The following is a 144,179-nucleotide window of genomic DNA, read 5'->3' on the forward strand; positions in this document are numbered from 1 at the left end:
GGAAAAAAAATGTTTTGCTGAAATGACTGTTTACAGGGTATAGAGACATAATAGTTAACTGATTCCTTTTAAAAATGATTAAAAATAGATAAAAAAAACAATCATATAATGTAGTTTTGTTTTTGCTGTTGTTTCCTGGTTCTCTGATGTCAGGGACAAAGAGCCAATAGAGAGCAGTGATGGTTTGTAAAACGAAACTGGATTGGTGTTGAGGGGTTTTAGACACACAGTAATCACACCTCCTTGATTAGTGACCACATTGAGAAATCTCCCAGTACTGTGGTGATCAGGAAACAGACAACCAGGAAGTGTCCAGAACAGAGAGGAATTACAGCAACATCAGAGCAAAAACGAACAATGAGGACATGAAACCAGGACTGCAGTAAGCTAAAGGAAGCTATTTAGCTAAAAAAAAAATTCCTTTAGTGACCCTTTAAGTTACAGTTTGTGATTTTTTTTTTACATAATAATATAATGCTTCTATTGTAGGGAGCATATAATACTTTAATAGTTTGTGACACTGTTTCCTCTCTCTCTATGTCCTCTCCCCTGTATGGTCACCCCGTTTCCTCTCTCTGTGTCCTCTCCCCTCTTATGGTCACCCTGTTTCCTCTCTCTCTATGTCCTCTCCCCTGTATGGTCACCCTGTTTCCTCTCTCTCTATGTCCTCTCCCCTGTATGGTCACCCCGTTTGCCCTCTCTCTGTGTCCTCTCCCCTGTATGGTCACCCCGTTTCCCCTCTCTCTGTGTCCTCTCCCCTGTATGGTCACCCCGTTTCCCCTCTCTCTGTGTCCTCTCCCCGTATGGTCACCCCGTTTCCCCTCTCTCTGTACCCTCCCCTCTTATGGTCACCCTGTTTCCTCTCTCTCTATGTCCTCTCCCCTGTATGGTCACCCCGTTTCCCCTCTCTCTGTGTCCTCTCCCCTGTAACATCAGAGCAAAAACGAACAATGAGGACATGAAACCAGGACTGCAGTAAGCTAAAGGAAGCTATTTAGCTAAAAAAAAAAAATCCTTTAGTGACCCTTTAAGTTACAGTTTGTGATTTTTTTTTTACATAATAATATAATGCTTCTATTGTAGGGAGCATATAATACTTTAATAGTTTGTGACACTTTTCTAAAAAAAAAACAGGTTTAACCAGATAGTGATTTACAAAGTTGACACAGAAAAAATATATCCGTTTGACCCATGACAGCCTGGCACTAGAAAATGTCATCTGAAACAGAGATAGTTATGTTGTCACTTTTCTACTGGACATAGTAACTAACCTTTGCATGTAAACTCAAGGCATGTCTGTGACTGAAGATGACTGATTCCATTTGTTGTCTTAAATAACTGTCCTTCTAGGCCCCTGGTGCCCAAACCACGGCCTGAGGGCTACATGCGGACCTCTGGTACTTGTGGTGGGGCCCTTGGACCTCAGCAGTCTGTAATGGGAAAAGGAGCATTCATTTGGAAATGGGTAATGGCAGTGATCCCTACTAGCCTCATGTAACAAGTTCCCAGTGCGAGTAAGGAGGGAGTAAGGAGAGGAAGCCCTAGGAAAGCTCCAGGTCACAGCTTGGAGCTTACACATGACTTAGGACTGTTTCCTTGCCCCCATCTGACAGCACTGGGTACCTAAGCTGCCACAGGTCTGTGCTGTCATTTCAGAGGAAAAGCAGTAGGTCACATGCTATCCTACAGAAGCACCAATATTACTGTGTCCTTTCCCCTGTATGGTCTCCCCGTTTCCCCTCTCTCTGTGTCCTCTCCCCTGTATGGTCACCCCGTTTCCCCTCTCTGTGTCCTCTCCCCTGTATGGTCACCCCGTTTCCCCTCTCTCTGTGTACCCTCCCCTGTATGGTCACCCCATTTCCCCTCTCTCTATGTCCCCTCCCCTGTATGGTCACCCCGTTTCCCCTCTCTGTGTCCTCTCCCCTGTATGGTCACCCCGTTTCCCCTCTCTCTGTGTACCCTCCCCTGTATGGTCACCCCATTTCCCCTCTCTCTATGTCCCCTCCCCTGTATGGTCTCCCCGTTTCCCCTCTCTCTATGTCCTCTCCCCTGTATGGTCACCCCGTTTCCCCTCTCTCTGTGTCCTCTACCCTGTATGGTCACCCTGTTTCCTCTCTCTCTATGTCCTCTCCCCTGTATGGTCACCCCTTTTGCCCTCTCTCTGTGTCCTCTCCCCTGTATGGTCACCCCGTTTCCTCTCTCTGTGTCCTCTCCCCTATATGGTCACCCCGTTTCCCCTCTCTCTGTGTCCTCTCCCCTATATGGTCACCCCATTTCCCCTCTTTCTGTGTCCTCTTCCCTGTATGGTCACCATGTTTCCTCTCTCTGTGTCCTCTCCCCTGTATGGTCATCCCGTTTCCTCTCTCTGTGTCCTCTCCCCTATATGGTCACCCCATTTACCCTCTCTGTGTCCTCTCCCCTGTATGGGAAAAGGAAAAAATTGCACATAGAGACTGAAAAGCTGCCAACACTCCACTAGACATATAGTGCAAAAAACATATAAAACAATAGTGTGGCACTTAAATGTGAACAAAGAATATACCTGGAATATCCAAGATATGGATATATAGTGTGTGAACAACCAATAAGTAATAAAGAATATAACAAATATATTGATATTTATATATGAACATCATAAAACAATCAATCTTTGAGAGAAAAAAAACAGGCATATAAAAAGTGTTTTGTGTTGTTCAAAGTAAGTGAACACTTGATCTGAAGGTCCAATCAAAAAGTGATAGGATTGGCACGCTTACCATAAAAGATAGACTCATATACTGTACAGAATGTGAGTCAAACAGGCAATCGTGAGAAGGTACCTCAACAAGGTCCAACATAGGGAGATCGATGTTTAGAGAATAGGCCACATCCGGTGTTAAGCGAAAGGTTCCAGCATCAAGAGTGTGCGGTGAACCACATCAGATGTTGCAGTAATCCGTGATGGTATGCATAAAAAACAAACATCCGCACATAGTGTGACTCTGTATGGTAGGTTTAAAGTATAAAAAGAGGGGTGTACACTTACAAGAATAAAAACACGCTTGCATCCAAAGTTGTATAAACAACAGGCAATGACTCCACGAGCGCCACTCAATGTTTTTCGTTCCTAATGGACATCATCTGGGGTGTGAGCAGGGCCGATCCTCCCTATAGGCTCACTAAGCAAGCCACTTAGGGCCCCGCAAAGCTGCAAAGGGCCCCCCAAATTACTAGAGGCCCCGCCTGGTAAGAAGTCATTTTCGCCCCCTCACCCCGCTTCTAAACTCGCTGGCTGAGTCATTTCCGACAGCAGAACACCCCCTCCCCCCGCTTCGCCTCCTTCCCCTCCGTCGTCAGAGCCCCCCGCTTCTCATTTTTAATGTGCCATGTCATTTTGCTTAGGGTCAGGATTGGCACTGGGTGTGAGGGTTGTGTGTGGTCATTGTGGTATATATAGAGTAGTCTGCCAATTGAAATTTGCATCCGAAATGGCAACCGGGGACACCTGGATGTTCAAATCCGCGGTGTTCGAATATGGCGCCGACGTGTGTTCAACACCTCGATATCAATCCCCACTGTGATTGGATAAAAGGGGGGATGTGACGCAGCTCAAACTTATTTCCGAGCCACGATGTGTCAGTACAACTTCAGCATTCTCCCAAAACCATTGGATAGAAGTAAACATCAAGACAACCTACGCTTCAAGCCTCGTCTTGAGTCAAAGCCAGAGGAAGCTGTGATTACACAAAATGTAAATATTCACACCCCCCCTCAGGAAGCAAGAAATAAATAAAATAGCCCAAGCCTCGATACAGGCTCAGTGGCCTTTAACCACTTAATGACCTTGGGTGTTTTTCAGATTTGGTGTTTACAAGACTAAGGCCTGAATCACACTAGTGCGTTGCGTTTTGGAGCTCCGTTGTCTTTGCAAATTTCTCTATAAGGTGTTCTGCAGATCAAGTGCGTTTTAGCTGCAGATCAGGTGCGAATTTGGAGACCTGGGAGAGGGGAGGGGGAGGGGGGAAGTGTATTGAACTGAATGAGACAAATACTGAAGAGAAATGAACACATCTGCGAATTCAGCTGCGTACCCATAGAAGATAATGGGACTGAATTCGCACCTGAGCCGCACCGCAAGACATAAAAACCGCACACGGTTTGGAGGCAATGCGCAGTGCGGATGCATCGCACATATGTGAACCAGCCTCATTGAAAACAATGTATTTTGAAATGTCCTGCGAATTAGATGCGGTTTAAGCCGCACTCAATTCGCATAGGTGTGAACCTGGCCTTAAACATTTTTTTTTGCTAGAAAATTACTTCAAACCCCCAAACATTATATATTTTTTTTCTAACACCCTAGAGAATAAAATGGCGGTCATTGCAATACTTTTTGTCACACCGTATTTGCGCAGTGGTCTTACAAGCGCACTTTTTTTGAAAAAAAAAAAAACACTTTTTTGAATTAAAAAATAAGACCACATAAAATTTGGCCCAATTTTTTATATATTGTGAAAGATAATGTTACGCCGAGTAAAATGATACCCAACATGTCACGCTTAAAAATTGCGCCCGCTCGTGGCATGGCGTCAAACTTTTACCCTTAAAAATCGCGATAGGTGAGGTTTAAAAAATTCTATACGTTGCATTTTTTGAGCTACAGAGGAGGTCTAGGGCTAGAATTATTGCTCTCGCTCTAAAGATCGCGGCGATACCTCACTTGTGTGGTTTGGACACTGTTTTCATATGCGGGCGCTACTCGTGTATGCGTTCGCTTCTGCGCGCGAGCTCGTCGGGACTGGGCGCTTTAAAAATTTTTTGGGGGTTTTCTTATTTATTTTATAATTTTTTACACTGAAATAAAAAATAAAATGTAAACATCCCTTGTAATAGAAAAAAGCATGACAGGTCCTCTTAAATATGAGATCTGGGGTCAAAAAGACCTCAGATCTCATATTTAGACTTAAAGCGGGTCTCCACCCTAAAGTGAAGTCCCGCTGATCGGAACCCTCCCCCCTCCGGTGTCACATTTGACACCTTTCAGGGGGGAGGGAGGTGCAGATACCTGTCTAAAGACAGGTATTTGCACCCACTTCCGGCCCGGCATTCATGGGCAAAAGATGGGCATTTCGTCACTTCCCGTCGCCCCCCCCCCCCGTTGTGTGCTGAAAACACTCGGCTCCCAGCACAAGGCGGGAACCAATCGGCGGGCGCAGCGCGACTCGTGCATGCGCTGTAGGGAACCGGGCAGTGAAGCCGGAGCACTTCACTTCCTGGTTCCCTCACAGTGAATGGAGGGGGGAGCAGCAGGGTGACGAGCGATCGCTCGTCCTCTGCTGCGGACGCCGCTGGACTTCAGGACAGGTAAGTGTCCTAATATTAAAAGTCAGCAGCTGCAGTATTTGTAGCTGCTGGCTTTTAATATTTTTTTTCCAGGGAACATCCGCTTTAAATGCAAAAAAAATAAAAAAATGGAAATGTTGTCATTTTTTCAAATGACAACAAAAATGTTTCTCTTTAACCACTTCCTTACTGGGCACATATACCCCTTCCTGACCAGGTGAAATTTCAGCTTGTGGCACTGCCTCACTTTAACTGACAATTGCGCGGTCGTGCGACGTGGCTCCCAAACAAAATTGACGTCCTTTTTTCCCCACAAATAGAGCTTTCTTTTGGTGGTATTTTATTGCCTCTGCGTTTTTTATTTTTTGCGCTATAAACAAAAATAGAGCGACAATTTTGAAAAAAAAAAACAATGTTTTTTACTTGCTGCTATAATAAATAGCCCAAATTTTTTTAAATTTTTTTTTTTCTCAGTCTAGGCGATACGTATTCTTCTACATATTTTTGAAAAAAAAAATCGCAAGAAGCGTCTGGTTTGCGCAAAAGTTGCGCTTACAAAATAGGGGACAGAATTATTATTATTTTTTATTATTTTTTTTTACTACCAATAGCGGCGTTCAGCATTTTTTTCGTGACTGTGACATTATAGCGGACACATCGGACACTTTTGACACATTTTTGGCGCCATTCACATTTATACAGCGATCAGTGCTATAAAGATGCACTAATTACTGTATAAATGTGACTGGCATTGAAGGGGTTAACACTAGGGGGTGAGGAAGGGGTTAAATGTGTACCCTAAATTGTGTTCTAACTGTAGGTGGAGGGGGGGTGACTGGGGGAGGTGACCGATCTATGTCCCTATGTACAAGGGACACAGATCGGTCTCCTCTCTCCCCTGACAGGACATGGATCTGTGTGTTTACACACAGATCTCCACGTCTTGTCCCTGTAGCCGCCGACCCCGAGTCCCTGGCGGACATCACGGCCGCCAGGCGCTCGCATCGGCATCTCAGCGATGCGGAGAGCACGCGCGCCGCCGTCGGATGCGCGCGCAGGCCGTCTTTTTTACGGCCTGTTAGAGATTCAGAACCACCCCGCGGCCGTATAAAGTCGTACGGCCGTCGGGTAGTGGTTAAGACGCATGGGTGGGACTGACGTTTTGACGTCACTTCCGCCCAGCAATGCTATGGGGATGGATGGGGGCCCTCACTCGCATCCCCACACAGCAGGACCCGATCGCTACGCCACTACGGCTCCGGTAAGCGGCGGGAGGCCCTCTCCCGCCACCAATAACGGCGATCTCGCGGCGAATCCGCCGCAGACACCGCTGTTATCGTTTACAGGACCGCTCACTGAAGAGATGGATATCTCGGTTGTGGCAGCAGCTGCTGCAGTTACCGAGATATCTATCTTTAAAAAACCGACGTACATATACAGTGGGCGGTCGTTAAAGTGGGGGTTCACCCAAAAAATAATTTTTTAACATTACATTCAGCCGAGTTGTCAGAATGACAATCGGCTGTTTTTTTAAATTCTATCCCCGTACATACCGTATTTTCACCGCCGCTTGCGGGTATGTCTTCTGCGGGACTGGGCGTTCCTAATTGATTGACAGGCTTCCGACCGCCGCATACAGTGACGAGTTGCCGAAAGAAGCCGAACGTCGGTGCGCAGGCGCCGTATAGAGCCGATTCGCAGTCCGGCTTCTTTTGGCAACTCGTGACGCGCTGTATGCGGCGGTCGGAAGCCTGTCAATCCATTAGGAACGCCCAGTTCCCTTTTTTTGTAAACGCTATAAATTTTTCGCAAACCAATCGATAAACACTTTTTTTTTACCATAAATTGGTAGAAGAATACTATTGGCCTAAACTGAGAAAAAATAATGTTTTTTAATATCTTTTTTGGGGATATTTATTATAGCAAAAAGTAAAAAATATGGATTTTTTTTCAACATTTTCGCTCTATTTTTGTTAATAGCGCAAAAAATAAAAACCGCAGAGGTGATCAAATACCACCAAAAGAAAGCTCTATTTGTGGGAAAAAAAGGACGCCAATTTTGTTTGGGAGCCACATCGCACGACCGCGCAATTGTCAGTTAAAGCGACGCAGTGCCAAATCGCAAAAAGTGCCCCGGTCGTTGACCAGCAAAATGGTCCGGGGCTGAAGTGGTTAAGCGCATTTTGCTGTTTTTTAGCCACTTAAGACCCGGACCAAAATGCAGCTAAAGGACCCGGACAGTTTTTGCGATTCGGCACTGCGTCGCTTTAACTGACAATTGCGTGGTCGTGCGACGTGGCTCCCAAACAAAATTGGCGTCCTTTTTTCCCCACAAATAGAGCTTTCTTTTAGTGGTATTTGATCACCTCTGCGGTTTTTATTTTTTGCGCTATAAACAAAAATAGAGCGACAATTTTGAAAAAAAAACAATATTTTTTACTTTTTGCTATAATAAATATCCCCCAAAAATATATAAAACATTATTTTTTTTCCTCAGTTTAGGCCGATACGTATTCTTCTACATATTTTTGGTAAAAAAAATCGCAATAAGCGTTTATCGGTTGGTTTGCGCAAAATTTATAGCGTTTACAAAAAAGGGGATAGTTTTATTGCATTTTTTTTTTTTTTACTACTAATGGCGGCGATCAGCATTTATGGCAGACACATTTCTGGGACCATTGTAATTTTTACAGCGATCAGTGCTATAACAACGCACTGCTCGCTGTAAAAATGACACTGGCAATAAAGGGGTTAACCACTAGGTGGCGCTGCAGGGGTTATGTCAGTACTAGTGAGTGATTCCTAATGTTAGGGGGCATGGCTACATGTAACACATCACTGATAAATGTTCCCAATCACGGGGAACAGCCATCAGTGACAGTGTCACTAGGCAAAATAGGGGAATGCCTTGTTTACAAAGGCATCCCTCTATTCTGCCTTTGCCGACTGTAATCGTGGGCCGCTGGACCCGCGAGCACGCTCACGAGGCACGCGGCGCACCGGGCGGCAAATTTAAAGGGACGTACCTGTACGCCAATGTGCCTGTCCGTGCCATTCTGCCGACGTACATCTGCATGTGGCGGTCGTCAAGTGGTTAAGCAGCACATTTGCTAGCCACTTTTGGGGTGCCATTAACAATTAATGGCACCGCAAGCATATCATTTTGCATGCGTTTCCGGAATGCACACAAAAACGCAAGTAAAAAAATTGTCAAAATACATGTTAAAAATAGCACCAAAATGCGCATAAAGATGTGCTAAAATGTGTTTTAAAAAAACGCCAAAATGTGCAAAAAGTGCATTAAGAACTGTACCAAAATGCGCACAAAAAAGGCCCAAAACGCCAAATTGAATTTTGTTTCCCCTCTCTCTGTGTCCTCTCCACTGTATGGTCACCCCGTTTCCCCTCTCTCTGTGTCCTCTCCCCTGTATGGTCACCCCGTTTCCCCTCTCTCTGTGTCCTCTCCCCTGTATGGTCACCCCGTTTCCCCTCTCTCTGTGTCCTCTCCCCGTATGGTCACCCCGTTTCCCCTCTCAGTGTCCCCTCCCCTGTATGGTCACCCCGTTTCCCCTCTATGTCCTCTCCCCGTATGGTCACCCTGTTTCCCCTCTCTCTGTGTCCTCTCCCCCTGTATGGTCACCCCGTTTCCCCTCTCAGTGTCCCCTCCCCTGTATGGTCACCCCGTTTCACCTCTCTGTGTCCCCTCCCCTGTATGGTCACCCCGTTTCACCTGTGTCCCCTCCCCTGTATGGTCACCCCGTTACCCCTCTCTCTATGTCCTCCCCTCTGTATGGTCACCCCGCTTCCCCTCTCTATGTCCTCTCCCCTGTATGTTCACCCCATTTCCCCTCTCTCTATGTCCTCTCCCCTGTATGGTCACCCCATTTCCCCTCTCTCTATGTCCTCTCCCCTGTATGGTCACCCCCTTTCCCCTCTCTCTTTGTCCTCTCCCCTGTATGGTCACCCCATTTCCCCTCTCTCTTTGTCCTCTCCCCTGTATGGTCACCCCGTTTCCCCTCTCTCTTTGTCCTCTCCCCTGTATGGTCACGCCGTTTCCCCTCTCTGTGTACCCTCCCCTGTATGGTCACCCCGTTTCCCCTCTCTCTATGTCCTCTCCCCTGTATGGTCACCCCGTTTCCCCTCTCTCTATGTCCTCTCCCCTGTATGGTCACCCCGTTTCCCCTCTCTCTATGCCCTCTCCCCTGTATGGTCACCCCGTTTCCCCTCTCTCTATGTCCTCTCCCCTGTATGGTCACCCCGTTTCCCCTCTCTGTGTCCTCTCCCCTGTATGGTCACCCCGTTTCCCCTCTCTCTATGTCCTCTCCCCTGTATGGTCACCCCGTTTCCCCTCTCTCTATGTCCTCTCCCCTGTATGGTCACCCCGTTTCCCCTCTCTCTATGTCCTCTCCCCTGTATGGTCACCCCGTTTCCCCTCTATTTCCTCTCCCCTGTATGGTCACCCCGTTTCCCCTCTCTCTTTGTCCTCTCCCCTGTATGGTCACCCCATTTCCCCTCTCTCTATGTCCTCTCCCCTGTATGGTCACCCTGTTTCCCCTCTCTCTTTGTCCTCTCCCCTGTATGGTCACCCCGTTTCCCCTCTCTCTTTGTCCTCTCCCCTGTATGGTCACCCCGTTTCCCCTCTCTGTGTACCCTCCCCTGTATGGTCACCCCGTTTCCCCTCTCTCTATGTCCTCTCCCCTGTATGGTCACCCTGTTTCCCCTCTCTCTATGTCCTCTCCCCTGTATGGTCACCCCGTTTCCCCTCTCTCTATGACCTCTCCCCTGTATGGTCACCCCGTTTCCCCTCTCTCTATGTCCTCTCCCCTGTATGGTCACCCCGTTTCCCCTCTCTCTATGTCCTCTCCTCTGTATGGTCACCCCGTTTCCCCTCTCTCTATGTCCTCTCCCCTGTATGGTCACCCCGTTTCCCCTCTCTCTATGTCCTCTCCCCTGTATGGTCACCCCGTTTCCCCTCTCTCTGTGTCCTCTCCCCTGTATGGTCACCCCGTTTCCCCTCTCTATGTCCTCTCCCCCTGTATGGTCACCCCGTTTCCCCTCTCTGTGTACCCTCCCCTGTATGCTTACCCCGTTTCCCCTCTCTATGTCCTCTCCCCTGTATGGTCACCCCGTTTCCCCTCTCTGTGTACCCTCCCCTGTATGGTCACCCCGTTTCCCCTCTCTGTGTACCCTCCCCTGTATGCTTACCCCGTTTCCCCTCTCTGTGTCCTCTCCCCTGTATGCTTACCCCGTTTCCCCTCTCTGTGTGTCCTCTCCCCTGTATGGTCACCCCGTTTCCCCTCTCTGTGTCCTCTCCCCTGTATGCTTACCCCGTTTCCCCTCTCTCTATGCCCTCTCCCCTGTATGGTCACCCCGTTTCCCCTCTCTCTATGCCCTCTCCCCTCTCTCTATGCCCTCTACCCTGTATGGTCACCCCGTTTCACCTCTCTGTGACCCCTCCCCTGTATGGTCACCCCGTTTCCCCTCTCTCTATGCCCTCTCCCCTGTATGGTCACCCCGTTTCCCCTCTCTCTATGTCCTCTCCCCTGTATGGTCACCCCGTTTCCCCTCTCTCTATGTCCTCTCCTCTGTATGGTCACCCCGTTTCCCCTCTCTCTGTGTCCTCTCCCCTGTATGGTCACCCCGTTTCCCCTCTCTGTGTGTACCCTCCCCTGTATGGTCACACCGTTTCCCCTCTCTGTGTCCTCTCCCCTGTATGGTCACCCCGTTTCCCCTCTCTCTATGTCCCCTCCCCTGTATGGTCACCCCGTTTCCCCTCTCTCTGTGTCCTCTCCCCTGTATGGTCACCCCGTTTCCCCTCTCTCTATGTCCTCTCCCCTGTATGGTCACCCCGTTTCCCCTCTCTCTATGTCCTCTCCCCTGTATGGTCACCCCGTTTCCTCTCTCTCTATGTCCTCTCCCCTGTATGGTCACCCCGTTTCCCCTCTCTCTGTGTCCTCTCTCCTGTATGGTCACCCCATTTCCCCTCTCTCTGTGTCCTCTCCCCTGTATGGTCACCCCATTTCCCCTCTCTCTGTGTCCTCTCCCCTGTATGGTCACCCCGTTCCCCCTCTCTCCATGCCCTCTCCCCTGTATGGTCACCCCGTTTCCACTCTCTCTATGTCCTCTCCCCTGTATGGTCACCCCGTTTCCCCTCTCTATGTCCTCTCCCCCTGTATGGTCACCCCGTTTCCCCTCTCTGTGTACCCTCCCCTGTATGCTTACCCCGTTTCCCCTCTCTGTGTACCCTCCCCTGTATGCTTACCCCGTTTCCCCTCTCTATGTCCTCTCCCCCTGTATGGTCACCCCGTTTCCCCTCTCTGTGTACCCTCCCCTGTATGGTCACCCCGTTTCCCCTCTCTGTGTACCCTCCCCTGTATGCTTACCCCGTTTCCCCTCTCTGTGTCCTCTCCCCTGTATGCTTACCCCGTTTCCCCTCTCTGTGTGTCCTCTCCCCTGTATGGTCACCCCGTTTCCCCTCTCTGTGTCCTCTCCCCTGTATGCTTACCCCGTTTCCCCTCTCTCTATGCCCTCTCCCCTGTATGGTCACCCCGTTTCCCCTCTCTCTATGCCCTCTCCCCTCTCTCTATGCCCTCTACCCTGTATGGTCACCCCGTTTCACCTCTCTGTGTCCCCTCCCCTGTATGGTCACCCCGTTTCCCCTCTCTCTATGCCCTCTCCCCTGTATGGTCACCCTGTTTCCCCTCTCTCTATGTCCTCTCCCCTGTATGGTCACCCCGTTTCCCCTCTCTCTATGTCCTCTCCTCTGTATGGTCACCCCGTTTCCCCTCTCTCTGTGTCCTCTCCCCTGTATGGTCACCCCGTTTCCCCTCTCTGTGTGTACCCTCCCCTGTATGGTCACACCGTTTCCCCTCTCTGTGTCCTCTCCCCTGTATGGTCACCCCGTTTCCCCTCTCTCTATGTCCCCTCCCCTGTATGGTCACCCCGTTTCCCCTCTCTCTGTGTCCTCTCCCCTGTATGGTCACCCCGTTTCCCCTCTCTCTATGTCCTCTCCCCTGTATGGTCACCCCGTTTCCCCTCTCTCTATGTCCTCTCCCCTGTATGGTCACCCCGTTTCCTCTCTCTCTATGTCCTCTCCCCTGTATGGTCACCCCGTTTCCCCTCTCTCTGTGTCCTCTCTCCTGTATGGTCACCCCATTTCCCCTCTCTCTGTGTCCTCTCCCCTGTATGGTCACCCCATTTCCCCTCTCTCTGTGTCCTCTCCCCTGTATGGTCACCCCGTTCCCCCTCTCTCCATGCCCTCTCCCCTGTATGGTCACCCCGTTTCCACTCTCTCTATGTCCTCTCCCCTGTATGGTCACCCCGTTTCCCCTCTCTCTGTGTCCTCTCCCCTGTATGGTCACCCCGTTCCCCCTCTCTCCATGCCCTCTCCCCTGTATGGTCACCCCGTTTCCACTCTCTCTATGTCCTCTCCCCTGTATGGTCACCCCGTTTCCCCTCTCTCTGTGTCCTCTCCCCTGTATGGTCTCCCCTCTCTCTGTGTCCTCTCCCCTGTATGGTCTCCCCTCTCTCTGTGTCCTCTCCCCTGTATGGTCTCCCCTCTCTCTGTGTCCTCTCCCCTGTATGGTCACCCCCTTTCCCCTCTCTCTATGTCCTCTCCCCTGTATAGTCACCCCGTTTCCCCTCTCTCTGTGTCCTCTCCCCTGTATGGTCACCCCGTTTCCCCTCTCTCTATGCCCTCTCCCCTGTATGGTCACCCCGTTTCCACTCTCTCTATGTCCTCTCCCCTGTATGGTCACCCCGTTTCCCCTTTCTCTATTTCCTCTCCCCTGTATGGTCACCCCGTTTCCCCTCTCTTTATGTCCTCTCCCCTGTATGGTCACCCCGTTTCCCCTCTCTGTGTCCTCTCCTCTGTATGGTCACCCCGTTTCCCCTCTCTCTATGTCCTCTCCCCTGTATGGTCACCCCGTTTCCCCTCTCTCTGTGTCCTCTCCCCTGTATGGTCACCCCGTTTCCCCTCTCTCTATGCCCTCGGTCACCCCGTTTCCCCTCTCTCTATGCCCTCTCCCCTGTATGGTCACCCCGTTTCCATTCTCTCTATGTCCTCTCCCCTGTATGGTCACCCCGTTTCCCCTCTCTCTATTTCCTCTCCCCTGTATGGTCACCCCGTTTCCCCTCTCTTTATGTCCTCTCCCCTGTATGGTCACCCCGTTTCCCCTCTCTTTATGTCCTCTCCCCTGTATGGTCACCCCGTTTCCACTCTCTCTATGTCCTCTCCCCTGTATGGTCACCCCGTTTCCCCTCTCTCTATTTCCTCTCCCCTGTATGGTCACCCCGTTTCCCCTCTCTTTATGTCCTCTCCCCTGTATGGTCACCCCGTTTCCCCTCTCTCTATGTCCTCTCCCCCTCCTCACCAGGACTAACATTATGAAACACAGGATTCTGTCTGTTTCACAACAAGGGCGGGGATCACACCTCAGCCAATAGGAGGGCTCCCTGCCGCGTCACGTGTGCGCTGACTTTATGTAATGTAACAGCACATGTTATATCATCCTTTTTCTTTGTGTTTATTTTTTGTTTAAGAATAAGGACCGTCGCCGTCCTGTGACACCTCATTGCGTGCCCTCCTCACTGCTCTAATGCCAGCTGATACTTTCTGCTTTCCTCATATCCTGCCTACCTCAGGATGGCATCAGCTGTTCTCTGCGATGGATGCCAACACGGAGGAGTCCCCTGCACTACGTGCTGACGGCAGCAGGCACTGTTGGTAGCTGGGGAAGTGCTGCACTCCATATTTTGCAAACATTGCTGCTTTTTTTTTAATTTTATTTTTTTAAGGATCGTTAAAGGGACTTGAGCTGTGCCCTTAGGTGACATTAGACTGCCCTGTAATGATGGAGCTGTTGGCTTGTCCATGCTGCCAGCACCCTCTATGGGACCCTGTGACTGTCCCCTGTGGGCACACTTTCTGTAAGAGGTGCCTGCAAGGAGCAGCCAGGGGCAGATGCCAGGTCTGCAGAACCAAGCTGAAGATCTCAGGGGAGCAGGAGCTCAGATGTAACACCCTGCTGTCCGATCTGCTGGACAAGTGCCTGGACCCCCACACCAAAATCAACAGGATCACAAGGGACCTCCGCCATCTCATCGCCCAGCAGAAGTACGAAGAGGCTGGGAAGGTGGCCTGCAAGGCTGTTACCCTGGGTAAGGATACAACAAAAAGGGCGCATGGGCTTCAAGGGTTCAGCTAGTAAAATAAAAGTTTAGCCTTAGCCCTCGTTCACATTGGAGCGACAGGGCAAATCGCATGACAAGTCGCACCCCATTGGCACCGTCCAAATCGGTGCGATGCCGACTTTGCAAGCCTGCATCGATTTGAAAAAGTACTTTTGGCGATTTCGGGTGCGACTTGTGTAGACATCTGTGCAGTAACCCACACAGATGTTTATCGAATCGCCCGCCGAAGTCGCACTTAAATGCCGGTTTGAAATCTCACACGATTCTGGATAAAAAAAAGAAATCTTGCACGTTTTCATACCCGCATTCAGTGTGGACCTAGGCTTAGACTCACATATGTGCGAATTGGATGCTGCTTTCTCCGCATCTAATTCGCATGACAGATGAATGTGACCGGCTCTTATAGAGCAAGTAAACCGTCTTGTCCAAAAAATAAATAGAAAGGCAACCTGCAAGACAAAGACATAATGAGCTAGTATGCATAGCATACTAGCTCATTATAAATTACTTACCTGAGATCAAAGCCCCCGCAGCGGCCCTCATTCACTTCCTCTGATGCCACCATGATACCAGGAGTGCCGTCCGGGTATCGCTGCTCCGGCGCTGTGACTTATAGCCTAGGATGGCAAGACACTCCCCTGGTCCTCCATCCTGCACCTGGGTGCTCGGTTAACAATTTTACCAGTTTACCGAAGAATGTGCTGTTAAGCTAATCAAATGCTGGTTTGTAATTCTACTTTAAATATAACAAAATGCATTTTTTTTGGATAGACTGAAAAGGGATTAGAACAGCTGTCAGTTTTTATTGCCGTTTGTGTCCTTGTTAGAGACATTTATCCCTATATTTGTCCTGTTCACCATTATCATTGAAAGTGGAAGTAATGCCGCGTACACACGATTGGAAATTCCAACAAGAAAATCTTTTTCTGACGGAATGTTGGCTCAAACTTGTGTTGCATACACACGGTCACACAAATCTTGTCGGAAATTCCGACCTTCAAGAGCGCGGTGATGTACAACACGTACGACGAGCTGAGATCAATGAAGTTCAATAGGCAGTTCGGCTCTTATGCTTGATTCCGAGCATGCATGTTTTTTTGCCCATTCTGAATTGCATATAGACGAGCAGATTTTCCGATAGGATTTTTTTCCGTCGGAAAAATAGAGCACCTGCTCTCAATCCTTTGTTTGCGGAAATTCCGATAGCAAAAGTCCGATGGAGCGCACACACAGTCGTAATTTCCGACCAAAAGCTCACATCGGACTTTTCTTGTCGGAATTTCCGATCGTGTGTACGCGGCATTAAAGAAAGTTTCAACTTTTTGGTTGTCCCCTGAAAAGTATTAGGCCCTGTACACACGAGCGGATATCCGATGAAAACGTTCCGCCGGACCGTTTCCATCGGACATTTCTGCTCCGGATTTTGATCTGATGGCTGTACACCCCATCAGATCAAAATCCCAGCAGAATACATCCTCGGTGACGTGGCCGCGCCGTCGCCGTGACGATGCGCGACCCTGGAAGGTAAATACTTCCAAAATCACTTCGACGCATGCGAGGGATGGGGATCGGTCGGACTTATCTGGTGAGTCTGTACAGACGACCGGATAAGTCCGACGGACAGGTTTCCAGCGGATAGATTTCTTAGCATGCTAAGAAATTTTTATCCGCTGGAAAACGGTCGGCTGGACAAATGTCCGCCGAAAAATGTCCGCTAGTCCGTACACACGACCGGATTTGTCTGCTGGAACTGATCCGCGGATAAATCCCAGCGGACAGATCCGGTCGTGTGTACGGGGCCTTAGAGAGGAAATCTAGGCGATCCGAGTGGGAGCGGGAGCGAGTACCTGCTCCACCCCACTCCCCAGAAAAAAGTGCCATTTCCTAAAGAAGAGCAGGGGAGGAGGTCTTAAAGTGTAGAAATGAGTCCTACCATTTGATGTCAGAGATCCCCTTTACATTGGTGGTTCATTTAGGCAGGAGATCGATCCACCATTGCCCAATGAACCCCCCAGCAACCTCTGGAGGAACCCTGGTGGAGGAAGGCTGCTCTAGTATGTGCTCCTTACTCACTTTTCTAAAGCAACTCTGTCATTCGTTTAAAGCGATAGTAAACCGCTGGGTGATTTTATTTATTGTATAAATGTGCTAGTATGCCTCGCATACTAGCACATGATTTGAAACTTACAGGGAATGCATTAAGGTAAAAAATGTCCAGGCTTTAGAAGGAAGGGTTATAACCTTTTTCCTACTGTCCTAATGGCAACGGTCACAAAGCCAGAAAGTGAGAGAGGAAGCCTTCCCAAGGGATGAACATGGTAATGGAGGCTCTTAACCACTTCCCGCCCGGCCTATAGCAAAATGACACCTGGGCGATGGTTTTGTTATTCTGACTGGACGTCATATGATGTCTTGCAGGAAAACGAGCCAGCGTGTCCCCGTGCGGGCGCGCAGCACGGCGATCTGGCACACCGCAACACTGATGTGGCGGAGGCTCTTTACCATGTGATCAGCTGTGTCCAATCACATAGGTCCACCAGGGATACCACCAGGGATGCCCACGACTGATGACCACCAGGTATGTCACCCATGGCCACCAGTGATGCCAATCTGAGCCCACAAATGGTGCCAATCAGTGCCCATCATAAATGCCTGCCAGAGCCTCTCTATCAGTGAAGCCCATCAGTACCATCCATCAGTGCCACCTATAAGTGCCCATAAGTACCCACAAGTGCAACCTTTCAGTGCCGCCTATCAATGCCCATCAGTGCTGCATATCAGTGCTGCCTATCTGTGCCCATCAGTGCTGCATATTATGCCACCTCATCAGTGCCGCCCTATCAGTGCCTCTCAGTGCAGCCTTAATCGGTGCCCATCAGTGAAAGCGGAGGTTCACCCATGGAGAACATTTTCCCCTTCGCTTCATGCTCGTTTTGTCTAGGGGAATCGGCTATTTGTTTTAAAATATGATCCGTACTTACCGTTTACGAGATGCATCTTCTCCGTCGCTTCCGGGTATGGGCTGCGGGACTGGGCGTTCCTTCTTGATTGACAGTCTTCCGAGAGGCTTCCGACGGTCGCATCCATCGCGTCACGATTTTCCGAAAGAAGCCGAACGTCGGTGCGCAGGCACAGTATAGAGCCGCACCGACGTTCGGCTTCTTTCGGCTACTAGTGACGCGATGGATGCGACCGTCGGAAGCCTCTCGGAAGACTGTCAATCAAGAAGGAACGCCCGCTCCCGAAGACCCATACCCGGAAGCGACGGAGAGGATGCATCTCGAAAACGGGTAAGTACTGCTCATATTTTAAAACAAATAGCCGATTCCCCTAGACAAAACGAGCATCCAGCTATGGGGAAAAGAGGAAAAAAAACAGAAATGGGTGAACTCCCGCTTGAAGGAGTAAACTTACTTATTTACAAAATGTTATAATAGAAACAAAGGCCTGGATTCAAGAAGCAATTGCGCCTGTGTAACCATAGTTACACAGCGCAATTGCTTACTTGCCCCGGCGTAACGAATGCTCCTGATTCAGGAACCTCGTTACGCCGACTGCAGCCTAAGATATGCACGGCATAAGGCTCTTATGCCCGCATATCTTAGGCTGCATTCTTGCGATGGCCGCTAGGTGGCGTTCCCGTTGTGCTCAGCGTATAGTATGCAAATTGCATACTAACGCCGTACGCAGTTTACGTCGTTTCCGTACGGCGTTTTTCGCCGTACGTATACCCGTCGTTCCCGCGTCGCGAAATTTCTAATTTACGTAGTTTGCGTAAGTGATTCGTGAATGGCGCTGGACGCCATTCACATTCACTTTGAAGCAAATGACGTCCTTGCGACGTCATTTGCCGCAATGCACGTCGGAAAAGTTTCCCGACGGAGCATGCGCTCTACGATCGGCGCGGGAACGCGCCTAATTTAAATGATTCCCGCCCCCTACGGGATCATTTAAATTGCGCGCGCTTACGCCGGGCATTTTGCCGGCGCGCCCACGCAATTTACGGAGCTACTGCTCCGTGAATCAAGGGCAGCGCAGTAAATTTGCGGGGGCGCAGGGCAAAAACTTTGCCCTGCGCCTCCGTAAAAAAAGCGCAATTGTACCTGAATCTAGCCCAGAGAATTTTTTTTTATTTTTTTTATATATTAAAAACTCCAGAGGTGATCAAATACCACCAAAAGAAAGCTCTATTTGTGGGAACAAAATGATAAAAATGTGGGTACAGTGTTGCACAACCGCGCATTTGTCATTTAAAAAGCGACATTGTTGAAAGCTGAAAATTGGCCTGGGCAGGAAGGGGGGAAAGTGACCTGTATTGAAGTGGTTAAAGAATACTTTTGGATCCCGAGTCTGTGTTTAACAAGAATGGAGATGAATCATCGTATTAGTCACCAGCGTCTTCCTTGTAAGTTGTTTGCGGAATCCATTTCATATGAAAAACACCTGTTAATAAGCATATTATGTCTGGTTATGATACTTCCTGCTAATCTGAGCACAACCCTGAGAAATACGTGCGATCTTTAATCGGAAAATATGTTTATGGTCTTTTCTCTTGTCATGTGTTTGTGTTATACAACAGTCCTGATAGATATTGGAACAGTACAAATGTTGTACTTCTTAGAGCCGGTTCACACCAGGAATCCTACAGGAACAACGTGCCGTGCGACTCGCATGCAGTTCTGTGCAGTGTGATTTCATTCTATTCATTTTGAATGGGATCAGATCACACTGCACCACCCTTAAAGTAGTGCATGCGCTACTTATGGAAACTCACTGCAAACGGATCGCAATGTACTTCTGTAAAATGCCATCCAGTGCGGGCAAACGCACTGCATTTGTGTTGTTATTGACCTAATTTTGACACCCGCTGAAGATCGTAATTGTAGTGTGTTTTGAATGCGAGAACTATCTGTCATGAAAGAAAACAAATAATCTGCTACATAAAGCTTCCCTATGGCACTAGTGGAATATTTTTATTGAACTACTTGAGTACCGTATATACTCGAGTATAAGCCGACCTGAATATAAGCCGAGGCACCTAATTTTACCACAAAAAACTGGGAAAACGTATTGACTCGAGTATAAGCCTAGGGTGTCCAACTGCATGCCTCACTGTGTCCATGTGCATGCCTCACTGTGCCCATGCCTCACTGTGCCCATGCCTCACTGTGTCCATGCCCCACTGTGTCCATGCCTCACTGTGTCCATGCCTCACTGTGTCCATGCCTCACTGTGTCCATGCCTCACTGTGCCTATGCCTCACTGTGCCTATGCCTCACTGTGCCCATGCCTCACTGTGTCCATGCCTCACTGTGCCTATGCCTCACTGTGTCCATGCCTCACTGTGCCTATGCCTCACCGTACCTATGCCTCACTGTGCCCATGCCTCACTGTGCCCACGCCTCACTGTGTCCATGACTAGACTGACGTTTAACATGGGAGTCTATAGAAGGGGTGCCCGGATTTGAAAAATCGGTGCTCCCCAGCCGTAGGTTCCCCCAGACAACAAACTGTGCACACTTGTAGAGGAGAAATGGGGCTACACGTGTGCCAAGGGGTCCAGGGGACCTACGGCTGGCCAGTACCGGGTCCCCAAAGTCACTGGAGAAATGACTGCTTAACATGGGAGTCTATGGAAGGGGTGCCCGGCTTTGAAAAATCGGTGCTCCCCAGCCGTAGGTCCCCCGGACAACACTTTGCACACTTGTAGAGGAAGAGTGGGGCTACATGTGTGCCAAGTTTGCTGTCCAGGGGACCTACGGCCGGCCGGTACCAGGTCCCCAAAGTCCGGGAGATCAGGCGCAAAAAGGTGACTCGTGTATGAGCCAAGGGGGGCATTTTCAGCACAAAAAAATGTGCTAAAAACCTCGGCTTACACTTGAGTATATACAGTACTAGCCTGTAATACCCCTTCAATACTAGGGCATTTTTCAGTGCTGTGATAGTTTGATTGACAATTACTCTGTCATACATCACTGTGCCCAAATACATTTTAGTTAAAACATTTTAAACAGAGCTTTCTTTTGTGGTTATTTAATAACCACTGTTTTTTTTCAGTACAAACGCCTCTAAAATGTTTTGTTTTGTTTAATTTAAAGTGATTGTAAAGCTTTTTTTATTTAAAAAGGTAAATAAAAGTTTCTTAATTAAAATAATAAACATGTTATACTTACCTGCCCTGTGCAATGGTATTGCACAGAGTGGCCCCGGACCTCCTCTTCTAGTGTTCACTGCCAGTGTTCTCGGCTCCTCCTCTTTTGTCTGCTACAATAGCAAGTCGCTTACTATAGGGGCAGACCTGTGGGCTCAATTTCCAGCTGCGCTGTGTGCGTCTATAGACACACACAGTGCAGCTTGGCCCCTGATCCCACTTCCTCCTTACTGGATTTAACTGACAGCAACAGGAGTCCGTGGCTCCGGCTGCTGCCGTGTCTCCTGTGAGAAAAGAAAGGGAAGAAGAGCTGCTGCAAATGGGCACAGCGCTGGAACAAGAACAGACTCAGGTAAGTATTTTAAGGGTCGGGGGAGGCACAGACACATGAAGGTTTTTTACCCTAATGCAGAGAATGCCCTTTTGCCTTTTGAACCACTTTAAGAAATAGTGTTAAAGTGTTTTTTAAGGCAAAAAGTTCAGCAAGTACAGCAGTCATAGTGCATGGGTTAGGATTATACAATGCATAGAACAGATCGCAGATTTCAGTGATCAGGAGTTACTCCCTTATGGTCAGTGGTTAATGCCTCTTTAAATGTTGGTAGTCAGTGGTGTTTGCTCCCTTTTAATGTTGATGATCAGTGCCCCACAACATTGGTGGTCAGTGTGCATCCTCTAAGATCATCCTACTGTATTTCTGCTCAGTGTGCCTCCATCGTGGTTAGTGCGAATCCTTTTACTGCTGCTCAGTTGGATCCGAGTTATTATTACAGAGAAGGTATTGGCAGAACTTCAGAAGGCAAGGGCTTGTTTACATTTTGTGTTGAAACTTGCGATTGCACTGATTGGTTCACAGTGATATGGCACAGAGCCAATCTGGTTGGCTCTGTGCATTTTACCTGTCATCTGCACTGACTCATGACAGCTCAATCATAGGCATTGTGCGCACACCTGAAGTGTGCACATGCAGGAGACGGAGGGCTGTTAATAAATGGCAATGGCAATAAAAAAACAGTGGTTATTAAATAACCACAAAAGAAAGCTCTGTTTAAAATGTTTTAACTAAAATGTATTTGGGCACAGTGATGTATGACGGAGTAATTGTCAATCAAACTACCACAGCACTGAAAAATGCCCTAGTATTGAAGGGGTATTACAGGCTAGTACTGTATATACTCAAGTGTAAGCCGAGGTTTTCAGCACATTTTTTTGTGCTGAAAATGCCCCCCTCAGCTTATACACGAGTCACCTTTTTGCGCCTGATCTCCCGAACTTTGGGGACCCGGTGCCGGCCGTAGGTCCCCTGGACCCCAAACTTGGCACACATGTAGCCCCACTCTTTCTCTACAAGTGTGCAAAGTGTTGTCCGGGGGACCTATGGCCGGGGAGCACCGATTTTTCAAAGCCGGACACCCCTTCCATAGGACTCCCATGTTAAGCGGTCATTTCCACAGTGACTTTGGGGACCCGGTACCGGCCCGGCCGTAGGTCCCCTGGACCCGAAACTTGGCACACGTGTAGCCCCATTTCTCCTCTACAAGTGGATGATGAAAGGTACACCATTCCTACTGTGAAACACGGAGGTGGTTCACTGATGTTTTGGGGATGTGTGAGCTACAAAGGCACAGGAAGTTTCGTCAAACTTAATGGCAAGATGAATGCAGTATGTTATCAAAAAATTTCGGAGGAACATTTGCATTCATCAGCCAGGAAGCTGCGCATGGGACGTACTTGAACATTCCAACATGAAAATGATCCAAAACACAAAGCCAAGTGGACCTGTCATTGGCTACAGCAAAATAAAGTGAAGGTTTTTGGAGTGGCCATCAGTCTCCTGACCTCAATATCATTGAGCCACTCTGGGGAGATCTCAAACGTGCAATTCATGCAAGACAGCCCGAGAATTTACAGGAACTGGAGGCTTTTTGCCAAGAGGAATGGGCAGCTTTACCATCTGAGAAGATAAAGAGCCTCATCCACAAATACCACAAAAGACTTCAAGCTGTCATTGATGGTAAAGGGGGCAATACACGGTATTAAGAACTGGGGAAAACTTTTGATCAGGGTCATTTGGGTAGTTTTTGTTGTCATTATGATTTAAAAAGAGTAAACACAGTTGATTTATAATAAATGGCTTCAGCCAAACACTAACCATGAGTGAAAGAAAAGTTTTTGTGTTATCATTCATATTCTCTGAAAAATGGCCAAGAAATCATACATTCTGCCAGGGTATGTAAACTTATGAGCACAACTGTATATAGTTACTTGCCAACACTGCAGCAAGTCCTCCAAAGGAATTCATTATGGGTGTGTGCTCTCCACTGTGAATACCTTTCTATGAACAGATCCTGTTCAATAATGTGGCATAGCCATTCATAATCTTAAATTTATATGTGGTATACTCACAGTGCAGGTAGATCAATTGATACAGTTTAACCATATATAATTAATACTGTGATGGTAACTCATAGCATGCCGGTCTTGAGTGCCGTTTCCAGCTAATGGGCTTGCAGAAATCATTCCCTTATCAGTAAGGTCAGTTTTCCGTACACACTCTGCCTCTCTGCTCTCTACTCCTATAAGCAGGAGCATGCTCTTCACTAGCTCCTTATGTGGCTTTTCTCTCCAGTCTGCTCTGCTGACTATAGGGTCCCATTCTAACTTTGCTTTTCCCAAATATGCAACAAAATGCACAGGAAATGCGTGTTTTGCTGCACGTTTTTGGAAACGCATTGCAGACCCACGTCACGCTTGCGGTACCATTAACTGTCCATAGCACTGCAAACATGGTAGCAGTAGGTGTTTTGTTATGTGGTAAAAAACACGCTAACACGCTCCAAAACACATGTTATAAAAACATGTAACGCTCCACGCTCAAAGTGGTAAAGGAGTTTCTTTGGCACGTTTGTTCAGGTACTTGCATTTAAGGGGGATGTAAAGCCTAATTTTTTATTTTTTACTAAATTATTAAACATGTTGTACTTGCCTGCTCTGTGCGATAGTTTTACACAGAGCAACCCCGAACTTCTTCCTCTGGGGTCCCCCACCGGTGCTCTTGGCACCTCGTCTTCGTGTGCCACCATAGTGAAGCTCTACCTCATTAACACTATTGCTCTGGAGCAAATGCACTTGCAGAGTGCATACTCTATCTCTCTCTCTCTCTCTCTCTCTCTCTATATATATATATATATATATATATATATATATATATATATATATATATATATATATATATATATATATGCCTTTAGTAAATTTACCCCATAGAAAACAATTGTTTTCTGTGTGTCCTAGCAGTGACCTACATTTTACCACGCTGTGAAAACGCCATTCACTGCACAAGTGTCAGTTGGCCCTTTAGGATTAATCCAGAGCTGGATTTATTTCTGTCTTTTATATCTGCCTTGAGTTTAGCTTTCAAAAATCTGGTTACAGGAAAAAATTCAGACATTAGGGTTGATTTACCGAAGACAAATAGACTGTGCAAGTGGAGTTGCAGTCTGTTTAGTAAATTAGAGTTTAGTAAATTAGGAGAAGTTCTGCTGATTTGCATCATCCAATCATGTTCAAGTAAATTTTTTTTTTTTTACTTGCATGTGTAGTGCCTTGCTCCCATTGAGTGGGCGCTATGTGTTAAATTATAGTTGCCTGAGCAGTAGTTTGGCTCAGAAGGATTATGCTAAATTGATAGTTCTGTTTTTAGTTCAGCTGGATTGCATGATTTTGCCCTTGACTGTGGGTGTCGCTGCCACCGCAGGTCAAGGTTGGAAAGGCGACAGGCTGGATGCATTGGGTATCTCTTTCCCAGAAGCAGCCCAGGGGGAGTGGTGAATCCGCTGTGCATTTTGGGAGAGGGTACTTAAAGCGGTGTTTCACCCTGCAGAACAACTTTTTTGCATTAAATTCGGCATAGTAGCGCGAGCTACCGTATGCCTGTCTTAATTTTTTTATCCCCGTACTCACTGTTATATCGTACATAGAAGATTTCGACTGCCCGCGGGGAATGGGCGTTCCTTTCAAGAGGGAGGGTGATTGACGGCCGGCTCTGGCACGTCACGCTCCCCGAAGACAGCCGGAGTAGGTCTCGGCTCTTCACGGCGCCTGCGCACAGACTATGCGCAGGCGCCGTGAAGAGCCAAGCCTATTTCGGCTATTTCCGGAGAAGCGTGACGCGCCAGAGCCGGCCGTCAATCACCTTCCGTCTGGATTGGAACGCCCATTCCCCGTGAGCAGTCGGAATCTTCTATGTACGATATAACAGTGAGTACGGGGATAAAAAAATTAAGACAGGCATACGGTAGCTCGCGCTACTATACCGAATTTTATGATAGAAGAAATTTTTTTTTTTTTTTTTTTTTTATAGGGTGAACCCCCCGCTTTAAGTAACGGCCGCCGTTTTGGCAGGGTCTTCCGATCCTGACCTGATGGCCCTCCTGGCCTCCTGGTTTGTGAGCTGTTTATGGTCTCGGGGCCGGCTGGCCTGAGGTCTCGTAACTGAGAGTAGGCCCGGAGGTTGCTGGGGCCTACTAGTCCAGGGATGGTCCTTCACTACCTCCCCAACGCCAAGGGAGCTGAACCACTGGGATTCAATTGAAGGACTCATTCTGTCAGTTTTACCTCACTGTGCTGCCGGGTTGGCTGAAAGATTCTTAGCACTGTGAGTCGTGTACTCTATTGAAATTTCTACAAAGTACGTGAGTAGTCGAACGATCTTGTGGCAGAAGATCGTGGGACGGCCCGACAAACTTATTGAGTCTGTGGCAGAGACTTTAGCGAGCTTCGCACCAGCTGTGAGAGTAGGCCTATCTGGTGGTTGCTGAAATCCAACGTGGAACCAAATTAATCCTCTGGATCAAATTTTTTTCCTGTGATCCGCAAAGCAAAGGTACCTGAGTCTCCCCATCCCTCTACCCCTCTGTTGGAGAACTTTGTTCAATAAAACCTTGAAAGAGACTTGGGAGCAGATCCACAAAGATCTGCCCCGGCGCATCGTATCTGAGATACGCTACGCCGCCGTACCTTACCTGGCTTTGGTTCGAATCCATAAAGATTTTGCGCCGTAAGTTACGGCGGCGTAGTGTATCTCAAGCGGTGTAACGGAGCGGAATTCAAATTGGGCGGGTAGGGGGCGTGTTTCATTTAAATGAAGCGCGTCCCCGCGTCGAACGAACTGCGCATGCACCATCCCTAAATTTCCCGCCGTGCATTGCGCGAAAATGACGTCGCAAGGACGTCATTGGTTTTTACCTGGACGTAAATTACGTCCATCCCGACTCACGAACGATTTAAGCAACAAAAAAATTGAAATTATACGCGGGAACGACAGCCATACTTAACATTGAGTACGCCACGAAATAGCACCTTTAACTATACGCTGAAAAAAGCCGACTAGAGACGACGTAAACGAATGGGCCGGCCGCTCGTACGTTCGTGGATCGTCGGAAATAGCAAATTTGCATACTCGACGCGGAAAACGAAGGGAACGCTACCCAGCGGACGCCGAAGAATTGCATCTTAGATCCGAAGGCGTACGAAGTACGAAGAGGTAACGGCAGGCCCAAATCTAAACCAACAGATCCTTCGGGGGTAGTGCTACACACATGTGATTGGGTGTTCTTTGCAAAGTGAAGCATTAACTAATTTATTAAAAATCTTTGTATGAAGAAAAATCATTTTGTGTCTGAGCGTGACCATATACTGGTGCTCAGTTACACACTTTCAGGTTATACTTGTTTCTTTTCACTATTTCTGACAGAGAAAATAGCCTAAAGGTCCAGAGTGCAAAGCCATCAGTCGAAGGGACAGGAAGGTGGGAGCGGTGGTTTTATTATATGGCATGTCAACTATTTTGAAACTTAGTCCATACTTAAAAGATGTAACCACAGGCTGCTTCTTAAACATTTGCCCCTAAACACAACGAAAGTTCATGAATAATTTGTTGACTTGCAGAGGAACTCGGAATCCACACCACTATTAGCCCTCGTTCAGGCAGCTTTGAAATAGTGCGACTTCACCTGAAATTGCACGATTTTGCATGTCAGTGCGACTTTGAAGACATCTGTGTGGCTTCATGCACAGATCTCTATGCAAGTGGCACCCGAAATCAGCAAACGTAGTGCATAAACTACATTTTCAGATCAATTTGGCATTGCAAAGTCAGCGTTGCACCGATTTGAACAAGTCACTCCAATGTGAAGAGAGAACGTAGAGAAACTGAGACTAGAATTCAGATGATTTTGCTGTGGCCACTGCTTCCACCATCTCCATATTGACAAGTGAGGCCACCACCCATCATGCTTTGGTCTAGTAGGGAAACAATGGGAGCAGGAAAGGGCTGGCCACAGCATGATCATGAAGGGTTTGGTAACCTGCACTATCATCCTGTGGCAAAGTTAAAAGGTGTAACAGGGCCCACATTTTTTATTTAAAGTAATAATAATCCCTCAACCAGTGTCATCTTAAGAGCATTATAGGCCCCCGGGCAATACAGTGCACTGGGGCCCTGTCTACACAATTACGCACGAGAATTACTGACAAAAATCATAACATTTACTGGCAGAACCACATTTTTTTACTGCCACTGCAAAAAAAGGTACCTAAAATTACAGTTTTCAGTGCCCAACAATGCAAATGTCAGTATTTAAACTGGACCGGATCTTCTCTGTGATTTCCGCGAACTGGGCATGGGCAGTTCTAACCCGTCACTCTCCATAATTTTTTACTGGGGTTGCTGGGCAGCCGGTGGGGCCCCCCAGGCAAGTGGGGCCCCCGAGCAACTGCCCAGCGTGCCCAATAGAAAAGATGGCCCTGCCCTCAACCCTTCTGCTCCTTCCATCAACTTATTCACAGAAAATAGTTGTGGGCTGTGCAGTCTTTAGGCAGTTTGTTAGCTTGGAAAGGGAAAGGGGAGGAAGAAAGAAAGTACCGTGTCTTCTTAGGCTATGGGGCTGTGTGTTTCTGTTGATGCACACAGTGTAGGGAGACATACCACCTGCATGAAAAGGTGGTTCCAATGGATGCTGCAAGAGAAAGGAGCTATCCTGAAACAAGAAGCCTCAGGAAGCAGTCATGGCATCAGCTTAAACTGGAACATAGCCAAGGATTAAAAGATTTAAAATTTGCATACTGAGTAATTACATCAGTTGCTGAAAGTGCTTAAAACTTTGTGTAATATAACTTTAAGCCGTAGATTTATTTTTTCATGTTAAATCGATGCATGTAAATGTTTGTAACGCTTGCAGATATTTACTACCTTACATAGACCATTGTAGGGTTGCCTGGCACCACCTTTGTTAGGGCATCATCCAGGGTCAACATCCACTTCCTTAAAGCGGAGTTCCAGACTTTTTTTATGTTTATTAAAAGTCAGCAGCTACAAAAAGCATAGCTGCTGGCTTTTAATAAACATACACTTACCTACTCCACTGTCCAGAGACGCGCCACCCAGAGCACTGCTCCCCCCCCTCTTCTCTGGCACCTCCATCCTAACTGTGGGCACCCGGCCGTGAAAGCTTTCGGCTTCACGGCCGGGCACTCACTGCGCATGCGCGACCGGCGCTGCGCTACCTGATTGGACAGGCGATCGCCTGGGACCTGTCACGCGTCCCAGGCGATCGCCTACAGGGAGGGGCCGCTGTAGGCGATATGACGTATCGCCTAAGCGGTCCCTGGGCGGAAGGAGGAAGTGGGACAGGAAGTCCCACTCCTCCTGAAGCCCCCACTCCCCCCCAAAAAAAATTACATGCCAAATGTGGCATGTAAGGGGACGAGGAGTGGTTTAAGCGGAAGTTCCACTTTTGGGTTGAACTCCGCTTTAACCACTTCAGCCCCAGAAGGTTTTACCTCCTTTCTGACCAGAGCACTTTTTGCAATTTGGTCATGCAATGCTGTACACAAACGGAATTTGCATTCTTTTTTTCCAACAAATAGAGCTTTCTGTTGGTGGTATTTGATCACCACTAGGATTTTTTTTTTTCGATTTAAAATAAAAAAAGAGCGACAATTATGAAAAAAAATATTTTCAATTTCTTCTTATTAAAAATATCAAATAAACCCATTTTTTGTCATACATTTAGTCCAAAATGTATTCAGCCACTAATCTTTGGCTAAAAAAAATAATTCAAACCGTGTATATTTATTGGTTTACGCAAAAGTTATAGCGTCTAAACTATGCTTTGTTTACTGGAACTTACACAGCTTTTACTTTCTGACTTTCTTGAGGTGCTAAAATGGCAGGGCCGTACAAAACCCCCCAAATTACCCCTTTTTCGAAAGTAGACACCCCAAGGAATTTGCTGAGAGGCATTTTTTGTCACAAGTGATTGAAAAATAAAAATAAAATAAAAAAACGTAAACAAGGTTGTCACTGAAATGATATATTGCTCACATGGTTACATGTGGAATTACACCCCAAAATACATTATGCTGCTTCTCCTGAGTACGGGGATACCACATGTGTGGTACTTTTTGGCAGTCTAGTGGCGTGCAGGTAACAAAAACCAAGCACCGCCTTCAGGATTTTAAAGGACGTAAATTGTTAATTTCACATCCTCACTATCTATCACAGTTCAGGAGGCCCTAAAATGTCAAGATGGCACCAAACCCCCCCAAATTACCCCCTTTTGTCAGAAGAACACAATAGCTTCACAGGAGGGGATTGAGCGATCTATGGCCAGCTTTAATTAACGAATGACTTAATTGCCCCACTTTACAATATCAGATATGTCAAAAAGGTTGTGACAGGCTTTAAAGAAGAAGTAAACCTCCCTGTACTGTTTGTACCTATAGGCAAGCCTATAATAATCTTACCTATAGGTACTGTAAATCTCTCCTAAACTTGCCCTGTGTAGGAGATATTTACTGTATACGCCGCCGATTACGTAATCGGCGCATGCGCTGTGAAGAAACTTCTATCTGTCCTGTGACCGGGGGCTCTCGTGCAGATGTGTTACCGCGGCTCCGGCCAATCACAGCACGGGAGCCCGCGAACCCAGAAGAAACCTCAGGGAAGATGTCAGCAATCTCTGTGGTGTGTGGGCTCCGCTGGAAGGCTTTGTTCTAAGGTAAGTATTTCATAATGAGCTAGTAGGCATTATGTCTTTGTCTTACAGGTTTATTTGTTTTTTCTTTTTTTTTCTTGGGTTTCTTCAACCTCTTTAACTGAAAAGAAAGATAAAGCTATGTAGAGTATATGAAATAATACTTTAAGGCCCTATGCACACGAGAAGCAAATGCAAACACATGTAAACTCAAGTTTTCAAAGGCAAATACCGGCATTTAAAACGCCCGTTTTTGCCGCGAATTTCGTGGCGTTTTGCCGCGTTTAGCGGAGTTTTACCGTGTCTGCGGCTATCAGCGTTTATAACAAAGACATTGTAGACCCTCCCAAAGCTTTGAAACGCAAAAACGTTTGCGTCTGAACCCAAAATTTTGCGTCTGAAAAAACGAGCCTAAACCCAACTGCTTTAACCACTTAAGCCCCGGACCAATATGCTGCTAAATGCCCAAAGGCGTTTTTACAATTCGGCACTGCGTTGCTTTAACAGTCAATTATGCGGTCGTGCAACGTGGCTCCCAAACAAAATTGGCGTCCTTTTTTCCCCACAAATAGAGCTTTCTTTTGGTGGTATTTGATGACCTCTGCGGTTTTTATTTTTTATTTTTTGCGCTATAAACAAAAATAGAGTGACAATTTCGAAACAAATTCAATATTTTTTACTTTTTGCTATAATAAATATCCCCCAAAAACATATATAAAAACATATTTTTCCCTCAGTTTAGGCTGATACGTATTCTTCTACCTATTTTTGGTAAAAAAAATCGCAATAAGTGTTTATCGATTGGTTTGCGCGAAATTTATAGCGTTTACAAAATAGGGGATGTTTTTTTTGCATTTTTTTTTTACTACTAATGGCGGCGATCAGCGATTTTTTTCGTGACTGCGACATTATAGCGGACATTTCGGACAATTTTGACACATTTTTGGGACCATTGTCATTTTCACAGCAAAAAATGCATTTAAATTGCATTGTTTATTGTGAAAATTACAGTTGCAGTTTGGGAGTTAACCACAGGGGGCGCTGTAGGAGTTAGGGTTCACCTAGTGTGTGTTTACAACTGTAGGGGGGTGTGGCTGTAGGACTGACGTCATCGACCGAGTCTCCCTATAAAAGAGATCACTCGATCGATACGCCGCCACAGTGAAGCACGGGGAAGCCGTGTTTACATACGGCTCTCCCCGTTCTTCAGCTCCGGGGAGCGATCGCGACGGAGCGGCTATAAACGAATAGCCGCGCCGTCGTCCCGGATCGCTCCCCGCGGGAATCCGCCCGCCGCACGCAGCGGGGGGGGGGTCCCGATTGGACCCCCCACCCGCTAGAAGGCAAGGACGTATATATATCCCCTTCTGCCTGTCCGTGCCATTTTGCGGACGTAAATAGTCGTGCGGCGGGCGATAAGTGGTTAAAACACAAAAAAACGTGAATGTGCGCATGGACACATAGGATAACATTAAATGTGTTAAAAAAATGCCCGAATGCCTCTGAACTCGAGTTTACCAGCGTCTCGTGTGCATGGGGCCTAAGGCGGTGGTCAGCAACCTGTAGATTGTGATCTACCTGTAGTAGGGAGCAAGAGCCACATAAGCTGATGCCTTCTCTGTAGTGCCGGCTCCTGTCCCATGCGGAGTGATACCAACTGCACTGCATCTCAGGAAGCGATATGTTGCGTCCTCGCCACCTGATTAAAACCTGTGACTGCAACACAGTAGTATGGCAATTAGCGGTCTAAATTAGGTGTGAGGAGGCGACACTGTGCCCAGTGATCTTTAACTTCTCCCATGTTGTCCAGGTAGATCTCCACCTCTTTAAAAGAGAAGTCCAGCCTGAGCTTTTTAGGCTGGGCTTCTCCTCTGGGTCACAGGGGTGCAATTCGTTTTGCACTCCTGTGACCTATTTTCAGTGGAGAGTCGGGATCCGCCAGCTGCCCTGATTGATGGCAGTCTCAACGTCTCAGTGAGACGCTGAGACAGCCTCTCCTCGCCCCTCCACTGCTCAGCTCTCCAATGAGCACAAAGAAGTAGAGCAAAAGGGATGCTGACTGACGGCTCGGTTCTCAGTGCAGAGACGCCGGGGGACAGATGCAGCATCGGTCTGATGCTGCATACTTAATTCCCTGAGGTAAGTATGAGTAGCCCCAAAAAAAAAAAACCTTTACTTCTCTTTTAGGCCTCATGCACTCTGGAAGTTTTTACAGCAGCTGTTTTTGGCAGTAGACGTTTTTTTCTACAGTCAATAAACTCTCCATCATGTTATCCTATGTGTCCATGCACACATAGACTGTTATCAGCAGTTTTGGGCAGTGGCGTTTTTGAGCAGTCCAAAAAAAAACAAAAAACGAGTGGGTTCTGAGAGACGTTTTTCAGCTGTAAAAACGCTCTAACGCTGATAAACGCCGATAAACGCTCAAAAACGTCACTCACCAGCGTTTTTTAACGTTTTTGATCCATTGAAAAATAAAATATATATTTTCCTCAACAAGAAAACGCTAACGCGGGAAAACGCTAATAAACGCTAAAAAGCGCTGTTGCAAAAACGTTGAAAAAAGCTGCTGCCGTTTTTATAACGTTATTTTAAAGTCCAGTGTGCATGAGGCCTTAAGGTTGCCTACCTCTACTTTAAAGGGGTCACCCAGTTCTTGCACAAGCACCAGTAGCCCAATATGTGTTTGTTTTGTATATGTACTAACCACATTTTTGTTTTGGTGTATTAAACCTAGTTTTCTAAGCCTTTTTTCTTTCTGTGTAATTTGTATTTGTATTGTCTTTGCAGCGCCTCAGGACGTTCCTTTAAGAATACTTCGTTCCCAGGTATATGTGTCTTTAAAACAGTTCCCCGAATCTTTGCGAGAAGCAGACGTGATCTGTAATTTGCAGCCTCAGGACCCAGATGTAAGTATGCATCATCTTTATAGTGATGAAAGATCTCCAGGAAACCCTTTAAATGCCTTAATTTAAGGCTCCTTTTTACCTAAATGCTGAAGGAAAAATGTTTGTGGTGTCCATGGTAACCATATTCTTATTTTTTCTTTTTAACTTGCAGTAAAAAACCTCACAATTGGAACATTTTGTATTTGGTTTGAAAAGACCCCGTTTTTAAAGAATGCAGTAGTTTAAGCTGATTGAGTAAAAGTAGGGGGCCAGATTCACAGACATTTGCACTTGCGCCGCGTATCAGTGATATGCTACGCCGCCGTATCTTACCTGGCGGAATTTCGAATCCACAGCGATTTTGCGCCGTAAGTTACGGCGACGTAGTGTTTTTCTGGCGGCGTATTTGAAATTGGGCGGGTTGGGGGCGTGATTCATTTAAATGAAGCGCGTCCCCGCAACGAATGAACTGCGCATGCTCCGTTTTGAAATTCCCCGCCTTGCTTTGCGCTAAATGACGTCGCACCATTTTTTGAACTTAGACGTGAGTTACGTCCTTTCCTATTTACGCAAGAAAAAAAATAATTAAAAATTCGATGCGGGAACGACGGCCATACTTTAACATGGCAAGTCTATCTATACGCCGCAAAATAGCAGCTTTAACTATACGCCGGGAAAAGCCGACTAGCGACGACGTAAGAGAATGCGACGGCCGCGCGTACGTTCGTGGATCGACGGAAAAAGCTAATTAGCATACCCGACATGGAAAACGACGCGAACTCCACCCAGCGGGTGCCGAAGTATTGCACCTACGATCCGAAGGCGTACGAAGCCGTACGCCTGTCGGATCGAAGCCAGAAGCCGTCGTATCTTGGTTTGAGGATTCAAACTAAAGATACGACGCGGCAAATTTGAAAGTACGCCGGTGTATCAGTACATACGCCGGCGTACTTGCTCTGTGAATCTGCCCCAGGGAGTTCAGACAGCTCAGACCCAAGTTCCAGTCTGGCATCTGCTGTGCTGACTCTTTAGCTACCCCATAGTGCAGTGGGAATCCTTTGTCATTTGTTAAAGTGAAGGTTTATAGGTAGAAGGATGGCCATGGCAGCATTTTCCATAATTTGCAAATATGAACAGCATAATCGCATATTAGGACACACTTGCCTAACACAGTGCCTCCTCCAGCAGTATGAGTTCTTCTCTTTTCTGTGTCCAGTGCCTTCTGGCTAGGGCCTTTGGATGTGTGTGCGTATGTGTATATATATATCTCAGGGCTTGACACATTTGCTTAGAATCTAGGAGCCAGCTAAAAAAGTTAGGAGCCAGTTTTTTTAAATCAGCTGTCCAGTGCCCAGAACTGCATGTCCGGTGCGTCAGGCAATAAGAATTGCTCGGGCCTGGTGCCAAGCGAAAAAAGACCAAAAAGTAAAAAAGCCTAGTGCCCATTAGTGCCGCCTGTCAGTGGTGCCTGCCAGTTCCACCTCAGTGCCCATATCAGTGCCACCTCATCAGTGCCCATCAGCACGGCCTGATCAGTGCCATCTGTCAGTGCTTATCAGCATCGCCTATCAGTGCAGCCTGTCAGTGCCGCCTATCAGTACGCACCAGTGCAGCTTATCAGCGCAGCCTCCTCAGTATCGCCTGTCAGTGCCCATCAGTGCCGCCTGACAGGTGGTACTCACTGATGGTAAAACCGGTCGTGTGTACGGGGCTTAATAGTGATTTACTGCTTGCTGCGGTAGATCATTACAAGAATGACCGCTGCTGGAGGAAGAGGCAGGTAAGGGTCCCTTCAGCTCAGCCCAAGCTTCCATACAAGAGGCAAGTGCCATGACGTAACTCAGGACTTCACTTCAAATGTAAATGACATGTGGAAGCATTGTGTTTACAGTTATCTGCTACAATCTATCAAATAGATTAATCAATAAATACGATCTTACTTGAAAAATATATCAAGCTGTAGCGATCATGTATATGAGATCTGGGATGTAAATGTGTTTAGAGAAAGCAGTATAAATTATTTTTATTATTAAAGTAGAAGTAAAATCCACTTTTTAACTTGTACCTACAGGTAATCCTATAATAAGGCTTACCTGTAGGTACAGCAAAAAATCTCCTCACTGTTTAGGAGATATTCACACAGCATGCAGCTCTGAAGTTCTGAAGAGCTGGCATACCCATGCGGTATCTTCAGTGCTTTGTGCCAAAGCCGGAGCTGCAGGGCATGTGCAAGGGAATGTTGTAATCGTCCCCCTGGCCATTCATAGAGCCAGAGTTCTTAAAGGGGTTGTAAAGGAAAACATTTTTTTCCCTAAATAGCTTCCTTTACCTTAGTGCAGTCCTCCTTCACTTACCTCATCCTTCGATTTTGCTTTTAAATGTCCTTATTTCTTCTGAGAAATCATCACTTCCTGTTCTTCTGTCTGTAACTCCACACAGTAATGCGAGGCTTTCTCCCTGGTGTGGAGAAAGCCTCTTGAGGGGGGGCGAGCAGGAGTGTCAGGACGCCCACTAACACACAGCTCCTTTCTCTATCTGCAAAGTAGAGAGTGTCCTGACTTGCCTGCTCGCCCCCTCCCCCCCGGGTATCGCCGCTCCAGCGCTGTGATTGACTGGAGCGGCAATGACGTCACTCCCATGCATTCGCGCGGGAGATTTTATTCCGGCATGGGCCGGCGGCGGCCGGCCCTTCAGCCGAGGATTCCCCCTGCGCATGCGCCGCTGCAATCAGCGGCGCATTGCGAGGGGAATATCTCCTAAACCGTACAGGTTTAGGAGATATTCTTTATACCTACAGGTAAGCCTTATTATAGGCTTACCTGGAGGCAAAAGTCAAAAATGTGGGTTTACAACCACTTTAACCGATGAAGCTGACTGATGGTCCGTCGCGCCTACACACCATCAGTTAAAAAAACGATTGTGTCAGAACGCGGTGACGTAAAACACAACGACATGCTGAAAAAAATGAAGTTCAATGCTTCCAAGAATGCGTCGACTGGATTCTAAGCATGCGTGGATTTTTAACTGATGGTTGTGCCTACTAACGATCAGTTTGGACCTATTGGTTAGGAATCCATCGGTTAAAATTTAAAGCAAGTTGGCTTTTTTTTAACCGATGGTTAAATAACCTATGGGGCCCACACACGATCGGTTTTGACCGATCGTTGTCCTCTGGTTAACCGATCGTGTGTACGAAGCCTTAGGCCGGGTACTCACGACCAAACATGTATGGTGAAAGCGGTCCGTCGGACCGTTTTCACCATACATGTCTGCCAGAGGGCTTCTGTACGATGGTTGTACACACCATCGTACAGAAGTCCGCGCGTAAACAATACGCGGGGCGTGTCCGCGGTGTCGCCGCGTCGATGACGCGGTGTCGCCGCGACAATGACGCGGCGACGTGGGTGGCCCGCCTTTAAAATGCTTCCACGCATGCGTCGAAGTCATTCGACGCATGCGAGGGACGGCGGGCGCCTGGACATGTACGGTAGGTCTGTACTGACGACCGTACATGTCCGAGCGGGCAGAATTCCAGCGGACTGTTTTAAAACAAGTCCAGGAATATTTGTCTGCTGGGAAAAGGCCCGGCGGGCAAATGTTTGCTGGAATTCGGCCCGCTCGCGCCCACACACGACCAAACATGTCTGCTGAAACTGGCCTGCGGGCCAGTTTCAGCAGACATGTTTGCTCGTGAGTATGGGGCCTTACTGTATATTATAGAACAGAATATCAAAAGAAAATTTTTACTAATTTATTTGTACACCTTTATATCCCAGATCTCATATAAATCATCTATACCGTTTGATATATTAACTGTGTATATTTTTTTTGAGTTTGATAAAGATAAAAGTCATCTCTGTTATATTCTGTCTTCTATAACTATTTCAACTGTTTGGGATTGAAAAAGGATAAAAGTATTCCACTAACAAAATTTGGTCGTAGAAGTAAATAATTGGAGACACTTCTTTTCCCTTCATTTTTTGCTTGCCCAGCTCACAGATCTGTATTTCCTGACACCTCTGTAGTGGAGAATCAGGCTTCAAAGTCTCTGTTTACAAGTCATCTTTTGGCAGCTCTTCCCACATCAAATCGCTATCTCGGCCCGTTGACCTCATTATGGAATGATTAGTGGGTCTGGGACATTGTGAGACCTCGAGTAGCTCTGCTCTGTGAACAAAACTGTCTCCAAATTGGCTTATAGAGTGCTAATGAATGGTTCGATGTTACCAAAGCGCAACCTCTAGAGTTCTGCTATAGAAGTGTCTGCCCCGACAGCTCTTCCAACTTTATGACAGACAGCATACAGGCAGCATTAGTCTGCTCTGATTATGACCCCGATGCTTTATTGCATGCTGTTGGGATTGCTGAAAAAATAGAATCTGCATTTTGTAACAAGATAAAACATTATTAATAAATATAGTTTTATCAAACCTATAGCACCTTTCTTTGCTTTGAATGCATGGTGATCTCATATAGAGAGGCTTCCCTGGGTTGAATACCTGGCATATCTTTAAGGCTCGATTCACACCTATGCATTTTTAGTGCTTTTTGCATCTTGCAGATTTGCACTACAATCCATTTAACCACTTAAGGACCCCTTCACGCCGATATACGTCGGCGGAATGGCGCAGCTGGGCACATCCACGTACCTGTACGTTGCCCTTTAAGCCCAGCCGTGGGGTCGCGCCGGCGCGTGCACGCGACCTGGTCCGAAGCTCCGTGATCGCGGCCGCAGGACCCGCGGACCCGATCGCCTCCGGTGTCCCGCGATCGGTCCTCCGGAGCTGAAGAACGAGGAGAGCTGTGTGTAAACACAGCTTCCCCGTTCTTCACTGTGGCGCTGTCATTGATCGTGTGTTCCCTGTTATAGGATACCACAATCAATGACGTCACACGTCCAGCCCCACCCCCCTACAGTTAGAAACACATATGAGGTCACACTTAACCCCTTCAGCGCCCCCTAGTGGTTAACTCCCAAACTGCAATTGTCATTTTCACAGTAAACAATGCATTTTTATAGCATTTTTTGCTGTGAAAATGACAATGGTCCCAAAAATGTGTCAAAATTGTCCCATGTGTCCGCCATAATGTCGCGGTCACGACATTCGCCGCCATTCGCAGTAAAAAAAAAATATTAATAAAAATGCAATAAAACGATAAACGCTTATTGCGATTTTTTTTACCAAAAATAGGTAGAAGAATACGTATCGGCCTAAACTGAGAAAAATAATTTTTTTTATATATTTTTTGGGGATATTTATTATAGCAAAAAGTGGTTAACATGGTTTCCCTATGGAACACGTAGTACAAATCTGCAAAATGAAAAAAGCACAAAAAATGCATAGGTGTGAATCCGGCCTTAAACACCACCACTGACCCATTACTGTAATGGGCAACTCTGCTAGGAAACAATAGGGTTTAGGCAGGAGAAGACAGGGCCAGGTGCATTTGAATAAGGAAGTCACTATCTCTACATATCGGAGCAACCATGCATACCAGGCACTAGGCAGGGGTCTCAAAACTTTTCAAACAAAGGGCCACTTTATTGTTGTTCAGACTTTAGGAGGGCCGAATTGTGGCCAGCAGGGGCAGAAAATGTCACAGGCCCAGTATCAGTGAGAATAAATATGGCCTCAGGGTTGGTAATCAATTGGAGGAGAAGTATTCCCCCTATTAGTAGGCGGAATAGTATCCCATCATTGGTATCGGATATAGTGCCCCATTGTTGGTGTCAGTGGGAGAAATAGTGCCTTATATCAGTGGGAAGAATTGTGCCCCAAGGGCCGGATAAAAGCTAGCAAAGGGCCACATCTGGCCCTCGGGCCGCAGTTTGGAGACCCCTGCACTAGAGAGACAGTGGGAGTACTATACACAGCCAAAGAAACTTCAAGGAACACAGGAACTCGCTTCTTTTGTTTTTACATTTGATTCTTCTGCAGATCAAAGGGATAAGATTCAATAGATGATGTCATTTAAAGCAACCTAACAAGTAACAAAAAATGTTTTTTACCTTTTCCTAACATTGTCCCATTTGACCACTTAGTTTGCCCTAATCATACCTAATTAAGCTCTTATTCCCTTTCTTCCTTAAACTATTATTTTCCAGATTTTCTTTTATTTCTATTTTATTAACCATTAAACACTTAAGGCCTGGAAGATTTGTCCCCCTTCCTGACCAGAGCACTTTTTACAATTTTGCACTGTGTCGCTTTAACTGACAATTGCGTGGTCATGCAATGCTGTACCCAAACAAAATGTGCACCCTTTTCCCCACAAATAGAGCTTTCTTTTGGTTGGTATTTGATCACCTCTGCATTTTTTTTTTTGCGCTACAAACAAAAAAAGAGCATATAATATAATAAATATCCCCCAAATAAAAACAAAAAACAAAAACAAATTTCTTCATCAGTTATATCCAACTGCATAATTTACTGGGTCCGGTTTAGGGTGTGTACTGTAACAGCGCACTACCGCCCTGAAACTAGTTTGCCCAATGCCCTACAGGGCACTCTGGCAGGAGAGAGTGCGGAGATTTACTGAACTAGGTGACACCAAACCTATGGACGCCACTGGGCACCTATATGTTCTATTGTCAAACAGGGCCCACTTGTTTTACAGATTTATCTGTAGCCAAGAATCTAGTTCTGGGTTGCCTAAGCCTGAGCACTAACACTACAGCTATATCCTAAGTCCTACACAGTCCTTATACAATCTCCCCTTCTTAAACTTAAAGTGATAATAAAGTCTCGTTTGTTATACTTACCTGCTCTTTGCTGTTGTTTTGCACTGAGCACCCCGGATCCTCCAACGGCCCCCCTGGCTCCTCCCTCCTACCGAGAGCTCCCACAGCAAGGAGCTTGCTATGGGGGCACCCGAGCTGAGCCACTGTCCATTCAGACACAGAGCTGTGGCTCGCCCCCACCCCCTTTCTCTCCTTCTCCTCATTGGCTCACTGACTTTGACAGCAGCTGCTGTCTCAGCCAATGAGAAGGGAGAGTCTTGTACAGTTGAGACTCTCATGCAACATCACTGGATCCAGATGGGGCTCAGGTAAGTATGAGGTGGGCTGCTACACACAGAGCTTTATTTTATCTTAATGCATTAACCACTTGCCGCCCGCCATATAGCAAAATGATGGCGGCAAAGTGGTTTCAATATCCTGACTGGACGTCATATGACGTCTTCAACAGGGGTGCACATCGCGCCGATCGTTGTTGCAGGGTGTCAGTCTGACACCCTGCAACACCGATCTAGGTAAAGAGTCTCTGACGGAGACCAATCATGGCTGATCACGATGTAAACAGCCGGTGATCGGCTTTTCCTCACTCGCGTCTGTCAACCGCGAGTAGAGGAGAGCCGATCGGCTGCTCCTCTGACAGGGGGGGTTTGTGCTGATTGATTATCAGCGCAACCCCCCGAGGATGCCCACACTGGACCACCAGGGATGCCACCAAACCACCAGGGATTCCCACCACAGGTATGCCACCCTAGACCACCAGGGATGCCATTCAGAAATAAATAATGGATGCCAATCAGTGCCCACAATGGATGCCAATCAGTGCCCACAATGGGCATCACTGATTGGCAGGCATTATTGTTTGGCACTGATTGGCATCCATTGGTACAACACATTACAGTGCATCAGTGCCACCTATCAGTGCCCATCCATGCCACCTATTAGTGCCCATCCATGCCCATCCGTGTCACCTATCAGTGCCCATTCATGCCGCCTATCAGTGTCCATTCAATGCTGCCTATCAGTGCCTATCCGTGCCCATCCATGCCACCTATCCGTGCCGCCTATCGGTGTCCATCTGTGCTGCATATCAGTGCCCATCAGTGCCGCATATTAGTGCCCATCATCAGTGCCCATCAATGCCACCTCATCAGTGCCACCTCATCTGTGCCCATCAGTGCCGCCTTATCAGTGCCCGTCATTGCAGTACCATCAGTGCCCATCAGTGAAGGAGAAAACGTGCTTATTTATAATGTTTTGTAACTGAAACAAAAAAAAAATTTTTTTTTCTTCTAAATTTTTGGTCATTTTTTATTTTTTTTTAGCAAAAAATAAAAATCCCAGAGGTAATTAAATGCCACCAAAAGAAAGCTCTATTTCTGGGAACAAAATGATAAAAATTTAGTTTGGGTACAGTGCAGCATGACCGCGCAATTGTCATTCAAAGTGCAACAGCGCTGAAAGCTGAAATTTGGTCTGGGCAGGAAGGTGTATAAGTGCCCTGTATGGAAGTGGTTAAGGTAAAAAAAAAACTTCTGACTTTAGAACCACTTTAAAGTATTTAGTTCTGTTTATGGTTTAAATCAGGGTTTCTCAACCAGCATGTCATGGAACTGTAGGGCTCCTCCAGAGGTTACCAGGGGTTCCTTGATCCATGACACATTGCTGCCTGTCAGATAAGTTCCCATTGATCTTTTTAGCTATCTGTAAAGGGGGTAATTCTTCCCAGAGCCACACATGTAAGGAACATTCTTTCCACTGACAATGACACTAATGTATCATGAGTTGTAGATCTAGTGAATTTTCGCAGGGATTCTCAGAGACGAGAAAGTTATTTTAAGTGTTCCTCTGTGTTGAAAAGGTGGAGAAAGACTGGTCTGAATGAACTGTATTTCTCGTTTGGTCTTCTATGCAGGGTTTCTACAGAAAAGGAGTGGCTTTACTCAACATGGAAAAGAAAGAAGAGGCTCTCATTCATTTCCAGCACTGCATGAAACTGAGGCCGCAATTCCCTGAAGCCCGTCAGGAAATTGAACAGGTAACACAGATATGCTGCCTGGCAGGGTCGAGCCGTAAACTCTTGAACCTTTTCATAGGTAGAAGATGAAAGCGGTAAGACCTAAAAAAGATGGTTTTTACGTTGTCACATCAGCAGAGGGTTGAGGGCTTCAAACTGCCATGTCCTAGATTTCAGATGTTAGGAGACTTGCCACTTCTTAAAATATATACAAATTCAAAACGCTTTCTTTTAAATAGAGCCGAGCAGGTCAAAACCTTTCAGGGGAGAATTCCTTTCACGTCTTGTGATATAACCACAGTGGGAGGTTCAAGCAAATCTTTTTTAAGTGAGGGAAATCTCATAGACAGTTTCTACCGAAACAGATCTTCCCATTGGAAGATTCCTACTTTATTGCTTTTCTGGTGACAACTCAAAAGTATTGTACTTTACCTCCTTTCCTATCCCAGTGAAAGCGGTCACTGGGACAAATAGAGAGTGTAAATCTCCCTAATGGGGTCGTGGGCAGCAGTGTTGCCAACTGTCCGTATTTTTACGGACAGTTCGTAAAAACTGGCACTTTTTTCCCTTGTTCGTAAATGTCCGTGGTTGCGTAAATGTGCCATAAAAAATAGCCGAGATCAGTTCGGCTTGGAACTGCGCATGGAGATTGGACGCAGGGGGTGATGGTGGCTGCGGTGGCACCACAGAGGGGGATGGAGGCAGGGGGCAATGGAGGCAGGGGGAGATTGGAAGCAGGGGGTGTTAGTGGCAGGGGGTGATTGGAGGCAAGGGGTGATGGTGGCACCACAGAGGGGGATGGTGGCACTGCAAGAGGGTAGGGGATGGAGACAGGGGTTGTTGGTGGCACCGCAGAGAGGGATGGAGGCAAGGGACGATGGAGGCAGGGGGAGATTGGAGGCAGACGGAGATTGTGGCACCGCAGAGGGGGGTGAAGGCAGGGGGTGTTGGTGGCAGAGGGGGATGAAGGCAGGGGGTGATGTGACTAAATAATTTGCCCTTATTATATCGAAAATAACAAAAATATGTTTTTTTACCTTAATATCTACCTTAAATCACATTGCTATTTGCCTAGCGTACTTATTTGTAGCCTACATGCTGAAATTTTCACCTAAAAATGTAATTTAGTAACTTTTGTGAAATGCCAGTGAAAACGTGGCTGCGCCAGTAAATTTAGGGTGTCGTGCCAGTAAATTTCAATCTGGTAGGTTGGCAACACTGGTGGGCAGTAGGGGTGCAACGGATCGTCACCGATCCGTGATCCGAACGAGTCACCCCGTTCGGATCGGCACACCTCGCGATCCGCGGAGCGCTCCGGAGCCTCGGCCGTAGGAAAGTCTCCGGAGCAGCGGCCATCTTGCTCCACCCCAGTGGAGACCGTGTGCTTGCCAGTGCACAGCGTTACACTCCTCCTCACCTCAGCGCGCTGACTACAGACCTCGGACCACCGACTGCAGGCATGTGGAGACAATGTCTGTAAGATCTGCACCTGCTGGTAGGAGATAGACTGTCTGTCCTGGGGAGCATGGCTGTCTGTACTAAGCGGAGGAGGGGGGACACCTGGGACACCAGAGGAGGGGGGTCATCCGAGGAGGGGGGACACCTGTGTCCCCCGAGGAGGGGGGGATACCTGTGACACCCAAGGAGGGGGGACACCCGAGGAGGGGGGGACACCCGAGGAGGGGGACACTAGTGACACCAGAGGAGGGGGACACTAGTGACACCAGAGGAGGGGGACACCAGTGACACCAAAGGAGGGGGACACCAGTGACACCAGAGGAGGGGGACACCAGTGACACCAGAGGAGGGGGACACCAGAGGAGGGGGACACCAGTGACACCAGAGGAGGGGGGACACCAGAGGAGGGGGACACCTGTGACACCAGAGAAGGGGGACACCAGAGGAGGGGGGACACCAGTGACACCAGAGGAGGGGGGACACCAGTGACACCAGAGGAGGGGGGACACCAGAGTGGAGGACCCTGGTGACACCAGAGTGGAGTGGAGGACCCGGTGACACCAGAGTGGAGTGGAGGGGGGGACCCCAGTGACACCAGAGTGGAGGGGGGACCCCAGAGTGGAGGGGGGACCCCAGTGACACCAGAGTGGAGGAGACAGGAGGGGGGAAACCAGTGACACCAGAGGGGACAGGAGGGGGACACCGGTGATACTAGAGTAATGATGGTGATTAGGGGGCAAGCGGACATCTTGTTACACCCAACAGAGTTTTAGATTTCACAGTTATTTTCAACACAAAACGGAGCTTAAATACAGTATATGTAAATCTGACGGACTGTTTAAATGTTACATTTTAAAATCCGCAGCAAACCTTACATGCTTGCTAATGTGACAGAACATCTCTGATATTAATATTTAACTTAATGTGAAAATCAGAGATTTTCTGTCACATTAGCAAGCATGTAAGGTTTGCTGCGGATTTTAAAATGTAACATTTAAACAGTCCGTCAGATTTACATATACCGTATTTAAGCTCCGTTTTGTGTTGAAAATAACTGTGAAATCTAAAACTCTGTTGAGTGTAACAAGTTAAAAGTATTTTTTTCTTTTTTGCTGATCCGAAAAATGATCCGATCCGTGACTCCTGATCCGAGGATCGATCCGATCCGTGAGTTTTTTGATCCGTTGCACCCCTAGTGGGTAGCAATACAAAATCTGACAAAATGTTCAACCCGATTATTGTTAAGCCTGCCTTGCCTACACACGATCGTGAAAAAAAAAATGCAATGCGTACGACGGCACTATAAAGGGAAAGTTCCATTCGGATGGCACCACCCTTTGGGCTGCTTTTGTTGATTTTGTGTTAGTAAAAGTTTGAGAGACGATTCGCGCTTTTCAGTCTTCGTGCTTTTCAGTCTGTTACAGTGTGACGAATGTGCTATCTCCATTACGAACGCTAGTTTTACCAGAACGAGCGCTCCCATCTCATAACTTGCTTCTGAGCATGCACGTTTTTTTCACATCGCTAAAGCCTACACACGACCATTTTTTATGACGTGAAAAACGACAATGTAAAAAATAGAGCATGTTCTAAATTTTTAATGCCCATTTTTCACGTCATGAAAAATGCTCTGGAGCCTACACACGATCGTTTTTAATGACATTATAAAAAATGTAATTTTTCACATCATGAAAAACGGTCGTGTGTACGCGGCATTAGATACAGTTTAACATGGACTGTTCTATAGAAATAGAGACAGACTACTTTCGTCCTGCAGAGTAATGACTGCAAATGAGTCTGTTGTGACTTGAGGACATCTCATGCTGCCAGCTGGAGAACTTGATTTGAATGGTGAAAAGGTTACAAGGCTGCGCTATAAACAAAAAAAGACTGACAATTTTGAAAAAATAAATAAAAATATTTTAACTTTTTGCTGTAATAAATATCCCAATTAAAAAAAAAATATATATTTACCGTATTTATTGGGGTATAGCGCGCTCCCGCGTATAGCGTGCAACCCCTAAAGTTGGCCAAAATTCTTGTGGAAAAAAGATTTTTTGTACTTACAGTTTTGGTGTCTTGCGCGGCGTCCATCGGCGGCCTCGTCGGGTCCGGCCTCCGTCTGCGGCTTCGGGTGTCCTCTTCGTCGGGTCCGGCATCCTTCTGCGGCGTCCTCGCGTCCTCCCCGCTCGTTTCCCGCGCCGAGTTTGAATACTGCGCCGACATATACAGAGCGCAGTACACACGTGTATTGTCGGGCAGGCTCGGCTACTCTCGCGCTGATGTCCTGTACGTCCAGGACGTCAGCGCGAGAGGAGCCGAGACTGGCCGACTATACACGAGTGTACTACGCTCGGTATATGTCGGCGCAGTATTCAAACTCGGCGCAGGAAAGCGGGTATCGGCGTATATCGCGCACCCACGATTTTGCCCTGATTTTCAGGGCAAAAAAGTTTGCGGTATACGCCGATAAATACGGTAGTTTAGGCCGATACGTATTCTTCTACATATTTTTGGTAAAAAAATTGCAATAAGTGTTTATTGATTGGTTTGCGCAAAAGTTATAGCGCCTACAAAATAGGGAATATATTTATGAGTTGTCCAGCCGCCATGGGAGAGACCTGTCAAAGTGGGCCAGTCTGGATGAAGTCCAGGGCCAAATTGTTGTCCCAGTCCAGCTCTGGGCAGGGATGATCTCTTAGATCAGTAATTGCATCATATCTTCTTCTCTCTCTAACTGTAATCAGACTACATTTCCCATGAATCCTTGGGATGGGAGTGAATGTGGGATGTACAACTAGGCTTGTTCATGTAATGTGAACTCACCCACTTCAACGTAAATTACACCCCTCATTCTGCAGCCAGCAAGCCATACATAACACACGGTATGATAGGTTACAGCCTTATAAACACAAACCAGTCAGTGTCAGTGTCCACCATTGCCGAATGTCGGGGACCACCAGTGCCGCATGCCAGGGACCACCACCAGTGCCGAATGTCAGGGACCACCACCAGTGCCGTATGTCAGGGATCACCACCAGTGCCGCATGTCAGGGATCACCACCAGTGCCGCATGTCAGGGATCACCACCAGTGCCAAATGTCAGGGATCACCACCAGTGCCAAATGTCAGGGACCACCACCAGTGCCGAATGTCGGGGACCACCAGTGCCGCATGTCAGGGACCACCAGTGCCGCATGTCAGGGACCACCACCAGTGCCGAATGTCAGTGACCACCAGTGCCGAATGTCAGGGACCACCAGTGCCGAATGTCGGGGACCACCACCAGTGCCGCATGTCAGGGACCACCAGTGCCGCATGTCAGGGACCACCAGTGTCGCATGTCAGGGACCATCAGTGCTGTATGTCAGGGACCATCACCAGTGCCGAATGTCAGGGACCATCAGTGCCGTATGTCAGGGACCACCACCAATGCCTTTTTTAGGGACCACCAGTGCCACATGTCAGGGACCACCAGTACGGATTATCAGTGCCGATCAGTGTGGTGTCACCAGTGCAGATTATCAGTGCCCATCATTGCAGACAGGGGAGAGTTAGGCCATGTACACACGATCAGTCCATCCGATGAGAACGGTCCGTACACACCATCAGTTAAAAAACCGATCTTATCAGAACGCGGTGACGTAAAATACAAGATGTGCAGAAAAAAACGAAGTTCAATGCTTCCAAGCATGCGTCGACTTGATTCTGAGTTTTTAACCGATGCTTTTGCATACTAACCATCGGTTTTGACCTATCGGTTATCAGTCCATCGGTTAAATTTTAAAGCAAGTTCTAAATTTTTAGACCGAAGGATAACTGACCGATGGGCCCCACACACGATCGGTTTGGGCCGATGAAAAGGTCCTTCAGTCCATTTTCGTTGGTTTTGACTGATCGTGTGTACGCGGCCTTACAGATCATCGGGATGACAGAGCGCATCTCGTGCTGACAGGTCTGTATGTGAGAACACCGCTCATGGTACAGCCCTGCCTCCCTGCACCGGAATTGTGATAGACAGTGCAGTGCGCACTGTTCCAATGTACAGGGAGGTGGGGCTGTACCACAAGCGGTGTTCTCACATACGGACCTGTCAGCCCGAGATGCGCTCTGTCACCCCGTTGATCACTAACTATATCCGCACTGGAGACAGGTGGTGGTGGGGAGGACGGGGGCGCTGCTGGCAGGGAGGAGGAGGGAGCAGAGGAGGAGGATGCCACCTCTATGGGCAGCACAGACCGGGGGCTGTAAGACCCCCCTCCGCCCACTACAGCGAGCCAGGCGGAAGTACAGCTCTCTGCTCGCTTTCAGAGGACTACAAGGAGGTGTGTCAGACCGCTGGCTGAGGTTACTGGAGAGATAGCAGCCAGCGGTCTTACAAACAGGAAATCACCAGGCAATAACGTTTTTTCAACAAGTTCAGCAGGCTATTGCAGAGGAACTACAGAGCTCAGAAGAACATGGGTGACTTAGTTGGTGAAGGTAGGAGATCAGCAATTAGAACATGGAAAAAAGTTTTTGCCCGGAGTTCTGCTTTAAAAAGAATTGTGATTTAAAAAAAAAAAAAACATATTCTAATTGCAAATTCTATTTTCTGTTCTTAGATGCTGAAAGATTTTGGTTGCCCTGTGCCTTCTTCTCTGGCTGATCTACTGCATGAGGTGTCTCAATACTTGAAGTTGTCCTCTGTGGACATTACTGCTAATGTGATCCCCGTCCACACCAGCAGTATAGATGTAAAGGTAAAACTTTGGATAATTGCAGTTACTGTCAGCAGTGTAAGATAAAGCGCAACTTTGCACGGTAGCCAATCAGCTTCTAACTTCAGCTTGTTCAGTTAAGCTTTGACTATAAAACCTTGAAGCTGATTGGTTTTAATACAGAGCTGCACCAGATTTTGCACTCTTCAGTCTTGGTAAATAAAACCCTTATTTTGTATTAAATGGCCCTATGCACACATGCAGTGAGGGGCTGAAAATATGCCTAGTGTAAAATTCCCTGCATTTTCCTGAGCCTCGGGAGCTGCAGGCACTGTAAACAGCGGGCAATACACATGTCAGTGTTGATGCCTGTGTGAAACAGCATTTCGCCCTTAATGCACATATGTCAGAGATACACCATGCACATGGGTAAATGTTGATGCACAGAAGTATGGCTTACCAAATACTTCCTGTGAAATGTCCTCTCTCTGCTTCCCGCATCACCAGTAACCTTTAAAAACCCAGGGCAGGTTTGAATCTGATTGGCAGCTGTGAGAAACCTCCCAATAGTGACATTTCCTTACATGCGAGAGACAGCAATGTGCTAGGAAGGGGGTGTTTGGGAATGGCTCTTTTGCGTCGCTTCTTATGCCGCGTACACACCATCACTTTATGTGATGAAAAAAAACAACGTTTTTAAAAACGTCAATTTAAATGACCGTGTGTGGGGGAAAACGTTGGTTTATGTCTTGTGAAAAACGACAAAAAAAAATTGAAGCATGCTTCAATTTTTTGTTTCGTTTTTCAAAACGTCGGGTCAGATTCACAAAAGAGATACGACGGCGTATCTCCTGATACGCCGTCGTATCTGTGAGATACGATTGTCGTATCTATGCGCCTGATTCATAGAATCAGGTTACGCAAAGATATCCCTAAGATCCGACATGTGTAAGTGACTTACACCGTCGGATCTTATGCCGCGTACACACCATCACTTTATGTGATGAAAAAAAATGACGTTTTTAAAAACGTCACTTTAATTGACTGTGTGTGGGGGAAAACGTCGTTTTATGTCTTGTAAAAAACGACCAAAAAAAATTGAAGCATGCTTCAATTTTATGTGTCGTTTTTCAAAAGTGCACTTTTTACTTCACAGAAATTGACCGTGTGTAGCAAAAAACGTCGTTTTCTAAGACGTTTTTTCATCCACGCATGCCCAGAAGCTACTTATGAAGCAAGCTTCAATGGTAAAACGTGGTGGAACGTAACCTCGCTTTGCTAGAACATTGTGAGAAAACGATGGTGTGTATGCAACTTCGTCTTTGAAAATTGAAGTTTCAAAAACGTCATTTTTTACTTCACAGAAAGTGTCGTTTTTTTTCATCACATAAAGTGATGGTGTGTACGCGGCATTAGGCTGCAATTCTAGGCCGGCCGCTAGGTGGCGATTCCATTGCGGTCGGCGTAGAATATGCAAATGACTAGTTACGCCGATTCATGAACGTCCGCTTTGCCCGTCGCTGTAAATTTACGTCGTTTCCGTAGAGATACGCCGCGTAAAACTAAAGCTGCCCTCTAGGTGGTCTAGCCAATGTTAAGTATGGCCGCCGTTCCCGCGTCGAAATTTGAAATTTCACGTTGTTTGCGTAAGTCGTCCGTGAATGGCGCTTGACGCCATTTACGTTAAAGTCGAAACCAGTGACGCATGCGCAGTACGTTCGGCGCGTGAACGCGCCTAATTTAAATGGTCCACGCCCCATTTGAATTAGGCGGGCTTGCGCCGGTCGGATTTACGCTACGCCGCCGGAAGTTTACAGGCAAGTGCGTTGTGAATCAAGCACTTACGCTGAAAACTTGCGGCGGTGTAACGTAAATGTAATACGTTACGCTGCCGCAGCGTAGGGCGATTCTACGTGAATCTGGCCCGTCGTTTTTTGTTTCACAAAAAATCACGTGTGTAGCAAAAACGACGTTTAAAACGACGTTTTTAAACCCACGCATGCTCAGAAGCTAGTTATGAAGCGAGCTTCAATGGAAAAAAGTGGTGAACGTAACCTCGCTTTGCTAGAGTATTGTGAAAAAACGATGGTGTGTAGGCAACTTTGTTTTTGAAAATTGAAGTTTCAAAAACGTCGTTTTTGAAAATTGAAGTTTCAAAAACTTCGTTTTTGAAAATTGAAGTTTCAAAAACTTCGTTTTTGAAAATTGAAGTTTCAAAAACGTCGTTTTTTACTTCACAAAAAAATTCGTTTTTTTTTCATCACATAAAGTGATGGTGTGTACGCGGCATTAGATTCCCAGATTACTGCTAAATGGGACTGTGCTGGCCTGATGCATTGGACGGAAGCTTAAAGTGGTTGTAAAGCTTCGTGTTTTTTTTAGTTTTTTTAATAACAAACATGTCATACTTACCTCCACTGTGCACAGTTTTGCAGTGTGGCCCCGATCCGCGATTTCTGGGGTCCCTCTGCAGCTCTCGTGGCTCCTCCTCACATCAGGTAACCCCCTGGGAGAAGCGCCCTCCCGGGGGGTTACCTTGCGTGCGCGCTCCCGAATCATTCATTTGGCAGCGTGGCTTCGATTGACATCAGCCGGAGGCAATGGCTGCACTGCTATCAATCTATCCAATCAAGTGCCGAGAACCCCGGGAAGAGGAAGAGCACGTGTCCGCCGGGTCAAGTTCGAGGGCTCAGGTAAGTAAACTGGTGGGCTGGTGACAAACAGAAGTTTTTCATCTTAATGCATAAGATGCATTAAAGTGAAAAAACATGAGGGTTTACAACCCCTTAAAAATGTATCTGTGTTTACACAGGCAGCACTCGCTACTGCTCCTCTGAAAAGTAATCTGCATGGATCACTTTTTAGAGGGTGGTAGTGCAGCAGCTGCCAGGCATTCATGGGGCGATATTACTGCTTCCTAAATACTTTTTTTTCTCTTCTTCAGTCGAATGGGGATTTCCTATAGAAATATAGCACTGCATCTGTAGGCTAAGCATTTGCATTGACTTGCATAGGTTGCATTTGGTGGCCACTGCAGCATTACGTATTGTGCTGTACAGACCGCTGCACTGGCATCGAAATCCAGAGGGGTGCTTGGTATTTTTGGAACTAGTTCACCCTTTGATTTTTCTTGAAAAGGTAAACTTATTCTTTAACTCTTGCCATTTAACCAAGGGTCCCCCATATAAGGGTATTCTTTTTTTATTTTTTTTATTCTTGTTTGGCGTTAAATACAGTGGGCTGGATTCAAGAAGCAATTGCGCCTGTGTAACCATAGTTACACAGCGCAATTGCTTACTTGCCCCGGCGTAACGAATGCTCCTGATTCAGGAACCTCGTTACGCCGACTGCAGCCTAAGATATGCGCGGCATAAGGCTCTTATGCCCGCATATCTTAGGCTGCATTCTTGCGATGGCCGCTAGGTGGCGCTCCCATTGTGCTCAGCGTATAGTATGCAAATTGCATACTAACGCCGATTCACAACGTTACGCGAGCCCTGCGTACGCAGTTTACGTCGTTTCCGGTTTTCGCGTAAGGCTGCCCCTGCTATTAGCAGGGGCAGCCAATGTTACGTATACCCGTCGTTCCCGCGTCGCGAAATTTCAAATTTACGTAGTTTGCGTAAGTGATTCGTGAATGGCGCTGGACGCCATTCACGTTCACTTTGAAGCAAATGACGTCCTTGCGACGTCATTTGCCGCAATGCACGTCGGGAAAGTTTCCCGACGGAGCATGCGCTCTACGATCGGCGCGGGAACGCGCCTAATTTAAATGATTCCCGCCCCCTACGGGATCATTTAAATTTAGTGCGCTTACGCCGGGCATTTTGCCGGCGCGCCCACGCAATTTACGGAGCTACTGCTCCGTGAATCAAGGGCAGCGCAGTAAATTTGCAGGGGCGCAGGGCAAAAACGTTGCCCTGCGCCTCCGTAAAAAAAGCGCAAATCTACCTGAATCCGGGCCAGTGTATATTGCAGGGGGGTCTAGGGCGCTGATTAGTTATATTGGAGGAATTCCTGAATGAAAAAACTTGCAAAGAGGAATTGTAGATTCTTAACACAGCGCTACATCTCACATACATATATATTGTGTATTCTAATTTAAACTATGAACTTGCTTTTCCTGCCATTTATATGACATGAAAAATGAAACTCAGCTGCATAGCCATCTTTTCTCTGTAACAGATATGACTAGATTGCACCTGAACGGTATAAGGTATATGTTTCAAATATGTGTTTAGCTGACCAGAGGCTTCAGAGCAGATTTCAAACCTCAATACAATATGTTTTGCAATTTCAATAAATAATTTGTTTTATTAGCCAATCTTGTGGAGCCCTCTAGTGTACACTTTATATAATTTATTTATGCAGCTCGAATGCTTTTATCCTGTCATTCTGTGGGCTGTTTAGGAATTAAAATATTGCTTTTATATTATGTTGCAGCCTATTAAACCAAGAATGTTCTGCTTTTTTTTTACTGTTATATTATCAATGTAAAATCAATTTTCTTAGACAGAAGCAGGAAGGAGAGAGAGTGTGAGCCAATAGGAGCAGGAAGGTGCATGTAGGTTTCCTAAGAGGTGAGAGGTATGTGGGCCAGTAGGAGTAATGTGGTGCAGGAGGCGGTGGGTCAGAGTAGGCAACAATAGAAACCATTTGTTTACATAGCAGGCTACAGGGTTTGTTGGGTACTGCATACTTTCTAGGTACTGAGAGCGGCTATTCAAAATCGGTGGTGATTCAACTTTTTTCTAATTTTGGTAAACTTTTAACCTTAAAGTGATTCTAAAGTCTCAGGTATTTTTGGTTAAAAATATCAAACATGTCATACTTGCCAGATCTACTATGTAGTAGTTTTGCACAGAGCAGCCCAGATCCTCCTCTTCTCAGGTCCTCGCCAGCGCTCCTGGCTCCTCCCTCCTGTCAAGTGCCCCCACAGCAAGCAGCTTGCTATGGGGGCACCCGAGCTGAGCCACTGCTCTGTGTGTCTATTCACGTTTTTTTTTTTTTTATCTTAATGCATGGAATGCATTAAGGTAAAAAGACTTTCTGCCTTTAGAACAGTGGTTCTCAACCTGGGGGTCGGGACCCCCTTGGGGGTCGAATTGCAATTTGCCAGGGGTCACAGAATCCTGGGCTGTTCCTGAAGCCTGCACCACTCTCCTAGCCTTTTTGCGACTGAGCCAGAAACACAGTGAGTAACACTACCTCTGATTATAGTTGCCATTAAAAGTCCCCACTACAGTTCTCAGATCAGCAGATGACCTTGATCAAGAGCACCTAAGTTGGCTGATCAGAACTCCCCCCAGCATTGCCACTGATCCCAACTCACCACCAGCACTGCTACTGATCCCAACTCCCTGCCAGCACTGCCACTGATCCCAACTCCCTGCCAGCACTGCCACTGATCCCAACTCCCCGCCAGCACTGCCACTGATCCCACCCCTCACCAGCACTGCCACTGATCCCACCAGCACTGCCACTGATCCCACCCCTCACCAGCACTGCCACTGATCCCACCCCTCACCAGCACTGCCACTGATCCCACCCCCCCACCAGCACTGCCGCTCATCTCCTTCCCTCCACCAAGGAGTAAAGAGAAGGAATACAAATAGAGAATACATGGAAAGGAGAGAAAAAGAGGGGGAGGAACAAAGAAAACAGGGAGAGAAAGAATAGGATGGGGAGAAAAAAAACAAGAAATTAGGATAGAGGGATAGAAAGGGAAAGAAAGGAGAACAAATAGAAAGAGTGGTACAGCCTAAAATGTATCATAAGGGGTTTTAATACTGTACGAGTGGAAGGGACCCAGGGAGCGCTAAATGTCCGTGGGTTAGGGGCGCAAATTACTTGACCTGCCTTGGGTGCTGACAACCCATGATACGAAAATAATTTTGCTGTTAGGGGTCCCCACAACTTTGGAAAATGTATCAAGGGGTCACGGCACTAGCACGGTTGAGAACCACTGCTTTAGAACCACTTTAAGCTGCATAGGGTTTTTTTTTCACTGGCAGGGCGATAGGGATGTTGAACACTCTTCCACAATTGGTGAAGTCAGCAGGGAGTATTGATATTTTTTAAAGACTCTTGGATGTGCATCTTAGTAAACACAACATACAGGGCTATGGGAAATGATTATCGACATTGACACACATACACCTACACCGGTTGAACTGGATGGACTATTGTCTTTATTTAGCGTTACCTACTATAAAACTAAGTTTCATATAGATTTAGAGTACTTGAAAAGAGTGTTAAGACAGGATTCTAACTTTGCTTGGTCAACTGTCTGCTTTTGACTCTGCAAAATCTGGTGCAGCTGCGCATGGTAGCCAATCGGCTTCTAACTTCAGCTTGTTTAATTAATTCATTTGACGATAAAACTTGAAAGCTGATTGGATTATATGCAGAGCTGCAGGAGATTTTGCACTTTCCAGTTTTAGTAAATCAACCCCTTTTTGTCAGTTTAAGCAGTTCTTACTGCTGCATCACATTGACCACCCCTGTGCTTCAGTTTCACCCCACTGTCTACTCAATACTAGTCTAATTTTTATCTGTCTGCTTTTACCCCACAATGTCCACCTTCTGTGCCACTCTTCTTAGCCTGCCACCTTTTTTCTTTGTCCACCTTCTGTCCCAATCTGTTCACATTTTTGTCCCACGCTCCACTTTCTGTCCCACTCTGCCCACCTTCTGCTCCACTATTTCCACATTCTATTCTACTATGCTCACCTTCAGTTCCACTATATCCACCTTCTGTCCTACTCTGCCCACCTTCTGGTCCACTATTTCCACACTCTGTTCTACTATGCTCACCTTCAGTTCCACTATTTCCACCTTCTGTCCTACTCTGCCCACCATCAGTTCCACTAGTTCCACCTTCTGTCCTACTCTGCCCACCTTCTGCTCCACTATTTCCACATTCTGTCCTACTCTGCCCACCTTCAGTTCCACTATTTCCACCTTCTGTTCTACTCTGCCCACCTTCTGGTCCACTATTTACACACTCTGTTCTACTATGCGCACCTTCAGTTCCACTATTTCCACCTTCTGTTCTACTCTGCCCACCTTCTGTCCCACTCTTCTCACCCTGCCACCTTTTTTCTTTATCCACCTTCTGTCCCAATCCATTCACATTTTTGTCCCACACTCCACTTTCTGTCCCACTCTGCCCACCTTCTGCTTCACTATTTCCACATTCTATTCTACTATGCTCACCTTCAGTTCCACTATATCCACCTTCTGTCCTACTCTGCCCACCTTCAGTTCCACTATTTCCACCTTCTGTTTTACTCTGCCCACCTTCTAGTCCACTATTTCCACACTCTGTTCTACTATGCTCACTTTCAGTTCCACTATTTCCACCTTCTGTCCTACTCTGCCCACCTTCAGTTCCACTATTTCCACATTCTGTTCTACTATGCTCACCTTCATTTGCACCTTCTTTCCTACTCTGCCCATCTTCAGTTCCACTATTTCCACATTCTGTTCTACTATGCTCACCTTCAGTTCCACTATTTCCACATTCTGTTCTACTATGCTCACCTTCAGTTCCAATATTTCCACCTTCTGTCCTACTCTGCCCACCTTTTTTTCACTGTTCCCACCTTCTGGCCTACTCTGCCTACTTTTTATTCTACTATGTCTGTCCATTACACCTTCTACTAACATTCTTAACTTTATCCCGCTTCTCTACATTACTTTTCGCTGACTTTGCCCACATTTACCTCCATTTCATCCGCAACATTTCCCCTACTATATTCCCACTTTGTGCACCAGCTACCTCCCGTGTTTCTGTAGACTTTATGTCAGTGGTAACAAATTGCCTTGCAGTGCACCAAATCATACACAGAGTGGTCTGTGTGGTCACAAGTGTTCAGCTGACAGATCACTTAACCTAATTTACAAAAATCTTGTCTAGGTAACTAGGTACAAAACGGCAAAAAGTTAGGGAAATGATTTGATTTGACAGGTGTCTAGAATCTAAAAGAAACTGGTATAAAGCCTGTGTGACATGGGCCTAGCTGTGATCTCTGGTGGATCACTTTGTCAGCAGCATCTGGCCCATGATTAGCAGCAGTGGTGGCCCGTGCTCTAGGGCAGGGGTCACCAAACTGCGGCCCGAGGGCCAGATGTGGCCCTTTGCTAGCCTTTATCCGGCCCTCAATGCTTTATTCCTCCCACTGATATGAGGCACTATTCTTCCCTCTGACTCCAACAAGGGGGCACTACCAATGATGAGATACAATTACTCCTACTAATAGGGGCACTACTCTTTATCCTACTGATCGCAAACTATATATTTATTCTCACCAATGCTGGGCCTGGGGCCCAGGGCATTTTGTACCCCTGCTGACAACAATCCGGCCCTTCTAAAGGCTCAAGAACAATAAACTGCCCCCTTGTTTGACAAGTTTGGAGACCCCTTCTCTAGGGGCATACGAGTGTCACCCCCCCCCCCATGCATATATCCAGCATCCTAATCTACAAGCAGGGGAGCAGGATGCATGGATTCCAATAGGGGAGGGTTTAAGCACATGATTAGAGCCAGAGGCAAAAAGGGTGGTCTCAGGATGCAGACCACTGTGCTCCGAGCCCATCCAGTTGTGTTACAATAGAGAATGAATATTTGCTATTGTAACAGTGAATCTCCTAACAGCCAATCAGAAAGTGGGTCATGGGACCCGTCACCCGATTGGCCCACAGGAGATGCACAGAGGAGAGGAGGGAAAAGATGCACGCAGAGGAATTGAGCAGCAAACAAGCAACCGCAGCCCGCTGGGGTAAATGTGGGGCCCCAACTCATTCACTGACCGGGGGGCTGCTGTCTGTGACAGGAGTGGGTGATGCCGGGTGGATTTTTTGCTGCCCCCTCCAAAAAAAAAAAAACAGCCGTCACTGGTTAGCAAGCTGTCTGTTGCATCATACATGCCTGTTTGAAGAGGGATTGGATATTGTTGCACTGTGGTCCAATTTACCCCTATTAGGGGGTGGCAGTGACAGTCAGACCATGACATGACCCATTCTTTTATAGATACATAATTTATTTATATATGTATAGATCTTTTTGAAGTATCCATCCTTGCCCGTCGCCATGATAGTCTTTAAAGCCTACCACTTGATTGGCGCAACAGTCTATTGTGGGTTTCTTTACCTAAGGAGGTGAGAAGCAAAATACTGGGTTTCAAGTACGGTAACCTTTAGTATTTAATTTTAACGAAAAAAAAATAGTAATTCTTCTTTGATTTCTCTAGGTTCTGAACTTAGTCAGACTTTCCACTGAGTTTAACAAAAGTGTATAGAAGCAGAATAAGGAGATTGTGGAGAAAGTGGTGTTACAGTGGTGGAGATGGGAAGATGGTGAAGTGGATGAAATTAGGCAAAAGGTAGACATTGTGAAACAGAAAGTGGTGTGGAAGAGTGGAAAGAGATAGGTTAGCAGGGTGAGGAAGAATGAGTCAGGTTAGCAGAAAGGGGTGTGGGGAAAGTGGAAGAATGTGGACAGATGAACTCCAAATTAGTATGGAGGCTGCATAGACATTGATGTGAAGGTTGTGTAGAAAGTGGCATGAAACACGCAAAAAGTTACATGGCAGAGAGTGGGGTAAGTGTGGTGCACTCTGAAAGTTAGTGTGCCAAAGCAGAACTGCTGAGGCTGGTTTTGCTTGACCAAGCAAAATGAGTATTCGTCAAGCCTTTTGAGCATTGCTCATTGACATGATACTCTACAAAGCCTACTTTTATCAACAGAATTTTTTACTTATGCAATATTCCATTGTCGGCTATTTCAGCTAAGAATGTGAGAAGCAATACACTAAAGCCCTGTACACACGACCGGGAATCCCGTCGGGAAAAAAAAACGTCTGTTTTCCTGACGGGATTCCTGGCAGGGCTGCCCTGAAAAGCCGTGTATACACACGACCACACAAACAAATGCCGTTCTTTTGAATGGCAAGAACACGGTGACGTCATCGACTACGATGAGCCGGTGTCTCGTCACATTCGATGCCGTCGCCACCATCTTGCTACACCCCACACTAGCCTTGTATGCTACCACGCATGCGTCGAAGTGTTATCGAGCATGCTTGGTTTTTCACCCATACAGACGACCGGTTTTCTCGGCAGGAAACACTCTGCCGCGAAACACGACGAGAAAATAGAGAGCAGGGTTCTCTATTTTTCCGTCAGGATTCCGGTCTGTTTTGCTGACGGGAAAACTGCTAGGGAGCATACACACGGCCGGGATTCCCGGCCAAAAGCTCTCCTGGCAGTTTTCCTGCCGGGAAAAACAGTCGTGTGTACGAGGCTGAAGGGTGAAGTGCAATAAACCATAGTAATAAACTTTACTGAACTCCAACCAGTAAAAGAGGAAGCCTAACTCGTTTCTTCAGGCTGTGCACTTTCCTCCTATCTGTTTGGTCGCTGCACCATTTAAGCTCATGTTTTTAGGTCTCCTATAAACAACTAATATACCTTTTGCAAAGAAACTCAAGGGGCATATTGATGAGTAATGCGAAAATTCTGACAAGAAAAGTCCGATGTGAGCTTTTGGTCAGAAATTTCGACTGTGTGTATGCTCCATCAAACTTTTGCTGTCGAAATTTCCGCCAACAAAAGATTGAGAGCAAGTTTTCTGTTTTTCAGACAGAAAAAGTTCCTATCGGAAAATCCGCTCGTCTGTATGCAATTCCGATGCGCAAAAAAAAAAACCTGCATGCTCAGAATCAAGCATGAGAGCCAAACTGCCTTCTGAACTTCATTGATCCCGGCTCGTCGTATGTCTTGTACGTCACCGTGTTCTTGACGGTCGGAATTTCCGCCAAGATTTGTGTGACCGTGTGTATGCAACACAAGTTTGAGCCAACATTCCAGAATTTCCGATCGTGTATACGCGGCATAAGTGAAGAAGACAGATAAATTAGGTTTATCTATAGTTACATAGTTTAGTCAGGTAAAAAAAAAAAAAAAAACAACACATGTCCATCTAGTTCAACCAATAAAAAATAAAAATCATATAATCCCAGAAACGAAATCCTATACCCACAGTTAGCATGATCCAATTTGCTACATCAGGGGAAAAAAATTCCTTCCTTATCCCCTAATTACCTAGATACGCCGATTCACAAACGTACGTACGCCCGTCGCAATGTGTTTACGTTAGACTTTTTCGGCGTAAGGTTGTTCATGCTATTAGGAGGCGCAGCCAATGTTAAGTATGGACGTCGTTCCCACTTTGAATTTTTTACGTCGTTTGCGTAAGTCGTTCGCGAATAGGGCTGGACGTAATTTACGTTCACGCCGAAACCAATACGTTGTTGCGCCGTACTTGGAAGCAATGCACTCTGGGATATGCTCCGTCCGTAAAAAACGTCAATCACGTCAGGTCATCATACATTTACATAAAACACGCCCCCCTTCCACATTTGAATTACGCGGGCTTACGCAGGCCCCATTTACGCTACGCCGCCGCAACTTACGGAGCAAGTGCTTTGTGAATACTGCACTTGCTCATGTAAGTTACGGCGGCGTAGCGTAAATACGATACGCTGCGCCGCCGTATCATTGCGCACCCATACGTGAATCTACCCCACTGATCTTATCTCCTTCAAATCATTTCATCTTTTAATATTTCTTCTATAAGATGTACTAAAATTCAGTGTTTTTATATACATAATTTATGAGCTAAATAAGCGCATAAGAAATATACCTATTCTTTATGTTCACGATAGTCCAGGTGCATAATTTGACATGGATGATTGATATTTAAACATAACAAAAAAAGTATTGCGAGAATGCAAATTTCTCTAGAACGAAAAAAAAAAGATAGATGCTACATGTGTTTTTGCTATGGCAACTATCCACAGGCCTGTGTAAAATTGGATGTGACAGGTAGGCATTGAGACGTGAAGCGCAGTTACAGGCTACGTGTCAGAGAAGTGACACGCGTTTTATATATCTATTGTTTATTCCGGACAGATAGTTTTGTGTTTCACCTTGCCTTTTTGCTGTTTGACCTTGTGATGAAAATTCAATTTAATGCTGTTGTTTGGAAATCTGTAAATGAAAACAATATGTTTTAAACATAAAAGTATATCTAAACCCCAAACCAAAAATTTAATATTTTTCAGTTCACCGGTTTTTAGATGTGATGGCTGCATTCGTTTTATTTTTTCAGGCTTTTAAAAAAAAAAAATCACCTGGTGATTCAGCCACTAACACACCTCCTGTCCCTTCCTTTCTATGTTTCTTTTTAACCTTTTGTGGGGAGGGGGGCAGCCAAAGGTGGCTGGACTTTAAGCATGTCTGCCTTTGCTCATCTCCATTACATGTTGGACTGATGGGACTAAAACTTTACTCAATGAAAATAACAAAGGGGCATAACCCCAAAGGGGTATGACAAAATAAATGGACTATCTCGGTACTCAAGAACAACACATTTAGACTGACATAAAAATGATATATGTTTATTTAATGCAAAAACTGAAAAAACTTTTGTTCATGTACACAAACACATAAATAAAATCACGTCTATCACATAATGACAGAGGGTATTCTGTTAGGATACAAAGATCACAGATAGTAAAGCATCCCTTGAAGTAATGGAGAACATAGGGGTGATGGTTGCTCCCCTACGTGTTTCGAACTTCTTCAGGAGGAAAGAGCAAAACATTATCTGTAACAAAACACCATAGCAATATAATACAGAAGAATAATGAAAATACCAAATGAACATAATTACAGCAATAATGCACTAAAGTAGTTGGCTGGTTGCTAACCACTTTACACAAGGTTGTTTGTATTTTCTTTCTTAGTTCACAGGAAGTGACAAGGACACTTCTTTTCTGGCAAGATCAACAAGTATTTTCTGTACTTGTTGAAAATGTTTTTAGCCTGGGATCTGCAGCCACCACCTCTAAGGACATAAGCTTTGCCTAGGCGGGAAATTATGGAGTGGGTGCAAATATGTGCTAAAAAAGACACTTGCTGCCCCAAAAAAACAAAAAACAAAATATGTAATAGGGAGGGATATGATTATGTAATATCCTAGATTTCATTGAAGGTCCATTTTAGGTCATCAGACTGGGCATGTTGTCTGCTCACATACAGACTGGTGCGTCCTTTGCTCAGACACAATGAGGTTGATTTACTAAATGTGTGGCTAAGCGCTGATGCACACAGGCATGAGCACTGGCATGAGTATTGCTGATTACAGCAATAAACCTCTATTGCCTGCTGTTCATCGGACCATTTATTACAAAATGGGGGTTATTTACTAAAACTGAAGAGTACACAATCTGATGCAGTTCTGCATAGAAACCAATCAGCTTCCAGGTTTTATTGTCAGACAAGCTGAAGCTGAACCAGATTCTGAGCGCTCCAGTTTTAGGAAATCTCCCCCAATGTTCTTTTCTGGTGTCTACCTCTAACCTCCGGCAACCTGACTGTGTATGCCAGACAGGCCTGGACATGTGCTCCCCTTGGCCACTACAAATGTTATATACTGTCTGGCATATCTTCCTGGAATCCTAGGAATCTTCCCTATATGTAGCTGTTGATTAGGAATGGGCTCGGGCGTGTCTGGGATCCCACTTGCCCAATCCCGCCAGGAAGCCGACACTGCACACAGCTGATCACAGGCAGTGAGACATTTCCTGATCCGCAGCTGCACAGTTTGGGAAATGTCTCACTGCCTGTGATCAGCCGTGTGCAGTGTTGGCTTCCTGGCGGGATTGGGCAGGTGGGATACCGAACATGCCCAAGGCCATCTCTATTGCTTTTTGCCTGACCCATGTACAATGTATGTACATTGCTTGGTTATTAGAATGACATTGATGTTACATCTTTGGAGGCTTCCCTCTCTTTATACTTTTAAGCTGGCCGTTCACTGATTGAATTTTGGCCGGTCCACAACTGCTTGACAAATATTGATTATTTCATTGACTTCTGTTCAAGAGATATGTTGAAAAACAACAATCAGCAGCTGCAGCCACTGATCGGTGTCCTGGTGGGGGGCGATTTCTTCATCCACCTTGTTTGTGTGGATGGAGGAATGTTGTTTTTATTTTGCTTTGAGCCCAATGGCTGAACAAAAAGACTAATTCCACGTACAGACGATCAGACATTCTGACAACAAAACCATGGATTTTTTTCCGACGGATGTTGGCTCAAACTTGTCTTGCATACACACGGTCACACAAATGTTGTCAGAAATTCCGAACGTCAAGAAAGCGGTGACGTACAAGACGTACGACGAGCCGAAAAAAAAGAAGTTCAATAGGCAGTGCGGCTCTTCTGCTTGATTCTGAGCATGCGTGGAATTTTGTGCGTTGGAATTGTGTACACACGTTCGGAATTTCCGACAACAAAACTTGTTGTCGGAAAATTTGAGAACCAGCTCTCAAATTTTTGTTGTCGGAAATTCCGACAGCAAATGTCCGATGGAGCATACACGCGGTTGGAATTTCCGACAACAAACTCCCATTGAACATTTGTTGTCGTAAATTCCAATCATGTGTACGTGGCATAACTGTCTATGGCTAGCCTCAGTTTTCTAAAACCTGTTGTCCTTTAACTCCATCATCAACCACGAAATAATGCAATATTTGAGTAAATGGGTTGAGGAAAAATGAAGCTGAATACACGTCAGTAAGTAAGTTAGAAAAATGATAAATTAAACAAGAATTCCAGACATCTGTGTGTTATACATACAGTGCCTTGCGAAAGTATTCGGCCCCTTAAACTTTGCGACCTTTTGCCAAATTTCAGGCTTCAAACATAAAGATATAAAACTGTAATTTTTTTTGAAGAATCAACAACAAGTGGGACACAATCATGAAGTGGAACGAAATTTATTGGATATTTCAAACTTTTTTAACAAATAAAAAACTGAAAAATTGGGCGTGCAAAATTATTCAGCCCCCTTAACTTAATACTTTGTAGCGCCACCTTTTGCTGCGATTACAGCTGTAAGTTGCAAAACAGCTCGAGCTCAGTGAGGTTGGATGGAGAGCATTTGTGAACAGCAGTTTTCAGTTCTTTCCACAGATTCTCGATTGGATTCAGGTCTGGACTTTGACTTGGCCATTCTAACACCTGAATATGTTTATTTGTGAACCATTCCATTGTAGATTTTGCTTTATGTTTTGGATCATTGTCTTGTTGGAAGACAAATCTCCGTCCCAGTCTCAGGTCTTTTGCAGACTTCTTCAGATTTTCTTCCAGAATGGTCCTGTATTTGGCTCCATCCATCTTCCCATCAATTTTAACCATCACCCCTGTCCCTGCTGAAGAAAAGCAGGCCCAAACCATGATGTTGCCACCACCATGTTTGACAGTGGGGATGGTGTGTTCAGGGTGATGAGCTGTGTTGCTTTTAAGCCAAACATAACGTTTTGCATTGTTGCCAAAAAGTTCGATTTTGGTTTCATCTGACCAGAGCACCTTCTTCCACATGTTTGGTGTGTCTCCCAGGTGGCTTGTGGCAAACTTTAAACAACACTTTTTATGGATAGCTTTAAGAAATGGCTTTCTTCTTGCCACACTTCCATAAAGGCCAGATTTGTGCAGTATACGACTGATTGTTGTCCTATGGACAGAGTCTCCCACCTCAGCTGTAGATCTCTGCAGTTCATCAAGAGTGATTATGGGCTTCTTGGCTGCATCTCTGATCAGTCTTCTCCTTGTATGAGCTGAAAGTTTAGAGGGACGGCCAGGTCTTCGTAGATTTGCAGTGGTCTGATACTCCTTCCATTTCAATATTATCGCTTGCACAGTGCTCCTTGGGATGTTTAACCACTTTGCATCCGGCCAATTGTCAAAAGATGGCCGCAAGGTGGCTCTCAATTGCCGGGAGGACGTCTATGGACGTCCTCCACTCCTCCAGCCACTGGGGGGCGCCCGAGCGCTCCCGCGGCATCACTGATGTGCCGATGGGTGTGCCTGGCGGCCGCGATGTCCGCCAGGCACCCGCGATCGGCGGATACACAGACAAGGACGTGGATCTGTGTGTGTAAACACACAGATTCATGTCCTGTCAGGGAGAAAGGAGACCAATCTGTGTCCCTTGTACATAGGGACACAGCATCGGTCACCTCCCCCATTCAGTCGCCCCCCCCCACGCACAGTTAGAAACACTCCCAGTTTACACATTTAACCCGTTCCTCACCCCTAGTGTTAACCCCTTCACTGCCAGTCACATTTATACAGTAATCAATGCATTTTTATAGCAGTGTTTGCTGTATAAATGTGAATGGTCCCAAAAATGTGTCAAAAGTGTCCGATATGTCCGCCGTAATGTCGCAGTCCCAATAAAAATCGCAGATCACCGCCATTACTATAAAAAATAAATAATAATAAAAAAAATTATAATTCTGTCCCCTTTTTTGTAGGCGCTATAACTTTTGCGCAAATCAGTCGCTTATTGCGTTTTTTTTAATAAAAATACGTAGAAGCCTAAACTGAGAAAAATTGGGATATTTATTATAGAAAAAAGTAAACAATATTGTGTTTTTTTTTTCAAAATTGTCGCTCTTTTTTGTTTATAGCGCAAAAAAAAAAACGCAGAGGTGATCAAATACCACCAAAAGAAAGCTCTATTTGTGGGAAAAAAAGGACGTCAATTTTGTTTGGGAGCCACGTCGCACGACTGCGCAATTGTCAGTTAAAGCGACGCAGTGCTGGAAGCTGAAATTTCTGGGCACGAAGGGAGTTTATGTGCCCAGTAAGCAAGTGGTTAAAGCTTGGGAAATCTTTTTGTATCCAAATCCGGCTTTAAACTTCTCCATCAGTATCTAGGACCTGCCTGGTGTGTTCCTTGTTCATGATGCTCTCTGCTCTTTAAATGGACCTCTGAGACTATCACAGTGCAGGTGCATTTATAGGGAGACTTGATTACACACAGGTGGATTCTATTTATCATCATTAGTCATTCAGGTCAACATTGGATCATTCAGAGATCCTCGCTGAACTTCTGGAGAGAGTTTGCTGCACTGAAAGTAAAGGGGCTGAATAATTTTGCACGCCAAATTTTTCAGTTTTTTATTTGTTAAAAAAGTTTGAAATATCCAATAAATTTCGTTCCACTTCATGATTGTGTCCCACTTGTTGATTCTTCAAAAAAAATTACAGTTTTATATCTTTATGTTTGAAGCCTGAAATGTGGCAAAAGGTCGCAAAGTTCAAGGGGGCCGAATACTTTCGCAAGGCACTGTACCGTAGTTACATTACTTAGATCAAGGTAACTAAGTATATACCATACCTGGTCAATGCCCCTGGAAGCTGGAAATTACTGAAGTAAACAAAGACACAGGTGATCACCATTTGCTTCCGGGTCCCCTGTCGAGCAGCTACACCTGCTCACTGAACACATGTTGGCTGTGTAGAAATGGACACCATACAGACAATGCTGTGCATTTTCTGAATGAATGCAAAGCGTTCTTTGATGGGACGAGGTGAAAAGGTAGGAGTCGGACAGTGGTGAATGCTGCCCATGCCGAGCAGCCAGCTGCTGAGGGTGAGACCTGTGGAAGCAAGTGGAGATCACTGGAGTAGCGTGTCTACTTCAATGATTTCCAACTGCCAGGGGCATTGGCCAGCTATGGAATATGCACAGTAACATTGGACCAAGCTGGATCAATGTAACTATGTACAGTGTAACATATCAATGCTGGAATTATTCTTCAAATGTGTTGTACATATAATCTCGTCTGTGGATATTGGAACTACTTATGATTTTTTTTTGTAAAGTCGTATGCATTATGAAATGTCTCATGTTTGTCCTTTCACAGCTTGAAGACAATGAAAAGACCTCCCTCACAGAGCCCCCTGGTAATGGAATGACAAAGTCAGCTGACATAAACCAGGAGCAGGGAAAGAGGAAGGAGCCAGATGAGCCGGCCCCCCCAGAAACTTACAGACTAAGTAAGCATTTCAAATTAACAGGTCAGTAGCTGGAAACTAAGGTAGTGGTATATAGCCTATAGTGGAACTTTGTTCCAACAATGCAACCTTCCCTGGCAGTGCCAGCAACTTTGTTCAGACTTCTTCTGTGTTAGTAATCTTCAGTGATCCTAACTGGCCGTGCTGAGATGATGTAACTTTTGCGCATGCGTGAGGGTTCATTCATTCCAGTAGCTGGCACATGCCAGAACTCAGCTGCACATGTGTACATTTTGAAAGAAAATTGCAAATGGACAAGTAAAAATCCTTTATTCAAGAAGAGAAAATCGTGTCATACGACCATGAAGGACCTTGTCATTCCTGTAATAGGATGCAAGTGCTATGTTCCCGCGGAGCAGAGCTTTTACTGGGGTGCCTTTTCAATGAATTGCATATAAGCAACAGAGTCTTACATCGGCTGCTAAATTCTCTAGTGTATAATAATTTAACTACTTCCTGCCCAAGGCCGTCATATGACGTCCTGGACATTGATTGGAGATACCTGAATGATGCCTGCGGCTGCAGGCTTGGTTCAGATCTCATTAGTTTTAGCCGGCGATTCCCTGCCCCATAAAAACAACGGCTGTCCCCATAATGTTCCCCCTTCCGCCACTCTCCAGTGCTTCAACCAGCTTACCTGTGTGATTGGCGAGCCGGAGAAGGAATGCGCTGGTGCCGGAAGATATAATGGAGAAAACCGTGGACCAAATCATCCCTGGCAGTCTCTATGACCTTCAGGGGACCCGGGCGCGACAGTATGACATCACGTCTAAACATAAACACTGCCATGTACTCGGCTGAAAAGGCCGAGATCGGTTGTTTTTTTGATCTTGGTCTTTTCTGCCTAGAGGAGAGATGTTGGGTGAGAGGACCTGCCATGCCCTATTCCTGTCTTCATTCATTGTAATAGGAATAAGAGGGATAAAAAAAATGTAAAGGGAAAGTGTAAAAAACAAAAAACAAAATAAAAGATAAAAAAAAAAAAAATCTTTTAAAGTGCCCCCGTCCCCGAATGCAGAAGCGAGCGCATATGTACGTCGTGCCCACATTTGTAAACAGCTTTCAAACCATACATGTGAGGTATCGCCACAAACGTTAGAGCGAGAGCAACAATTCTAGCCCTAGACCCCCTCTGTAACTCTTAACAAGTAACCTGTAAAAAAAAATTAAATGTCGCCTATGGAGATTTTTAAGTACCGAAGTTTGTCGCCATTCCACGAGTGTGCGCAATTTTAAAGCATGACATGTTGGGTATCTATTTACTCGGCATAACATAGTCTGTCACATTTATACAAGAAAATTGGGCTAACTTTAATGTTTTATTTATTTTTTAATTCATGAAACGCGTTTGAAAAATTGCTGCACAAATACCGTGTGTTGCAACGACTGCCATTTTATTCCCAGCTAAAAAAACATATATAATATTTGGGGGTTCTGAGTCATGTTCTAGCAAATAAAATATGATTTTTACATGTAGGAGAGCAGTGCCAGAATAGGCCCGTTATGGAAGTGGTTTAAAAAAGAAAAGGAAAGCAGCAGCGTAAATGGTAGTCTTTGAAGTCAGAATTTATACAGCATTTGACTCCCCTGATATATGGCCTTATGCACACTAGGCATTTGCCCAGCTCTTCTGAACACCTTTTCTCCTGGTAGGAGAAAAGCAGCATTAAAAACGTGCCTAAAGCCATGTTTTGAAAACGCGTTCAGGTGCATCCGGTCTCTTTTTTCATTTGTTTAATTGGCCAGAGTATCAATGTATTCTGGCTATTTAAATAAATGAATGCTCAAGCGCTAAATGTACCTAATGCTTAGGCGCATTTATATTCTGTGTATTTCTCTGACTGGTCACTCCTCTCCTGAAAGGCACAAGTCATATTTTTTTCTGCCTCTAATGCTTCTGTCTCTAAATTCCTGTGTGTATGCTTTGCCACATAGGCTAACATGGAGGGTCATTTAGGGGCAGAAAAAAACATCAAACGCACTTAAAGCGGTGTACTCCTGCGGGAGTCTATACCAGGAAGTGGTGCAAATACCTGTTTTATACAGGTATCTGCACCCCCTACCCCCTGAAAGGTGCCAAATGTAACAACGGAGGGGGGAGGGTTCCAAAAAGCGGAGGTTCACTTTTGGGTGAACCTCCACTTTAAAAGTGGCATTTTTCTATGCCTATTGAGCATGAGGCCTAAAAGAAGCCATACTCAGCCTTATTTTTTACTTACTTCCAGTTCCTAAGGCCAAACTTCAGTCTTGCCGAGTTGTTCAGGCTTCTGTCCTCTCCTCTATTGCTTACTCTGATTTCATTGCACTCTGTGAATTTCTCACAATATGCATTAGAGTCAGTAAGTCCCACAGAGCCCGCCTCATTTCCTGGCTAGGGGACATCCAACATCATCTAACCCTTTCCTACCCAGTTTATTGCCCCTGACCAGCCCCTTTCATTACCTGGATGTCAGTTCTTTCATTCAGGGAGGCTTAGCATCATATTTGGGCATCTTTAGTGCAAGCTGCATGCAAATGCAGTCTGCGTATGAATGTTCACTCCTCCAGATTAACACCACCAGCAATCAAGGCATTTTAATATTTACAAGAGCCAGCCCACTACTTGCATGAGAGCTAAGGGCTCTTGAGAGGAGTACTGAGATGGGCTGCTGTGATATTTTTAGGAAGTTATGTACAGCAACCCACAAGCCCCACTTACCAGCCATGATCTGCTTGCATTGCAAATGGAAGGTTAGAGACCCAGTTATAAAGTCAATGTGCAAACTCCTACTCCTATATGTCCAAATACGGTATCTCATGAAAATGTGATGGTTTTATTAAAAACAATTATTAGCATATTGATTAGGAGGTTAGGGAGCAACCAGGGAAGGCAAAATATAAGTAGATTACATTTCAGCTTTAGGTGCAGTAACCAATTAAAATTCTCCCTGAGGAAGTCAGACCAGTGCAAGATGAATTGTATTGGTTTCTGTATCTCCCTGCATCAATCTTGGGAAAACTGATCACTGGTGATTTGAAGCACCAATGCTTCTCATGCTCAGTAATGGGGTACATTTGGAGAATCATATATGTGAATCTAAGACTTCCAATTTCTTTTTCAGATCATGAAGAAGATGGTACTCAGAAAATCTGCCCCTATCCATCCCTAAAAGACCTGCTGAGTCTTTCTGATGTGGAATGTTCCCTTTGTATTAGGTAAGTTGTAATGGATAAGCTCATTTGGCTTTATCTAATAAAACTCAAGGTGTAGAGTGCAGTGACCCCTACTGGCACTCAGAATGGTGCATCCCCCTTGTAAGTGTCTGTAGTATAGTATAGTATGCTGGGAGGTACTACAGCTGGATGGGTGCTTCATCTTACTATTGCAACAAAGATAAGACATGTGGCAGATGGTGGAGCTTTTAACCTCCCTGGCGGTAAACCCGAGCGTGACTCGGGGTTGGTTTTCAATGCTAAAATCGGTATCCCCGAGTCACGCACGTGGACTTGCAGCGGCGCGGCTTACCTTTCGCTGGATCCACAGGCAAATTACTTACCTTGTCCCTGGATCCAGCGATGCCACCCCGCTGTGTGAGCGAGTGGGACCTCCTCGCTCGATTCACAGTCCCCGTGTGCCGCCGATCTCCGTTCCCTGCGACGTTACGACGCACGGGAGCGGAGAACGGCGCCAAATTCAAAAAAGTAAACAAACACTTTACATACAGTATACTGTAATCTTATAGATTACAGTACTGTATGTAAAAAATACACACCCCCCTTGTCCCTAGTGGTCTGCTCAGTGCCCTACATGTACTTTTATAAAAAAAAAAATGTAATTTCTGCCTAAAAACTGTAGATTGTCCAAAAGTGTCCCTTTATGTCAAAAATGGTTTTAGATCAGCTAGAAAACAGCGATAATAAATTATAATCACTTGCAGAATTGTGCGATAGCGATTTGTGGGGAAATTCGTCATAAAAAAAAATAATAATGACAGCGACAATTCTGCAACTGAGCAAATTTCAGTGATTTTGAGTTGATTACATTATTGAATAATTTTTATTATAATTATATTATTACTTGTTATAATTATTTATAGTTATTTATTATATTATAATTTATAATTTTGTTTTAAAAAAAAAATCATACCCGGGATGCCTACAAGACTCTTGCTTGGTCAGATTTAAGTGAGTTATTTCTAAAAATTACAGGCCTACAGTATAAAACGCCAAATTTCCTTGCAAAATAATTGTACCGCTTTCTGTACGTAATTCCAGACAGAATCATACCGCCAGGGAGGTTAAGGAGGGGGAAGAAGATGAGGGCAGTGGAGGGAGGGGTTGTATGCAGAGGGAAGAGCTACTATTTGATATCATTTGGCAGGTATGTATGTGTGGCGGCATGGTAGAGTTCCTGCACCTATTCTCTGAGAAAAAAATCCCTGGTGGTGAGTGGTTAGGCCCGCCATACACGGTTCGAATCTCGGCTGGTTCAGCGGGAACCAGACAAGATTTGAACCATTAGTGGGCGGGCTAAATATACCAAGTTCGGAAAAAGAAAAATTGCACTAATCAATTGTAAATTAAGTGAATTAATGGGGAGGCTGCAATAGCGTGAACTAACACAAAACAGATAAAAAAAGAAAGAAAAATTGCGCCAACCAATATTAAATTAATGTAAACAGTGAAGTCCTCAGTGCCTTCTATCAGTGAGGCACAGAAAAGGGTGTGCACTAAAAAAGTGCATAAATAATAAACAAATGGTGAACAAAAAGTCCAATAATAAAGTCCATAAACTGAATTCCGATCCAGCCAGCACCCAGTGTGAAGATGAAACAGTTGTGACCCGCCACCATATGGACTGAGGCTTACCACAAAGTAATTTGATAACAGCGTTAATCAAATCATTGCAGGATATTTCCAGAACATCGGATAATGGCTACACATACGCCGGGTCACGCTCCCTTTAAGAAATCCACGATGGGGTACAGCAGCATACAATAGCGAATACCGTCCTCACACCATGTCACATCCCAGTCAGTGTCAGCATAAAAGGAAGGAGATCGCACATAGGGTAGTATGCACTTAACAAGTTTTAATTAAAAGAAGATTAAAACTACTTACAAACAGATGTAAATAGAAAGCGAACAAACAATTTGCCGGCCGGCATCTAACAGGAGCCCTTCCTGTACGCGGTGACGTCACTGCACTCCGTCCCAGACGCGTTTCGTCACAATCTGACGTTTTCATTCCCATTGAAAACGTCAGATTGTGACGAAACGCGTCTGGGACGGAGTGCAGTGACGTCACCGCGTACAGGAAGGGCTCCTGTTAGATGCCGGCCGGCAAATTGTTTGTTCGCTTTCTATTTACATCTGTTTGTAAGTAGTTTTAATCTTCTTTTAATTAAAACTTGTTAAGTGCATACTACCCTATGTGCGATCTCCTTCCTTTTATGCTGACACTGACTGGGATGTGACATGGTGTGAGGACGGTATTCGCTATTGTATGCTGCTGTACCCCATCGTGGATTTCTTAAAGGGAGCGTGACCCGGCGTATGTGTAGCCATTATCCGATGTTCTGGAAATATCCTGCAATGATTTGATTAACGCTGTTATCAAATTACTTTGTGGTAAGCCTCAGTCCATATGGTGGCGGGTCACAACTGTTTCATCTTCACACTGGGTGCTGGCTGGATCGGAATTCAGTTTATGGACTTTATTATTGGACTTTTTGTTCACCATTTGTTTATTATTTATGCACTTTTTTAGTGCACACCCTTTTCTGTGCCTCACTGATAGAAGGCACTGAGGACTTCACTGTTTACATTAATTTAATATTGGTTGGCGCAATTTTTCTTTCTTTTTTTAAATATACCAAGTTGGTCGGTCGATCAACTTTGGTACAATCAGCCTGCCACATTAGCATATGATTATCCCCCATAAAAACGGTCTTTGTTGATGGGGGCATCTAGCTCATTTCTTTCCTGCAACCTGTGGTTGCAGGAAAGAAATTTGCTCCATTTATGGCTGGCCTTAGAATCACTGTCAGATTTTAATTGCTGTGTTCCTATTAGGAAGATTAGTGTTCTCCTACTGTCTTGATCACCAGTGTCACCAGAAACATGTGGCAATGTACATAACATTCAGTAAAAATGGCACCCCAAAGTACTGGGCCCTAAAATTGATGATTGAGGAAGGAAAGGATAAGAACTGCCGAGACGGGCCTCCTTTGGTGTCAGTGTAAATGGGGCCATTAGGTTGAACCATGTGTGTGTGCATTGGGCACACAAAGCATCTTTCAGAGATCAGATTGTTTCCTAGTAAACTTGCATCCTGTAATATCTATAGACAGCTTAACACTGCGGATCATAGCGGAATCTAATTAATTCTGTAACACAAGTGGCAAAGCAAAGGGATGCCTTATTTAGAGAGAAATGAAGGTTGTTATTGTCAATTACCAAGCAGATGATCTGGGCTTCTCTCCAAATATGCACTCCAGGTTTCTAAAAGATTAAAAGAGCAAATATCGGGTCTGTCATGCCCCTGCAATAATGAGCCGATTCTGCTGAGTTTAGAAATGATCTAGTCAAACGGAATCTGTTGTAAATCTCATGTTTATAAATATATATGATTTGTCTAAAGAAAGAAAATAGGAAAAACCAACTTTGTAAACACAAATTTAATTAAATATAAAATAAAACACATTTATTGTCCAACCTAGGGCATATCCGCTTTAAGTAAAGTGGGAACGGGTTAGAACCTCTGATTTTTTTAATTTATTTTTATTCTCTTTGTTGTCTCCACTGGGGAAATTTCCCTTCACTTCCTGTCCGCCTGTTACCTGGACAGAAGATTAGAGGAGATCTCTCCAAAAGAGGCAAAGACAGGGGCCCGGATTCAGAGAGCAATTGCGCCTGCGTAACCATAGTTACGCAGCGCAATTGCTGACTTGCACCGGCGTTACGAATGCTCCTGATTCAGGAACATCGTAACGCCGACTGCAGCCTAAAATCTGCGTGGCATAAGGCTCTTATGCCACGCATATTTTAGGCTGAATTCTTGCGATGACCGCTAGGGGGCGCTCCCATTGTGCTCAGTGTATAGTATGCAAATTGCATACTAACACCGATTCACAATGTTGCGCGAGCCCTGCGTACGCAAGTTACGTCGTTTCCGTACGGCGTGTTTAGCGTAAGGCTGCCCCTTCTAATAGTAGGGGCAGCCAATGCTAAAGGATACCCGTCGTTCCCGCGTCGCGATATTTGAAATCTACGTCGTTTGCGTAAGCTTCTGCTCCGTGAATCAAGGGCAGCAGAGCAAATTTGCGGGGGCGCAGGGCAAAATCGTTGCCCTGCGCCCCCGCAAAAAAAGCGCAAATCTCTTTGAATCCGGGCCAGAGAAAGTAACACCTCTCTTTGGTAAAGTAATGCCCCGTACACACGATCGGATTTCCCGTCGGAATAAACTCCAACGGGTTTTTCCGACGGAATTTCGTTCAAGCTGATTTGCATACACATGACACACCAAATTCCGACCGTCGAAAATGCGGTGGCGTACAATACTACGACAAACCTAGAATAATGAAGTTCAATGCTTTCGAGCATGCGTCGAATTGTTTCAGAGCATGCATGTTTTTTTCTCCATCGGAAATTCCATACAGACGAACGGAATTTCTCTTTCTAAGTCCGTCGGAATTTCCGATGGAAAAAGTCCGATGAGGCATACACACGGTCGGAATATCCGATGAAAAAATTCCGTCAGACTTTTTCCATCGGAAATTCCGACGTGTTTATTACTGCAATTGTCTATTACTAAAATCCCAAAAGTATTCAGTCAACACAAACCACCTATTTAAATTATTTGAAAATTTAAGTTAAAAAGAAGAAGCTTTTTGTTGCATATATTTGCAAATACAGATATAGCCTCACTGCCTATGTTTTGATGATTTGTATACACATGAGGCTCAGTGTGGCGAGTGTCCATAAAGAAAGCCATAGATAAATTGATTTCCTTTTCTTTCACAACGGGATGCAGGAAAGAAAATCGATTGATTCCTTCATTAATACAGTCAGTGCTGATGGGGGAATCCCTCCTGGAGTGCTGATGTATTCTACCAGTGGGGAGCCTTTTCTGCCGGCAGAATACAATAAATACTGCTAGCAGCTATAGCCACTGGCAGTAATCGCATGTAGAAAAATCAAAAATGCTGGTTGTACTTGAGTCAATCGATTGATCGATTTGGATAGAATCATCCTGCTCATACGTGAATCAAAATTCGGCCAGAACCGTCCGAATTTCAATCCATGTATGGCTGGCTGAACAGACACTCCATCCTCAATGCAGCTCAGTAACACAGGTAACCTGGAAAAAGCATAGGCTCAGCAATACTAAACTTCCTGCCCACCAAACATCTTCGGTGACCTGGAGCCTGTTAAAAATGCAGGTGCAGCGGCTGGGCAAAAAACGCTGCTTAGTGATGCTGTACCTGAACTTTCAATAGGGTTGATTTGCCTGTATCTGCTCCTAGTACAGCCCTGTATGTGTGTGCGTGGCATCCTTATGGGTTAAGGGTAGGAAGTGACAACTAAAAGACCTTAGGTGACATGTCCCTGACACAAAGGGGGCAAATATAACCATGATAAATAATTCATCAGCAATCCAGTGAAAGTGGGGGGGGGGGGGGGGAATCAAGGAGACCATTTAATTCTCAATTAGGGACCATAGATGTAAAGCCCTGTTAAACCCATTGGCCCAGATTCTCGTAGGGCGGCGTAAATGTAAGCGGGCGTAGCGTATCGTAGAGAGGCAAGTGCTGTATTCACAAAGCACTTGCGTCCAAAGTTACGTCGGCGTAGCGTAAATGTGCCGGCGTAAGCGCGCCTAAATCAAATGAGGAACAGGGGGGCGTGTTTTATGTAAACTAATCACGACCCCACGTAAATGACGCTTTTTTCGAACGGCGCATGCACGCGCATGCTCAGTATCATGTCGAATTTTTTAATTAAATTACGCCCGCTCAATGCCTAGTCGAAGTGAACGTAACTTACGTCCAGCCCCAATCACGGATGACTTACGCAAACGACGTAAAATACGACACTGTTCGTATGTTTCCGACATCCTTACCTAACATGACTTACCCCTGCTTTATGAGGGGTAACTTTACGCCGGCGTATATGTCTTACATAAACAACGTATCTTGATATGCCGGGCGCACGTACGTTCGTGAATCGGCGTATCTAGCTAATTAGCATATTCAACGCAGAAATATACGGAAGCGCCACCTAGTGGCCAGCGTAAATATGCACCCTAAGATACGACGGCGTAGGAGACTTACGCCGCTCGTATCTAGGCAACTGTGAGGCGTATCTGATTCTATGAATCAGGCGCCGAGTTGGGACGGGCCGCACTCAGTTACGACGGCGTATCTGGAGATACGCCGGCGTAACTCCTTTGAGAATCCGGGCCATTGTATTTATTACTGTTTTGCAGTACACAGTCATCCATATGCTGCTCTTTTTTATTTATTTATTGCTATGTTTTGCATTGGATAGTTGGCCACAGTGGCACAGTGGCGTAGCGTGGGTTGTCAGCACCCAGGGCAAGGCAAAAAATTCCCTTCCCTTCCCTTCCTACAATAGTACTGACCAGCCTGATTCTTATACTGACCACTACACTAACCTCTCTACATGATTCCTAGACTGGCCTACCCAATTCCTACACTGGCCACTTAACTGCACACTGACCACTTAACTGCACACTGACCACTTAACTGCACACTGACCACTACACTGCACACTGACCACTACACTACACACTGACCACTACACTACACACTGTACACTGACCACTACACTACACACTGACCACTACACTGCACACCGACGACTACACTGCACACTGACCACTATACTACACACTGACCACTACACTACACACTGTACACTGACCACTACACTACACACTGACCACTACACTACACACTGTACACTGACCACTACACTACACACTGAACACTACACTGACCACTACACTGCACACCGACGACTACACTGCACACTGACCACTACACTACACACTGACCACTGCACACTGACCACTACACTACACACTGACCAAAACACACTGACCACTACACACTGCAAACTGACCACTACACTTGGGCAGCAGCTCTCATACACAATGGCCTGGGTATGTAGTGGTCTACGACACTCTCCCAACCACCCCCACACAATCCACCAATTAACAGTAGCGCTGTTGTTTGGAGCAGTGTGTGTGTAAAAGCAGTGGTCTTACTTTCCAACATGCTGCCAGTGCAGGATAGTTAAATCCTTGCTACAGCACATAACAAGTTAAAAAACAGCATATTTATAAATGTATATGCAGCATGACTCCGGGACAATAAAAAAACACAGAGTAGTTGATTTTGTAAGGCAAATAGGCTGTTCCCTTTGCAAGGGAATTTCCCCCAAAGCTTAGTGAATGTGGTGAAATTTCACTTTGCAAAGAAAACCCAATCATGTGCAAAAAAAACTTTTTTTTGCTTGCACGTGATTGGGTGATCATTCCAGATGACAAGCAATTGAGCTGCGTGTTTGAAAGTGGCTTGCTAAGCTATTGCTAGACTTGCCAGGCTTGACAAGGTTGTTGCACAATTGCAGCAAGTCCGCATTACATGACTCCAGATCAACTTTCTTTGCAAACAGTCTGCTGCAAGTTCTGATTAATTTATCTTGTGCAATAGTCATCCCACCACAGGGGTCACTGTGGCTGAATTGTAATGCTGTAGACTTGCAGAGCTCTTGCTGTAGACTCACCACTACAACTTTGCTCTTGCTGGAGACTTGCCACATACATTTGCTACAAATTGGAAAAGTGTCAACTAGAACTTGCGCTACAAGTGTTCTGCAAGTCTACAACTTGCCAGTGAAAATGTGCAGAAAGGTAACAATACTTACAGTTCAACACTGCCACAAATGTGTGGCAAGTTATCCTTGCTATCTGGGATTGCAATAAAATGGAGCTTCATTCTCTTAATCAACACTGATTATTTGTAATCCTCATGCTACCAGCATTAGTAAATAGATAGGAAAGTATATAATAGTTACTTATTTTAAACTTTTTTTTTACACTTCTTCAGCTACTTTTTGGTTTCTTACCTACATAAATTATGTCATACATCTCAGGAGTCTTCAGGAGGGGAGGAGAGGAGAGGAGGAGGGATTTTCTCAGCTAAGCACACACAGATGTATTCCAGGAAGTGAATGCTACATAAATGTTTGCCCTTACTCAAGATGGCCGCAACCAGAAATGCTAGGTGGTTGTTTTTGAAAGTGATTTTGCAACAAAATAAAGCATAGAGACATGAATGGATGGGGGAAATTGTTTTGAATATTAAAAATGAATTAAAGGTGTTGTAAAGGTAATTTTCCCCCCTAAATAGCTTCCTTTACCTTAGTGCAGTCCTCCTTCACCTCATCCTTCGATTTTGCTTTTAAATGTCCTTATTTCTTCTGAGAAATCCTCACTTCCTGTTGTTCTGTCTGTAACTACACACCGTAATGCAAGGCTTTCTCCCTGTTGTGGAGAAAGCTTCTTGAGCAGGGAGGGGGCAAACAGGAGTGTCAGGACGCCCACTAACACACAGCTCCTTTCTCTATCTGCAAAGTAGAGAGCGTCCTGACACTCCTGCTCGCCCCCTCCCCCCTCAAGAGGCTTTCTCCACACCAGGGAGAAAGCCTTGCATTACGGTGGTGAGTTACAGACAGAAGAACAGGAAGTGAGAATTTCTCAGAAGAACTAAGAACATTTAAAAGCAAAATGGAAGGATGAGGTAAGTGAAGGAGGACTGCACTAAGGTAAAGGAAGCTATTTAGGGATTTTTGTTTTACCTTTACAGGTATAGGAATATCCGCTCTAAGCTCTGGGGGAAATTTATTTTGCACAGTGCAACTTACCTTGCAAAGTGAACAGTCTATTTGCTTTTAGATAATCAACCCCAGAGGGTTCAGTTGGGCTTATTTTTTTAAATCCAGCCCCCCTAACCCTGCCAGCTTTATACTCATCTGCTGCATGTCATGGGTGTCTCTATTATGGAGATGTCTCCTAGTATTCCAAAGGCCAGGAAAGAAGAGGAGTAGTGGATTTGCATAGTGTTGTTGCTCTCCTAATATTATGTAGCTGTATACAAATGAAGATTTGGGTAAATGATGAGAGCATCTACATTACTTTACATTACAAATAACATTACCAATAAGACTGTTCCTCTGTATGTTTTTTTTAGCTGCATCTCATTGTACCCTCATGTTCCCAGGTCCTTGGGACTGAAGTTAGTTTTGCTTTAGTTCCCTTGTTCTTGCTTGCAGTACTTTGCAGTGACTGCAGTCTGCAAAGAACAGCGTGACAGTCCTTCAGTCTATTTAGAGACACGTTTAGTGGGATTTGGAGAGGTTGGAGCGTTTCCCTGGAAACCAGAAGCAGGAAGGAGTCTCTTTGTTGCAAAAAACACAGCCGGAATCCACACAGACGTCCAAAACTGCACAGACTGCGTCCTTGTAGAAGAGAACAAATCGCTGTTATTTTTCATACATACCGACACCTGCTGAAGGGTCCTACTACTGCACCAGATAACTGTCTGTCACTTCTGATAGGAACCCTCTATAAATATAAGACCAGGATGTGCATGACTGCGTTTGAGTAATAAAGAACGTTTATTTTCTGCATTTTTCCAAAATTACATCATTTTGTGATTCTGGTTATCTGCAGATATCCTCCAAGCCTTTTCCCACATGAACTGTCACAAGTTGTGCTGCCACTGTGTTGGAAATGTCAAAATCTGATATTAAAATAAAAATAGAAAATACAATAGATAATCAGAGAAAATATATATTTTTGGGGAGTATTTCCCTTAACCGGCGCTAAACTAAAAATGTAAAAATGTACCCACCCTGCAAAGAAGTACTGTTTCCCACCAGTTCCTGCATTCTGGTCCCCTGCATTTAAAAAAAATATATATATTCAAGCAGTGGGGTTAATTTAGGCTGGCGTCACACTTTTACCTTGGGGTAATACAGGATGTCACACACCATGCACCCTAAGTCACTAATGCAATGCACGTGCTTTACAGCCTACTGCAGGGGTGCCCAACCTTTTGAAGAGCAAGGGCCACTTAAGTGAATTGGTAACCGGTCGCGGGCCACAATGAGCAGAGCGGGTGGATGGCAGTCCACTCGGCTCTATAAAGTCCACTCTACTCTCAGCACACCAAACTCGCAGGTACTAGAAGTCTATGGCTCAGTGCAGGTAACCCTCAGTTGCACTTCTCTGCCCCTGTGGATCAGTTTGAAAACAGCCCAGTAACCACTGCAGAACAGATATGCCCATATATACACTGCGATTTTAGTAATACACGTACCTTTAATAACAGCATTCTATTCTATTTTATTCCATCCCAAAGCAGGACATCGCAGGCCACATCAGAGGGCTTTGCGGGCCACATGTGGCCCCCGGGCCACTGGTTGGGCACCCCTGGCATACTGTGTCCATAACCTGTAGAAAAGCTTATGTATACTGCTCAAAGTAATCACCCCACACGTGTCTGGTGGATCACGTTGAAGGTGGGAGAAATCACTAAGAAGAGCCCATCTCGGCTCTGGTGTAGACGTGTAGAGAAAGAAGGAAGCACTGAACACCGCAGAAACAGCACACATGTATAAAGGAATCAAAAGAGCTCCAGTCCTTATTCAGGGGGGTCAAAACAGGCTTAGTAGAGTCACAGGAACGCCGTCAGGATAATGGAAACTCCCTTCTCAGGTTACCAACTGGCATCTGAGGGTGCCCTCTCGAAAATACACTTCCTGGAAGAAATCAGTGCAAATCTGAAGACGCTTCAGTTCATGGACAGGTCTTTACCCCAGGGTGTAACGCAGTCCCAGTCAGGCTATTTGGCAGCTGGCAGCAAACTCACAGCTTTCCAAACCGGTGTCTCACCACAACTCCTACTCCCTGGGGACAAACCATGAACTGGAGCGTCTACAGATTTGCACTGATTGCTTCCAAAAAAGCCTTTTTTGACCCCCTTGAATAAGTGTGGTTGCAGGCTTTCTGGTAAGCCTCCACTCTTACTACAAGGTGATGGGCAGCACTTGCGGTGAAAGCTATTCCCATGGTTCTATATTGGAAAATATTCATTGGATACCTACACTTATGAACACTTGTGTTGATACTTTTTGAGTTTATATGCATGTTCACTGCATGTGCAGTGACTTTTTGTGGACTATCTTAGCACATGTTTTGTACATTGTGTGTTTATGATTATTTGTTGTATATCTATCTATCTCTCTCTATATATATATATATATATATATATATATATATATATATATATATATATATAGATAGATAGATAGATAGAGATTTATACAAATTCAACTGATCTCATTATCACAGCACTGCACTCCTATGTAGATCTGTAGACATTACTCAAGCATGATTTCGTAGTCTGTCAAATTTAGTTCCCGTCCTCCGTTTCTTTAGTTGCGATCAACTCCTCTACCCAGCCCAATATATTTTTAAATGTGTGCAAACTGTACTTTATGTTTTTTTTTTACAGTTTTGGAAACAAGCATTCGTTTTTTTAAAAACTCTTTTTATTGAAAAGGTATAAAACAGTCATAATAATTTAATGCTCTCAACATGAGCACATAGAACAATGAGGTACATTTACAGTGCAGAAATATTTTGCATAATTACATTGATACAGCATTCCCTTTTCAAACCATTCCTGATATACATGGTTAATAACAGAAAAACACAAAATGATTGATTACTGAAACTTAAAGGTGTTGTAAAGGTTTGTTTTTTATTTTCTAAATAGGTTCCTTTAAGCTAGTGCATTGTTGTTGTTTTTTCTTTGTTTTCTTTGTCTGAATTTCTTACTTCCTGTTCCTCCTCAGTAAGATGTTCTGGCTGACTAACCCCCAGCCAGAACGGCTCGGATGATGGGGGCAAGCTTACTGAGGAGAAACAGGAAGTGAGAAATTCAGACAAAGAAAAAAAAAACATTTAGAAGGGAAATTGAAGGAAAAGGTAAGTGAACCAACAATGCACTAGCTTAAAGGAACCTATTTAGAAAATAAAAAACAAACCTTTACAACCCCTTTAAATACTCCCAATGATAGTCTCAAGCGTTGGTTACAGTGAGATCTGAAGAACGCCCTGCATCCCAAACCTTATTATACTTAGCTGGGCAACCTCTGTGTTCAAAAATACATTTTTCATAAGGCAATACCCGATTTACCAACCAAAGCCAAGTACGTATAGATGGAGGGGTGGCCTGAATCTACTTAAGTGCCACAGCTTTACGAGAAGCATTCGTTTTGACATCTGACAGAGTTCCATCATTCACCTTCCTAGGTGGCTATGAATTAATTGAGAGCTAACCATTTTGTTTTTGAGCTTCTGACCACATTCTAAGATTCTGTGGATGTGACTTTAATTTGTTAGATTTCCTGACAAAGATGGACAGTAGATAATACTTTCTTGATTGGGTTTTGGTCTACAGTAAAACCTTGGTTTGCGAGCATAATTTGTTCCAGAAACATGCTTGTAATCCAAAGCACTTGTATATCAAAGCATTTTTTTTACAGGGTATAAAAAAGGAGAAGAGAGGCACCTCTAATGCCGCGTACACACCATCACTTTATGTGATGATAAAAAACGACGTTTTTAAAAACGTCACTTTAATTGACCGTGTGTGGGGGAAAACGTTGTTTTATGTCTTGTAAAAAACGACCAAAAAAAATTGAAGCATGCTTCAATTTTATGTCTCGTTTTTCAAAACGTCGTTTTTTACTTCACAGAAATTGACAGTGTGTAGCAAAAATCGTCGTTTAAAAAGACGTTTTTACACCCGCGCATGCCCAGAAGCTAGTTATGAAGCAAGCTTCAATGGAAAAACGTGGTGGAACGTAACCTCGCTTTGCTAGAACATTGTGAGAAAAACGATGGTGTGTAGGCAACTTCGTCTTTGAAAATTGAAGTTTCAAAAAGGTCATTTTTTACTTCACAGAAAATGTCGTTTTTTTCCATCACATAAAGTGATGGTGTGTGTATGCGGCATTAGTGTTGCAATAAGTTGCTAAATGTTGTACCTTCATTAAATGTAACCATATTGCTACACTTAGAGGCTCCTCTCTTCTTTTTTATACTCAGTTGTGACATGACGCTACTCTTATATCAAGACATTGCTTGTATATCAAGGCAAAATTTATTAAAACATTTTGCTTGTCTTGCAAAACGCTCTCAAACCAAGTTACTCTCAAACCAAGGTTTTACTGTATATGATTTTAGTAATAATTTTTTTTATAGAGAAGGTAATTTTGCTTGTATAATGGCAGGATGTTTTTGGAGCCAGTCACCACACCATGTGGCCACACCTTCTGCAAGGAGTGCCTGTTACGCTGCCTGGACCACCAGCCCTACTGCCCATTGTGCAAGCAGAGCTTACGAGAGGTAATATCCACTTTTGTTTCCGTAAATATTGTTTTTGTCCTGACTGCATTGCCTACTGCACTGACACTTTGTTCCTCTGTTGTAGTACTTGAGAGTGGGCGGTTATGCTGTCACTGCTCTTCTGATGAACCTCATGGAAACCATATTTCCTTCTGAGATGGCTGACAGAAAGCAAGTTCATCTTACAGAGATTGCTGAGCTGTCTAAGTAAGTACTTAACCTACAACCAGTAGTAAACGCAAGAACAAATGATAACTAGCTGAATTGTGTCTGTTCGTTATGCCCCGTACACACCGATGGAAAAAGCCAGACGGACCTTTTCCATCAGAAATTCCGATCGTGTGTATGCCCCATCAGATTATTTCCATCGGAAATGCAGAAGAATTCCGTCAGAGTTTAGATAGAGAACATGTTCTCTTACTCCGATGGAATTCCCTTGGAATTCCAATGTGATTTTGGTCGGACAAAGGTCCGTCTGTGTGTACGGGGCTTAAGATATGAAATGTTGAATTTCCGAAAACAATTACCTGTTATTATGATTGTACAAAGCAGTGTACAGGGTTCATCAGTCTAAAGAGTGTTCTTTGGTAGGCTGTTATATTGACAGTCAGTGGAGAAGTGTGTTGGCACAGTGGAGGTCACTGGAAGAACTGCATCAGTCAAATGTCAGGTATCCCCTGCAAGAGCAGCGTAATTTGTGGTTAGATACTGAATTTCATAAGGTTCATCTAAGGGAAGCAGACAATGCAGCCTTTCTTTTTACAATCCTGAGATTGCTCAGGTAATTTTAATATAGGCATACTCTCTTCTTTAAATATCAGTTTGTAAAAGGACACGATGAAGCAAACAATTTATTCAAAACAGAGATGTTTATTAACCAGCAAAAAAAAATTGGGCCAAAATTCATTCCACATATATGTATAGTTTGCCACAATGGGATTGTTTTATCCCAACAAAGTGTTCATTTTTTTATTAATTAATAAAGGACCATTATGGTGAGTTGAACCATTTAGTTTTATATTACAATACAATAATAGAAATGATGCACTTCAATCATCCTGACACCATATCAACCATGGCGCCGTGATGATTGAAGCGCCAACACCAGCCATTGTCCCGACAAATTGGCCACAACATTTTCTGGCAGTACCCCTCCCGAGACTAGACTCTGGATCCGCCCGTGTTTGTCCCAATGCTCTAAACTGCTACATTTGAATGAGAGCCTATTCTTTTAACTACCAGGTAAAAATAATAAAATAAAAGCCTAAAAAAAAAAAAAAAAATGAATGCACCTGCCACATCTAAGAATTAGAAAGCTGCAATTTAATAAATGTTTGCTTTTGGGTTTAATACGACTTTAATATATCGTGTAGCGGCCTGCCCCTGTTGGGCTGGCGATGCTTTCAATTTAGAGAAGACTCTGAGGCCCCGTAAACACGACCGGATCTATCCGCTGGGATTTATCCGCGGATCAGTTCCAGTGGATAGAGTCGGTCGTGTGTAGGCCCGAGCGGACAATTTTCGCTAAGAAATCTATCTGCTGGAATCCTGTCCCTCGGACTTATCCGGTCGTCTGTACAGACTCACCGGATAAGTCCGTCCGATCCCTCGCATGCGTCGGAATGATTTAACGCATGCGTGGAATAATTTACCTTCCAGCGTCGCGCACGTCGCCGCGTCATCGTCGACGCGTGACCGTGGATGTTTTCCGCGCGGATTTTGATCTGATGGTGTGTACAAGCCATCAGATCAAAATCCGGAGGAGGAATGTCGTCTGTACGAGACCTGAGTGTTAGTTGACTCAGATATGTATAATTTTGGCTAAATTTGGCTTTTGTTTCAGCCGTGGCTGTGCTGTGAGTGACCACCATTGTTTGTCTGGGGTGTTGTTACCACCCCAGGCCAAGGGTGGCAGCAGCTAAGTCAGGGTGATATTGGGTGTCTCCTCTCGGCGGCCAATCAGTGGGGGTTGATCATCCCGGTGTGCATGCTGGGGAGGGGTACTTAAGTAACAGATGCCATTGAACCGAGGTCGTCGGTCCTTGGTCTGTCATCCCACAACCTCCTGGCCCTCCTGGCCGGGGGGTGCGTGCTCCTGCAATCCTGGCTCCAGGACCACGTTGGTCCGGGGTTGTAATCTGTTAAGTAGGCCCAGTAAGCAGACTGGGTTTACGGTTTCAAGGTGATCCTGTGCTGTCCATCCTGGAGGGAGGAAACCGCTTGATTAAGGACCTATCCTGGAGAGGACCAAGCTGGAGGCTGGTATCTCGGGAGAGGCCTGGAAACTTCATCGAATGAATGAATGAATGAATGAAAAATGTATATAGCGCGGCACATGCGAACTGAATCGCCTCTGGGCGCTTGTTGTTTGTGTCTCATGCCTTTCAGAAAAGCAGGGTTTTGATCTGCCTTCTGAAGGACAGGTGGTTTTGCTCCAACCGAATGCTGGTTGGTAAAGCATTCCAAAGCCTGGGGCCCTGGAAAGCAAACCTTCTTTCTCCTTTGGACTTGTATTTGGTTTTAGGAACCTTGACCAGATTTTGGTCGGTGGATCGCAGAATGCGGTTGCAATTGTGCGGTTTGATCTTGTCGCAAGAATGCACCGTGTTCTGAGAGGCTTGATGGTGATCGCCTATCAGACTTAAATTTTGCAGGAATTAATCTGAAGAGATCCGAGTGCTGAATCCTATGCTAGGAGATTCTGGACCGAAAGTGTCTCAACTCAAAGGAAGGTCTGTGGCAGAGACTGTACTTTGTTCCGTGCGCCACTCCGGTTGCTATGCCAGTGAGGGAGTCCTATCCAGGTACGCAATACTCACTCTGGCTAGAGTGGCGAAGAAAGCTGTGCTGCTGGAAGCAGAAGTGTTTCTTGACTGAAATCTTGCACTCTACTTGTTATCCTTCCACCTTTTTTCATCTACTTCTTCTTTCCTTACCAAGTTCTACAAATAAATCTTAGAAAAAGAACTGTAAAGTGTGGACATTGAACTTTCTCAACTCTCATCTACCACAATAGACGGTGAGAAGATAGAGGTAACATGCCGCCCGAAAATATCCAGCAGCTCCTTCGGGGGTAGTGCTACATAGTATAAAAACAAAACAAAAAACAGGTAGAGTTGTTTCATCATTGGAAACATTGTGGCCCGGATTCAGATACAAGATACGACGGCGTATCTCCTGATACGCCGTCGTATCTCTGAGCCCGGCCATCGTATCTATGCGCCTGATTCATAGAATCAGGTTCCGCATAGATCTCCCTAAGATCCGACAGGTGTAAGTGACTTACACCGTCGGATCTTAGGCTGCAATCTCACGCTGGCCGCTAGGTGGCGCTTCTGTTTATATACGCAAGGAATATGCAAATGAGGAGTTACGCCGATTCAGAAACGAACGACCGCCCGGCGCTTTTTTTTTACGTCGTTTGCGTTCGGCATTTTCCGGCGTATAGTTACCCCTGCTATATGGGGCGTCTCCTATGTTAAGTATGGGCGTTGTTCCCGGGTCGAATTTTGATTTTTTTACATCGTTTGCGTAAGTCGTTCGCGAATACGGATGGATGTAATTTACATTCACATCGAAACCAATGACGTCCTAGCGACGTCATTTAGAGCAGTGCAAGCTGGGAAATTTAGCGGACGGCGCATGCGCAGTTCGTTCGGCGCGGGGACGCGCCTGATTTAAATGTTACACACCCGCCGGGGGATTTACGCTAAGCCGCCGCAACTTTAGAGGCAAGTGCTTTCTGATTAAAGCACTTGCCTCAAAAACTTTCGGCGGCGGATCGTAAATCAGATCTAAAGATCTGCTGACCTATCTGAATCTGGCCCCATGAGTTCAAACTATGATAGGAAGAGAGAAGAAAGCGATCGTATGTAGAGCAGTGGATTGTGGTTAGTAGCTAGGTAGGGAGAGATAAAGGAAAAGAGCCATATGAATAAAAACTACATTTAAAAACGTTAGTTTACACAGATTTAAAGAACAAAATAGTAGAAATGGTGATAGTTTTCTTTTAACGCAGAATACAATCACAACAGCTGGTGTAAAGTGGAGGCAAACACACCAAAGATCCCCGCTCTTCTCCTTCTGAATGAATGCAGATGAGTCAGGGCATTAATATTGAAAAAAAGATAATTACCATAACGGGAACAGTTTAAAAGAATAACAGAGTTCAGTAATTGTGGGGTCTCGGGTAATTATTCTTCTGCTGACATAGAGCCTCAGCAGGTGGATTTATACACTTACCCAGAGGTTCGCTGCAGTAATTAATGTTCCCAGATTGCCGTTTTTTTTTCCTGCTGACTTTAGAGCCTGAAAATGAGGCATGCCCTTGTAATTGACTTCCCCTGGTGTCAGTAACCTCATCTAGTCATGTGTTCGGCACGGTTCTGGAAAAGGTTTGCCATAAATGGTATCTATAACACAAGTTTACAGGTACCCTGTAGCCAAACCTGAACATTTTCCCATTAAAGCTGAACTGTAGGCACATATAAAAGACACAAATTACTAAAGCTCTGTACTCCCTTAATACATCATCAACATACATTTTTCTAAGTACCAGAATTTTACTTGTTATCAGTCCTGTGCATTAGAAATCAGACTGCACTAGGGAGAAGCACCACAAGGAGCCAATTGATTGTACTGCAGTGCTTGTGTGCTTACAAGGAACACGCAGATAGGAGGAGTGGGCAGAGTAAAAAAGCTTATAAGTCTGCTACTTCTCCTTTCACCAGCCACCCACAGGCTAGTGGAGTAACAGGACCCGTAGGTTTTATTGAACTCCAGTAGATTAAGATCAGGTCTCCTGTTCTGCCAGACAGGGTTGTGCTTTGTGACAGAGCTGTGTAAAGCGGGTTGCATGAATAAAAAAAACTGTCAGCTGTGCTCAGAGCCGCTTTACTAACCATGCTAAAAATCCCGGTGCGCATGCTCCAAATTCCGCTGCAAATCGTCATTGCTTTCGACGTGAACGTAAATTACGTCCAGCCCTATTCGCGAACGACTTGCGCAAATGACGTAAAATTTTCAAAACTCGACACGGGAACGACGGCCATACTTAACAAAGGATACGCCTCATATAGCAGGGGTAACTATACGCCGAATAAAGCCTAACATAAACGACGTAAAAAAATGCTGAATCGGCGTATCTAGCTCATTTGCATATTCCTTGCGTAAATCTATGGAAGCGCCACCTAGCTGCCAGCGTAAATATGCAGCCTAAAATACGACGGTGTAAAACACTTACGCCGGTCGGATCTTAGAGAAATCAATGCGTAACTCAAGGCGCATAGATACGACCGGCCGGACTCAGACTTCAGATTCTCTCTGAATCTACCCCAGTGTATATATATATATATATATATATATATATATATATATATACAAATAAACCTCATTGTGTACTTAAAAGTGAGGTATGCCTGTGTGTATATATACTGGCCCAGATTCAAGTAGATTCGCGCAATATTTGCGTGGGCAAAGAGCAAATTTTTTTCTCTGCGCCCACGCAAATATTGCGCTTTGCCCGCGATTCACGGAGCAGTTGCTCCGTAAATTGCGCGGGCAATATGCTAAGCAGCCGGGCGCAAGGCTGCCTAATGTAAATGATCCCGCCGGGGGCGGGAATCATTTAAATTAGGCGCGCTCCCGCGCCGAGCGAACAGCGCATGCTCCGTCGGGAAACTTTCCCGACGTGCATTGCGGCAAATGACGTCGCAAGGATGTCATTTGCTTGTAAGTGAACGTGAATGGCGTCCAGCGCCATTCACGGTTCACTTACGTAAACGACGTGAAATTTGAACGTCGCGAGCGGGAGGCGCAGCTATACTTTAGCATTGGCTGCGCCTGCTATTAGCAGGAGCAACCTTATGCTAAAGGCGCCGTACGGAAACTCCATACCTTGCGTACGCAGGGCCCGCGCAACTTTTGTGAATCGGTGGTAGTATGCAATTTGCATACTACACGCCGATCACAAAGGCCGCGCCCCTTAGCGGCCAACGCAAGAATGCAGCCTGGGATGTGAAGGCATAAGGAGGCTTATGTTTGTCACATCCTAGGCTGCATTCGGTGTAACGAGGTTCCTGAATCAGGAGCACTCGTTACACCGGAGCAAGTAAGCACTATGGTTGCGCGGGCGCAAGTGCTTCTTGAATCTGGGCCACTGTATTTATTGGCGTATAACACTCACATTTTTACCCTGAAAATAGAAGGTAAACTGTGCATGCGTGTTATACGCAGGGGGCTGTGGAATGTTTTTTTCCTGAAACTTCCCTCTTAAAGTTAGGGTGCGTGTTATACGCTTGTGCGTGTTATACGCTGATAAATACATATATATATATATATATATATATATATATATATATATATATATATATATATCCAATTTACCAGGGGGGCCATATTAAACCGGAATGCGGGCCGGACTTTGGACATGCCTGATTTAGGTCAACCTATAAAGGGAAACAAATATATATATATCATACAATCCTGTATACACAATCCTATACCCACAGTTGATGCACAGGAAGGCAAAAAAAACAAAAACAGCAGAGCATGATCCAATTTGCTTCAGCAGCAGGAAAAATTCCTTCCTGATCCCCCGAGAGGCAATCGGATATTCCCTGGATCAACTTTACCTATAAATGTTAGAATCCAGTTATATTATGTACATTTAGGAAATAATCTAGTTTTTTTCTCTTTAAAACAATCCACAGAGCTGGCCAGATCAAGCTCTTGAGGGAGTCTATTCCACATTTTCACAGCTTTTACTATATGGACCACTTATGTCTTTGTACATGTTGATCATATCCCCCTTAGCCGCTTGTCGACCGCCTCACGAAGATATAGAAATAGCCAATGAAGCTTCTTTCTATTATTGGTTATAATGTGCATATTGTATTCATCTTGTATGTATTTTTCTCTCTTCCAGCCTGGTCAGCAATGTGCCAATCTTTGTGTGCACGGTGGCCTTTCCTGGAGTACCCTGTCCTCTCCATGTTTTTGAACCACGTTATCGCCTCATGATGCGTCGATGCCTTGAAACTGGGACCAAAAGCTTTGGCATGTGCCTTTATGAGAGTGGGAAGAGGTACCAGACACGTTGTCTCTATTGTGTTGTATTGTATTGTATTGTACTGTCTTCCAGGCTGTGGAGGATCAAACTTCATCTATTTAGAGGCCTGTACCAGTGGCGTCGCTGTGGGGGGGGGCTGTTGCAGTCCGCACCCGGGTGACACCTGCCAGAGGGTGACACCAGGCTGAGACTGGCACCGGCGCCGCGGCTCCCTCCTTACCTTACAGATCTCCTCAGCTGCACGCGATGTATGGGGGGAGGAGGGAGTGAGGCAGAGACAGAGGTGCCTGGAGTCTGACACTGATTGTCCCACACGCTGCAATCCCCTCCCTCTCGCTGGCTGCACTCACTGCAGACCGGAGTATAGCCGCCTCCTCCTCGGCTCTAACGTTTCATGTACACAGACCAGGAGGAAGAGCCAAGGAGGAGAAAGAGGGACAGCTTGTCACTGCACCAAGGTATTGCAGAGGAGGGGGACATCTATGCTGCCAGGAGTCATTTTAGAGGGGGGGTTGAGGGTATGTACTAGGGGGTGCTTTGTTTCAGGTTAAAAATGAAGTGCTAAAGGAGGGGGGGAGATTTGACGTTAAACCCCCCCCCCCCCCCCCCAGCACAATGTCTCTCCCCTCCCAAAGCACCCCCTACCACATATCCTCTAACCCCCACCCCCCAAAATCAAAGATCCCATCCCAGCTCCATCCCCCCCCCCCCATCTAATCCTTGCTCTATCCACCCCCTCATTCCATCCCAGCTCCATTCATGCCCCCCCTTCTGATCCCATCCCAGCTCCATCCACCCCCCCCTGATTCAATTTACCCCCTCTTCCCATCCCAGCTCCATCCATCCCCCCGATCCCATCCCAACTCCATCCACCCCCCCCATCCCATCCCCAATCCTTCTATCCTCCCCACAGACCCATCCCAGCTCCATCCACCCCCCCCACCCCATTCCATCCCGGCTCCATCCATTCCCCTGATTCCATCCCGGCTTCATCCATTCCCCTGATTCCATCCCGGCTTCATCCATTCCCTGGGAGAAGGGGGGGCACCGTGTTTTACCACACCAGGTGACACCAACCCTAGCAACGCCACTGACCTGTACCACCATTTGTTGTGATTTCTGATTTCCTGACAGTGCTCTATGCTGGATGAACGTGTGGAGGGGTAGTGGCGCTGCCCTACCTGCAACTGGGCACAGCAATAATTGTGAACAGTAACCCAAATGGGTGTGAGGTGATGTGTAGTGGTCAGTACAGTAAGTAAACCAGACCTGTATACCGACAAAATATTAGGTGAAAATACAATATTAAAAAATTATAACATAAAATGCCCCACCACATATAAATATGTGTTATGGGGTGGGGATATATGCAAATATCACTGGTAGGCTATAAACTAGCCTGTGAAGATTCCAATGTGCTATAAGTAAAACAATAATGCAAATACATATACATGTGACAAAAGAAAAGCATGTAGCCAAAATATAAAATTGTGGTACTTATAAAAAATATATAAAAAATGTATATATAGTAATAGTCCAATAATGTGCTTATATAGAAAAAATATAGAAAAAATATAATCCAGCAATATGGATGCGGTGAAAGTACTTTTTACAGCAATAATATGAAAAAAGCCATCCAGGGGGTGATAAAGTCCGTGCTGTGATAGGTGCACCTGTGAAGGTGAGTGCTCAGGTATGCAGTAGTGGAACTTGCACGCAGTGTTCACGGTGCTCCCCCTTGTGGGTCCCCACTTACCAGAGGCACTAACCCCTGCAGGGGTAAAGTGCAAAGTAGTCAGCCTCGGACGGCTCAGTGGTCTCCCGTAGTTCCTCAGTTGTACTTGGGACCTCCTAGATGTAGTAGTGGTGTGTTATCCGAATCCAAGGTGGGTAGTTGTTTTTTTAAAAACCAGCAGCCCTCCGGAGAAAAAAACACACTGACATAGCGTGGTATGTTTGGAATAGGTGCTTGGTTTATTTAGCACTCACAAAAGCATGCAGGGTATATCAGAAAAATATATAATAAAAAATAGTAAAAAATATGAACATAAAAATAGGTTTAGAGCGGGGGTGGTTGCTCAAAGAGATAAAAGTTTGTTAAAAACAAAAAGATATCTGTGGAGCAGCTAACAGCCTGTTAGCATGGCTCCGTCGCTGCACTGGGTATGTCAGGAAGTATCGGCTATCGCCTGGGAGCGGCGTGCGTTCCACTGATACTCCAGCTAGAACCGGAAGTGCGTGCGTGTCTGCGTGTATCCGCAGACACGCACGCACTTCCGGTTCTAGCTGGAGTATCAGTGGAACGCACGCCGCTCCCAGGCGATAGCCGATACTTCCTGACATACCCAGTGCAGCGACGGAGCCATGCTAACAGGCTGTTAGCTGCTCCACAGATATCTTTTTGTTTTTAACAAACTTTTATCTCTTTGAGCAACCACCCCCGCTCTAAACCTATTTTTATGTTCATATTTTTTACTATTTTTTATTATATATTTTTCTGATATACCCTGCATGCTTTTGTGAGTGCTAAATAAACCAAGCACCTATTCCAAACATACCACGCTATGTCAGTGTGTTTTTTTCTCCGGAGGGCTGCTGGTTTTTAAAAAAACAACTACCCACCTTGGATTCGGATAACACACCACTACTACATCTAGGAGGTCCCAAGTACAACTGAGGAACTACGGGAGACCACTGAGCCGTCCGAGGCTGACTACTTTGCACTTTACCCCTGCAGGGGTTAGTGCCTCTGGTAAGTGGGGACCCACAAGGGGGAGCACCGTGAACACTGCGTGCAAGTTCCACTACTGCATACCTGAGCACTCACCTTCACAGGTGCACCTATCACAGCACGGACTTTATCACCCCCTGGATGGCTTTTTTCATATTATTGCTGTAAAAAGTACTTTCACCGCATCCATATTGCTGGATTATATTTTTTCTATATTTTTTCTATATAAGCACATTATTGGACTATTACTATATATACATTTTTTATATATTTTTTATAAGTACCACAATTTTATATTTTGGCTACATGCTTTTCTTTTGTCACATGTATATGTATTTGCATTATTGTTTTACTTATAGCACATTGGAATCTTCACAGGCTAGTTTATAGCCTACCAGTGATATTTGCATATATCCCCACCCCATAACACATATTTATATGTGGTGGGGCATTTTATGTTATAATTTTTTAATATTGTATTTTCACCTAATATTTTGTCGGTATACAGGTCTGGTTTACTTACTGTACTGACCACTACACATCACCTCACACCCATTTGGGTTACTGTTCACAATTATTGCTGTGCCCAGTTGCAGGTAGGGCAGCGCCACTACCCCTCCACACGTTCATCCAGTCCTTTTACTATCTCCTATGGGGATTTGTTTTTGGGGGGCTGCAGCCTGATTATTGAATATTTTTATTACAATTATTCTGATTATTTTATTTATCGGTTTTCCTGGATTTGATTAGACATCTGTCTAGTATCTACTGTCATATATATTAGCCTGGCTAGAGCCTAAGCGCAGATTAACCCCTATTCTACGTAGTGCTCTATGCTGGCATAGATGGGTAACACCTGCACCCTTCATCACAAGTGTCCTCAGACCTTGTCTGTCTGCTAGATCGGCCAGAATCTGAGCAGCAGGTGGCCCTGCAAGTTCTGTCCTTAACAAAAGTTGATTTAAAAATCAACTGAGCCAGGTGAAATATTATTGGCTGAACAGTGTCTCTATCCTATCAGGTGCAGTCACTGTTCAAGGGTGTACAATGGCTGCCAGTGGACATTCCTCCATCCATGCTGTTAGCATTAATGAAGGTGTCAATTGATTTTCACTTCTTCAGCCCACAGGCTGAATGAGAGAAAATCAAGCCAAGCAGGACGACCTTTGCATTATAGAAATCATGTGCAAATGTGGCTAAACTCTTGCTTTTTTGGGCTGTGCTGTCATAAGGCTATACAATTTAGGTTTCTAATACAATGTCTGTCTGACTGTGTATCTGTCAATGTGAATTCAATAAGGTTGTTCTCTTCAGCTTGACTGAAGATCCTTTATCTTTGTCTCTGCAGCTAGTACAAAAAATAAGCTTGTAAACAGAACTTGTTTTAACATGTGTATGAGAACAGCCTTCTGGGGAAAACTGCTCCAGGTTGCCACCAGATGGCGCTCCTGATAGAGACAAGCTTCACATTTTGCTGAATAAGCAGCGTGTGTCTCATGTTGCAGCAATCTTAGGAAGCAAACTTTTCTGTGGTCACCATTTTTGATGCTCATGGTTCTGACACTCTGGGAAAGTGTATGTTACTCTAAATATTTTTTCCAGATGTTTGTTCATATATGTGTATTTTATAAATCTTTTCATGCACTTATTCCATTTGAAGTGTCTGTTTGATTCTGCCAATCACCTTTGTTCCAAACTGAGCACACAATGCACAGAAGCTGATCTGTTCTTTGTGGTCAGTTTTCATCCTTTAGTTGACCATTCAGAGGTACAGGACACTGTGCAGACACACAACATGCCTGTATTGGGTTGTTTGGTACATCTGTAGTAAGTTATAACAGTATTAGAAAATGTATAAAATATTGTATGTTCACAACTACTTTAAAGAGTATGTCCAAACAAAACTTTTTTTCTTATTTTTGGATAGTGAGTATCGATGATAACCCCTGTCAAGTTTCTTCTGCTATTTGGGTCTCCATTAGATTAATCCCCATTCCCTGCTTCCTGTTCTGCTGTCTATGTACCATCCATTTTTTTTTGTTTTTTTTTAGTAGTGAAGGGCAAGGCTTGAATCACTTTCACATTTTTATTTCTGTTTTTTTCGCTGTTGCAGATTTACCTTCAATTCCTGTTAGGCAAAACAGAAGTGCAGGGAAAAATATTTTAGGTCCAGTTCACACCATTTACATGCAGCCCGGATGCGTTCAACATGCTTTTCTGCATGCACGTTTTTGATGTGTTCCAGTATGTTTTTGGTGCAGTCCAGAGCATTTGCCCCCTCTTTTTTCTTAACCATAAATAAGGACATGAGTGTTCCAATGCGTTTTTGGTGCATTTAGGTGAATTCTGGTGCATTTAGGTGAATTCTGGGGCATTACAGTGCGTTTTTGATACGTTTTACAGCGTTCCAGTGCAGGAAAAATGCAGCATGTTCTAATTTTTTTTCTGGAACTGGAGCTTCAAACACTGGTGTAAACTATGCCATTAAAAACCATATAATCTTCTACCTATGCAGAAAAAAATGCACTCGACTGCATGTGGTGTGAACTGGCCTTAAAGGAGAAGTGTGGGCTAAAAACAAATGTATATTTTGAATTATATGGCTGCAGCATCGGTGTAACGCTGCAGCTGTCTTACACATTTAGAAACGAGTGATCACATGACTACAGATTGCTCAGTTCTCTCTCTGCCCCTCAAGCCCTTACTGGAGAAGGGGCAAAACCGGCTGGCTCAGGCACTCATCTTTGTGCTGAGAGGCTGAGCCAGCTGCCGGTCAGGCATCTGAGTGGATCCCGATATTATTGTTGGGATCCTGTCAGAGCCTGGAGCAACTCTGTAACATCAGCTAAATCAAACTGTCGTCAGATTCTGGGTCACTGGAGAGCACAACTAAATCCACTCCTGTGACCCAGAAGAGAAGTTGGCCAAAAAAAGATTTAAAAGCTTTGGCCATACTCTCTGTTAATAAAGCGCTAGATACCATGTTTCCCCCAAAAATAAGACCTAGCCCAATAATAAGACCTACTGTGATTTTCGGGGGAGGGGGGAGGCTGCAACATAAGCCCTTCCCCAAAAATAAGCCTTAGTTTTAAAGTAGTTGTAAAATGGTAGAATCCACTCTCCTACAGTAGTACACAATGCAAAAGGTGTGTGCCTCTGCAATACAACCGTATCGGTACAGCGCCCCTCAGCTGATCTCTTCTACCATCTGTCAGCGGGGGATCTAGGCCCTCCTCCCATCAGTGCCCAGAACGAGAAAGAGATCTCCGGCGGGCCATGGAAGCGTTGAGCGGCACTCAGCTATTCTCCATGGCTCTCCTCTTCTCCCAGGGGTCAGCGGGGATCTCAACCCCCCTCCCTCTGCAGTGCTCAGAGCAGTGGAAGACAGCTAATGCAGGAAGGCGCTATAAGAAGGTACTGACACAACCATACCACAGAAACACACACCCTTCACATTACACAACCCTGTAATAGAGAGGATTTCAGCATTTTACAAGGACCTTTACATGTTCACATTTGGGATTCCTGACAGGCAGGGAGGGAGAGGGGGAGAGAAGATAGCACATTGAGTGTTTAAGCCCTACCCTGAAAACAAGCCCTACTGTGTTTTTAGTTGCCAAAATAAAAAAAAGGCCCAGGCTATTTTCAGGGAAACACGGTAGCAGTAAAACCTGACCGGTGTTGCAGCTCTTTGCCACTTTATCCAATTCTAGGAAAAAAGTTTTTGGCTCGGTAACCCGAGCTTGTCAAAACCAGCCATGCCCTGGATAAGTCACGGCTATTTGTAAGAAAATATGTAAATTAGTGCCCACTGTTGGAATATTGCCAGGAGGAAGTAAATCTAAATATTTCACTCATGAGAATATTTCACTCATGAGAAGATTAGAGAACTTTAGACTAATGATTAAGCGAGGGCGCTCATATAGGCTTGCTGGGTTGCTGTCATTGGATAGTGGACATCTGGCACCGTTGGGCACAGAAGAAGGTTTTAATTTTATTAAAGATAATGTAAAAAAAACTTCTGTTGACTGCTGATAAGCAGGTTTAGCTTAAAAACTTTAAAAAGGCTGACAGGCTCTGGAGATCCTCAGGAAACCTAGCTAGAAACGTCTGAGGGCTGAGAGTAAGGTGTTAATTGCACATACAGCCATGCTGTTTTGATATCATTCTTTATACATGCTCTCGGGCTGTTCGCTATTAATTTCCTGTCCTTGGTAACTGTCACTATAGATGACATCCCCATTGACTCCCATTATCAGAATCCAAATGTATTTTTTAAAATATACTGTTAAAAGAGAATGTGTCCATATCCTTTTCATGCACAAAGTGACATGTTGACTTTACAAGCCACTTTTTCCCTGCCAACCGAGTTACCTTTGCAACAAGCTCGCCTGTACCAGGTATTTTCGAGTATGTGGATCATATGACCTTATGCCTTTCATCCCAGGATGCAGTGTTTGGCTGTGAATGGCTTGTCACTAGGCCTGAACGCCGCCATAATAGGTCATTCACCCTTTGTAAGCTCCTATACAAACCAAGTACTTACACAAGGATTCAAACAGAGCTCCAGCAAGCAAAGAAAGCGGCAAGACAGCATGCTTAAGGTATCAGTGTAGGGGCGGACTGACCATTGAGTCACTCGGGCACTGTCTGAGGGCCCCATGTCACTAGGGGGCCCCATCAGGGTTGCCAGGCTCAGTAAAACCAGGGACAGTATGTCAAAATTTGTTTTTCTTTTACATCTGTCCCTGATATGTCTGAAACCAACATGCTTCTGATGTGAAAATCCCGAGATTTTAGCTGCCCCGCCTCTGCACTGCCTCCTGGCGTGGTGGCCACCTGTAAGCCCAGGGGCCCCATAGTCTTCTATTGCCTGGGGGCCCCATGAGTTGTCAGTCCGCCCCTGTATCAGTGGTTGGGTGAGTGGGTGACTTGTCAAGACAACCTGTGGTTTTACTCAGAATGACTTTATAATGCGCTTTGGCATTATAATGTCCAAAGCTAAATGAAACCCAGCACTTATATTGTGTTCTGCTTGTGTCCCCCTATTGCTGGCTTTTGGTTCCATTGTATAGGTGGTTCTTTGGCTTCCAGGGTCCTAAAGAGCCCTGTCAGAGCCACCTTTAAAAACTTGCTCACAGTATAAGTTCCGCCACTCCCTGCACCGAACATACAAAGCTCGCCCAGATGCTAAAATTGAAGGGACATGTTCTGAGGGGAGAATCAGACGCCTTTTTTTTCATTCTGAGTAGGCACATGATGACAGGAAGTTCAGGGAAACTGCACATAGGAAACAGGAGGCAGTGCCATTTATGTGTGTGTTTAGTATCATTGTGGTAAGAGGGATGTATCTGTAAAAAAAAAAAAAGGCGTGGCTTTAGTGCTACTTAAAAATTAAGGAAAATATTATGATCCAGGAAATTGAGCTAACTTTCTTTTGAGGGTCAGACAGAATTTATTTTTCTTCCTGTTTAGCAAAATTGGCAATAGTTGCCCAGGATGTGCAAACTGGCTTGCTTGTGTATAAGTGGCATGTTTGTCTTCATGAATCACAGCAAATTCTCCTGTGTCCAGCTTTGCAGACTATGGTTGCATGTTGGAGATCTTGCACTTGGACTATTTGCCTGATGGCCGATCACTGGTGGAGACAATTGGCAAGAGACGTTTCCGTGTGCTGCAGAGAGGTCAGTTGGATGGTTATCACAAAGCGGAGATAGAGTACCTGTCAGACATGAAGGTGGAGGGAGAAGAGCTGGATGAGCTGCAGAGATTACATGACATGGTATACCAACAACTGGAGGAATGCTTCTCACAGCAGAGAGGGAGTCTGCCCCGACGTATCTTCATGCATCACACCAGCCCACCTCCAAAGGAAGACAGCATACAGGTCAGTGTGCAGAACAAAATGGTTCCCTCTGAAAAGGTCGATTCCCCCCCCCCCCCCCCCCCCCCCTGAAGTTGGGCTTTAAAGCAAAAAAAGCAAGCACAATGTAAAATCATAATAGATTAAATATCCGGCAACCCAAGTGCTTCTTCTTGCAAAATGTATTAAGCACAACAGCAATGCACAATCCACATAATGTAATGTAACAATGTAAAATCAGCAATACACAATCCACATAATGTAATGTAACAATGTAAAATCACCCCAAAGCATTGTTAGAGCTCTATTGGATCCCAAAAATGGAGGATTTTCTGGTATACTGTATGGCATTGCCGTCTCTATAGTGAATACTTTCCTGGTATTCCGTTAGGTAGATTGGGTAAGAATATGGATAGGTAGTCGGCCAACTGTGGCCACCTGCTCCTAGACCCGGTATCAGGCTGATGAAGTGACGTTGGGCACAGTCAGACAGCCCTCATATCAAAAGTAGCCCAATTTGGTCTACTCAATAGCACAAGCCCATCATTCATTGTCATCCCCAGTAGGCAAAACGGTGACCCAGGCAGCTGTGATTCAGCAGCCATAATGGTAGTAGCTGGGGTGGTGGAATGATAAAAAATGGATAGAAAAGCATTACTAGTACATGTAAGGATTTTCATGTTTGCCAGGAGTTTTACTTTTTCAATAGTTTTATTGGATTTCAAATTAAAGTACAACCATTGATTTACAAGGTCATACTATTAAATTACAATGTATTCTTAATCGACATTTACAGTGTTAGACAAATGCCAGGTGTAGAGCTGTCAGACCAGTAAAACACGTAGTAGTCAACAGAGAATGAAAAAGGTCACGTTCTGAGGTTTCATCTGACAATATCACATTTGGTAAGTATTCAAATTAAATAACCTATAAGGAAGACCTCTATTTGAGAACTGACTCCTGAATATACAAGAATTTGCATCTAGGAGAACAGCAGATGCAGTTTATGGGATGGCCATCATGAAAATGACAAAGAATGTATTGGCTATATGGCACTAAGGAAAAAAGAACGGAAGAAAGAGAAGGAATAAAGGCTTTACACAGTACTGATGAGTGGTTATGGGAACAGTTTAAGCCTCAAGCCCACATTTGGGGGTAGGTTGCCTCTCCCTACCCCAGAAGTTCTACTTTTAAGTTTGCATGTTACAATCTGACTGTATAATCTCCCTTTGTATCTACAAACAAAAACTGTGTGTAGTACAAGGGTTTGCCTGATTGAATACAGATTGATTGGGTAGGTCCTCATATTACATTGTTTTGGTAAATCTAAAGTTAATATGAAGATTGTATAGACAAATTGTAATGAGTATAGTGTGAAAAGAAATGGCTGCACATCCAGGAATTTCCGGTTGCCTTTTATTGTTAAAAGTGATAACACCAACACAAGGTCACGTAGACGCGTTTCACACAAACATCTTGTGCTTAATCATGATTAAGCGCACAATGTTTGTGTGAAACGCGTCTACGTGACCTCGTGTTGGTGTCTTTGGTGTTATCACTTTGAACAGTAAAAGGTAATCGGAATTCCTGGATGTTAGCCATTTCTTTTCTTACAAGTTTCCCACGGAGGCGGGGCGGGGCTGGCACGCTACGAGACATTCCACCTCAGGTTATCATCATACACCTGGAGCAGCAGCTCCTTTTCTTTGTAATGTGTATAGTGAGCTTAAGGCCTTGTACACACGTCTGAACATGTCTGCTGAAACTGGTCCGCAGACCAGTTTCAGCAGACATGTTCGGTTGTGTGTACGGCCGACCGGACAGGTTTCCAGCGGACATTTGTCCAGCTGACCGTTTTGCAGCGGACAAATGTTTCTTAGCATGCTAAGAAACATGTCCGCTGGAATCCTGTTCGTCGGACATGTTCGGTCGTCTGTACAGACTCACCGTACATGTCCGAGCGGCCGCCATCCCTCGCATGCGTCGAATCACTTTGACGCATGCGTGGAAGCATTGACCTTCCAGCGTCGCGCACGTTGCCGCATCATCATCTCGGCGACGGCGCGGACACGTCACCGCGCCGTCGCGGATTTCGGTTTGATGGTGTGTACAACCATCAGACCGAAATCTCCCAATCTCCGGCGGACCGTTTTCATCGGACTGTCCGCTGGTGTGTACGAGGCCTAAGGCCCCGTACACACGACCAGTTTCCTCGGCAGAATTCAGCTTCCGACCGAGTTTCTGGCTGAATTCTGCCGAGAAACCCGGCCGTGTGTACACTTTCGGCCGAGGAAGCCGACGAGGACCTCGGCGAGGAAATAGAGAACATGTTCTCTATTTCCTCGTTGTTCTATGGGAGAACTCGGCCCGCCGAGGTCCTCGGCGGCTCCAGGAGTGAACTGGCCGAGGAACTCGATGTGTTTGGCACGTCGAGTTCCTCGGCCGTGTGTACGGGGCCTAATGCCGCGTACAGACGGTCGTTTTTTGTGATGAAACAAAACGACGTTTTAAATCATGAAATAAAACGACGTTTTTGAAACATCATTTTCAAAAACGATGTTGCCTACACACCATCATTTTTTCACAGTGCTCTAGCAAAGCGAGGTTACGTTTCACCACGTTTTTCCATTGAAGCTCACTTCATAACTAGCTTCTGGGCATGCGCGGGTTTAAAAACGTCGTTTGAAACGTCGTTTTTTGGTACACACGGTCAATTTCTGTGAAACAAAAAACGACATTTTGAAAAACGACACAAAAAATTCGAGCATGTTGGAATTTTTTTTTGGTCGTTTTTTTGAAGACATAAAACGACGTTTTGCCCACACACGATCATTTTAAATGACGTTTTTTAAAACGTCGTTTTTTTTCATCACAAAAAACGACCGTCTGTACGCGGCATAAGAGTTAATTTCATGTTTTCAAGAAATGTGACTTCCAAGAAATAACTGCAACGGCTTATATGTTATCGAAGCATCTGTGTGTTGCAACATGGAGGGGTCCTCCCTCCCACAGCACTATAGCTGTCTAAACTTCAAAAGTCCTGTTATAAAAACTCATATTTTATTATGGAGAGCCCGTGATCACCAGCCAGCCACTTGTAATAGTCTTTATTGGTCTCTCAAAACACAAAGGGGTTGATTTACTAAAGGCAAATAAACTTTAGATTGATACCCAATCACATGCAAGGAAAATAAAAAAAAATCTTTTTTGCTTGCAAATGATTGGACGATGGAAGTCAGCAGAGCTTCTGATCATTTACTAAGCTCTGGAGCAACTGCTCTTACAGAGTGCAACTCCACAGCTGTTAAGCAACTTTTCAGAGGCTATAAAAGAGTAATTTTATTAGGCCACAGTTACCAGATGAAGGGGGCCCCCATAGTTGCTCTAATCCAAACAATCCATAGACCTGGTATAATTAAAGGGGTTGTAAAGGTAAAAAAATGTTCCTCTAAATAGCTTCCTTTACCTTAGTGCAGTCCTCCTTCACTTACTTCATCCTTCCATTTTGCTTTTAAATGTCCTTATTTCTTCTGAGAAATCCTCACTTCCCGTTTTTCTGTCTGTAACTACACACAGTAATGCAAGGCTTTCTCCCTGGTGTGGAGAAAGCCTCTTGAGGGGGCGAGCAGGAGTGTCAGGGCGCCCACTAACACACAGCTCCTTTCTCTATCTGCCAAGTAGATAGTGTCCTGACCCTCCTGCTCGCCCCCTCCCCCCTCAAGAGGCTTTTTCCACACCAGGGAGAAAGTGTCGCATTACGGTGTGTAGTTAGACAGAAGAACAGGAAGTGAGGATTTCTCAGAAGAAATAAGGACATTTAAAAGCAAAATCGAAGGATGAGGTAAGTGAAGGAGGACTGCACTAGTGTAAGGGAAGCTATTTAGGGAAAAAAATATACCTTTACAACCCCTTTAAGACCAAAAAATGTCTTACCTCCAGTATCTCAGTCCCACACTTGGGCTTAGGATTCCTCCTCTGTTTCGGGGTACAAGACAAGTCACAGAAGCTCAGACAGCCTACACTTTCTCACAACTGGAGATTACTTCACTCCACCTCATAGATGGGTGCTGACTCCTTCCTGCTGCTTTTCAATCTTCCCTTGCAGATGTGTTAACCCCTTTGGGACCAAAGGCCCTGTAATCAGGGTTTGGAAGCTCTTTCCCACCCAGAGTTTCTCCCAGTCTCTGAATTGCGGGTCCCAAATGGGGACTTACCAGTCCATAGAATACTGTAAATCAGTCCTCTCCTCTTCGACTGAACTGCCTTGAAACGCTTCAACCTGCATCGGTGAGAATGAGTACCCCTGAGTGCTAAAAAATGTCTCTTGTACTCTCTTTCAAAAAGCATGACAACCCAAATAGTGGGAAATATATCTCCTGCCCAGGACCCATCCCTGGTGTCCTGTACAATATTTTAATTTATTCTTTTAAAGTTATGATCAAAAGAAATTAATTAAAAATGTACTACACATTTCCTTTTATACATCAACACATAATTATAAAATAACATTAAATTCATAAGACTAAAGTTTTCTTTTAAAGCTAAACTCTAGACAGATATAAAATTGCTGCTCTGTAATCATTAATACATCCGTAAATGCATTTTTAAATACAAGCAGTGTAAGTACCTGCATTTGATCTGGCATCAGCCTGTTGCAGGCAGGAAGAGAAAGCAGACTGAAGCCCTGTACACACGCTTGGTTTTCTCTGCGGTAAAAAGTCAGCTGAGAAAACCGAGGGGAAAACTGCCATGGAGCTTTGGCCAGGAATTCCAGCCTTGTGTATGCTCCATCGGCACTGCCTAGCAGTCTTTCCCATAGGTAAGTAGTAGATCTGGCAGAAAAAAAAATGCTGGGAATCCCGACGGGAAAATAGAGAGCAGGTTCTCTATTTTCCTGCCATGATCCCCGACTGTTTTCCTGACTGGAAAACTGCAAGAAAGCATACACACATCCAGTTTTCCCGGCCAAAAGCTCTCCTGGCAGTTTTCCTGTCGGGAAAACCGGTCGTGTGTACAAGGCTTACCAGAGATCACTGCAGTGCTGCTTTTTCTTTTTAACCACTTGCCGACCGGCTCACGCCGATATACGTCAGCAGAATGTCTCTCTTGTGCAAACTGATGTACCTGTACATCAGTCTGTAAAAGCAGGATAACGGGCGTGCGCCGCGGGTCCCTCAAAATTGATGTCCGCTGGCTGCACGCGATCACAGCGAGGAGAGGCAGAACGGGGAACTGACTGAGCTTTTAAGATGATTTGCGATAGCAGGGGGGATATTCACGTTCAAAATTTGGGATTTGTTGAGGTTAACAGTTAGCCCCGAGGCTCTGGAAAATGTATCAAGTAGTTTACAAATGTTTGGAAGGGAGGGATGTTAGCAAGGCATTTCACCGTTCTGCCTAGTGACATGACAGGGATCTACTGCTCCCAGTGATCGGGAACAGTGATCTCTGAGGCCTCGTACACACGACCACTTTCCTCTGCAAAATCCATCAAGACAAATGCTGGCAGAACATTTTTGCTGATAAAAAAACGGTAGTGTGTATGTTTTTCGTCGAGAAAACTGTTGTGGATCTCGATGAGAAAAAAAGAGAACATGTTCTCTTTTTTCTCGTCAGGAGTCTCAATTTCCTCATCGTGTTTCTCGTCGGGCTGGTTTACGACGAGAAACATGTTCGTGTGTATGCTTAGAAACCCGCACATGCTCAGAATAAAGTATGAGACGGGAGCGCACCTTCGGTAAAAGTGGCATTCGTATGGAGATAGCACATTCGTCACGCTGTAACAGACTGAAAGGCGCAAATCGTCTCTTATCAAACTTTTACTTAACACGCAGTAACATGAGATTAGCAAAAGCAACCCCAAGGGTGGCGCAGTGGAATTAAACCTCCCCTTTATAGTGCCGTCGTACGTGTTGTATGTCACCGCATTTGAGAACAACGAGATTTTGTCTTGACAGTGTGTACGCAAAGAAAGCTTGTCAAGAAACATGTCAAGGAAAACGACGTTTCTTTTACAACGAGATTCTCGGTCGTGTGTACAAGGCCTGACAGTTAGAACATGCTGAGGGAATACACGTTTAACCCCTTGATTGCGCCCTAGTGTTAACCCCTTCCCTGCCAGTGTAATTTTTACGATGATCAATGCATTTTTATAGCACTGATCAATGTAATAATGTCACTGGTCCACAAAAAGTGGAATTTGGGGTCAGATTTGTCAGCCGCAATGTAGCAGTCTCACTAAAAATCGCAGATTGCCGACATTACCAGTAAAAACACAAAACAAAAGTCTCTAAATCGATCCCATAGTTTGTAGACGCGATAACTTTTGCGCAAACCAATCAATATACACCTATTGAGATTTTTATTTATTTTTTACCAATAATATGTAGAAGAATATATATCAGCCTAAACTAATGAATACATTTGTTTTATTATATTTGTTTGGATATGTATTATAGCAGAGAGTAAAACATTTAGATTTTTTTTTCAAAAATGTCACTCTTTTTTTGTTTATAACGCAAAAAATAAAAACCGCAGAGGTGATCAAATACCATAAAAAAAAAGCTCTATTTGTGGGGGGAAAAAAGGATGTAAATTTTGTTTGGATACATCGTCGCACGACCACACAATTGTCAGTTAAAGCAACACCGTGCCGTATCGCAAAAAATGCTCTGGTCATTAAGGGGGTAAAACCTTCCGGGGCTCACTTATACCTATGGCTATTTTGAAACGGCACCCTTTGTACTTTATGTGTTGTGACAGTTATGTTATTCTTCTATATACAGTGGGTACGGAAAGTATTCAGACCCCCTTACATTTTTCACTCTTTGTTATATTGCAGACATTTGCTAAAATCATTTAAGTTCATATTTTTTCCTTATTAGGCAGCACCAAATATTGACAGAAAAACACAGAATTATTGACATTTTTGCAGATTTATTAAAAAAGAAAAACTGAAATATCACATGGCCCTAAGTAGGGTTGTCCCGATACCGATACTAGTATCGGTATCGGTACCGATACCAAGCATTTGCCCGAGTACTTGTATTCGGGCAAATGCTCCTGATGCTTCAACCGATACTTGTACAGCCATTGGTGATCAGTGCGTGGGGAAGTTACAAGCACCGATCACCGCTGTATAGATTTAAAAGTAATTTCTCTGCTTCTCTCTCTTCCCCCCTTTAAAATCAGCGGTGATCGGTGCTTGTAACTCCCCCACACGCGATCACCGCTGACTGTCCCGTGTCCTCCTCCAGACTCCCTCCCTCGGGGCTGCTCTCTCCCCCAGTGTCCCCCGCCGTGTTTCTCTCTCCCACCGTGTCCCCCGCCGTGTTTCTTTCTCCCTCCGTGTCCCCCGCCGTGTTTCTCTCTCCCTCTGTGTCTCTGCCGCGTTTCTCTCTCCCTCTGGGTCCCCCTCCGTGTTTCTCTGTCCCTCCGTGTTTCTCTCTCCTTCCGTGCTCCTCCTCCACCCCCCTGGAACTGTCAGGATGGAGAGTAGGAGCCTGTAAATCCGGCTTTTTACTGCTCCGAATGGACAGAGTCAGTGATATTTCAGTTTTTCTTTTTTAATAAATCTGCAAAAATGTCAACAATTCTGTGTTTTTCTGTCAATATGGGGTGCTGTGTGTACATTAATGAGGAAAAAAAATAATCTTAAATGATTTTAGCAAATGGCTGCAATATAACAAAGAGTGAAACATTTAAGGGGGGGGGGGGGCTCTGAATACTTTCCGAACCCACTGTAACTTAATAAATAAAGAATTATAAAAAAATAAAAATACAACTTCCAGGGCTGAAGTGATTAATGACTACCCACAGTCTTGAGTGGGTCCAGGACAACCTGGGCTCAGAGGAAGTGGGTTGAATTGCACTAGTTATCAGTGGCAGAAAAACATAGTGGCCCAGATTCAAGAAGCACTTGCGCCCGCGCAACCATAGTTGCGCGGCGCAAGTGCTTACTTGCTCCGGTGTAACGAGTGCTCCTGATTCAGGAACCTCGTTACACCGAATGCAGCCTAGGATGTGACAAACATAAGCCTCCTTATGCCTTCACATCCCAGGCTGCATTCTTGCGTTGGCCGCTAGGGGGCGGGGCCTTTGTGATCGGCGTGTAGTATGCAAATTGCATGCTACCACCGATTCACAAAAGTTGCGCGGGCCCTGCGTACGCAAGGTACGGAGTTTCCGTACGGCGCCTTTAGCATAAGGTTGCTCCTGCTAATAGCAGGCGCAGCCAATGCTAAAGTATAGCTGCGCCTCCCGCTCGCAACGTTCTATTTTCACGTCGTTTACGTAAGTGAACCGTGAATGGCGCTGGACGCCATTCACGTTCACTTACAAGCAAATGACGTCCTTGCGACGTCATTTGCCGCAATGCACGTCGGGAAAGTTTCCCGACGGAGCATGCGCTGTTCGCTCGGCGCGGGAGCGCGCCTAATTTAAATGATTCCCGCCCCCGGCGGGATCATTTACATTAGGCAGCCTTACGCCCGGCTATTTTGCATATCGCCCGCGCAATTTACGGAGCTACTGCTCCGTGAATCGCGGGCATTTCAAAATATTTGCGTGGGCGCAGAGCAAAACTCGTTGCCCTTTGCCCACGCAAATATTGCGTGAATCTACTTGAATCTGGGCCAGTGTGGTGAAACCTCTGGATTGAAGTTAAGTATTGTAGCAATAGCTGGTTTTGTTATTTTATCACTAAATGGGCTAGGCTTGTTTTTGATCTTATCATTTCTGGTTGGATTTCTGCTTTAATGATTTCAATAGCTCCTCTTCATGGGAAAAAAAAACCTGTCCAGCTTTTCATTTTTTACAATGACCTCTGGCCTGAGCGGTATTCACTAAACAGCCAACACAGCTTAAAGTTTGAGCGTCTAATTTATGGGAAAAGACTGGAGGAATGACAGATGGAACATTTTATCTTCTGACAGACACATCTGTGTCGTCGCTCCCCTGCTCTCTATCACTCCCTCTTAAACACACACTGTTCTGACACCGCATTCTATTACTGTCCCTCTGCTCTGCAGGTATACTAATGATTGTTAAGCCGTACACAGCATTGCCACTGCGCATTCATCTTGTCCCGCTGCCGCAGTCGCCAGCATCTCATGCAAAGTAGTGCTGGCTCTTGGCACAGTGCAAGGCTCATTTATTCCAAAAATGACTTTTTTAAAAGCATAAACACACAGTTGTTTTGAGTAATGTAAATATCACTACAAAATGATTTCATTAAATTGCTTTGGTAATGAACTGAAGTGGTAATGTGATTGCAGCAGTGTTAAAAAGCATTTTTTGTTCCTAGCAGATTTAAAGGGGTTGTAAACCCTCATGTTTTTTTGCATTCCTATGCATCAAGGTGAAAACACTTCTGCCAGTCACCGGCCCCCCAGCCCTCCCGTTTTACTTACCTGAGCCCTGGAAATTCCCACGATGAGGACGCGCAGTCTCTCTGCCTGGGATTCTCGGCTGTTGATCGGATAGATTGAAAGCAGCGCAGCCATTGGCTCCCGCTGCTGTCAATCAAATTCAATGACGTGGGCACTGGGGGTAGGGCCAAATCTGGCATTCGTGTCTATAGACGCAGATTGCTGGACTCTGGAGCGCACCCGCAAGGTAACCCCCTGGGAGAGCGCTTCTCTAAGGGGGTTATCTGATGCAGGGAGGAGCCACGAGAGCTGCCGGGGGACCCCAGAGCAGGTGTATTGGGGCCACTCTGTGTAAAACAAGCTGCACAGTGGAGGTAAGTATGACATGATCCTTTCCAATCACTTTAAAGTGGATGGAAACCCACTCTCATCCTTTTCTAAACTACTGCCATAGTGCTGATCTATAAGGATATACAGTAGATGCCTCCAGTATATATCCTTACCTGTCAAATGTCTCCCCTCTGTCTGTTATAAGAACTGAAAAACTGCAGATTCTGTGGGTGGATCTGTTGTGTGGAGCTTTGTGGGTGGAGTCGTGATGTCAGTAGACTCCTCGCCCTCCTTTACACTCCTCCTGTCAACATGCATTTTCTCCTGTGTATTCCTTACACTAAATTCTGCTATGATCACTAACATCCAGTCAAAATACAGAAAAGTAACCACAATTCAGAAAAGGAGTGGGGGAGCAAATTAAAAAATAATGTCTATCTCAAGCTAGTGCATGAGATATGTAAATAACCTGTCATTCACAGCAAGGGCGAAGAACGGACAAAAGTTTTCTCCTGTTTGTCCATTTATCTCCCTAAAAAAAGAAAAGAGAATTTCTCAGAGCTGGATTAACTCTTTGTGGCAAGACTGGGCACAGATGATAGGAAATCTTATACTCTACATCGTGACAGCAAAAAAAATAAAAAATGTTGGGTTTATATCAACTTTAAGGTTTGATGTTTAATAAGACCGGGTGGCACAATGGCCTAGCACATATGTCTTTGCCGCACTGTTGTCCTTAATGGCCAGGACACTGTCTGCATGTTCTTCCTTTGTTCATGCAAGTTTCCTCCAGGTACTTCAGGTTCATGGCTCTAAAATGTGTGCACAATTTGGCTATATATGTGTAATCACATTTTTCATGTCAGTCCCAAGATGAGCAATTGGTGAGGAATGGGGAAACATCTGACCACTTGGCGACCTACCCTGTAAAAATGTACCAAGAATATTCTATGGAAAAAAATTTGAATACAACATATGGGAGACATTTTAATTACAAGATTCACCTGTCACATTTACACTCACCGGTCACTTTATTAGGTACACCTCTTTAATTGCTTGGTAACACAAATTGCTAATCAGCCAATCACATGGCTGCAACTCAATTAATTTAGGCATCTAGACGTGGTGAAGACGGATTGCTAAAGTTCAAACTGAGCATCAGAATGAGGACAAAAGTGGATTTTAGTGACATTGAATGTGGCATGGTTGTTGGTGCCAGAAGGGCTGGTCTGAGTATTTCAAAAACTGCTGATCTACTATGATTTTCACGCAAAACCATCTCTAGGGTTTACAGAGAATGGTCCAAAAGAGAGAAAATATGCAGTAAGCGGGGGTTGTGTGGACGAAAATACCTGGTTTGAGATGATAGAAAGGCAACAGTAACTCAAATAACCACTTGTTACAACCAAGATATGCAGAATACCATCTCTGAATGGACAACACATCGAACCTTGAAGCAGGTGGTTTACAGCAGCAGAAGACCACACAGAGTGCCCCCTCCTGTCAGCTAAGAACAAGAAAATTAGGCTGCAATTCGCACAGGCTCACCAAAATTGGGCAATAGAAGATTGAAAAAACGTTGCCTGGTCTGAGGAATCTCCATTTCAGCTGTGACATTCAGATGGTAGGGTCAGAATTTGGCATAAACAAAAAAGCATGGATCCATCCTGCTTTGTATCAACTGTTCAGGCTGGTCGTGGTGGTGTAATGGTATGGGGGATATTTTCTTGGCACACTTTGGGCCCCTAAGTACCAATTGAGCCTGTTGCTGACCATGTCAATCCCTTTATGACAACAGTGTTCCCCTCTTCTGATGGCTACTTCCAGCAGGATAATGCACCATGTCACAAAGCTCAAATCATAGCAAACATGACAATCAATTCACTGTACTCCAATGGCCTCCACAGTCACCAGATCTCAATCCAATAGAGCACCTTTGAGATTCGCAACATTGATGTGCAGCTGACAAATCTGCAGCAACTGCGTGATGCTATCATGTTAATATGGACCAAAATCTCTGAGGAATGTTTCCAACACCTTGCTGAATCTATGCCACAAAGAATTAAGGCAGTTCTGAAGGCAAAAGGGGTCCAACCCTGTACTAGCAAGGTGTACCTAATAAAGTGGCCGGTGATTGTAAAATCATACAAGAGTCTCCCATCAGTATATATGAGATTGGATGTTCGCCAAACTCTAAACTGGCACTAATTTTTTTTCATTCCTAGCCCATATCTCACAAAAACAAAGGGGTGGGCTGCAGGCCGTGAATGACTCATTGGACTGTAAAAGAGCTTAATTTTGGAGTTCAGCTTGAGATGAGTTTGGAGGACCCCTGAGCTCTTCTCTGCCTATCAGCATAATTTAACATAGATTCCAACTACAAACAAAATGTGTACTTCAAATTTTAAACAAGATTCACCTAACAGTATCAGTATGCACATGATAGAGAGAATTAATTTAGAAAGCCAGATTTGCCATTCACTTTTAACAATCAAAGAAGATTCATCTATCAGCTGCTGCTGCAAGTCCTTCATAGGTGATTAGAATTTTGGCAGATCTCTGCTGAAATTAGAGCCATGGGTGGCCCTGCAAGCACCACTTAGCTTGGCAAAAGTCATGTTAAAATTTGACTAAGTCGTGTGGAAAATTATAACGAAAATCTGTGACTGCATCTTATCAAATAAAGTGATTGTTCAACAGTGCCAGGTGCCGAAATACACTGAAGATTCCTCCATCTATGATGTTAGCATACATGGGGGAAACAAGTGATTTTCTCTCTCTCGCAGGCTAAATGTCTAAACTAGGATAGAAAAGAAAAAAAAAATAATTGGGACTTTAAAGGCAACAACTCAAAAATATAAAAAGTATAGTAATTTATTCAAAATTTATACAAAAGCATTAAAAACATGAATAGTGCGATGGTACGTGAACTCCCAAGAAGGTCCAAAAGAGCCCAACACTTTTTGGGACACTGTCCGTCCCTTGGTCAGGGGCTAATATCCGGACGGGGTCACACTATATAATGCAAATGAGATCATTTTAGAATATTATACATTTAAACATACATTTTCTGTACACAAAAGAGCATCAAAAGCACAATAATCACATGGTGCAGAAATCATACCCAATCACATCACTGTAAAGACTCATGGTTGGACAGGCGGGCCCCCAGGGAAGATAACGATTCCCCCCTCCTGCATCCAATAAGGACACAGGTGAGAAGGGTCCCCAAATCTCCCAACAGATCCAACATTTACCACCAAGGCCCGGACACAGCAGCCGCAGTGCTACGGTCCTTCGGTTCTATAATAAGAACAATAATATGTCAATTACAATAATCTAGGACATACAAATTTCCCAGTATCTATCCCTTTAAAGCCCCTTTTGAGGAGCCCCTTGGGAAGCACAGGTGATGCAAACAGCATACTACATACCTAAGTGCTGGGTCATTCATCTAATCCGTAGACAGTGCGTAGACAGTGATGTGTCCAAAGACGAACACCCAATCCTTCAGGTAACGTTATTGTCTGTTCTATATTGGAAACAGATGATCCAGATAAGTATCAATCCCACTCACATACCAAGCCATGTACCACACAGTCAGTGGGCAAGACAATAGTATGCATAAGGAGACCTGAGAAACTCCTCTCATTTTAACCTCCTCCCATGCTTCTGCATATAAATCCTACCTTGTCAGTAGCCAAAATTCATCTACCACTCCCGCAGCGCCACCGCCATCCACGACCGTGACAGATATGCTAAGCGAGAGGGCTGGTTATATAAGCAAGAAAGGGGTGGAGGAGGAGCACGTGACGCAGCGGCGTGTTGACGTTCCCGGTCACGCGACATCAGCTCCTCCAGAGCCGTAAGCATAGAAGGACATCCGGCATCATGTGACAAAATCCATGCATTACGGTCCTGTAAGAGATTTCACACAGACGAAAGAAGCCGACCAGTCATATCTGGCCCCGCCCCATATACTGGTTAGTAGATGGGGCGGGGTCAGATATGACTTCATGTTTTTAATGCTTTTGTATACATTTTGAATAAATTACTATACTTTTTATATTTTTGAGTTGTTGCCTTTAAAGTCCCAATTGTTTTTTTTTTCCTTTCCGATTTATCCTAGGGATGTTGGCAGCACAAACAGGTCTTTTTTGATGTTCTAAATGCCTAAACTACGACCCGTCTATGCCCAGCCCTATACATGCAGCGAATCCTCTGAAAATGAGAGTCAAATGCTAAAAAATACAGACAGATGACTTTTTGTTATTCTGGGTTGATTCTTATATGACAGGAATGCATCACAAGAGGGGGCCTGGAGAATGTTGTTGCTTAGCTTCCTGTCTACACTGTGATTATCTGTATTTTCCCTGAATTCCTGTCAGTATAGCTATAAAGTAATTTCAGTTCAGAGCACGATACATCTTATGTGAGTTTCTTCCTGTAATCATTCTAATGGAAACATGAGATATACAGTACTTTACTGATGGCACCATCTTTGATGTCACTACAATGCCAAGCCTCTGCATCCTTTATTGAAATCTGTGTGGTTACAAGGAGGGCTGGGTATGTAAGATGAAAAAAATGTAGGTCTTTATTTTGGAGTAGTATCGTCTGGCTAAGGAACAGCTAGTGAGCATGCATAGAGATTCTAAACACTGCATGTTTTAGTTTTAGATACGAGTATGGAAGGGTTATTGTTTGCTGCCTGTGACCTTCTAGGAAGTCTCCTCTATACTTTCTCTCCTGGAGACACAACTGGAAATAAGAGGCATGCTCTCAAAGTGAACAGATGCTCTCCTAATCCCGCATACACACGATCAGGCTTTTGTCCGACCAAAAGCTCATCGGAATTCCGACGAATTCCATCGGAGTAGAATAAAACATGTTCTATATTTAAACTCTGATGGAATTTCTCCGATGGGGCATACACACGGTCGGAATTTCCGATGGAAAAAGTCTGTCTGACTTTTTCCATCGGAAATTCCAATCATGCGTACGCGGCATTAGAACTGCTGCCTCCAATCTTTTTGGTACCAGGGACCAGTTTCGTGGCAGCCGATCTTTTCAGGGACTGGGGGGGGGGGGGGCTGAGGACTGGATAGACACGGACTGGATATTTATCAGCCCTCCTTTACACCACAACCCCCCCTTTACAGTGTCCACAGTCCCCCTTTACACACCACAGTTCCACCCCCTTTAAAGCAGTCTCCTTTACATTAATGTAACGGCTGTTGCACTGTAAAGGGGCACTGTGATGTAATGTAGCGGGGACTGCACAGTAAAGGGGGATTGCACTGTAAAGGGGGTACTGTGAAATAAAGGGGACTGCCCTGTAAAGGGGCACTATAATGATTGCAGTGTCCCTTTACAGTGCATTCTCTTTTTTACCACAGTGTCCCTTGCAATCACAGTCCCCTGCTCCCTGCCCCCTGTCTCAGTGCCCCTTGCAGTCATGCCCTTCTCCCCCTTTCCTCTCTAATTGCCCCATCACAGTGCCCTATTTCAGTCTCTGCCTCCCCTTCACAGCCCTACCTGTGGCAGGGTAGAGGCAGTTTTCAGCCGCATGTCTTCTCCCCGGTCTCCCCCTAACACTGATGTCAGCAGGGCAGGGGGTGGGAGGAGCTGCAGATCTAGATGGAGGGCAGGAGCTGACAGAACGTATGTTAACAAGTGGATGATTACTCGCTTGTTAATGAGAAGACTCCTGCTCTCCAGGGCAGATCTCCAGACCCAGGAGAAGACACACGGGCTCAGTGAAACAGATGCACAGCAGGAGGTGAGCTACAACTGTGATCTGTGATAGCCCTGACGGGACCACGGTTGCAGCTCACCTCCCACTGCGCGGCCGGGCCATCAACTGGCCACAGACTGGTACCAGTCTATGGCCCAGGGGTTGGGGACCCCTGTCATAGAAAATGTTTCCTCACCTTCTGCTTTAGGGTACACTCAAATTTTTGGGGATTTCCTCTCACTCGATGACAGTGGTCTACAAAACAGATAAAGGAGTGAATCTCCCCAGCAGGGACATAGACAGCTATAAAAAAAAATTGACATAGGGTTTATCTTTTCTGTACTCTTCTTACTGTAATCTTCTAACTACATTGGGAAAAAAATTATTTAAATATGCTTAAAGTTACATTGAAGTCTCATACCTTTTTATCTTTTTTTGGTTCTGTAGCCACCACGTGTTACCTGATTTGTGGCTGATTGACACTTGGAAATGCCCTACAGTAACCTTTACTGTTAGTGAAAATGCTGCGGAAGCTAAGTTTCTTTAATTCCTTGCCAGCATACTTAGGTGACTGTAGTGGCATAGATGATGGAGTGACAATTCTGTGGGCACCATAGTGAACCTTATACTCAGAAAAAGTTACTGCAGACTATGATAAGAGTGTGGAAACGTTAAAATTTGAAACATTGTCAGGGCCAGAAGGGCACAGCCAAGTAAATATTAAAAGAATAAATGAGATATTAAAAAGGTGAATTCTAGACAAATCAAAATATATAAAAAATGCATTTGCTAAAGTTGACCTCCAGCCTTATCTTCAGTATTGCAAAGTGGTAGGCCCCGTACACACGACCGAGTTTCTCGGCAGAATTCAGCCAGAAACTCGATCGGAGCTGAATTCTGCCGAGAAACCCGGCGTGTGTACACTTTCGGCCGAGGAAGCCGACGAGTTCCTCGTCGAGCCAAATAGAGAACATGTTTTCTATTTCCTCGTTGTTCAATGAGGAAAGTTGGCTCTCCGAGTTCCTCGGCGGCTTCACACAGAACTCGACGAGCAAAACGATGAGTTTTGCCCGTCGAGTTCCTCGGACGTGTGTACGGGGCCGTACAGGCTCATCTGGACTGAAACGGCTTACTTTGATTTTGCATGCTTTGATGCTGCTTGCGTCCATAGGAGTGGGAAGCAGGACTCGGCCCACCCCACGGTGCCCGCGTCATTCAATTTGATTGACAGCAGCAAGAGCCAAAGGCTGCACTGCTATCAATCTATAAAATCATAAGCAGAGAACTCCGGGCAGAGGAATAGGAAGTCCTTGGAGCAGGACTTTTCAGGGCTCAGGTGCGTAAAACGGGGGGGGGGGGGGGCTGAGGGGGTGGTGACTGGCAGAAGTTTTTTCACCTAGGATGCAGTAAGGTGAAAAAAAACCTTTAACTCCTCCCAGAAGCCAACCCACTGCATGCATCAGGACTGAGCCAAGGTGCTGTGATGTCTTCAGGGAGCTATGTACAACACCCTGCTTGCACCTCCCTCCAGTCATGATCTACCCGCATTGCATAGGAAAGCACAGAGACCTAATGATGACATCACTCTAAAATAAGTTCTAGAAATAAAAACAGATTTTGTAAAATTTCATTAGCATTTGTAGGGAGCAGGAAAGGCAAAATATTAACATGCTGAACTTCAGATTAGAAAAAAAATGTGTTTTTAAATGCAACTAATAGCGAAGCTTGCAGAAATAATCAAGATGTTTGGAGATCAATTAATTAGCTGGAATGTATCAAAGCACATTCTCTTGGTTTTTAACATGAAATTAATAAAGACCCGGTGAGTTGAAATGAGTTGTCTGTATACGCAGTTCTCTTGCACCTGCACTACTTCGATTTTAATAGAATACATTAAGCCTTGGGTTTTACTTGAAGGTGCTGATCATGTCTGCAAGCTTGATTAAATGTTATTCTGCTAGAACACCTGGACCATGTACAGCAGACTAGTAACTAGAGTGAGTTAATTAAAAATGAGATGGTCGCATCTCTCTTTGTAAAGAAGCTGAATTTTGACTTGGAATCCCGTAATCCTATATACTGCAGCACTCATACAAGGAAAGGGAAGGACAGCACTAGGGAGCCAATCAGTGTGCTGCAGTGAACATGTGCTGACATCGAAATTCTAAAAGGAGGCTAGGGCAGAGGGAGGAGCTCATCAAGCTTCTTCTGTTCCTACACTGTCCAATCACAAGCTAAAACCAGGAAAGTGGCAACGCTGTATTGCTTATCTGTAGGTCAGGTCACCAGCCTGGCTCTGCAGTCTGAAATTGTCTAAGGACTGAAATACAAATCCTCCTTTCCAGTAAAACAGCTCCAAAATATGAATTGCAGTGGTATATACAGCGGTTTGCCCGAAATTTTGTTTTTAAATGTAATCTTATTCCAATTAACACAAATCAAGTATGTAACACTGTTCTAAAGGTGATGCAGGGCTTTAAGTTTGTCTTTGTCTAAGCAGGGGTTAATGGCAGCTGTTAGTGGATTCAGCACAGCGTGGAGATCTGTCCCCACTACATGCACCCTGCAGTGCTTATCCTTGCCCACACTGTCGGCTCTTGAAAGCGAGATTGATGCTCCTGTCCATTAAAAGCCGCCAGGTGCTTGCAAGCAAATGACTGGAAAATTTTCTCAAAACCAAAATAGCATACTTAAAGACTCCAAGGGGACCCTTCTATCCAAATAGGAGATCATAAGTTCCTGTTTTAGTATCTCAGTTTTATTTTCCTTTAATAATCTGGCAGCAAAGAATAGACAAGCAGAATTAGAGTGTGAACCTGAGAAAGGTATGCTTTCCTCTTGTAAGGTCAGATGATTTACATACGTGTTGTGAGAACAGAAAAACAAGACAAACATGTGGTATAATGGAGAAAATACAGCTGACCTTGGTAATATAGGTAAACAGATAATGGAAAAGGTTATACCTGCTCATATCATTATAGTGCTGTAGACTTGCCTTTTTCAACCAGGGTGCCTTGAGGTTTCTTCAGGGGTGCCTTGGCAAAAAGCCTAACAATTGCCAACAATTGTATACAAGCTAGCGTGTAGATGAAGGCTGACTTTTAGTTTCCAGGGGTCTTCAACCTTTGGCCTTCCAGTTGTTCAGAAACTACAATTCCCATCATGCCTTGTCATGTCTGTGAATGTCAGAGTTTTGCAATGCTTCATGGGATGTGTAGTTCCGCAACAGCTGGAGGGCCGTAGTTTGAAGATCCCTGAGTTACTCTAAGCCCACAGGTTTTCATTCTACACCATTAGGCCTCGTACACACGACCGAGGAACTTGTCATAAATGAAACATTGTTTTCCTCTACGAGTTCCTTGTCAGGCTTGTGGAGAAACTTGACAAGCTTTCTTTGCGTACACACTCTCAAGACCAAATCTCCTCGTTCTCAAACGCGGTGACGTACAACACATACAACGGCATACAAATGGGGAAGTTCGATTCCACTGGCACAACCCTTGGGGCTGCTTTTGCTAATCTCATGTTACTGCGTGTTAAGTAAAAGTTTGGTAAGAGACGATTTGCACTTTTCAGACTGTTACAGCGTGACGAATGAGCTATCTCCATTACAAACGCTACTTTTACCGAAGGTGCGCTCCCGTCTCATACTTTATTCTGAGCATGCGCGGGTTTCTTAGCATACATACGAACGTGTTTCTCATTGAAAACCAGCCCGACGAGGAACACGACGAGGAAATTGAGACTCCCATTGAGGAAAAAGAAAACTTCTCTTCTTTTTTCTCGTCAAGTTCCTCGACAGTTTCCTCGATGAAAAACATACACACGACCGTTTTCCTTGGCAAAAAAGCTCTGCCACCAAGTTTCTTGATGGATTCTGTCGAGGAAAACGGTCGTGTGTACGAGGCCTGACACTCTTCTACCTGCCGGCATCTTAATAACCAATGGCATCAGTTGATAAGGAGGATGTCAGTCGCTTGCATAGTATCCTTGTTTGACCCTCCCTTGGCCATTTCCATCAGCATTGGGGTCACATTCGCTGAGTGAGGGAGAATAGAAACATTGGAATACTAGTCAGTACCTATTTGCAAAAGTGTATTTGCTTTGAAAGAATAAATCATCTCTAACATTGAGTGTCCTACTTGGACTTGTGGATGCTGTTATGCATTTTAAAATGGGGTGCCTTGAGACTGTCCATAATTTTTATAGGTTGCCTTGACTGAAAAAGGTTGAGAAACACTGCTGTGGACCAACAAGGTAGATGAAAGGGCAAGTTATACAAAAGCAATTGTTATAATAATCTTTTTAAGCATTTGTATGGGCATTGCAGCAGCTTCAAGTGCAAATGGCATTGCGTACCTGCCTAGGCATGCATGCTGGGTTAAAATCTGTCAATAAAAAGCTAAAAATAAGTTCTATATTTTCCACACAACATCCAAAACTAAAACATTCTGGCTGAAGTTGAACTATAATAATGTATTCAGAATTCAGAAGAAACCTTTTCTTTCTAATTCCACCCGGATACACACGAAGTGTCCCCTTTTATTGGTGAAATGATGTACTGTTTGTGACTTGTTAATGACTTCTTTATTGTCCAACTTTTAAGATTTGCTGCAGCAATATCACATCTTTGTTCCTTTCTTGACTTACTTTATTTTTTGTGTTTATGTCTGGCACAGGCATCTCCAGATGGTCCGTTCTGGTGTTGGTGGCTCTTGTCCGTCTTGCCCTTGGATCCAGTCTATCAGACGCTAATTATTTCCATGACTTCATTAAAGGAGAGGCTTTTCCATCTGAAGCACATATTATCTGTCTTCCTCCAGAGTCCCTCCTAAGCTCCTAAAGGATTCTATGCCATAATGAGTATAATTTAAGAAGAAATAAAGCATACACTTTCGAATTTTGCACCATCCGTCCATAAGGGATAACCTTTGCTCAGTTGACATTGCTGCTTTTACTCTCCAAGTAATGGTAATTTAGTACAAGAACAATGTTTTCACTGGAACCTTATTGGTCATCAAATATGTAATATCCCCAAAACCTTCAGATAAGGGTTGATAACCCTTAAGTAATGGATATACTTATTGATTCAGTGGCTTTACAATTTAGCTAGAATTTTTTCTTGTATTTGCCTCAGTGGAAACTATATATGTTATTAAGGTGTTCTAATTTTTTTTCTGTTCTTCTACTTTTTTGAACTTGGCTTCTGCCATCTTGCTCACTCTTTCTATTGTCTTTTTGTCTGCAAATCATTGGCCAAACTTCTCAACAATGATTTTACAATGCTACAGCTGCCTTTCACATAATTTAATTGTGTATTTTATTTAGTTTGTGTATTTATTCTTGAAATTTATTGACAGACCCTAGCATATGTAGCTCTTAGTAAGTTTTGCTACAAGGGAAGTGAGATTTTCTAAGTGCAGTTCGGCACTACCTTAATCAGTGAACATGTTCTTGCAGTAGTGTCTAGTTGGCACTCTTGCACTTTATTATAAACAGCCATTTTTTTCTAATTTTATCAATTAAAAATACTTGTTGTAAATTGTATGTTTGATGTATATCTTGAAATTAACAGGGTAACTTTTGGATATAAAAGAATATATTGTATTTAAAATATTGCCAAATGATAGTGGAGCAGATAAAGTGACTCTTTAAAGAGTCACTTAGCTTCCCTCTCTCCCCAGTAGCATATATACTGTCCACTCTTAGCTCACTTGCCGCTCCATTCGGCACCAACGGGTATGGATGAAGGTGTGATTTACTCATGCTTTTCCATGTGCCAGCGATAGGTGTCTTCTGATTGGCCCAGTGCTGTCACACGGGGCAGGGAAAGGAATCTATAGGCCTGTGTAAGTTCTGACAAATCAGGCGGTTATCCAGAACTTTTTTTCTGCCTTTGGTGCCAAAACAGAGCGACACGGATATGAGGATGGTTATTATATGCTGCTGGGATTGGGGCGTTAAGCAATTCTTTTACTTTCCCCTGCATGGGTAAAGGAAAGGGTCACTTTAGAAAGGACATGAAAGTTTTGCCCAAAGCAACCAATCATCCTGAACTTTGGCATCTGCCAGCTGTTTATGAGTTACTATTTAACAGTCCTAAACATGTGAACTAACCTATAATGTTAGGAGCCTCATGCTCAGCATGTCTAGCTGTCACTAGGGGGCACAGAACATAGCCCCCCCAGCTCAGACTATCCTTTCGGCTTCAGAAATGGAGACAGAACTGTTAATCATTTTTCTATTCGGATCTTTAACAGCTCTGTCTCTAGATACTATATACAAGTTTTATGTAGAATGGAGTTCAGGGTAAAGCTGTTTTTTACTTGTGTATGGAGCCTGGCGGGCTGAATTACACGCTTGCTGCTTACATGTTTTGGAACCCTATGAGTGGAATTGCTTTGGCCAACAATACCAGTCTCACTCCTCAAGCTGCATGGCAGGAGTGTCATGCTTTCTACTGAAGTTAACAGATAAAATTATCCCTTTGCTTTCTCCTTCTGTCAGAATTATCCTTATCAGCATATTTGATTTTTATGCAACACTCCTGATTGGCCTTGACTACCACCCTACCCTCTCCCAGTGTGAGCACAGCAATAAGGCTGACCATAGGGTTGGAGGAAAGAAATTTGCATGATTCCCCCATCAACACAGACAGGGTCTTCTCCGGGCAGGAGGGCAGGCAGGGGAAGACAGTGATTATCGCTAGCGTCTCGATCAACGTGGTACATTCAGCGTTTCCATTAATGGTGAACCGGCTGAGCTTCGAATGGTCTATGGACAGCCTAAAGTAGATTACAAGAGGTTAATACCTTAGGCCTCTGTGGAAGACAATGAGAAGTGGCACACCAACAACACAGCCCAGTCATCATGTAGTCAGTTATGACCTCAATGACTAAGCCAGTGGGAGGGTGAAACACGTCAAAGGGGCATGGCTTTCGTAACAGACAGGCTGAAGCCAATTCTCTCTACATGGTGACTGTGCTGTATTGGCATGCAGCTTCTCATTGTCTTCCACAGACTCTTTTAGTGGACTAAGAAAGCCCCTTGAATGCCAGCACCCAACAGCCATGGAATCACTGGGCTGCTGTAAGTTGGCGCTTGCAGTGGCGCTCTCTAAAAGGGCATGAATTGTACTTGCCTTACTCCAGCTTCAACAATGCAGAGGGGGACATTATTACATATTTTCAAGGTAGATGGATAGACATATATAGCAGGCACTATGCAGGTGACACATCTGTCAAACTACAGATCACTTAACAGTACTATGTGTGTGCCATTCAGTATAGGACTTCTCCACTCAACATGCTGCTGATGACTCTCCCAGTCTGTACTGTAATTCTAAGGCACTGCACATCTAGTATGCCATATCCATTTATTTTGTGGGTGTTTTGTAAAGGCTTAAAAATGTATAGCTATGTTTGTTATCTAAATGGTCAGGTAGAAAATAATTGCAGTTATACACTTCAAATATAAAAGACACCAAGGTCATTAGAGGGAGCTATTCTTACAGCATTCAGATTAGGTTGAATCTAAAGAAATGCTGGTCTGCTCCACAAAAAGGCTGCTTCATCTGTGGAAAGCAGATTGGCAAACTCTGTGTTTAATAATGTTGCATTTTTAAATATTGGTTATTTCTTTATTTATATTTAAATCTGCTGACTTTACAGGAAATAGCTGTAAATTGCACTGTTTTTTTCCCATATGATTTTTGTAGCTTTCTGTGTGCTACTGCCTTCTTTAATATAAATCAGCAAGGCAGAACTGTACAGGATTATATGGAATACTGCAGTTAGCAGTGTTGAAAGGGCATAGCGAGGGCGTTGTGCCACAAAATTATTTTTATATATTCTAACATGTAAAAACATACAAAGAACTTTTGATGCAGCATAACCTTTAGCAACCAATTAATCAGATGAGTTTTTCCCACACATTTGGTAAATAAAATGTAACATCTGTTTTTTTTATTTATTTATTTTTATTTTAGAAATAGTTTCTATCTTTCTAGTCTTTCATATTTTTTTACATTTCTGACTAGTTGGATACTAGCTATATCACTTGGTGCTTGTCAGTGTGTGTCACCCTAATAGTTTAATCAGAAAAAGGAAAAGTAGCTAGCAATGCTAAAGCCCAAAGCTGGCGATTCCCAACTGCGATCACATGACACTTTAGGCAGAGACGGGAGGAGGATGGAGGGTCTCGGCAAACACTTTTGACGCTAGCTTAGCAGAAGACATCATTGAGCAGTAAAACACTTTAACCTATCATGTCACTGTGAAGGTTTTTATTTATCTAGCTCATGGTATAGCTAGTAAATGCATTCAACTGAACTTGTTCTATAACATTGAAGGAGCAGCTCAGATGCTGAATGCTGGAGTATCTTCCTGACACTCATTAGAACTGAAGATGTGGCATGTAGAAGCTACAAAACATCTTCAACATTACAGAACAAGTCCAGCTGAATGTGACTACGACTAGCTACATCATGTCACTATTCCCCTCGAACTTCCATGGAGGTCAAAGTCTGTAGGTGCCCTATAAATAATGGTAATTTGGACTGTTTCCAACAATGGTATTCATCGTGGTTTTGTTGTGATAGGTGTGCTTTAAGATCTTTGCTGTTTGGGGTTGATTTCGTTTATCGTGTATTTGTATCAAAGGCATCACATCTCACAAGGGTACTTCCCTCCTAGACTTTTGTCACATAAATCATTGTGAATGCCTCCAGTAGTTGCTTTGCCCTTAACCCAGGCTGGACACAATATTTGTTACTTAACCTCCCTGGCGGTATGATTATTTCAGAAAAAAGGTGCTGAAAGCGGTACCATTATTTGCAAGGAAATTTGGCGTTTTATACTGTAGGTCTGTAATTTTTAGGAATAACTCACTTAAATCTGACCAAACAAGAGACTAGTAGGCATCCCGGGTATGGCATTTTTTTAAAAACAAAATTATAAATTATAATATAATAAATAATTATAACACGTAATAATATAATTATAATAAAAATTATTCAATAATGTAATCAACTCAAAATCACTGAAATTTGCTCAGTTGCAGAATTGTCGCTGTCATTACTTTTAGTTTTTTTATGACGAATTTCCCCACAAATCGCTATCGCACAATTCTGCAAGTGATTATAATTTATTATCGCTATTTTCTAGCTGCTCTAAAATCATTTTTGACATAAAGGGACACTTTTGGTTGCTATGGACAATCTACAGTTTGCAGGCAGAAAGAACCGTTTTTATTATATAAAAGAACATGTAGGGCACTGGGCAGACCACTAGGGACAAGGGGGGTGTGTATTTTTTACATACAGTACTGTAATCTATAAGATTACAGTATACTGTATGTATTGTGTTTGTTTACGTTTTTGAATTTGGCGCCGTTCTCCGCTCCCGTGCGTTGTAACGTCGCAGGGAACGGAGATCGGCGGCACAGCGCGGTGGCATCGCTGGATCCAGGGACAAGGTAAGTAACTTTGTCTGCTGCTGCAGCGAGGCGAGCCCGAGTCTGACTCGGGGTTACCGCTTTTGGTATAAAAATCTCACCCGAGTCTTACTCGGGAATACCGCTAGGAGGGTTAAGGGTCCAGTTAAACTAAACATGGGTCAGAGAGGTGCTGGGATCCTTTTCACTGTCACCTACACACAGCTCACATTTATCTAGCAATGAATAAGCATTTTTCTTGGCCTGTAGTTGAATGGGTGGCCCTAAAGTTGGTCATGAGCCCTTTAGTATGTTTTGCTTGCACTCCCATTTTTATCAGAAATGTACCAACCAAATAGGCAGTGAAGAATAAGTATATACTTGATATAATTATCGATTAAGGAGAGTGGTTTGTAGATAAGATATTTTGACAGTGTCTCTCCTGCAGCCACATTAACCCTTTATGCTTGTTCTGTGCCCATTTTTCCACTGAACGTGCAATTGTTTTGTGAATGAATACTTTCACATTATACACTAAAGCCTTGTGCACACCAACATTTTTTTTGTGCAATCCTGCAGGTTGCACAAAATAAAAGCTGACAGCTCCGGTCAGAGCCGCTGTAACAACCATCCGACATTAGTATGTCCCCCGCCAGAATACTCTGAACAGTATGTTCCGCCATTGCCTAAGAGTGCTGATCAAGAGGTTGCTGGTTCTCCAGCATGCTCGTCTGAAAGAAGCTGGCCAAACGGCCGCCTTCTGTAGGACAGACCGACAGCGGTTTTGTCTGTGTTTTTTTTTTTTGAACCAGCAAATGTCTCCTGACATTGGACCTGTGGGTACTGGGCTTCATGTAGCAAATTACTTTGTCATGTAGTTGTACAATCTCTGTACAGCTTTTTTTTTTTGTTACTTATAATGTAGGGGCCTAACTACACAGTCACTTTAAGTCTTTACCAGCCTTAGCATAGTTGGGGAAGGTGGGTGAGGCCCCTTAGAAAAGTGGCAGGCTTGAAATTGTATTTGTATATATGGTTATTGCCCTATTTTGTCAGCCAGGAGCTGCATAGTAGAATTGACATGAATAAAATCTCATGCAATACGTCATTCGTGTATCTATGCCTGCAGGATCCCCACATATTAAAAGTCACACAAACATCAAACACAAAAAGAGGGCAAACCAGCCTAATAGTACAAATGGTTTTATGGTAATGCACAAAACTGATGCATCCTCTTTTGGTGTTTTATAGTCACTTTAAGGATCACCCATTCCCTAGAGGGCAGCACGAGCTGTTCTATGAATCATCTGATCTGGAGATTACATTGGAAGATTTCCTATCTGTGACATTGACTCTCTATATACAAGCAAGACTAATGGGCCTACTACCCTTAGCACTGATGTTGGAAGCGCTTTATTGCTAATGACATATCCACTTAATAAATCAGCTCATTTGCTCTAAACAGCCATTTTGTAACCACAAAAGCACCCAAGATGGCAGACTCAGGTTACCTTATGTTAAGAACAGTTCTAAGACATCTCACAAGTGGCAGTGGTAAATTACACTTCTTCACAAGGGCGGTGTTCCCGAAGAAAACAGTTTGTAAATTAATATTCTAGTACAACTGAGGAGCCACTCATTTACCCCTTGCTGTGGTTTAGAGAGCTGTAATCAGTAGGCAGTTGAGGACAAGATAAAAGGCTACCTGTTAGAGCTTTGAATTTCTTTAAATGGAGAGCTGCAGCTAAGATATGTAGCATTAAGATAATAATTTTAATCATATGAAATGCAAAATATGGATTTTTTTCACATTTTCTGGCACCTCTTATGAATATTTGTGAAGATTTCATGTATTGTGAACTGAAAGTTATGCTAAAAACGCCAAGTAATATTGTCTTTGACTAGCATGTATGTAACAGCGAAATATATGAGCATGTGGTACAGTAGTTTAACGCAGTGGTTCAGTGTTCTCAAGCTGTGACACTCGCCCTCCCAATTAGTGAGGCCATCAATTATTTCATGCCATTAACGTTCTCATTCTCAAGTTTATTTGAAATTATATGCCTATGTTTTTATGTTTTGGAGAGAGAAGGAAAGAGATAGAACCTGTCATGGTTCTATTGATTGCCCTACAACACATGATGCATGTAACTGTACTTGTAGGATCCCTGTATAATGAAAATCACACAACATGGGGTCTTATAAGAAATCAGAACAGCTTACCTATTCTCTGCTGTACATAAATCAGCGCATTGCCTGAAAAGCATAATTTACTACATAAACACGCTATCCAAGATGGCAGACTCAGGTTACCCATTGGTAAGCACAATTTTAGGGCCTCTCATAACAGAGTTTTCCTGCTGTCAATGACACAGTCTTAAATTTCTGCCTTTGGCCCCACTGGGAACATTTTCCTATATAAGTGTCACTGACAGGATTTTGTTGCTATCTTGGGTCCCAATGCAAATATTTTACCTCACTTGATCCCCAGAACAGAGAGTGAGAGGAAATATCAGCAAAAGGGAAATGAGCAACAACAACAACAACTGATTGAGATTATAAGCCTAGTTAGAGAGCTAGGACCTTAGCACTAGGACAACTGGTTACAATCTGGAGCCTAGAGAATTTAACAGTCACTAGCATCCATAGCACTGTCTATACATGCTTTTGAAATGTTTGCTCACACTTTCAGCCACACAGTGGCTGCTGCAGTACAACATGAACTCTAAGTTTGGCATTTTCTTTTAACTAAGCAATAAAGAGTTTGTAGCTTTTGTACCATTTCATTTTTTTGTGGTAGTCATAATTTTGCTTGTTTTATAGTTCCTCTTCATCTAACCTTTAATAGAGTCCAAGATTTTATGTCTGCATTGTAATTTGCTGATGAACAATGATGATTTTGGAAAAAAAAAAAAATTCTACTGTTAGAATTAGCATTAAAGAACTTTGGTAATGTTTCTGCCTTTTATTTTTACTCAACTTTTTTGCTAAAAACCTCCATCTCAATCAAAAAATCCTTTCTAATACATATGGAAATGTAGGGTTTAATATAAAATTGACCCAACAACTTGATTTGCCCCCAACAACTTCTTAGGCCCTGTACACACGATCAGTCCAAACTGATGAAAACGGACTGAAGGTCCGTTTCATCAGTCCAAACCTATGGTGTGTAGGTGCCATCAGTCAGTTATCCTTCGGTCAAAAAAAATAGAACTTGCTTTAAAATTGAACTGATGGACTGATAACCGATAGGTCAAAACCGATGGTTAGTACACAAAAGCATTGTTTAAAATAGGGTTGTCCAGATACCGATACCAGTATCGGTATCGGGACCGATACCGAGTATTTGCGCTAGTACTCGTACTCGCGCAAATACTCCCGATACCAAAATAGAATACTTTTTTTTTGTGACATCGAACACAAATTGGATGGCACCATTGGATGGCACTGATAGGTGGCACTGGCATTGATTGAATGGCACTCATAAATGGATGGCACTGATAGGTGGCACTGGCATTGATTGGGTGGCACTGATGAGATGCACTAATAAGCTGCCTCCTTGCACTGATGCACTAATGGGCACTGATCTGCACTGATAGGTGGCACTGGCTAGCTGCACTTTTGGGCACTGGCACCGATGAGCTGCACTGACAGTGATCACTCCTTCAATGATATGTAGTTTTCCAGTACCGTATGCTAAAAAACAGCCCCACACCATGATGTACCAGTTCTTCATAATTCTAAAGAAAATATCTTTGGTCTGTATTGTGGTTTGAAAACGGTCACATGACATTAAAAAAAAGTATCGGTATTCGGTATCGGCGACTACTTGAAAAAAAGTATCGGTACTTGTACTCGGTCCTAAAAAAGTGGTATCGGGACAACCCTAGTAAAACCTGCGCATGCTCAGAATCAAGTCGACGCATGCTTGGAAGCATTGAACTTCGATTTTTTCAGCACGTCGTTGTGTTTTACGTCACTGCGTTGGACTCGATCGTTTTTTGAACTGATGGTGTGTAGCCACATCAGACCATCAGTCAGCTTCATCGGTGAACCGATGAGAACGGTCCTTCAGTCCATTTTCATCAGTTTGGACTGATCATGTGTACAAGGCCTTAAAGGGGCATCAGTCTCACTGTGCCCTTTTGCACCTTCCCCTTCAAATGATTGATGAGCTTATTGAAAAGCTTTTTTAATTACCTAATCTATCTTTTTATAATGAAGGAATGGTTGGACAAAGACGGGGGGTTGTGTATGCCCAGAGAGGGGAATTCAAGGTTATACCTAGATGTTTGCCATAGCTTTGACTATCTGATGGGGCTTTAGGCTGGATTCACAATTTTTGTCCTTCACTTCCACCTGGTAATCCTGCCAATAAGAAATTCATGGGCCTAGGGAGACAATGGGTTGATTAACTAATGGCAAATAGATTGTGCCCTTTGCAAAGTGTAGTTGGACTCTGCAGGTGCAATTGTTCCAAAGCTTAGTAAATGAGGTAAAGCTTCACTTTGCAAAGAGTACCCGATCGGGTGCAAGGAAAATAAAAAAAAATGCAATTATGCTTGCACATGGTGGGATGATGGACGTCAGCAGAGCTTCTTTGACAGGTATTATACGAGTTGAACAGATACAACAAAACACTTTCATTGACATATTTAACAAACCGAAAGTTGGAAAATAAGATATGCTTATTGTTAAGGTTTACATACAAGCAATATTAGGTGGCAAGACATTTAGGGCCCCTCAGTTTACACAATGTATCCCCTTTTCATCATATATATAGCTCTCTACATGAAGAGTCATATGGACTCCAGTGTAGGTAGATCAATGGACTATTCTTTTTTCCTGAATGGGTAAGAGTATAGTAATTTAAATGTTTTCAGAAAGACTGTGGGGTTGATTTACTAAAGGCAAATAGACATAGCAGTTGCTCCAGATCTCAGTAAATTAGCAGAAGCTCTGATGATTTCCATCATCCAATCATGTGCAAGCAAAAATGCATTTTTTTTAAATTTTCTTGCATGTGAAGCTTTACCTCATTTACCAATCTCTGGAGCAACTGCACTTGCAAATTGAACGGTCTATTTGCCTTCATTAAATCAACCCCAATCATGGGTGTTGTTAGGAATTCCTGCTGTTTGTGGTTTGGTGTTCCCAAATACCAGACTGCTACAGAGCCAAATTTTATACAGCAAAGAAACTCCCGGATGTTTAAATCTCCAGGCATGTATGCTCTGTTCCCATGATTTCTGTACAAAATTTTCAGGCTTCGCTAGATTGTACCTTTACGCTATTAGAAGTTTAAAAAATCAATATGGCCCATTATTCATTATGATGAGTTTGTCATCTTTGTTTTCTCCAGAAAACCACCTACGATCTCAACATGCCACAGTTTCACCTTGGCTTAAAAAGTCAAAATCTATTAACTGGAGTAGAAGATGGCATCAATTATCTTAGTAAACCAGAGATAAGCTGTCATTGTTGGCGACACTGAGACCTCTCAAGGGTTTTAAACATTCCCCAGTGGAAAGAGATGGCAGAAGAAATTGTATATATCAGGGTGATATTTTACTTTAGCTATTCTTTGACTAAATCTAGGATATGCAGTGTTCTAATAATTTTTTATTTTACCTCTTTTCTAGGCTCTGCTATCATGTTTTGCACAGGTTCAAAAATCAAATTACATTGAATGAATTGCTAATGGCATAGCAGACAGCAGGTTTTAACATAAAGAAATATACCACAACTACCTTATTTTGGAAAAAATGTTTGGCCGCGGCCTTTATTATTGGCTTTACAATTTTTATTAACAATAAGTTAAACTTTAATGAAAACACGCCAGGAAAACAGCTCAGCCACTACGGCTCAAGCTGTATAATAAATAAGGGGAAACTCCCCAAAAGACAGGTGGAAACCACCTGTCATCCACACCCCAAAACCGCGGCCTTCTCAACGCAGGTGCCGAGCATTGAAAATGTCCAAACCCATTTCTGTCAAGCGCACACCATCCCGCCTATAAAGACCAGGAATCCCACCTTCCAATTCCGTGTGCCTGAATGAAAAACTGGCTAAATAACCTAGAAACTTCTGGACCGATCAGTTAACCCGTTTCCTCACCTTCGCCAAAGGGCGCAGTGTGTCAGACTGTGACCACCGCAACCTAGGAATAACCTCCGAAAAAATAACCGCTGTCCCAGGGGATGATATTTGAAACCTCAACAAATAATCCCTGATCCTAAAGATCAAATCAAGAATCCTCACCTTCCAGATGTCATTACCACCTAGGTGCAAAATTAAAATGTCTGGTGCCGTCCACTTCAAATATAACATGCTCAACTAAGTAAACAAATCCGACCATATCATTCCCTATTTACCATGCTAAAAGACTGAATTTGTCCCGGGCTAAACCCAAATTCTGCGAATAAACTCTCTCCTCAGCTCTATTTTCTGGGGACCTGAAAATATTAAAATAAAAGAGTTTGGGCGGACATATAACAAAAAACTATCCGATCTCCACCTCCCTATCCCTTTGATAACCTCCTGACTGAGACCCAGCCTAGCCACTTCTGTGGCTGCCCCGATCCTAAAAGAATGCAAGGTCAGCCGTGCATTGTCTAGACCCAAACTATGCTTACACCTGTTAAAACCCTGTAAGAATTTAAATTTGCTCAAAGGAGAGCTGTCACTGTGTATAAAAAACTGCCCACCAACCGCTGGCCTCTTCTAAATGTAATCCCTTAACAATGCCACTGGGCAAATCAGCGGGTTGCCACAACCGTGCAACATCAACTCAGAACCCTTCCCCAGCTGATCTGTTTTAGAACGTCTAACAAGAATTTTAACTGAAAACTCACTCACCAGGACATCACCCCATTGCAATCCTCCCTGTCTAAGTTTGGCGGGGGCAAGCAATTCCGATATTCTCAGCAGCAAAAAATGCAGTGGAAAACACGGATTTGAATAAACACACTTCAAACTCTGACTAGAAAACAGTATGGGCAACCTCACAAAGCCTCACCAGCACTTCCGTGGATATTGGCCTCCGAGAATCAACAGCATGATGCAGTTTCCTGTAGCCTTTTAAGGCTTGCCGAACCGTGAAAAAACTAAAAAGCAAGGGAAGATTATGCAACTTGAGAAAAAATGACACTCCCGACAAGGTCTTATTAACATGAGACCAAGAAAAGTTTTGCATGAAAAGTCTATTTAAAAACAGCAGAGCCAAACCTTCAGAAACAAAGGTATTCACTATGCCTTGGTCTTGTAAGAAAGAGGACCGGGACCACCAAGCTGACAGGTATCCCGCCATGGTGGAGGGGGCAATAGAACATTGTACATTTAATAACACGGTCCTCAAATTAGGGTCCACAAAAACTCTGGGCAACTCAGACCTGTCATATCCGTGCTTGGCAACAGGGAAAAGAATCGTCCCATCTGAAAACGAGGTAAAGCATCCGCCAGATCATTGTTTCTGCCAGGAACAAAACATACTTTTATCCAAATGTTCAAGCTCAAACATTAAAAAAATTAGGTGCCTCAGCAGAACAATGACCGGCGGAGACCTGGAAGAAAAGCAGTTTAAAGCGAACATAACACCTTTATTGTCAGTGCTAACTAGGAGCCTCAAAAATATTCCAATCGCACACCTTCCAGGAAAATAGCCAATAAGTAAAAGGGTGCTGAAACGATCACCAGCTGGGAACCGGAAAGCAAATCATACAAACATATTCGCCAGAACACCCAGGATCATTTAAAAAACGTCCAAAAATTTATTGCATATTAGCGATCCAAAAAGCCACTAGGAGCCTTCTGTTCCTAAACTGAGTTACCCAAAGCTCTAATGCCACCAGGATAGGAAATAATTCAATCAAAACACTGTTTTTCAAGTAACCCTTGTTCTTCCATGCAGTATCACATGGCTCCGCACACCAATGGGTCCCCCAAATGGCTGCAAAACCCTGGGACCCTGCAGAATCTCTCTGCAGACAAAATTGCTCGTCTGTGACAAATTCCCTTTGCAAAACCGCCCTACCATTAAAATACTCCAAAAACCTCAACCAAACTAATAAATCTTCCCTAATGTCGTGCGATAAACGGACATGAGCTGATGGGGATTTGAGGTCTGCAATCGCCATATAAAGCCTCCAGGAAAAAATCCTCCCCACAGGCATTATACGAGTGGCAAATGCCAACTGGCCCAACAGCGACTGTACCTCCTTGAGAGTAACCTTCAGCTTCCTGATCAATAAAATTATACAAACCGTAAGTCTGTTTATTTTTTCCCTAGGAAGCCTGAATTCCATATTAAGTGAATCTATGGTAATCCCCAGGAAGTCCAAAGAAACCGACGAAAAAATGTATTTTCCTTTGCAAGAGGAACCCCAAATGCCTCACAAACTGAAAAAAATGTCAGTAACAACTCCTGACAGATAGTAGAATTGGGAGGGCCTAAGAAAAGAAAGTCATCTAAATTATGCACCAATAAAGACTTCCCTGTCGCTTTTGCTACCACCCATTCTAACAAGGAGGCAAAAGATTCAAAATAAAAGCACGACAAGGAACAGCCTATAGGCAGGCACTTGTCAAAATAAAATTTGTCCTGAAAAAAGAAACCCAGGGAATTAAAAGCTGACGGGACTATAGGCAGCAACCTGAAAGCAGCTTTCACGTCTGCCTTCGCCAGCAGCGCTGCTGGCCCCAAATCCTGCAGCAGTACCATAGCATCCTCAAAAGAGGCAAATGAAACAGATGAATACTGCTCCTGGATTTGATCATTTAAAGAATTCCCCGCAGGGAAGGACAAATGGTGAATGAGCCTATAGGAGTTTGGCTCTTTTTTGGGGACAATACCAAGGGGGGAGACCCGAAAATGTAAAAATGGGGGGACGGTGAACGGACCAGCCACCCTACCCAAACCAATTTCCATAAAAATCTTTTCCAAAACATTAGACTCTAGACCAAAGGTTGACTTCAAATTGGGATGAACCTGACATCCTGAACCATTAAAACTTGGTAAGTGAAAACCATAAAAAAAAAAACATAAAAAAAGCCGTTAAACAGGAGCTGCGTTGTCCGCGTGTCTGGGTAATCCCTGAGCCAAGGGGCCAAGAGGCCATGAGGTTGAGCTTCACTGGGGACACAGCCTTTAGAAAAGGGTTCCCTACCTGCTGACTGGTTTGCAGCAGAGAGCTTCTTAAAACACTTTGAAATGGGGTGAGTACCTGCACAGAAGGCCTGTATATGCATGATATGGGCCACCTACACTGGCTCTCGTTAAAGTGAAAACAGACCCCTTTCCTAAAATTTTAATGGGCTGGCTGGTTAGGGGGAGCGGCTTGTCTGTTAAAAGCGGGCCTTTGGGGAAGAAAAAGATTCAGCCAGAGGCCAATATCCTTGTCACCCCACTGCAATGACGAGTGAACCCGCCATTTTTTGGCGAAACGACTCGTCATAAACGAACCAGGCCATACCTCCAAAATTCTTGTGAGCCTCAAGAATGATATTCAAGTGCTGAAAAAGCCCCGGACTTTTCTCCGGGAACTTCTCGCAGGTCACACTGGCAAAAATCAGGAAGGCCTGTAACCAATTATTAAAAGTCCTATTAATTGGTCGCCGTCTATCCTCTTCAGCCTTATCATGCCCGCTGGCCCTCTGAAAAGAATCTTCGGACAAACGGAGCAAGGATAATAAATCCAAAAATTCCCCTCTCCAAATCCTCTCCCTAAAGCCGGCGGACAGATGAAAACCCAGAGGAGACAATGTACATGGCAATGCTTCCTTCCTGCAAATTTCTGGGACAGTGGATTTTCATATCTGTAATGAATCAGTCAGTTCTTTGTGTGTACTATTGCCTTGGGAAACATCCTGAGAGTTAGCAAAAACACCACTAGATGGCACCCACACCGAGGCTACACCCCCCCTCACTAACCGAGGAAACTGTAGCCAGAAGAGCAGCGTCATTCAACACAGGAACCGACAAAGCACCTGAACTATATCTGACTGCATTCAGCTCTCTAAGGCTTCGTACACACGATAGGTTAAACAGAGGACAACGGTCTGATGGACCGTTTTCATTGGACAAAACCGATCGTGTGTGGGCCCCATAGGTTATTTAACCATTGGTTAAAAAAAGCCAACTTGCTTTAAATTTAACCGATGGATTCCTAACCGATAGGTCAAAACCGATCGTTAGTAGGCACAACCATCGGTTAAAAATCCATGCATGCTCAGAATCAAGTCGACGCATGCTTGGAAGCATTGAACTTCGTTTTTTTCAGCACGTTGTTGTGTTTTACGTCACTGCGTTCTGACACGATTGTTTTTTTAACCGAAGGTGTGTAGGCGCGACGGACCATCAGTCAGCTTCATCGGTTAACCGATGAAAACGGTCCATCGGACCGTTCTCATCGGATGGACTGATCGTGTGTACGCGGCTTAACTGTCCTGACTAAAACAGATGAGAACAAGTCCAACAACTGAGGAGCCAACTCACCAGTGCCAGATACAGCGGACACGGCACCTGCCTGTTGATCCCCAGCTGCGCCGATCACTGGGATATGTTGACCTCGAGACTGCCGATCGATCACCCGAGGAGCTGGATGTGCTGATCTTGACCCGCTGACCTCCCGCGCCCCTTGCGATTTCGGTGGCATTTTATGGCCTTTGAAACTGTGATAAGTAGTGAGGAGTGAAATAAAAAATGTATGCCCTTAGAAATCTTAAAGGCGGTGCTTGATTTTCGGGGTCCGGTATGCGGCTAGGCTCCCAAAAAGTCCCACACATGTGGTATCCCCGTACTCAGGAGAAGCAGCAGAATGTATTTTGGGGTGTAATTTCACTTATGCCCATGGCATGTGTGAGCAATATATAATTTAGTGACAACTTTTTGTAAAATTTTTATTTATTTTTTCTGGTCATTATTCAATCACTTGGGGCAAAAAAAAAAAAATATTAAATGGGCTCAACATGCCTCTCAGCAAATAGCTTGGGGTGTCTTCTTTCCAAAATGGGGTCATTTGGGGGGATGTGTGCCATCTTGGCATTTTATGGCCTTCAAAACTGTGATAGGTAGTGATAGGTAGTGAGAAGGGAAATCAAAAATTTGCGCCCTTAGAAATGCTGAAGGCGGTGCTTGGTTTGTGGGGCCCCATACGCGGCTAGGCTCCCAAAAAGTCCCAAACATGTGGTATCCCCGTACTCAGGAGAAGCAGCATAATGTATTTTGGGGTGCAATTACACATATAACCATGGCATGTGTAAGCAATATATCATTTAGTGACAACTTTTTGTAAAAAAATATTATTAATTTTTTTGTCATTATTTAATCACTTGGGACAAAAAAAATATTCAATGGAGTCAACATGCCTCTCAGAAATTTCCTTGGGGCGTCTACTTTCCAAAATGGGGACATTTTGGGGGGGGGGGATGTACTGCCCTGTAATTTTTTTTTTTTTGTATAATAAGTGTTTTATTTTATAAACGAGATACAAAAATAAAATGCACAACAAATACATAATACAGTGGCATTTGGGCAACATCTCATTAACATAGTCCGAGCACAGTTATGCATTACAACCGGGATACAGTTCTACTTGGTCTAAGGGAGGGGTGACATCCCACCTACTCCGGACATTCGGTCCACTTGAGCGGGCATCCCCCCCAACAGGTGGGGAGCGGGATGGCCCCGAACCCCCGTCTCTGAACAGAAACTGACGATGCTCCCATAGTGACATCAGTACATTCCCTGGAGTCCGCCAAGGGCGCCTTAGGCGGCCCTGTAACAAGCGAAAAAGAGGAACCTTCCAGGGACCTTCCTGAAAGCTCGAGGCAAGGCCGGGTACCGAGGTACCACATGCCTGCCTAACTTTAGCCGTATGCCACAACACAAAGGCAAAACAAGAAAAAAAAAGAAATTATTAAAAAATTAACAGGGGACACACAAACTGACACACATTAGACAGACACACAGAGAGAGAAAAGACAAGGGAGTCAGGGTAAGAAGAGGAAACAAGAGAGCAAGGTATAGAAGGAAAGAAGCGGAAGGATCAGCCCCCCCCCCAACGTCCCATGCGGGGTATAGTAGTATTCAGGAGGCCTCCTGATTAGACCGTTGGCGTTGCGCCTGGACGAGTCTCCCAAAGGAGGGGTCTGCTAAAGTGAGCAGGGCCTCCTCTAAGCTGGACGATAACGGGGCAGTATCGTGGATGTGCGCCCTCCACTCACCCCATATATTATTGAAGCGCTCCCGGGTGTCCCTACACTCTGCGAGCCAGCTCTCGGCCTCCATGATCTCCCCCACCTTCCCCAACCAGTCCTGTTCGCTAGGGATTTGTGAGCTCTTCCAATGAACTGGGATGAGACGTTTGGCTGCATTGAGGAGATGGGGGAGAGCACTTTTCTTATATCGGGACAGTGAGATGGTAGGAACGTGAAGCAGAAAATGTTGAGGCCGGGCCGGAATATCCAGCCCCAGGCCCTCAGAGATATGCTTACGGACAACATCCCAGAACGGCCGGAGCACCGGGCACTCCCACCAAATGTGTAGGAACGTGCCTTTCTGCCCACATCCCCTCCAACACACCTCGGAAGCGGTAGGGAAAATCTTTGCTAGCGTAGTGGGGACTCTGTACCATCTTGTTAGTAGCTTATAATTGTTTTCTTGGGTCCTAGAGTCCACAGAGCTTGAGTGGGTCAGTCGGTACAGATGGTGAAGTTGTTCCCCTGTAAAGTCTATGTGTAAGTCTCTCTCCCACTCCCGCACAAAGTGGGGGGTGGGGGAGGGTGATGCCTCCCCCAACAGCCCATATAATGCTGAGATTGCATGAGGCAGGGGGTCCGCAGCGAACCACATGTCCTCAAATTCAGTCAGAGTGGACCTAATCGGAGTTGCCTTATGGCTTTTGGTTATAAAGGTCTCCAGTTGGCGATGTCTCCAGAAATCAAAGGGGTAGCTACCGAATCTCTCTCGCAACGCGTCGAGAGACAACAAAACGCCCCCCTCCGCAAATTTTGCTATACTACATAGTCCGTCACCTACCCATGTACCCAGAGATGACCTGAGCTCCCCAGGGGCAAACCACGGGAACCCACAAATCGGCGCCAGGGGAGATGTCTTGGGCGCCAAGCCTAAGCTAGTATTCAGCCTATCCCACAGACTCAAGGAGTGTGCCGTCAATGGGGACACCCACTCCGAGAGCCCCCGCTCTTCAGCCGGTACCCATGGCGCATAGGACAAATCCCTCCCAGCCATAGTCTTTTCCAGGGGGACCCATAGTTTAAGGGATGTGTGGAATTTCCAATTCAAAATCCGTTGCAAGGCGACCGCTTGGTAATATTGTGGGATGTTCGGTATGCCCAGGCCCCCTCTGATCTTGGCCCGCTGGAGTATGGACATTGCCAATCTGGGTTTTTTGCCCCCCCACACAAATTTAGTAAAAAGGCTACGAAGATTAATGAAAAAGCGCTTCGGTAATCGGATCGGTACCATTTGCAAAAGGAATAGGACGCGTGGCAGTACTACCATTTTTAGAATATTCGTCCTACCTACCCACGTGAAAAGGGCCCTGTCCCACGTCTGGAGGTCCTGTGTGATGGAACTGAGAAGGGGTATATAATTCAGTTTAAATAAAGAGTCATGATGGTTGGTGAGCTGTATCCCTAGATATTTTATAGAGGAGGTGGACCACCTAAAGGGGAAGGAATCTCTCAGGGAGGATATCAAGGTCTGCGGGACCGTGATTGGCAGAATTTCGGATTTTGTAAGGTTTACTTTAAAGTTGGAGACCTCCCCGTATGCAGTTAGTTCCCTCATAAGGCTTGGCAACGAGAAAAAGGGGTCGACAACATGAAAAAGTATGTCGTCTGCGTAAGCAGATAATTTGTGTTCAAGGGAGCCCGCCTGTACCCCCCTGATGTCCGGGCACTCCCTAACCTTCTGAAGCAATGGTTCCAAGACCAGAGCAAACAGGAGGGGCGAGAGCGGGCACCCCTGTCTCGTGCCATTCCGTATGGGGAACACCTCAGAGAGGCCGCCGTTTACCTTTACATGGGCCGTGGGTGAAATATATAGGGCAGATATCCAGCGTAGCATGTGGGGGCCTAGACCCGTCCTCGCGAGTACCGCGCGGAGAAAGTCCCAGTCCACGCGATCTAATGCCTTCTCCGCGTCGGTGGACAATATCAAATAAGGAGGCATCCGATCCCGTGTGTGCGCCCAATGTATAAGCTGCAGGGCCCTGTTGGAATTGTGTCTGGCTTCCCTACCCACCACGAAGCCAGTCTGATCGGCATGTACCAAGTCGGGGATAAGGTGTTTCAGTCGGTTGGCCAGGATTTTAGAGAAAATCTTTAAGTCCGTGTTTAGAAGGGATATTGGCCTGTAGCTCTGAGGTTGGGTGGGGTCCTTGCCCTCTTTAGGGAGCACTGTAATGTGTGCCAACGAAGTCTCCTGCGGGAGGCCGCCAGTCGTCGCCAGGGAGTTAAGGAGGGCACAGAAGGGGGCCTGCAAGGTGTCAAAAAACTTCAGGTAATAGGCCCTAGTGAACCCGTCCGGTCCCGGACTTTTGCCAGAGGGCAATGATTTGATAGTGGCCAGCAGTTCGGCCGTGTCAATAGGACGTTCTAAGTCTGTCGCCTGTTCCGAAAGGAGGGAAGGGAGCCCAATCGAGGAGAGGTATTCCTCGATTCTGGCCCGTTTGAGAGTCTCAGCTGCGGGAGAGGAGGCGGAGTTCAAATTATACAGAGACTCATAATAGTCTCGAAATAGCGAGGCGATTTTTGAGGTATGCTGTGTTTGTTCACCCCCAGGGGACAATAATTTGTGCACGTGAGCTAGGAGCCTCTTCTTCCGAAGAGCACGGGCCAGCAACCGGCCGCATTTGTTACCCTGCTCGTAGTAAGTATGGGCCATATATCTCAATTTGCGATTGATTTTGCGATCCAGTAATTTCGCAAAAAGCACTCTGAGCTCAGTAAGACGACTAAGATCTTTGGGATCAGACGTCTTCTTATGCCTGAGCTCCGCCCTCCGCAGCGCCTGAAGCACTCGCTGGAAGTCCGCCTGCCTCTCCCTATTAAGCTTAGCACCCATAGCAATAAAGGTGCCACGGACCACTGCCTTGTGACCCTCCCACAGGGTGCCCCCGCTTACCTCCTCGGTGGTATTTTCCTGAAAATAGTGCGTCAAGGTCTCCTGGATCCCCGCCACTACCCCCAGATCATCCAACAGGTTCTCGTTGAGCTTCCAGGTCCTAACCCTGGAGAGTGCCTGAGATAAAGAAAGCGTGAGGGTCACTGGGGCATGGTCAGATATAGTGATTTGGTCAATAGTTGCCTCCAGGAGAAGGTCCAGTGCGTCCTGATCCACCAGAAGCATGTCAATTCTAGTATACACCTTGTGGACACTAGAAAAATAACTATAGTCCCTTTCCGTAACATGGAGGGCCCTCCAGCAGTCCACTAACGTGTGGTCCTGAAGTGTCCTCCTAAAGTGTCTTAAAAAAGCGTTAGAGTGGGTGGTCTTACCCGTCGAAGTGTCCAGCATAGGGTCCGGGCTGATGTTAAAGTCCCCCCCAGAATGAGTCTACCTTCGCGGAAGTCAGCTAGCTGGGCAAGGGTCTGGTCAATGAATGTAAGTTGTTGCACATTAGGGGTGTACAAGGTCGCAAAAGTAAATTTCTGTCCCATAATCAAGCCCTTTAGAAACACATAGCGTCCCTGGGGGTCCATCTTGTGGTCGATGGGCTGAAATTGGCAATGCTTATGGATAGCGATGGCCACCCCCCTGGACTTGGGTTTTGGGGAATTACTAAGATACCACTGCGGAAACAAATGGGTGGGAAGCTTCGGGAGAGATAAGTCTGTGAAGTGGGTCTCTTGCAAGAACAGCACTTGCGCCCTCAACCGTTTCACTTCTAACCAGAGCCTGTTACGCTTATTAGGGGAGCACAAACCCCGTGTGTTATAAGAAACTACCTTAACCGTAGCCATGGGAGCATGAGTGTGGTCGTCCAGGTGCCATTCCGAATCCGTAGGGGCTGATGCGCTTCCCTAGTAGAGAGAAAGAGAAAAGAGGGGAAGGAAAGGAGAAAGGAGAAAAGAGACATAGGGATAAAAGGACATTAACGACACAAAATACACAACAAATAAAAAAAAAAAACATTTTTGGGTCTACTAATGCCAAAAGGGCATAAGAGAGTGCGACCCTATACTGCTTGCCCGGCCCAGGTGGCCCCCAAAAAAATGCGGGGTCACAAAGGTGGGGCAAGGTGCCCTTAACAGGGCTTATACCCATAACAGGTGGTCCTAAGTGGGAGTCGTGATCGGACACCGAGAGCCAGGAAGCTCCCGCCCCTCACACACACTAGTAGGAAAAAAAAAAAAAAAGGGGAAAAAAGCAACATATTCCGGCACTATTCTGCCCAGGAGGGATCCCAGGCATACTAAGGGCACCCAATCCAACAAGCCCAGACCCCAGGGAGCCCCAGGCCCAACAACCACCCCGTACCCGCCCCCCAACCCACAGTCCCACCTCCTCCTCCTCCTTATCTGAATGTACAGATCCCCATTGGCATTGGGTGGGTAAGGCACTGCAACATGGTCCTGGCTATGGGGCAAGGTCCCGCAAAAAACAAAACGTGCGTAGTTTCAGGACCGAATAGGAGTAACAACCACAAAAACACCCCCCCCTCACTTGTGTGCCAGAAGAAATACAACTGAGAGGAAAAAAAAAAAGGGGCGACCCTCAGTTGGGCCTCTTCATCAAACAGTCTCTGGAGGGTGGTGTTGGGGATATCAGAGTCGGTCGGTGATATCAAAAAAGGGACGAGAAGAACTCCCGGCGGCCGCCGGGGTTCTCCGCCTTCGGATGCGAGAGAGTGCGACAGTCCTCAGTCCCCTGTCGGGGATCCTCTTCCAGCCCCTGTAGATGAGGGACGCTTACGGCCACGGGAGCTTCGGACCTGCTGCCAGGGCTGGGGTGCTGCCACTGTCGGAATAGCAGAAGTCATTCTCCAATCTGTGAAGTCTACCGGCTCTAGCTGTAGCTGCGTCAGGAAACGTGGGAGATCATCTTTATTGCGTAGGATAGCAGACCTGCCATCTCTGCTAGCTTGCAGCCTGAACGGGAACCCCCAGCTATACTTGATATCTGCAGATCTCAAAGATTCCAATAGGGGGGAGAGAGCCCTGCGCTGCATTAGGGTGCGGCGTGATAAATCCTGATAAAAGAAAAGCCTGGCACCATCAAAATCAAAATATGGGCGTTTGCGCATGAGCTGCATGATTCGGTCCTTAACAGTATATCTATGGAGCTTGCATATAATGTCCCGCGGGTTCTCCGCGTCCTGTGACGGGGGTCTGAGGGCCCTGTGAGCTCTGTCAATCTCCACTTTGTCATTTGGGGGGAGGCCCAGCAGTTCCTTAAAAATGCCTTGCAAGGTGGGAATAATATCACTAGCCCCTGTAGCTTCAGGCAAGCCCCTGATACGAATGTTGGACCTGCGGCTGCGGTTTTCGTAATCGTCCAGCTGCGTGATCAAGGCCTCAATTTGAAAATCCTGAGCAGCACATTTATCTCTGAGTAGTGCAATAGTAGGCAAGGCCTCATCTACAATCTGCTCCAGCGTTTCCAGTCTGTTACCAAGCTGAGTAGTATCGGCTTTTAGCTGATCAATGTCCTGTTTAAACGCTTTTTCCACCCTGGTGGCAAAGCGGTCCAAATCTTCCCGTGTGGGGAGGGATAGCAAGTGCTGCCTCAGGTCCCGGTCGCCCAGCACCTCTGCAGCGTCGGATGCTAGGCCTAATGAGGTCACAGAGCCAGGGGAGTCAGGGGGGGTCGCGTCCCTTACCAGATTCGGCGTGTGGATGGGGGATCCTCCGTGCTGTGACTGCGGGGAGAGTCTGGCCGCGTCCTTCCCCTGCTTCTCAGACCCCTTGCTCTTCCCGGGCGCCATCTTGGAGGGCTCGCCGCGTGTTTGCAGGCCGCAGCCGAAATAAGCGCCGATGGACCCGGTTCCGAGCTGTGCGGGAGGCTTGCTTCTGGAGGAGGTCTTCCGGGATCGGGACATGCCGTTCAGGGCCCGTTAGAAGGCGGCGAATCCGCCGGATTGTGCTGTTTAAGCTGCGGTGTGTGAGGAGCTCAGGAGATCAGCGTCCTCACGCGTCCATGTCCAAGCCACGCCCCCCCTGTAATTTTTTTAACATAAAGCAACAAAGAGATGCAGATGTTATCAACTTGATGCATAAGGGTGGCATGGAGTGCTAAAAAGGTTAACATAAAAGTCTTGTAAAAACTGTCTGCTGTGTTTTTTCACACTACACTACTAAGTAATGGGTAGGGGTATGATGTACCCCATACTCATTCACATAGGGGGGGCTGGGATCTGGGGGCCCCCTGGTTAAAGGGGGCTTCCAGATTCCAATAAGCTCCCCATCTGCAGACCTTGACAACCACCGGGAAAGGGTTGTTGGGAAGAGGCCCCTGTCCCCATCAACATGGGGGCAAGGTGCTTTGGGGTGGGGGGCACAGAGCCCCCCTGCCCAAAAGCACCCACCCCCCATATTAAGGGCCTGCGGCCTGGTATGTTTCAGGAGGGGGTGCGCTCGCTCTTCCCCACCCTTTCCTGACCTGCCGGGCTGCATGCTCGGATAAGGGTCTGGTATGGATTTTGGGGTGGACCCCATGCCATTTTTTTTACATTTTGGCGTGGGGGGTCCCCCCTCTGAATCCATACTAGACCTAAGCTGTTTTTTTTCAGCTGGCAATTCTTTTTTTTACATTCAGCACTGACAGCTGATGACTCCCCAGCCCAGCCCCCTTCTGAGCAACCAGTTATATACAGCAAATGTACAGCTAAAAAAAAGCCACAAACCGCAGCAAAATCACGGTAAAAACACAGTACTTGCGTTTTGGATGCAGGTCCATTGACGTCTATTACATGCAAAGTGCTGCATTTTGCGGGAAAAAAGTCCCAGACCCTTTCCAAAAACGCAGAGACACAAAAAGGCATTGATGTGAACATGTTCCATAGGAACTCATGTTAAAAAAATCTCCCTGCATTACTGCAAAATGCATCAAAAAACGCATTAGCGTGAATTAAGCCTAAGGGAGCTCGCAACAGCTGAAATATTAGAATTTGACTGATGCGTAATACTGTATATAGGGCAGCGGGGGGTTGCTGTTTGGGGATTATATACATTTTATGTGTATACAAGTTACAGAGGTAACTTCATGGGCAGCAGAAAGGGAAAGCAATTGACAAGATTGGTCTGAAAACAAACACTTTTCATTTTCCTGCCATCAACATCTATTGAGCTCAGGGCCGGCGCTAGCGCAAGGCAACATGGGCACTTGCCTTACGGCGCCAGCGCCTGCCTTGGGGGGGGGGGCGCACCAAAAAAACTCCCTGCTCAGAAGAAATTAAAACCGTCCTAACGTGCGGCCACCTCCCGCACTATAGCCCCGGCAGCATGGCACTTGACTTGGGCTCCGTTCTGTTTTTTTTTTTTTTTGCCTGGTGGTCTGTCTCCCGGCCTGCTGTAAACTCAGCATCACGTCCCATACGGCCAATCACCACAGAGGCACAGCGCCTCCCACTCCGCCGCCCGCCAATCTCGCACAAACGAGCCTAGAAAAAAAAACTTTTTTTTTCTAGGCTCGTTTGTGCGCGATTGGCGGGCGGCGGAGTGGGAGGCGCTGTAGCTCTGTGGTGATTGGCCGTATGGGACGTGATGCTGTGTTTACAGCACGGCGGTGCCAAATTCGTTTTTCTACAGATCTGAAGCATCCAGCACAGTAAGCAGGGGGGAGAGAGAGACAGTGAGCAGTGCTGACTAGAGAGCTCTCAGCTGCTGAAGATAACGTAAGTAAACCATCAGGTGATTTCCCTCTTTTCAGTGCTGCTCACTGTCTCTGCATCTGCATGATTAATGTAGGAAGGGACAGAGCTGGGGGGGTGTCTGTGTAAATCTAAAGGGGTCTAGCGGTGCAGAGTGTTGCTGTGTAATGCAAAAGGGGTCCAGAGGTGCGGTGCTGTGTAATGCAAAAGGGGTCCAGAGGTGCGGTGCTGTATAATGCAAAAGGGGTCCAGAGGTGCGGTGCTGTGTAATGCAAAAGGGGTCCAGAGGTGCAGTGCTGTCTAATGCAAAAGGGGTCCAGAGGTGCTGTATAATGCAAAAGGGGTCCAGAAGTGCGGTGCTGTATAATGCAATAGGGGTCCAGAGGTGCGGTGCCGTGTAATGCAAAAGGGGTCCAGAGGTGCGGTGCTGTGTAATGCAAAAGGGGTCCAGAGGTGCGGTGCTGTATAATGCAAAAAGGGTCCAGAGGTGCTGTATAATGCAAAAGGGGTCCAGAGGTGCGGTGCTGTGTAATGAAAAAGGGGTCCAGAGGTGCGGTGCTGTGTAATGCAAAGAGGGTCCAGAGGTGCGGTGCTGTATAATGCAAAAGGGGTCCAGAGGTGCTGTATAATACAAAAGGGGTCCAGAGGTGCGGTGCTTTATAATGCAAAAGGGGTCCAGAGTTGCGGTGCTGTGTAATACAAAAGGGGTCCAGAGGTGCGGTGCTGTGTAATGCAACAGGGGTCCAGAGGTGCGGTGCTGTGTAATGCAAAAGGGGTCCAGAGGTGCGGTGCTGTATAATGCAAAAGGGGTCCAGAGGTGCAGTGCTGTGTAATGCAAAAGGGGTCCAGAGGTGCGGTGCTGTGTAATGCAAAAGGGGTCCAGAGGTGCGGTGCTGTATAATGCAAAAGGGGTCCAGAGGTGCAGTGCTGTATAATGCAAAAGGGGTCCAGAGGTGCGGTGCTGTATAATGCAAAAGGGGTCCAGAGGTGCGGTGCTGTGTAATGCAAAAGGGGTCCAGAGGTGCGGTGCTGTATAATGCAAAAGAAGTCCAGAGGTGCGGTGCTGTGTAATGCAAAAGGGGTCCAGAGGTGCGGTGCTGTGTAATGCAAAAGGGGTCCAGAGGTGCGGTGCTGTGTAATGTAAAAGGGGTCCAGAGGTGCGGTGCTGTGTAATGCAAAAGGGGTCCAGAGGTGTGCGGCGCTGTGTAATGCAAAAGGAGTCCAGAGGTGCGGCGCTGTGTAATGCTAAAGGGGTCCAGAGGTGCGGTGCTGTATAATGCAAAAGGGGTCCAGAGGTGCAGTGCTGTGTAATGTAAAATGAGGTGAGGTTTCTGTGGAGGACAAGACAGAGAGGAGACTTGCAATTAGGGGAACCCCAAAGCCAGGCAGCGCAGCAGCACACTGGGGCGTTGCGCCGTCAGCAGTAAAGTGCCGCTATTTTAGTGGCACTTTACTGTCGTTTTTGCGGCGCGGTGCTGTGCATGCGTGCTGGGGGGGCGGCAAAATGCACCTTCGCCTGAGTTGGCAAAAATCCTTGCACCGGCCCTGATTGAGCTCACACCTATATGTGTGCAGCCAAGATTGTCTCCTCTATCTCATGTTATATAAAGGGACACATATAGATGTGCTTTGTGACAAAGCTGCTATAAAAACTGCACACAAATAAGGTAAATATATAAAATAGTAAGATATCAACAGATCTAATATTATAATATTATAATCAGGGCCGGCCTTTGGGGTGTGCGAGCTGTGCGGCCGCACAGGGCGCCATGGGTAACAGGGGCGCTGTGCGGCCACCCAGAGGAGTACTAAGGGGGGCAAGCCGCCCCCGGGTACCACACACTGGGGGGGTGTCAGACCGGCACCCCCCTCCGCGATTCTATTACA

General features: G+C 45.1%; 1 protein-coding gene across 4 annotated transcripts; it reads left to right on the forward strand.

The window, feature by feature from the left end:
* Positions 1-13,839: 13,839 nt before the first annotated feature.
* Positions 13,840-120,984, forward strand: LOC120932605 (LON peptidase N-terminal domain and RING finger protein 1-like). Of its 4 annotated transcripts, none has more exons than XM_040345107.1 (11): positions 13,840-14,481; positions 32,494-32,612; positions 41,243-41,365; positions 47,407-47,544; positions 65,289-65,442; positions 68,541-68,634; positions 81,813-81,927; positions 82,013-82,134; positions 88,853-89,011; positions 97,302-97,614; positions 117,705-120,984. In XM_040345107.1, the coding sequence occupies exons 1-11, from the start codon at positions 14,172-14,174 to the stop codon at positions 117,858-117,860; spliced, it is 1,803 nt and encodes a 600-aa protein (XP_040201041.1). In that variant the 5' UTR covers positions 13,840-14,171; the 3' UTR covers positions 117,861-120,984. The 4 variants fall into 4 exon arrangements, with proteins under 4 accessions (XP_040201041.1, XP_040201042.1, XP_040201043.1 ...); XM_040345108.1 differs by having other exon boundaries at positions 65,289-65,421; XM_040345111.1 differs by lacking the exon at positions 13,840-14,481 and adding an exon at positions 18,789-18,919.
* Positions 120,985-144,179: the final 23,195 nt, after the last annotated feature.

Source organism: Rana temporaria, chromosome 3 (assembly GCF_905171775.1).
Source record: "Rana temporaria chromosome 3, aRanTem1.1, whole genome shotgun sequence".
In the NCBI taxonomy this organism is placed as follows: Eukaryota; Metazoa; Chordata; class Amphibia; order Anura; family Ranidae; genus Rana; species Rana temporaria.

What these genes read in the sequence shown, in the direction of transcription:
- LOC120932605 (XM_040345107.1), top strand. Translation starts at nt 14,172, where the DNA reads ATGATGGAGCTGTTGGCTTGTCCATGCTGCCAGCACCCTCTATGGGAC. An exon ending in TGCAGCCTCAGGACCCAGAT is followed by an intron (nt 32,613 to 41,242) that starts GTAAGTATGCAT and finishes TCTTCTATGCAG; the next exon opens with GGTTTCTACAGAAAAGGAGT. An exon ending in GAGATTGCTGAGCTGTCTAA is followed by an intron (nt 82,135 to 88,852) that starts GTAAGTACTTAA and finishes TCTCTCTTCCAG; the next exon opens with CCTGGTCAGCAATGTGCCAA.